The sequence below is a fragment of the Microcebus murinus genome, chromosome 13 (genome assembly GCF_040939455.1).
Source record: "Microcebus murinus isolate Inina chromosome 13, M.murinus_Inina_mat1.0, whole genome shotgun sequence".
Lineage (NCBI taxonomy): Eukaryota > Metazoa > Chordata > Mammalia > Primates > Cheirogaleidae > Microcebus > Microcebus murinus.
Window position 1 is genome coordinate 40,628,661 of NC_134116.1, and position 144,179 is coordinate 40,772,839.

The 144,179-nt window shown below is 35.2% G+C and overlaps 1 long non-coding RNA gene and 1 other non-coding gene across 3 annotated transcripts; one reads left to right on the forward strand and one right to left on the reverse strand.

Moving 5' to 3' along the window:
* Window positions 1-1,096: 1,096 nt before the first annotated feature.
* Window positions 1,097-1,230, forward strand: LOC142875318 (small nucleolar RNA SNORA68). The gene has a single exon (XR_012922708.1). It is a non-coding gene; the product is annotated as a small nucleolar RNA SNORA68 (small nucleolar RNA).
* Window positions 1,231-15,278: 14,048 nt separating this feature from the next.
* Window positions 15,279-79,654, reverse strand: LOC142874960 (uncharacterized). 2 transcript variants are annotated; one of them, XR_012922546.1, is made up of 5 exons: window positions 79,508-79,654; window positions 62,621-62,686; window positions 38,444-38,529; window positions 31,890-32,020; window positions 15,279-15,512 (listed from the first exon to the last, which is right to left on the reverse strand). It is a non-coding gene; the product is annotated as an uncharacterized LOC142874960 (long non-coding RNA). The 2 variants fall into 2 exon arrangements; XR_012922545.1 differs by lacking the exon at window positions 15,279-15,512 and adding an exon at window positions 31,337-31,424.
* Between the last annotated feature and the right edge of the window lie 64,525 nt (window positions 79,655-144,179).

Below are 144,179 nucleotides of genomic sequence, written 5' to 3' on the forward strand. Positions count from 1 at the left end.
AGGCAAAGATCCCTGTGCTAGTTTGGGACATTGGTTCTCTGCACTGTGCCAGAGCCCAGCCAGTTAAAGTCCTTCTCAGATGGCAACAGGGATATCCTCATGTTAAACAATATCCCTTGTGGCCTGAGGCCTGGACAGGTCTCGAGCCCCTTGTAAAAAATTCCTAGTTTCACATCTACTTATCTCAACTTGGATTCCTTGTACCATCCCTATTTTACCTATTGGGAAAAAGGATGGCACCTACTGATTGGTGCAAGACTTGAGGGCAGTCAGTGAGGCCGTGGTACTGGTACAGCCTGTGGTGTTCAACTCTTATACCTTACTGGAAACTTTCTCCCAGAGTCTACTCATTATGGGGTATTGGACCTAAAGGATGCTTTCTTTTGCATTCCTCTCCACACTGACTGCCAAAATTTATTTGCCTTTGAATGGATGTCCCCACATGGCACACCCCACCAATTAACCTGGACGGTGTTGCCAGTCCCTGGGACCCATCAAGGCCCTAGTTCATCTGCTTGAACCCTCCACTAATCCCTTCTATGTTCTTTTTTTTTTTTTTTGACTTATAGGGTTATGCCAAATTTGGATACCTAATTATGGGGTTCTCCCCATTCTCCATCCCACTCCTTCCCCCCTTTTTCTTTTACTATATTTGCACATGTTTCCATAGATCCCCTAAAATGGCTCTCTCTGCCCCAAGTTTTCCAGTACCTGCAGCTGACAGTCTTCCAGATTTCAATTCCAGATTTCTGGATTTACATGGTGATCCAGAATGGCTCCCTGTAGTCTTTATCTCCAGCCCAATTCAATCTCTGCTTTGTCAAAAGAGGAATGGATGATGAACTATATAGAGCCATGCTCCACAGCTGAGCAGGGGAACATGAGCTTGGGCAGTACCTTAAAGTGTTTGAAAGGACATTTTGTACTATCCTTCAAAGGGAAAATTTTACTACAAGAAGTTCCATTTCTTTATTTCCAGTATGAACATGTTTTGAAAATTAACTGCAGTGTGCTACACAAATGTAAGGCACTGTCTTAGTCATTCAGACTCTAAAGTTTGGTGTCACAAATGTTCTTCTTTGTCTCCCAGATCTTTCGTTTTTGGTCACCCAGATTGATAAATGTGAACAACGTTTGTCAATACTTTCTTCAAAATGTCTCTTGAAGAATCCCATCACCTTTGGGGAGCTGTGGCAGGCCCCTCAAAGTGAATTTGGAGGTTCTACACCACTTATGGTCAGTTCCTGCTGGGACCAGAGGCTGTGGCCGGCCAGTCCCTCAGTCAACCCCAAGTTGAGGTCCCCAGGCAATGCCTGTGCCTGACAGGATGTGCCATGTCATTGGGCAGGCACTTGATAGGAGGTTTGCCAAAGGCCCAGATCCAGTGAATGCAGTCACTGTGTCCTCTCCTTCTTTGTGCAGACCAAGACATGTGGCCAGGTCCACTCAGTACAGATCATGAAGATGGAGGAGGTCACAGCCAGCAAGTGCCACTGTCCAGCATTCAAGAGGTTCCAGACTCCAAGATCCAGTTCTCACTGTCTCACTAGGTCCTGTATTACTAAGATGAGCCATGCGTCACCACCACCTTCTTTTCGGTATAAGACCCTGTCACTCCAGGTCTTCCCAAATAACCTCTTCAGGAATGCCAAAAACAAAACCAAATGCAACAACATCCACATGTCTCCTGATTCCATTTCTTTCTCCAATTCTCCCTTCTACCAGTGCCCCCACTGTTGCTGAGTTTCTTACCATCTTTCTCTATTTCTCCTATCATAGAAGCTTTTCAATTTTAATTATCCACCCACTTCTAGTCTCTCTTCTTGCCAATTCATCATTCACATTGCTGACAAGTTGGTCATAAAACACTCTTTCGGTGTTGTCATTCCCCCACTTGAAGACTTCAGTGACTCCCCACAGCCTACAGAAGTCCAAATGGCTGATTCTGACAGTGTAAGACCTTGACCATCACTGTGACCTTTGAAGACAGCTCTAACGATTCACTTCATCAGCCATGTACTCCAGCTACACTCTGCTCTAACCTGCCTTGAACTTTTCTAATTTTATGCTTTTGCTTAAACCAATCCTGCTGGCCTGGAATGCACTCCTTTCTCTCTGCCTCTGTAAATCCCATCCATCACTCAAGTCACAGTGCAAGTCCCCTCTCCTTTGTGAAGCCTTCCAAATTCAGGCCAGCCCATGTGATCCTATATTCCTCTGAATTAGTATACTTTTTTTCCTGCCCCATTCATTTAATTAGTCCTCTACTTCCAAGAATACAGTTCTGTTATGTTATACAATTTTAAAGCTTTTCAATGGCTTTGTTTCCTCAGTGAGATTATATATTCCATGGGGCAGAGATCATGCCTTCTATCTTACTATCCTCTTCATGACACTAATTAATAATCATGCCTCACATTTAGCATGAGATCCTAAAATACTGAACATTAGGACAGAAATCTCCTAAGAGAGTTTGCCCCGGTACTGAATGTGTATCATCCTGCTACAACTTTGTTGGGTTTTCTATTTTAATTAGTTCTTCTCATTACAAATAAACCAAATGGCGAAAATGTTAATGAAAATACTTTTAAGATAGGAATTATTTTGTTTTATATTAACATGGAAGTTATAGTTTTCAGGCAGCCATACAACATGTTAGGTGGCAGTGTGAGAATGGAAGTGTGAGGTCGTTGACTGACTCCTAGTATCTTATTATGTACATAGCGGAAAAGGAGGAAAACAGAATTGACTTCTCAGCGTAGGAAAATGTCCTGTGACTTATGGGACTAGGCAAAAGGGAAGGAGTATGTCAAATGTTAAAATGAAGTGGCCTGTTGCCAATAGAAATGCAAAATGGCATTGAGGAAGCATTGGTTGACCTGAGCATGAACTGCTGGTTCTACAAGTTCCTAATGGATTAGGACAGGATTTTTTGTCAAGGGGAGAAGCTATCTTTTAACTTCTTCCACTCAGAAATTTCCACCGAGTCCCTTGGGTGCTTTTTCCTCTTTTTTTTCCTATGGGAATGGATCTTTGATATATTTGGAGTAAATGGAAAAATGAGATTTATTTAGAAAAAAGAAGCTTAACATTCTGTTTGTTTATCTATTCAGTAAATTGAAGACTTGAGCTAAATATCAATAATACATGAAATTATAGATATAGTTTCTTATATTTCATGGGGAGAAGAGTATAAAGCAAATTGTAACTTTAAATATGAGGCCATAAGAAATCAGACATGAGAACTGAGATATTTCTGGTGTGATTAGAGATGGGTGGGGTTATTTTGATTATATCTGTGCCTACCTTGCTTAATATTATACATGTGCATTTATGATTTCTTTCAAAAAAATCTTCTGATGTTAAAATCATATTTATCCTATCAATTAGAATTCTTCCCTTCCTGTTTTTCTCTTTGAATGTATTATTTCTTTGAGATATTTGTTCTAAGACCTCTTTGGTTTCCTAAACTCTAATTGTATTTGAGACATTTGGTTTCCTATACTCTAATTGTATTTGAGACATTTGGTGTCCTAAACTTTAATTGTATTTGTAACATTTAACATTTCCTCAAATTCGTAAATTTTAAATTTTCCTCAAATTCGTTAATCTTGGCCATTCATTCATTCATTTTTCATTCTAATGAGTGTCTGCTATGTCAGTGGTCCCCAGTCTTTTTGGCACCAGGGACCAATTTCATGGAAAACAATTTTTCCACCGACAGGGTAGGAGGGTGAAGGATGGCAGAGCTCAGGCAGTAATGTGAGCTATGGGGAGCGGCCTTGAATACAAATGAAGGTTGGCTTGCTTACCTGCCGCTCACCTGCTGTTGTGCGGTTTCATGGAAGACAATTTTTCCATGGACAGGGTTGGTGGGAGGAGGTGGAGCTCTGTGGCCTGGTTCCCAGCAGGCCACAGACCAATACAAGTTTGTGGTCCTGAGGTTGGGGACTGCAGTGCTATGTGGCAGGCACTGTGTCAGTCTAAGGATAGGATATAAAACATAGAATCATAGAACTCTAGCATAAGAAGTAATCATTTTCAGGGTTGATATCCCTCTCTTCACAATGATGCTATATGCAAAATTGAAGAGTTTCTAGTTATCAAAGATCTTATGTAGTAGACTTATTCCTCTTAGACCTTCCTGAACCCACAAAACTTGCTAAGCCCTTTTGTTAGACTTTGTCGGTCACCTCTTTTTGTTGAGTATGTTTCTTTAAAGTTGGAGCTTATGAGAAAGCTGTCCCTTCATCCATACAGATTTCTTTACATAACTGACCTTTTAAATTTTTATAGAATTATGTTGTTAATACAATTGCTACCAAAGCTTAAATTATTTTTTTTTTTTTTTTTTTTTTTTTTTTTTTTTTTTTGAGACAGAGTCTCGCTTTCTTGCCTAGGCCAGAGTGAGTGCCGTGGCGTCAGCCTAGCTCACAGCAACCTCAAACTCCTGGGCTCAAGCGATCCTCCTGCCTCAGCCTCCCGAGTAGCTGGGACTACAGGCACAAGCCACCATGCCCGGCTGATTTTTATATTATATATATTAGTTGGCCAATTAATTTCTTTCTATTTTTATGGTAGAGACGGGGTCTCGCTCAGGCTGGTTTTGAACTCCTGACCTTGAGCAATCCGCCCGCCTCGGCCTCCCAGAGTGCTAGGATTACAGGCGTGAGCCACCGCGCCCGGCCCCAAAGCTTAAATTATAACAGAAAAAAATGCACATGGTATATAACGTCAAGCAAAATGAAAGGTGTCATCACATAGAAAGTAGAGCTAATGAATACCAAGCAAACAAAGAACATGTAGCTTTTATATCTTTTTACAAGTGGAAAAAAATAATGCCATTGTTTCTATAAAAAAGAAACCAATACTGTAAAAAGAGAAAAATATAATATTCAAAGAGTCAGTTTTTAATTGAAGATAGGCTATAAATAGCAAATACCCAAAATGCCAAGAAGATTATGAGGACATATAACCAGGCCCCAAAGGCTCAAGCATAGCAGGTGGCCAGCAACATTAACAAATTGGTGAGTTCATTTGAGGGATTAAGGAGTGAAGGCTGGGCAGGTTTTCTTTTTTTGTCCATTGTGTTGAACCCTCTATTTTCATTAAAAAAAGGAGGGAAAAAAAGCTAACATTTTTTACAAAAATATTATTTTTCCTATCTTATTGATGAAGACAACTAACTTCTGATAAATTAAAATATCAAAAAAGATCATAAAATTGGTGGCTGGGGGCGGGGAGTTGGTTAGGATTTGACTCCAGGTTTTTTTAAAATACAAAGATGATAGACCATGCCATTTCCACTGAGCACCACAGCTTTCAGCGAGATGCATTTGGAGAATTTATCTGTCAGGATCACCTGTGTCCTATTTCTTATTTTTGAAGTCACAAACTTGTGATCTTCAGACCCGTGAATTCTTTTATTAAGGGATCAAATATGACAGCAAATGTTCAAAATAAAAGATTATTAGAAGAAGATTGTTTGGACATGGAACTGAGCCTGGTATGTGGTAGTAAAAACGTTAATAGGTGCATCTGAAAAATAAAAACAAAAAGCAAGAAAGGGCCCTCTGAGAGGCTGAGGCGGGTGGATCGTTTGAGCTCAGGAGTTCGAGACCAGCCTGAGCAAGCGCGAGAACCCATCTCTACTAGAAATAGAAAGAAATTAACTGGACAACTAAAAATATATAAGAAAAAATTAGCCGGGCATGGTGGCGCATGCCTGTAGTCCCAGCTACTCAGGAGGCTGAGGCAGAAGGATCGCTTGAGCCCAAAAGTTTGATGTTGCTGTGAGCTAGGCTGATGCTACAGCACTCTAGTCTGGGCAACAGAGTGAGACTCTGTCTCAAAAAATAAAACAAATCAGGCAGGATGCGGTGGCTCACGCCTGTAATCCTAGCACTCTGGGAGGCCGAGGCGGGCGGATTGCTCCTAGGTCAGGAGTTCGAAACCAGCCTGAGCAAGAGCAAGACCCCGTCTCTATTATAAATAGAAAGAAATTAATTGGTCAACTAATATATATAGAAAAAAATTAGCCGAGCATGGTGGCGCATGCCTGTAGTCCCAGCTACTTAGGAGGCTGAGGCAGAAGGATTGCTTGAGCCCAGGAGTTTGAGGTTGCTGTGAGCTAGGCTGACGCCATGGCACTCACTCTAGCCTGGGCAACAAAGGGAGACTCTGTCTCGAAAAATAAATAAATAAATAAATAAAACAAAATGAAACAAACACCAAAAAAACCAAAAAAGGAAATGGAAAGGAAAGCATTCTTCACTTAAGAAAAACAAAAGCAAAAAAATCTCAAGAATCTACTTAGGCCTAAGGAGCATGATTAGCTTAGCATATATTCATTTAACTGATTATAGAAAATACAGCTCTATTTTCACAGCATAAAAAAGGTTGAGACAACTTGGCACGGAAATCACTGTTAAAATTTTGGAAAAAATATACAGCATTTGCTGCACTACCTTTAATTAATTATTATTTCTTATACTTGGAAGGTGAACATTTTAAATGAAAAGTCAATGGACGAGAGAATATTTGGCATCATTACAAGATATGAAGAATCAAGTTCCTATTCTTTCTGCCAAAAAGTGTTTAGGACTGATTCCAGCTCATTCTTTCAGCCAAACACCTATATTTTAAATTTCTCAATATTTTGAACATTTCAGAACTAGTATGAAATTACTACCTTGATAATTTGGTACATTTAACCAAGAAATCTTTATGTTCTTCAAGCAGAACCCTATAGCAGGCAGTAATTTTTTTTCTCTGCTATTTGCCTATCTTCCCCTTAAGAATTTGGATGGGAGAGAACATCCTGATCATGTTCAGAACTGGGTTCTTTGATCTGTAGCTGAATGAGAAAAAGATTAAAAGCAATAGATACAAAAATGAAAAAAATTACTTCTCTGGCTTCTATATGATTCTCCATCTACTAATCCATGTGGAGAATTTAAAGAGCTTTGCTGCATTTGTGGGTGTTTATGAACTTTACCCTCAGAATGAAAAAAGGCAAGAATATTCCAGCTTCCTTCTGTAGCAATATATCTAAAGTTAGTTAGCTAAGGTAATGAATTAAGTAATAATTATCTAGTAAAACACCCACAGCACATAATAGATTTCAAGCCCTCCCTATTGTTGCAGTGCTATAATTTGTAAAGCTAAAAACCTTTTCTTCTTATTCTTCAGCTTCCAAGTATTTGAGTGCATCTTCCTTTTATATAAGCCTCACGAACATATAAGCTTCAGTGATCATAAAAGAAACAACCTGGAGACTGTTAAGAAGTAAATCAGTCAACATCCAATGGACTTTTTCAAAAGATGTCTTAGAAAGCTTAGAACATCAGTACTCTCTTCATTCCACCATACATTGTGCCAATTTTCTTGGGTGATCATTCTAATTGTGTAAGAATATATTTCAGTTTTAGGCCTAATCTCTGCTTTGAGCACTATGAAAAAAAGTACTTAATTTTTGGTGATGTTAGTTAACTTTTAATTACTCTTCTTTACTATGCTTTATCTGGGAACTATTTGATGATATATAAAACATCATTAAATAATAACTGTTATCCACGGGGTGTATCTGCCAGAAGAGAACCAACATTGTTGGTCTACATTGCCGGAAGTTTAAATTCCTTATCCCCAAGCAAAATTACATAAGGGAACTCTCAGAGTATATCACTAAAAACCATTCATTTTCTGAATTGAAGAGGTAAAGAAATAGTGCCTCAGATATATTTTAAATTAAATGCATTTTTCTATAATTTGCAGTAACAGCTTTAATAGGATATAATTAAATGCCATACAATCTACCCTTTTAAAGTGTACAAATCAGGTTTTTTACTGTATTCACAGAATTGTGCCATCATCACCACTATCTAATTCCAGAACATTTTCATTACCCCAGAAAGAAGCCTAGTACCTGTTAGCAGTTACTCCCCAACCTTCCCTCCCCCCAGTTCCTGGCAACCATGGATGTACTCTCTGTCTCTGTGAATTTACCTACCCTGGTTATTTCATATACATGGAATCGTAGAATATGTGGCCTTTTGTCTCTGACTGATTTCTTTCATTTAGCATAATGTTTTCAAGGTTCATCCATGTTGTAGCATTTATCAATATTTCACTCCCTTTTATGGCTGAAAATTATTTCATGGCATGGATACATGACATTTTGTTTATCCATTCATCAGCTGAGGTACATTTGGGTTCTTTCCACTTTTTTTGGCTAGTGTAAATAAATATGCTATGAACATTTGTGTACAAATTTTTTATGTAGGCATATGTTTTCAATTCTTTTGGGTATATACCTAAGAGTAGAATTTCTGGGTCATAGGGTAACTCTATGTTTAACAATTTGAGGAACTGACAAACTGTTTTACAAGTGGCTGCACCATTTTACAATCTCACTGGCAATTGCAGCACTTCCAATTTCTCCATATTCTCACCAACACTTGTTATTTTTGATATCTGTATTGTTTGTATCTGTGGAGAAACAGTTCCACGTTATATTTTTTTGATATTTAATAAAGAAAATCCGTTTTTCTGCATCTCTGTTTCTATGACTATAGTCCATTCCAGCTTCATTCATCATTGAACAATTGCAGTAACTTCTTATTTGCTTTCCTTATCGTATACTCCTTGTTTATACAATAGTCACAGTGATTTTTAAAATATATATGTGGCAAACATAAACGTTATTTCAGAAAGTACATGTGCTAGAATTTTTGCTGGGGATATTTCTCTATCAGTAAAAATCTAAGTTTTCTTAGGTCCTTTGAATTCAGATTTGTTTTTTTTTTAATACATCTCTGAATTTTGATTTAGCATTGGTGAAAGAAGTCATGCTTAATTTGGGTCTTATCTGCAAGACATTTAGATTAGAACAGCAATGAGAGTCAGGCATCTCTAAGATAATACTAATAGTTAACTTTTACTGAGTGCCTACTATGTATCAAGCACTTTTTAAGTACTTTCTATTTGTTAAGAAACTCTATCAACTAAAGAATCTGGCTCCAGAGCCCACATGTGTAACCACAAGTTATATTGCCTCTTTGTCTTACTTATAGCTTGAAATATATGAGATTTAAAACAAAAAGTTAACCATTTTCTGGTGTTCAGTATGGCTAGGTAAGGTTTAAGATGTTCACACTTTCACTAATTTTTATACAATATCACCATATACAATTATAAAGTTGAATATTTAAAAATCTGAGTTTTCCCACCTGGAGGCTTACAAAATCAGTTCTGCCAAACTTGAAAACAGTAGCTTGAGCAGAAAAAGTACAGGACTACTTAAAAGTAATCTAATCTAAAAGACATTTTTAGAAAAATAACATTTTCTGAAATTTTCACAATAGTCAGCATCCTATTATTATATTGCCTGCCAGTTTACGTGCTACTCCTTCCTCCTCCTACCTCTTTTAAACCATCTAACAGAGCACTGTGTGTTTCTGAACATTTACATTCAATTTGTTAAATGTCACCGAGGAAAAATAAAACAGAGAGGACATCAGTTAATAATGTACTTTTACATTCCATCATCCTATGCATGGTTCCATGTCTCACCATGCTGACCTAATTTGCCATGACAGGAACATGGCCCTGATTTCAGAACATTCCAACTGTGGCAATCACTAAGCCTTATTGGGAATTTTTGCCCCCTTAGCAAATTGAACCAGATTGCTTTTCTCAGGCCCATTTGAGATGGGTATCTGTGAACCAGGAGGGTGAGGTATGATGGAGAATTGAGAAGTGAATCTTTTATATTACAAATATACTGAAACTTAATGTAAATGTATGTCATTACCATGTGCCTGATTTTTATTGTTCAGGTAGACTTGAGGAGAAAAAATTTTAAAAGTATACTTTATTAACACTTCTAGCTGTATGGCCTTGGACAAATCTTTCTCTAGTTTCCTCAAGTCTAAAATGAGGATGATAATACTAATGATAACATCTATATATAATAATAATTATATCTTTATTTCTATATTATATCTTTATTGTTTATTAGACAATTAGATGAGGATTCACTCTAAGTAAGCATTTAGAATAATACTTAGTACTCAAAAAATGCTAATTCTAATTATCATAATTTTTTACTTTAATATTTTTGAAGTGAAAGTCATTTCATGTTTACAACAATAAATTATCTTTAAATTCTTTGGCTGGCTCAGAAACTATAATATGTGGGTTGTATTTATATAATAATTTATGGTACACCAGTACTTGATCATAGGTATATATAATTCATTAGTATGTACCAGGTTCTACCAGCCCATAGGTAGAAGTGTTATTTCATCAAGATTAACTGTTGGCTTTTGATAGCTCCTGGACCCCACCTGTTAGACCCAGGACATCAGCTTCCATGCTTGTAAATTGCGTCTGGGAGCCCCATGCATCAGGAAACTTTAGTCTCACCTTCTACTAGTTGAGGTTCTTCACCAAGAGTCCTTCCCAGTGCCCCATTCTAGGGGCCCTCGTGCAACTGATGTACTGCCCACAGCTCTGCCACCTGGAGCCCAACTAAGATGTGGTGTGGAGGCAGGGATGTGGGCAAACCTGTCGGCCCCTCAACTCTCTGTTGCTTGGGCCCTCAAATGGCACCACCTAAGCCCATCTCACACTCGATTTATTGTCTTCCTAAACTTCTCACATAGGAGAGTATCTCAGGCAATATGTTGTAAGTATCAAACTGTCACTTTTAAAATTCCCCCTTTTGAATCACATTACCTTCAACATTAGAACACTTTATCTTCCTGTGTGAACCACTGGCTTACTGCTGGAGGAAGAACCCTGATGCTGCCTGGAACAGGAACACTTAGAGCAGCTCCTAGTTTTGAGCTTTGGATTGAGGCTGTGGCTTTGTGGAGAAATCTCTAAATAACACTCTTTTAATATGTTAAGAAGTTGGCCTGGAGGCTGGAGCAGCAGATCTCAAATTGTTGGTCTCAAGATGCTTATTCATTCTTAAAACATTATTGAGGACCCCAAAGAGCTTTTGATTATGTGGGTTATTGACATTTACTTAATAGAACTTAAAACTGAGAAGTTTACTAGATAATTAAATATATAGTCATATGTTGCTTAACGACAGGGCTATGTTCTGAGAAATGTGTCCTTAGGTGATTTCACTGGTGTGTGAACATCATTAAACTTACACAAACCTAGATGGTGGAATAGCCTATTACTCCTAAGCTACAAACCTGTACAGCATGTTACAGTACTGATACGGCAGGCAGTTGTAACACAGCGGTTAAGTATTTACGTATCTAAGCATATCTAAACATAGAAAATGTACAGTAAAAATATGATATAAAAGATAAAAAATCATACACCTGCACAAGGCTTGCAGAACTGGAAGTTGCTCTGGATAAGTCAGTAGTGAATGTGAAGGCTCAGAACACTACTGTACACTACTGTTGACTTTATAAGCACTGTACACTTAGGCTACACTAAACTTATAAAAAATTTTCTTTTCTTCAATAATAAATTAATCTTAGGTTACTGTGAATTTTTTACTTTATAAACAAAATTTTTTAAGCTTTTTGACTCTTGTAATAACATGTAGCTTGCTGTACAAAAATATTTTCTTTTTTATATCTGTATTCTATAAGCTTTCTACTACTTTTAAAACTTTTTTATATTTCTTTACTTTTAAAATTTTTTTGTTAAAAACTAATACGCAAAGACACAGTTTTTTCTTTGTAAGTAGTACATTCTATAATAATGATAAAAAGTATAGTATTAATAAATATATAAACCAGCAATGTAGTCATTTATTATCACTATCAAGTATTATGTATTATGTATAATTGTACGTGCTAGACTTTTATACAACTGGCGTGCTGTAGGTTTTGTTTACACCAGCATTACTACAGACATGTGAGTAATGCACGGTGCTATGAGATTGTGATGGCTACAATGTCACTAGGTGATAGAAACTTTTCAGCTCCATTAAAATCTTATGGGACCACTATCATCTATGCAGTCTTTTTTGATTGGAATCTCAGTTATGTGGCACAAGACTGTAAATCCATCTTAAAATATCAATAATAAAATAAAGCCATTACATCTTAACATAAATGACATATTTTCATTAAAAAACTATTTTATGAAAGCAGAAAAAAATTAGAGGAATGGCACTACTGAACATTTTTGCAAATGTTTGGCTTAATAGAGGATTGCTGGATCCTCATATCTTCTTCTGCATTTATTGATTCAAGATATCATATATCATGTAGCTTCTGGAAAATGACACCGCATGCTTGTAAGAGAATGAGAGTGAAAAGGAAAATACCTTGTTAGTATTATGTGATGATTTTAATCTTGCAGACCTCCTGAAAAGGGTTCCCCAGACCCCACTTTGAGAACTGTAGCTTAGATATTTTACTCTATAGGGAGATCTCAGGCTACAATGTAGAGAAAGGTTATCCTTGCCAGTCTTGGCAATTGTGGGAAGAATAAGCAGAGAGCAAGGTAGAGGAGGCAGGGGATGGATACATCATGATCTCCTTTTCCTGGGCCCAGATCCTGCCCTTGTGACACTGGGAGTTTCATCTATCCAGAGGTGTCCCTGGGCAATACCTTAGACTAAAGGCACAGCATGCTCAGGCGAGGAAGCTTTGAGTTCATCTTTCTTGGGCTGTATCTTTTACCCAGGTGGAGAGGGTGGGACACTGGAGAGGGACAGGTAACGAAGTATGAATGGAGAGTTCACCAGAGGATATTATAGCAGTAGGGATGAAACGGTCCCAGGGCTGAGGGCTGTGGATCAGACCTCCTGGGACCAGAACCAAGTGGGGTTCACAGCCACATCTCAGGGCTTCTCAGCACCCACAGGAGCTGGCGCACTGGGGCCTGGTCAGCAGGGACAACTGCAGTCCTTGACCACATGGTAAGAGAATTGGGAATAGATACTAGTGGGGCCTGAAGCTCCAGCAGCTGAAGTTTTCTGTTAGAGGACAGCGAAAAGACCTGCATGTGGAGTCTCCTTCCTCCCTCTGTCAGAAGGCTCCTTAGGCTCCACTTCTGCCATCTCCAGTTGCCATCTTGGAGAAAACAGGGTTTGGTGGAAGAAATCAGACAGGTTGGACATTTACATACAAAAAGGCTAAGTTACTTAACAATAATTCAAATCAACAGATTGACAGAAATCAATGGATTATTGCTATGGTTTGAATGTGTCTCCCAAATTTCATGTGTTAGAAACCTACTCTCCAAATTCATTTGTTGATGGTATGTGGAGGTGGGGCCTTTGCAGGGTAATTAAAATGAGATTAGGTCATTGGGGTAGAGCCCCGATGATGGGACTGGTAGGTTTATAGGAAGAGGGAGAGAGATCTTAGGGGGCACACTCTGGCCTTCTTGCTGTGTGATGCCCTTTGCCATGTTATCGTGCAGCAAGAAGGACCTCACAAGATGCTGATATCACACTCTTAGACTTCCCAGCCTCCAGAGCTGTGAGCTAAATAAACCTCTATTCTTTATGAATTACCCAGTAAGTGATATTCTGCTATGGTAACACAAATAGATAAGACAATTGTACTATTCAATATAGTTTATTTTTCTTCCTTTGCTACCTAACATTTTGGGACCATGTGTGTGCGATCAGCTAGTCATAGAAAATATAAAGATGCTATAGTTTTCTTCACGTTTGAGTGATATACTTAAATTAGTAACTTCATCAGAGCTCAAAATAAGTCCAACAGGCCTGTAAGAAGGACATTGTACCATTTCTCTGTTATTCTCATCTCTCCCTGTGCTTCCATGTCCAAAACTTCTCACCTCCACGACGTCCTCATGCATACTACTTTTGTACATAGAACCGGCAAAGGTTACTGGTCTACCAATAACCCATCACATTTTTTTGACTTTGTAATAACTAGATTACCCTACTTTCCTGAATCTATCTGTGCATGTATAATTTTAAGAGTATATTCTATCTCAAATCTTTGAAATTATCCACGTTTTAAGACCTAGGGCTGAAGAGTCCTTATAGGTGAAATAAAGAGTTCCCCTATTATTGCTCTTTCTTCATAAATTTTTGGTTTGCAATACTGTGCCTAATTTGTACTACTAATGTGATGTATTGGATTGTGCTGTGAGTCCCTCTAGACCTGGTCTTCATCCCATGTGCTGAGCCCTCCTCTGTGTTTCTGAGTGGCATTTGTTCGGAACAGGGCAGTGGGCTTCCTTGCTCACTTGCTTCCCTTGCCTACTGATTGTCACCAACAGGGTAAACCAGCTGTCTGTCAGAGGGAGGGTTAAAAATGAGGTGGCTCCCTGCCTCCAGAGTTGCATACCTTAACCTAAGGTCACAAGCTGTCAGGTGGCTCTCTCCTCTCCTTGTGTCCTGGTTCCTTTAACTGCCGTAGCTCCTTTAAGCCTGGGGACGGTAAACACCTTCTATTCCCACTAGCCCTCTGTACTGTCCTCTCACTGTGGCTTCCCTACGTGCTGTCCACAGCTTTGTAAATAGTTAATTAAATGTTCCTATCATTACGCAGTGAGTTGTCTGTTCGCCCCAGGACCATGACTGATATACATGGGTGTCTTCCGTTTATCTAACCCAGTTTTTCTCAGCAGGAATATAAACCAGTCTCATCATATTTATAATGCTGCATCTAGAACCCAGAATCTGAAGTTACTTATAAGCTAAGTGTACTGTTTGATTCTTCAATTTATAAAATTTAGAGCTTCTTAAATCAGGGCAAGGGGGATCCTCAGACCATATTTTGGGGGCTGGCGTTTGCTCAGTATCTTCCCTTCCTTCCTCCTTTACTTTTTCCCTTCCTTCCTTTCTCCCTCCCTCCTTCCCTTCCCTTCCCTTCCCTTCCCTTCCCTTCCCTTCCCTTCCCTTCCCTTCCCTTCCCTTCCCTTCCCTTCCCTTCCCTTCCCTTCCCTTCCCTTCCCTTCTTCCCTTCCCTTCCCTTCCCTTCCCTTCCCTTCCCTTCCCTTCCCTTCCCTTCCCTTCCCTTCCCTTCCCTTCCCTTCCCTTCCCTTCCCTTCCCTTCCCTTCCCTTCCCTTCCCTTCCCTTCCCTTCCCTTCCCTTCCCTTCCCCTCCCCTCCCTTCCCTTCCCCTCCCTTCCTTCCCCTTTCCCAAGCATGATTTTCAACCTGGTGAACTACATCCCAACAACCTCTTGTAGGGTGGCAATAGTCAAACAGCTTTGAAATAGTTAATGTCATAGAAGAGTTTTTTATTTTCTTTTGAAAAAAGAGCCTTTAAAACAGTTTTTTTTTTTTTTAATCTCGAATGATGGCAATTTAGTGGTTACAATATTTCAAAGGTCAGGCCCAATACATTGTAGAAAGCTGATGAAAATAGCTCTTGAGTTAAATCTGGGTAAGACTAGTAGTGTAGAACAATAGTTGATAAGAATAGGGTTTTGGCAAGGAATATCTTAAGCTTACGGTCAGCTTAGAGACAATGAAATCTGCCCAGGAGAATTCTGAGTCTGAATTGGCTTGCAGCAGAGAAAGCATCAAATCAAGTTCATCATCCCTTAAATAAAGAGCAAGCATTAGATCTCAGGCTAATATTATAACTGAGACTGTGTAAAAGCTATCTTGAATATTACATGAAGATGGCTGTCAAGATAACTGTGTATTCAATAGCACATCAAGGATTTTCTTATTGACAGGATGAAACGCTGGGACCAAAGCCGCTGCCGGTGTGATAATGCTGCTTTGCATGTGCTGGGAGTGATTCTGCCAAAGGTATCCTGCTTTGCATTTTACTTCTTAAAGGAATTCTGGTTTCTCTTGAAGAATACAGAAAAAATGGACATAGCATAGAATCTTCATTTATACTCTCGATGTGGAAACCATGGGTATTTAATATATAAGTATCATTTATGGAAACTATTTCATGTCAAATAATTTAGTCAGTTACCAAATTCCCTAAAGGTTGCCATAGTGTGGTTATTGAGAAGTGTATCTTAAGCCTTAGGCTTTATTTTGTATCTCTAATATCAATTGGAAGCATTTTGTTTCATGAAATTTTGATCGTGCCCACTACTGAATTTGAGAGAAGTCATCAAATCACTGAGTCAGAGGCCTTCCACTTCTTCCAGACTCCTCTTGCTCTCTAAATATCAAAATCCTACCAATTGTTCAAACCAAACACAAATGATAACTTCTCAGGAAGCTTTACCAGGTCCTGTATGTCCTAACTCATTGATCCATTACATTTTTTAGTATAAAAGCTCACATGGATCTCTACTTAACCATTGCTTCCTTCTACTTTATAATATAGAAAGATTAAATGTAAGCATTTTTAAGGCAGCTTTTTATTTACTTTTTAAAAATCCTATACTAGTGATGTGCTTAATCAGGATTGTTTAATAAATCAATTAGATTTAGTAGGCAACTCTTTTGTTATTAACATACTCCTAAGTACTGTGCTCAATGATATTAAAATATTCTAAGCAAGTTACAGATAGACCTTAAGTGCTTAGCATGCCACAAATATTTTAATAGAATAACTAAAAAAAAAAAAAAAAAGATACTTTTCCCCAACCCAGCTTTTAAAGGGAGATAGCTTTGGTATATATATCAAAAGGAATTTGCCTTTCTAATTAGAAAAATTTCAATGAAAGTATGAGGAATTTTGAAGTTGATAGACTCTGTTCATACAATGGAAGATTTCTTTGAATTACATTTATTTTCAACAGGTTGGTGGAACTTGAAATTTGTTAAGGATAGTACACATGAGAAAATCCTAACTAGCAACAATTTCCTTGTTTGAAACCACTCTTTGGTGCAGGGTTTTCATGCACAGCATGCAAATGTGTGTCATGTTCATAAATCCAATCACAAATGATGGTTTTACGACCAAACTGTATTTCTTCCAAACAAAGTGGCGGTAATATTTTTAAAAATCTGCAAGCCCTTTGAGAGTCTTCAAAAAGAATTTCATCATCTTTTCTCATTGAAGTGAAGATATTTATAACTGAGAGGATGCTGTATTGCCACTATGGGGAAGAATTGCATTCCTCACCTAAAATATAGCCACCGATAGTGTACATGTTTTGCATTTAGCATTCAAAATATATGGGAACAAGATCTAAGTAGATGCAGTAGGATCTAGAAATTAGCCTAAGTCAGCTCTGGAGACCAGATTTAGGGAGGACTGTAAATCACTCCCTTGGAACACAACATTGCAATTCAGAATACTCTAAAATATACCATGGATCAGAAACCTATTTCTAGCCCACGAGTTATTTGTTCTCTAGGTTTTATCAGACTCTCTGTGGTTTTATAAAGGTGTACTATTCTGGTTTGAAGGCTAATTTAGGATTTTCCTGTAAACATTGAATCTCAGAGATACTAAGTTCCCTGAGTGTCTGTAGTTCTATATCTGTGTATCCATAAACATGAAACCTAAAGAGTGAAGAATGAATACTTTTTTCTAAGAAACTTTCCTCCAGCCACTTCCTTATAGAATATGAATTTTTAAAAGGTTGTTTTTTAAAATTTTTTGTCCTATGAAAAGCCATATTGTTCATTCTTAGCAGAACTTCTAGGAATCATAATTTTGAAGAGCTCATAGTGATTTCAACACTTCAGCAAAGGGCACTGTGAAACAATATTTTGGAAGACATCTTCATCGATTTATTGACCAGTGTCAACCTCTATCTTCAGCAGGAGTCTACAATTTGGATGAGCTCTGTTGTCAATGCAAGCAGTGCCATGAAACCTCCTCTCTGGGCCTGCTAGAATTACAAAATAAGAATGACGATTGTGGGAGAGTGGGCTGTAATAACGGTTCTGAAATTTACTTTAAGATGAATCTTCCTCTGATAGACTTTGTGCTCTGCATCTTTAATTCTGTAAGTGGTGCACAGGTGTAAACTTTACATGCAAGGCAGATATTTGAATGTCTGAATCTACCTACCCATCTTCTGGAACAGTTATATTCTGTGTTTAATTACTGTACTGGCAAGAGTGCTTTGTCATTCATTAGTTCAAGTGATACTTTCTGAGCATGTATTGTGGGCCAGGCATGTTCTCATGATGTGACTGCCATGGTGAACAAGACCAGGTCCCTATCCTCATGGGACTTGCCTCTAAGGAGAAGAGAGAAGCAATGTACAAGGAAACAAACAAATTCTAGACAGCAGTAAGTGCTATGAAGAAAAAGAAATAGGTCAAGGTTTTATGTTAGGCAGGTGGCCATGCCAATTGTCTCAGACAATATATAACATCTATATTATGGTCATATATTTTATTTGAAACTTTTTATTTAATTTGGGGTATGCAGGGAATACTGTCTCAATGCCGAAAAGGTTTCTTGGCCATCATACATGTCTGCTTTGATTTTTGTCAAGAAGTACCATTGGGGCGCTCTATATAAACTACAGGTAGGTGGCAATTTTACAGCAGCATTCTCTCCATTCTCCCCTTCTCTCCATTTTAGGGCATTCAGGGGGTTGTGCCTGATGACTTTCTGAAGGTACAGTCATCTCAAGCTTGCATGGAAGACAAAAATGACATCCAATTACAACTACAAGGAGGTGTCCTTATTATCTAGTAGAAATATCGTTGTGTATGTCCAGACAGAAAAAAAGACATAAGAACTTTGTGGAACATCTCATGATTCCTTCTCTTTCCCTTGCTGCAATGTATTATATAGTTTATTTTGGAATAAAATGGTCAAGGCCTTGTGGTGCCAAGTTCACAGGTCATTAGTGATAGTTTACCAGGCTCACTCTTTGCCAGATGCAAGCATCTAAGACCTTTGGCCTCTATGGCAGGACTTTTCCGTGGTCTTTAAGATTAAGACTTGGTGACAGAACTTCTTACGGTTGTCTTGGGTTTCATAGATCTTCAGGGACACAACTGGCTGTTATTCAGAATCTTTATTCTTGTGTTTTAAGCAGAATGTGTCAAAGGATATCAGCCTATGACCAGAAAAAGTACAATAACCAATGCTAACTTTTCAGTGTAGCTCTATAGCACTCACCCAAGCATTATTTAAAACTCTTTGTAGACCCAACTTTTAGAGTGAAGGCTAGAGTCAAGTGCTCACTCCTAGTAGTATTGGAGTCATATACAATTTGGCTGTTGACATACATATTGTTTTCTCTTGTACTGACTTATTTGTTGTCTTTGGAAAAAATTATTCTGGCTGATTCTACCCTTACTCTATTAGCATCCTTGTAGGCTAAGAGTAAAGTGAGAAAAAAACAGAAATTAAACCAGTGAGACCTTCAGCTGCAAAACACTAGCATATTGCCATAAGATTTAGGTCTCATATTGTTTAAAGGCATCTATTGTTTTTTTTTTTTTTTTTGTACTTCTCCAATTTAACATTTCACTGAAAATCTACTTATTCATATTACAACTGAGATACTTGAACTTTATGAGAATTTTTTTCAGACCCAGGGAAATTTATTGATGAACAAGTTGGGAAATAAAACAGACTCTTATATAACAGTTATACAGTATTGCTATTTTTTCTTTTTCTTTTACCAGCAGAAGAATACTGAAGGAAGCTTACTATTTTGATGGGGACAATTAGAAAATGTCTTTTTAAGATATGGGATAACAACAAAGATTATGTAGTTAGGAAATACATCTATCAACTATGAAATTTTAATATTTTCATCTTTTATAGAAACGTTAATATTCAATGACGCATAGGAGATTGAAATGGTGAATATATTCACATTGCGTTGTGGAAGAGGATTTTTTTTGATCTTTTATACTAAGTAAATTGGTATGACATGAAATTTATATGAGACATAAGTATGTCTATCTTGCATTTTTTCAGAAGAATTATTTTATTTTAGGAAAAAAATAATAGGTCAATCACATTAATTTCAGTCATCTTCCAAGATTACTAACTATAATCAATGCAATTTTTCATATGGGACAAATGTTTTGTTCAGATCTACACTGTTAACAGAAGAATTGTTCTGCAAGACTGGCCTCCAAGGCCGGGCGCTGTGGCTCACGCCTGTAATCCTAGCTCTTGGGAGGCCGAGGCGGGCGGATTGCTCAAGGTCAGGAGTTCAAAGACCAGCCTGAGCAAGAGCGAGACCCCGTCTCTACTATAAATAGAAAGAAATTAATTGGCCAACTGATATATATATAAAAAAAATTAGCCGGGCATGGTGGCGCATGCCTGTAGTCCCAGCTACTCGGGAGGCTGAGGCAGAAGGATCACTCAAGCCCAGGAGATTGAGGTTGCTGTGAGCTAGGCTGACGCCACGGCACTCACTCTAGCCTGGGCAACAAAGTGAGACTCTGTCTCAAAAAAAAAAAAAAAAAAAAAAAAAAAAAAAAAAAAAAAGACTGGCCTCCAATATTTTGAAGCTGGATTTTAAAATCTTGTCCTATTCATTACTGTAGATTTAAGTACCTGTTTTGCTTTTCTAAAACATTTCTTAGTGAATTTTTTGTTCATATAACTGGCTTTGAATATCTTGGCTGCCTGTATGAAATGAGATCAAAAAAAGAAAGCTGTGCAATTTTTATGTGATTGTATTGAGACCACAAATCAATTTTACTTCTTTTAAAACAACAGAACTATGAAAGTTAGTCAATTCATATTATTATATTCCACTGAGGGAATTCTAGTAATACAGGTAAAAATTAAATAAATTTTATTAAAAAACCATGGAAATTTATAAATTATAAGGTCTAAGAGAAAATCAAAAAACAATGTGGCATATGATCTTTCAACAGGTAGATGATATAAATAAAGCATATTTTTTTAAATGAACAATACATATATAAAGATATATACACACGTATTGCACTTGTTGAAGTAGCAGGGGTAACAAACACAAGAGTTGGCTCTGAAATAAAAGGTGTATTACTTTTAATTGAAAGGTCTAAGGTATTCAGTCAGAGTATCAATAGCAACCTGAATCAAGGATTATGAACAGGTGAAGGATTATGTCAGGGAGGTAGGAACTAGAGCCAGAGACCTACAAACAAGGTGTCATGTCAGTAGGGAAACAAAGTTACAAACTAGCAATTCATGTGGAGATTCGAAGATTAAAAAATGTCAGCCACAAGGTTCAAGGTGGGTCAGGTATCATGAATAAGAAATCATGGATCAGTGCTGGATGCCCACTGGTATGTACTTCTGGTTCTGTGGGACAGGAGGCAGCCATGGGGGTCAAACCATCTGTATAACAGGGGCAGGGGATTGGTGTGCCCTAGGTGGTGTTTCAAAATTAATTTAAAAATATTTCATGAAAGAAACATATATATATACACACACACACACACATTTTTATTTTGAAATAATTTCTGAATTATAGAAAATGTGCAAGCATTACAAAAAATAAACATCCTGTATACTTTTCACCCAGATTCATCATTTTTTTAACATTTTGCCATGTTTGTTTTATCATTCTCTTTCTCTTTCTGTATGTATGTATATATATATATTTATGTGTATATATATTTGTGTGTTGAGTATGTATATGTATGTATTGATAAACTGCTTGAAAATAATTTAGAGTCATCATCATCATGTCACTTTACCCCTATATGTTTCTTAAGAGTAAGAACAAGGACATTCACTTATGCACATATTATTGTGAAGGATATTCACAATGCAATTATTAAGATCAGGAAATTAACATCGATTATAATATTATTTTCTACTATACCTACTTTATTCAAATTTTATGAATTACTGTTCTTCAGGACATTTTTCCCTTCTGGTCTAGGATCCAATTCAGGATTATGCATTACATTTAGTTTTCATATATCTTCCTTCGTCTCTCTTTTTCTCTCTGTTAATATTATTTACTATTTAATTGTGGGGGACTAACTTTTAATTTTGATACAATATGAAACTTGTAGAAAAATGCAAAAATACAAAGGACTTCCACATATCTTTTACCCAGGTTTACCAATTGTTTATGTATACGAGGGTGTTCAGAAAGTATCCAGCCATCTAACCTTTCTCGTTATATTACCAACGGCTGGATACTTTCTGGACAGCCATATGTAGGTACATGTGGGTATTTTTATGTGTGTTTCTATATGTAATATGTATATATGCAGGCCTTTTCTGGATGGTGAGGTGAAATAAAATGAGCTATAACTATGTGAGGCAAAACCCAGAGATACACGATGATCTTTAAATGAATTAACATTTATTAAAATATATTTTATGTGTGATTTTCAATATTCTTCCTCTTCTTTCATGAAATTCTTTGAACCAAGAAAGCAACTTTACAATATTGCCAAGAACTCAGGGCTCAAGTTGGCAGGGAAGTCATAGAGCAGTCTTGTGATTCAGCCTCTGCCAACTCATGCTTCTAAATTATAGGCTGCAGCAAAGGTAACACTGAGAACATAAGAACACCAGCATGAAGAAGTCTTTTTGGACTTTTTTGGATATATTAAAACTTCTCCAGAGTTAATAAATAAATTCATGAAGTCAGAGAGGACACAGAGTCTCGGTGTGAAGTAGTTGAGCAGAGATTGAACACTTTTGGGTCTAGTCACAGCCTCAATTAAACTCTGGGAGCCTTAGTTTAAGCAGCCTTCTTGAAGGTCATTTTCTATTGCTGACAATAGATAGGAGTCTGTTTGAATACTGAAGATTCAGCAGATACTGTATTTGGTATGTGCTAATTTACTGGAACTATATGATCTGATCTCATCAAGAAACTTTTGGATTTGTCACTGGGCTGATTCAGATAAGCTAATTCCCTTCAGCAAGGCAAACGAGGAAGTCATTTATGTAAGCAGAGATTCATTTTAGACTGACTCAGTTCTCTGAGACAGAGGCCAAGGACTTGAAAGATGCAACTTCCACTGAATTCGACAAGGTGAATCAGATGCTAGTGAAAAAGTGGCTGACACTTAGTAGGAGCTGAAGATATCCTTGTTGAAATTATATTCTGATGTCTAATCATCTTTAAACCTGCTTCCAAATTTTTAAGAGGCTAACAGTGTAATCTGAATTTGGTAAGATGTTAATTGTTTCTCTCACTGGCTGCTTATCTATTTTTACATTTTCACAGTTTGTGAAGTTGAAGGGAGAAAGTTAAAAGAATTGAAGCCCCCAGCCCCTGTTATTTATTTATTTTTTATTTGTTACCAGTCTGAATTCATGATTTAGTAACTTGAGTATTAAACAGTTGCTTTAAAATATCTTGGGTTTATAGGTGCATCAATTTTTGCAATCCCTGCTCTATCAGTACCCTGGATAACAGAGAATATATTTTGTTTGTGAAACTCTATTATTTTAATTACCTTAAAATGTTTTGTAATCTGTGTCATTTTTACTTGCTGGCATTTATTTTGATTTTTTTTCAGAGAATTTATTTATTTTTTTCACCACTTCTAGGCTTTCGTTATTTATTTATCTTTTACTTTTCATAAATGAAGCTGCCTATTAAAATTTAAGTCAACCATTTTATGAGAAAAAGAAATCATACAAAAAGAAAATACACTTCTACCAAGCCAGGATTAAATCTTCTACCTTTATATCCCTAAAACACCTCTAAGTTCTTTGTCCATACTTGTTAATGAATACACACATAAATCAGCAAGTGCCACCCATGGACCATGAAAATTATAGATCCCTAGAGCAGTAACTAATGGATTCTTCTTATGATTGACTTGCTCTATTATTTCACATGGAAAACATCTTTAAAATGGAAGAAAAAACTTTGGTCCTATAGAATCGTGCCATCTTTTCAATAGGAGCACTTCTTACACTCAGAGCCAAAGAAAGATTTCCACTTAATTCTAGGTGCAAAGACAAGGCTACAGCCACTCAAGGGGAATGAGGCTTATATCTTCCTCTGTTTTCTTTATAAACTTAGTGAACATGGTTATAAACACTAACATCTAACATTTTAAAATGTTAGATGGTACTCTAATATAAAGGTAAATATAGGATAGCACCTGTCTTCATGTAGAGAATCTTATAAAGATTTCCTTAGTATCCTAAATGCTCCTTCTTAAAAGTCTTACATTGTTAGAATTTATTATGGCCATCAAGGTTTAGCATTAAGCAGAATGCATGACAATGATAAGATCACAGAATGTATAGACATTTCTGAAGTTTAAGTACTCACATTTTATAATTTTAATTCAAGGAAATAAAGGAAGTATATTTGAACAATCTTTGACCCATAGAGTTACTGCGCAGGTGGACTCATAAAGAAAGAAGTCTCATAACCCTATCTGTTGCCAAAGAGCATAATGCCGTTTCAAGCAGCTATCATGAGCATTCTTGGGAAATCTTTAAAGAACTTCTTATCTCATGACAAATGTGTAATCACTATCTGTCACCACTTTAGACATGGGATAGAAAATGGGAGCCAGTATGTATATTAAGCTGTTTGGAAATTGTATGAAAGAACTGAACTTTCTGGAAAGCACAGTTGTATCAGAAACTAGAGAGTCATGGTTAGCCAACAATAACACAACTGCACAGCAGCACCACTACTGTCATCACCATGCTCATTGCAGGGCCATTGTCAAGTGTGCACTTACATGTTAGATTGTCGAGAGAGTACTTGCAATTAAAGTGGAAGGAGTGTGGGACTGCGGTTCTCCAGCCTGAATGAATCTTCCCATTCTAAACAGTGTTCTGCCTAGATGACACTCAAAAATTTAAGTAAAGAAATAGATAGATGATAGTTAGATAATCAGCAGACGTATTGGCTACTAATTGTTCTAGGTTGTTATTAATAGATTCATCTTCTGGCTTCTTTGTACAATAAAAATTTAATCTGTAGAAAAATGGTGGAGCTTTTCTTCCTTGGCTGCTTATCAGAAAAGACTGTATTTAAGTAGTTCCTGGGGCGAATAAATAGTTACTGTCAAGTGTGTACTTGATTTAGGAAAAACTTTGTATTTTTCACTCTTACCTCTATCGATAGAAATATCATTGTAAAAAGAGCATTTGGGAAAGTTGGAATTATACTAGCTTGCTTTCAAATTTATTTTCATTCACCAGACAATTCTAACTTTACTTTCTTGTCGACCTGATTTAAGAATCCAGTCTCCTTCAAAAAAGAAAGAACAACCAAAGAAAACCATTTTAGGAAATCACATGAGAGTTAAACTCTTTATTGATAGTGAAAACACACACACACACACACACACACACACACACACACAGATAAAGAGAGAAGGAGAGAGAAATGGAAGAAAGACTTTATCTTAACCAAAATCTGTTACCAAATTATTCATATCTAATCTATCCGTGAAAATAAGAGCAGGCATATTGGTGGAGAAGTAGAAAACATTCTCTGTGTTCAACTTCCTGTGTCCTTGTACTTCACGGTCAAAATGCATTTTAAGTAAGATTTGAAATAAAAATACAACTTATAATTTAAGTTCCTTCTAAAAATAGTCCTAGGCCAAAAATATAAACAATAGAAAGAGGAAGAAAGTAATTATATACATGGATAAAATTGTGATATAAATTAAGACTTTCTTGCATATATGGAAGGATAAACAAAGACATGTTTAACATTGTGGTGAAGTATTGATATATAAGGCTTCCTAAATAATGATATTTACAGACGGATTTTTAAACAAAAATATTTCTTCCTTACCATAAAAAGCACTTATTAACACTTGTTGATGTAATGATCTATGTCAGGCTATTTTCTTGTTGTGTAGTTTATAATCTAAGATAGAATTGATTTGCACATTCTCACTATAGAATCTACAAGTTAGGTGAATATTATAATGAAAATAGTAAAATGATGTATAGGTAAAGAATCAGCAGGATTGTGACTAAAAGATTTCCTGTTGATACAGGATATTGATGCAAAGAAGAATTTATCTCCTTTTTTTTTTTTTTTTTTTTTTTTTTGAGACAGAGTCTCACTTTGTTGCCCAGGCTAGAGTGAGTGCGGTGGCATTAGCCTAGCTCACAGCAACCTCAAACTCCTGGGCTCAGGCGATCCTTCTGCCTCAGCCTCCCGAGTAGCTGGGACTACAGGCATGTGCCACCATGCCTGGCTAATTTTTTTTTTTTTGTATATATATTTTTAGTTGGTCAATTAATTTATTTCTATTTTTGGTAGAGATGGGGTCTTGCTCAGGCTGGTTTCGAACTCCTGAGCAATCCTTGAGCAATCCGCCCGCCTCGGCCTCCCAAAGTGCTAGGATTACAGGCGTGAGCCACCACGCCCGGCCCTATCTCCTTTTTAATTAAGGCCAGGCTTCAAGGAGGAGGCCAAAATCAGGGATATCTTCTATCAAGAAGTGGTGGATACCTTCCAACATAGGAGATATTTAACAACTGATTTTTTCTTATTTATCTTCTTGATATGGAGATTTATGACTAATTATAATAACTTAAAAAGTTATATTTTTCATTCCCGTACCTGATACTTTTAGGAAGTAAGAATGTGGTCTCTATCCTATACCACGTTATTCCTCTAGTTTGATGTTTTCCCCAAAGTTGTGCCTAAGTGTGTTTACCACCCATTTTCAATGCTTAATTGGGTGCAATAGTAACAACCGTAACAACATCAGAAATGGATTCGACTAGTGCTTGAATTGCAAACCATTTCCCCAGAGTCTATTTCACATGTTTTTACAAAAACTGTGAAGTTGGTAGGGCTAGTGTTAATACCTCTTTTTTCAAATATGGAATGTAGGTTGAATAAGGTCAACTGACCTTAGCTAAGATCATAGGATTAAATGATGAAGGGATGGGAGTTAGAGTTTCTAGTGTATTCTCCAAAGAAAGAGAGAATCAGAGACATAGTCTTGGAGTAGGCTGGACCAGGAGTGAGTATTGAGCCTTCTCCTGCCACTGTCCCTTGAGCTGTACACATACTTAAATGCTTGAATAAAGTGATTGCTGAGTTGCTGGCAGTTCAGGACATGTCATTAAGAGAATTTGCTAGGACGGAAACCCCTTAATGTAATTTATTATTGTGTTGTGTACCTAAATTACCCAGACTAGTTAAAGGGATTAATTTGGAGAGTGTTCTAATGTACGGTTTGTATTCATTGATTTGTATAAATATATCATGTTTATTGATATACTTTTTTTTTTGCCCTGTGAATTAATCTTTGTACAGTTATTTCTGAGTTTCAGGAATACATAGACTCACCCCAAGGTATTCTAGATTCATAAGCTAACCAGATCTTAGATCCAGCCTCAACAAATGTAAAAAGTAAGTAGAGTATTTAGAGTATTTACTGGAATGTGACCATACATAAGTAAAAGGAAACGGAGGGCAAAGAAACTCCAAATTTCATCTGGGTAGGTTGTTAATAAGGCTCATTCCTGTTTAGCAGGTTCTTCCCTACCCTGAAAAAACAAAACAAAACTAATATCATATATCTTTACTCTTTACCATTTCAGTTTGTCCAAGTATCATCTGTTATATATACATATATACATATGCAAATCCTTTCCATATTACTATAATAATTTAAACATTTTTAAATTAATTTAACATTTAACATTTAACATTTAAATTAATTTAACATTTCCCCAATGTTCCCATATTTCCCTTCTATAATACTTACGTTTTGTTTTCTTTCTTTTCTCTTATTAAAAATATTATTTACAAGTTAAGCTTTCACTGTCACCTTGTTGATATAAAAGAGTTTCAGACATCCTTGAATAATTAAGGTACCTGTCTCTTCAATGTGAGCTGTCATTGAGGATGATCTTATTTTATATTAACTCTAATTTTAGTTTATCATTTTTCCATCTAACAAACTATTAAAAAATATTTTACATAATTTTCAAAGACCCTTCAGTTTACCATTTATAACAGTAATATTAATATCATGGAATGTTCCCTCATTCACTACAATAGGAATTAGTTCATGTTATCCCACTTAGTTTCTAGTAGTATGAAGTAAACTGTAATGTAAGCACTGTTATCTGCATTCACTTTAAGAAGAATTACTTGGTAAGTATAAGGTAATTAAGCAATAAGACATGACAGGCATTGCATTTTGGGGGAATTATTATACATCTCAGATGTCTCGAGAGGTTCAGGCCAAAGGCTGAATGGCTTCAACCACCCAAGAAGAATAATAAACCCTCAAGAAATGTACCACCTGTCATATCTTATAGCTATTATGGAATGGAAATCACGAAACCAAAACAGGGGGAAAAGGTTAAATCTGTGCCCTTGCTGAGGATTACTTACATGACTATGACATCACTGACAGTTCTATATGTGTCCAGAGAATTCTAAAGCCATTGCATAATTATTGCACAAACAATACAACTCCTTTGAAACTGCTGCTTCAGCATTCCACAATGCCATCTTTGTCATTTACCAGTCCCCCAATGTCCTCTTTTTGCAGAAATCATATTAGTACTCTTAATCCCAAGCTCTCTCCTTTCACTGATCGTACAGCTTCAGGGGCAGGGGTGGGTAAGCAAGAGGAGGTGGAGATTGTTATGTAGAAATAATCTTGCCCTCTAGAGGATTGGAGGCATTTGGTTCCTTGTATGTCTTGTAAGTCTTGTAACACCCCAAGGTCATTATCTCATGATAATCACATCTCCTAGAGTTGCCTTATTGCTTAAGTGTAACACTAAATTTTAATTACAATGAAATAGAGCTCTTCTGGTAGTTTACACAACATCTTGTGTTCTCATTGCCAGATGGAAATAATGCAGAGCTTTTACTATAATCGCATGTGGTGGTCCTGGGCTCCAATGCAATAAACACATATTGTTGGTTTATTGAGGAAAGCACTTTGTTTCATGGAACTATCTACTTTCTTTTGGAGTATTTCAAGTCCACAGTTTATTAAAGGATTTCTGCTTTGTTTAAAAATATTGAAACCCAGTAATACCTTTTTTTCCCTGATTTGATTATAATGGGGAAATTAATGTAAAAAATCAAAATCAGAGTGCTGCTCACTAACAGCTGAGACAGATTGTATTACATGCAGGACTTTATTTTCATGGTTTCTCCCTAGTTATCTGTACCATTTTGAAACTCAGAGTTTTTGACAGTCTCCAGGACTTCAAAGTAGGACCTAGGCTGACCTTTTTACTGTCAAGGCTTGTCCTAACATACAGAAAAAGCTAAGTGTGAGCCAGCTCCTCACTTCAAAACACAAAGCGCTCTGGCAAGCAGAATCAGGGGCTTTGGATTCTGCACTGGCAAAGTTATTTTAGAAAGAGGCCTAATCATCATTCCCTTAATATTTGCTTGTTACTTTAAAATATCCAATATCATATCTATAATATTGTTTTACATTCAAGTGTTTAAAATTATATTATCCCATTTACTCTCCTGAATGCTGGTTATTTTCTCAGATCCTTCTGTGCAATTAAAACATACTACCAAAAGTCTATCCATTAAGGTTTCTATTTGTGATGTTATTGCAAGTATTTCTGTAAATTTATAATAATTCCATTGCAAGCTATTCCACAACTGAGCGATGTGATTGTATTAAATTATTTACTTTAGATGCTTAAGACAGATATAACCACCCAAATATTTGTTAAGCTACCAATCTGGAAAATACTACCTTTAAAAATCATTTTATGCTTACATTACAGTGTGAATAAAATATTAAAAGTAATTATTTCTGAAATCAATGATTTAAAAATTAATTTGATGGTTTAAAACAATTTAATGAGATTACACAGAGCATATTGTTCTAGCATCCAATTTCCTTCTCTTGAAGGTAAAATTTTAATAGTTTTCTCAATGCTATGATTGCAACAAAACTTCTCTATCTCAAAATCCTTAGGATTGTGCATTTTAATTTTATAGTCCATATGAATATGATTGAAAGCTGCGTTGTTATATATTTGTGTTCTATGCCCTGTGGGCTTTTGTTTTGTTTTCCATGACAATTCAGTATTATGTGCCACAAGGATAATTCATAATGTTTCTAAGATATGAGTCTATTTTTAACTTCTTTTAGACCATTCAATGTATATGTATTTTTGAAATTCTTTTTTGCTTTTAAATTTGTTTCCCTTTTACTCTATTGTCTTGGTGCTTTGGAGTTGGATTTCATTTTATCACATCTTATCAAAGGCTGCTTAAAATTCTTAATGACTTTAGCATAAAATCCAGACTCTTCCCAGCCTGTAGTACCTGATCGAGTCTGCCTGATTCTCCCATTTCATTTTGTAGACTATATCTTGGTCATTAAGACATCAGGTAGATTGGCTTTTCCTAAGTTTCTAAGTTTTGGAACTCTCTAAGCACTTGCTGTTTCTTTAGGCTGAAACAGCTTTCTCCGGGTTTTCAGATAATCAACTAATTTCTTTTCCTTCTAGGTCTTAACTTATCTCCTCGGGGAAACCTGCCCTAACCAGTCTGTTTCATTATAACATCTGGTTTATTTTATGCATTGTATATTTCAGCCTGTAATTGTTTTATATTTATTTAATTTCAGAATATTACAGGGGTACAAATGTTTTATGTTACATATATTGCCTTTGCCTTGCCTGAGTCAGATTGATACATTTATTTTTTGTTATTTGTTGTTCTCTTCCATCATAATGTAAGCTCCTTGAAGGTAGAGCTCTCCTTCATCTTGTCCAGCACTGTTTCTCCAGCCAGAAATTTAATGTTTGTTGAATGAATGCAGGAATAAGTGAATTAAAAGCTGGGGTAGAGGCCGGGCGCTGTGGCTCACGCCTGTAATCCTAGCTCTTGGGAGGCCGAGGCGGGCGGATTGCTCAAGGTCAGGAGTTCAAAACCAGCCTGAGCAAGAGCAAGACCCTGTCTCTACTATAAATAGAAAGAAATTAATTGGCCAACTGATATATATAGAAAAAATTAGCCGGGCATGGTGGCGCATGCCTGTAGTCCCAGCTACTCGGGAGGCTGAGGCAGAAGGATCGCTTGAGCTCAGGAGTTTGAGGTTGCTGTGAGCTAGGCTGACGCCATGGCACTCACTCTAGCCTGGGCAACAAAGCGAGACTCTGTCTCAAAAAAAAAAAAAAAAAGTCTATTGAAAATAGATGTTTGAGATTTGGTAGGATTTTTTTTATTAGTTACTGTGTAACCCCCTACTGCCAAATCACATTTCTCTTACTTTTCCTCATCAGACATAGTAGGGTTAAAATTTGTGCTTTTAAATACTCTATATTAATTGCACGGATAATCATGTTTTGGATTATAGAGGCCAATGGAAGATTTTTAAGTGTGTTTAAGAAATTATCTCTCAGCTATTCCTTCAATCAGTGCATAGTAGGCTCTATGAAGAGAGACTCTGCAGATATTTTAGTTTCACTAAGAAATCATTTTGATTGTTGCTCGGCTTGCAAGTTCTTAATATATTCTTTAAAGTTACCATTTATACCATGAGAACCCAAATTACCACGCTGTCTGACACCATAAAATTTGATCAAGTTTTTATTTTTTCTAATTGCCACATGAAATAATACAGGGCGTGTAGGATGCCTCCAATTTATTGTTTCATCCTTGGTAGCGTAGTATCAGCTAAACTTGATTCCCTACATTAGCATGACCAAGTGAAAATATAAAGAAAACATTCAACATCATTTAGCAATTGTCTGGAAACAGGAAGCCAAACTATTATCTATAGCACAGGGCAATCCCATTGTGGAAATTTCACCCTGACTGTAACCTCTTATCTTGTTCTGCTCTTACACGCAGGTCATATTATGCACTGCTTTGTGCTAGTTTGACAAGAACTAATGTGGATGCTTAAATATTTTAAAGGCTGAACGCTTCTGAATGATAAAATACGGAGCTGATCAACCCTTCCTGTTGCGTTTGTGGTTAATGATAAAGTAATTTAATACTTTTCTCTTTTTTGGTCTATTAGTAGTTTCAACAACAAACATTAAGTCCCTTTAAGGAAAAATCTTCACATAAGGCCATGCAATGACACTTTTTAACTACAGTTGTTTTTTATTCAGCCATAAAATCTATCTTTCATAAAGAAACCCACTTACATGTCTTACTTCAGTGAAGGTTATTTGTAGACTGAAGGTCTTTTCTTGTCAAGATATGATGAATACCATGTGTGAAGACAGAAGAGCATCAGACCTGTATTAGCTGGAAAACCCACTGATCTGTGAATAACCTAAAAAAGAAAACCTGAAGATTAGCAACGTCGCTTTTAAGAATGATCCATCAAATTCAACAAGCAGATTCACAGAGATGAATCATCTGGTTCCTTTTATACCTACTATACAGTAAAGGTTATTTCCTTTCCCTACAAATAGAAGTTTGAAAATAAAGGAAAGGGAGGTTTTTGAACATCCCTTGGAATAAGTCAATAATTTTAAAGTTTTTCTGATATTTTATGTGTAAATCCTTAGTAATGACAATTAAAATAGTATAGGCAATTCATTCAGGATTGGATTCAATATTTTGGGGACTCGGTCTCCATTCTTTTGTGAGTGTGTGTTGGAGGGAGGCCAAAAGCTTCCTCAAGTGTTTCATAGCAAACTTTCATTTTATGGAAAGTTACAGTATCTGTTAAAATTATTTTTAGGAGTTTCCTACATAGCTTACATAGTACAGTTTAAATAAACAAAAATAGTTAGGTAAGTTAATATTCTGGATGCCCAACTGATTGATTAAAAGAATAAAGGATTTATAGCATATAAAAATTATACATGGATGTATAATTTTGTTATCAACAGTAAGTGCTTTGTTTTCCAATTTTTAAATTTTAAAATAGATTCAAAAGTATAGGTTTAAAATATACATTTTACAGTATAATTTTTCTCAGTTCTAAGGTGTTGTGTTTGTAGTTGTTTCATTCATTTCTTTTCACATTGAATGGATCGAATAACTTAAAAAGAGAAATTTTTAGAATTTCTTTTATGTCAATGTTTTTAATAAACAAGTCCTAGTATTATTTAAATAAAATTTATTTTTTATTAATATATAGCAGTGTTAGACAACAAAAAGAAATAATCATATTGTAATATAACTGCACACACTGAATTTTTGTGCCTTAATTCTTAAGGAAATTTTCTGGCAATATATACTTTGGTAAATAAAATTAGCCACTGGGTGATTTTTTGTTGTTGTTGTTAAGCTAGCAGTAATTTAGATTTCACATTTATTTTCTTCAAAAAATATAGATTTCATTTTAGGAGATGTCTTTTAGCGAATTTTTAACCATGCCTATTTAAATAATTAGTTTCTAACATGTCCAAACTAATGAAAAATAATTTCTACAGTGATTGAATGACAAACTTTCTTTGTGTTTAAGCAATTAATAATCATTTATGCTTTGATATGAAACATTCTGATAATGTTATTTATAACCATTTTCATTATGTAAATTAAACGGGAAAATAGAAACACCATGCGTGAGTTATAGTTTCATGAACGAGAAGTTGGTGTTGGGAAAATTTTACTGCTTGGAGTCACTCTAGGGCATTTGAAGACTTCATCTCTCATCAGATTATCTTAGAGTAATGAAGAAATAAGGAAGAGCTAAAAATCTTTATCTGAGGACTTAAAATTGATTTTGTTTTAGATGAAATTTGAGGACATGTTTTATAGAATGATGCTTTCTAAAAGTTAGATGTTAACTATTTTAGAAAACAGATTAAGCCCTGAACTTTTAAAAATTTCATTATCTAATGAGTTTCTAAAACTGAGAGTGGCAGTCTCAGTTCAAAGAGTAGGAAATGAAAACTCCTCTGATTATTAAAAGCTTAAACACTAGAAGAGGCCTTGAAGCTTTCGTCCCACCTACTAGAACAGCCATAAATCATAGGTGAATACGGGAGCAAGAACCGTCAGCGATGCTTAGATACAGAGCTGCAGCAAAGTGAAAAACAGGGAGTTTTAGAATTTAGCACCTATGTTACTCCTAAATATTATTTATTTTTAACTTGAAATAGTCATCCATTCAATTTAATAATCTTTTTTACCAATGATAAAACAAACTTTAACTAAATAAAACATGGCTTTAAATAGATGTGGCATTTATGATAGCCAAAGAGTGAAACAATTTAATTAAGCGATAATGTTCACGGGGCTGGAGCAATAAACAGCATATACAGTTGATTGCGTGCAGGAGGGAGTTGAGGGTGAAATATTTTCTTTGGAAATAGCTGTCCACAGATCCTTCCCATCCTCTTTTCTGATGGTGCAGATAAGCTGGGACTTCAGCAGAAATTTAGATATTTTCTTTTTTCATATTTCCCCTCTTCTACTGTGCATTGTGGTCATGTTTAGTAATTGACTGAATTTAAGATAGAGTTTTAGACCAAAAAATGACCATTATTTTTTATTTGAAACTGAAAATTTACTTGGCTATGTCAATGACTGCTGAGAAATTATTTTCTTATTTCTTAGATTATTTCAGGGTTTCTATTTACTGTGCTCCAAAAATGGGGCATTTTCCAAATGTTAATTGCTTTCCAATAAAACAATTTGAGTAATCTGGGGAAGTAACTAGTTTGAAAATATACCAGTAATTGATTCTAATTCCAGAAGGAAATCTAGACCATAGGCAATTGCAGAAGGAAAGAAAAGAAACCAAGTTGAATTTAACATCAAAGCACTATATCCTGATATAGTTGCAGAAGCTTATAGCAGTTAGAAGAAACTGATTAAAGTGATATTTTCAAAATCTCCCTTTAAATTTTACTTTTGGAAATTTGGATATGGTATGCTACAGATGAATATATATTTCATGGTTCAATTTTTGCTTCAAAAATGTGTATGTACACATATATGTCTAGTACAGGAAAATATATTGCAAAGATTAGAAGCCTATACACGAAAATCTTAACAGTAGTAAACATTGGCCAGTGTTTAAATTATAATTAATTTAAATTATAATTAATGTAAATGATTGAGTTAGGGGAAATTTTTATACATGTATGTGTTTTTCTATACATATTTTCAAATAAAAAATGAAAATGCACACAATAAAAAAATCTTTTGGATTTTGCCACTTCAACCACCACTAAAATGCATAAAGTTTGGATTTGAATATATTCTCACAAAACTATACTTAAATAAAAGTTAAAAATGAAGAATTAAAAATATTTGTATATTTTAAAAAACTTATTTTCTTCTAGTCTATTTAAAATTATTGATTAAATTAAAAGTAGGACTACAAATTACTAATGGATATCAAGTCAAAAGTATTTAAATGAAGCTGAAACTTTTCAATTTATTATTTTTAAACATTAATTTAAATTTTTTTGTGTAAATAGAATAACTCCAGTGTTCAATGATGATCTAGTATAGCCAATGTAAATTATTGGTATTATGCTTTATGCAAATTTAACCTAGACCTACATGTATACAAATTTAAGGACAATATGAATTTGTTAATATGACAAAATATTTTGCAGCTGCTGTGTGCAACTATTGCAAATACTGTGCCAATTCCTGAAAGCCATTAGCTTTAATACAAAGAAAAACAAGAAAAAATGGCTGCTAGGCACTACTAGGAAATAATGCTTCCAATACAAGTATCTATCATAGTCACATTATCTGAGAGGAAGAATTCAAATTAATATAAATTCTCTGTGAAGAGAAGCACCTAAGTGCTTCTTCTGCAAGTTGCAGCACAACCTACAAACACTGAGGGCATTGTTACATACTGGTCTTTTGTTTTGAAGACACTGGGCAAAGTGACACAGAAAAGCATTTCTGTGAGGCCTGTCTGAGCCATATTAGGTATGAGAACAGGGATGTATGACTGAGTTGTGCTGAACTAGTAAGTGATAGATCTTGATGATGGAGGTACCTATGTAGTTTTTGAAATACATTTAATTGTTCATGTGTGTTTGTGATACGTAGGGCCCCATAAGGCATGAGGTCCAGGTGACCTAGTCTATAGAGGTGCTGTATATGGTCTATCTCAAATTCATCAATATGTATTGAGCACCTGCTACGGCCAAGCACTAAGCTGTGGACAAAACACAAGAAAATAATTCAAATTGTGCTCCTATTGGACAGATTTTTTTAACATCTTAGGGAAGCTGTGAGGTAAGAAGTAAGCATGTGTATAAATTGTACCAGTAGCAAGCAGACCTGGCAGAGGAACTATCAAAAGATTAATTTCAGTTGGGCATGTCATGGATTCATTTATTTAAAATGGATTTTGAAGAACTGACAGGGTTTAAATAGATAAGAAGAAGAAGGCATTCTAGGAACAGATAGCAGCTTTTGAAAAGGAATGAAGGTGGCTAAATGTAGCATATGGATTGAGGGGGTGGTGAATGGATCAGCATGTTAGTCTAAGGTGTTTGTATTTTATTCTATATGTTGTAGGGAAACATTGTAAATTTTTGAGCAGAGATAGGGTAGAATCACTTGACCAATATAAGTATATACTTAATTGAAATGTTCCTGCTTGTTTAAATAATACTTATATAGTAATGGGCTTGTCAAAGCATAGAATATGGATGGACTTTGATGAAATTAAATATTTAGTGGTCACAAGTCCCTGTCTAACGCCATACTGATTTAAGTATAGGCATTTCCCAGAACAAAAGATGGATTGTAAAAGCCAGGTATTTTATTTCTTAATTGCTTAGAAGCTAGTCTCCAGTTACAGCTCTGAGCTTTAGCTGAGGTAAGAGTGTTTCAGCAAAAGTTAAATTTAATAGAATGCATTAATTCTTCCCCCTAACAACCAGAACTTAGCACAAATTTTAGAATGCATTTACAGCATGTTAAGAGGGCAGACATTTATAAAGATATAGCAAACCACCTTGCTAAGTTTTAGCTTGAAAATAGGACTATGTGCTACTATATTATAAAATAATTGACTTAGCTCTTTTCCAAGAATGGATGGCTTGTGCATTTATGAAGTAACCAATTTTATGGAGAAGATTTCAAAAGGTGTTGGCTATTTCTAATTGAGTCATATTTAGTATTTAATTCTTTAATAAGTTTTCTTTTTAGAATGAGGAAGAGAAAATGGAATCCTGGCAAGAATTATTTATTTATTTTTCTATGAGAAACATCAAATACTAGGTTAAAACTATCAGGTTATAAAAACAGAAAGAGAAATAGACATCCAGATCTAAAGAGCACAAAAGAAGATGCTAGAAAAACTTAGATAAAAGAATATGAGCTATACATTTGTTCGTTTATTTTGCACTGAAAAGAAGTTAGTTGTTTATATGTTCAAGAAATACCTAGTCACAAACATTTGTCACTCCGCCAACTTGCCTTCTGTATTGAAAATAGCTAGCTAGTGAATACTTCAGAAAAATTATTGTTAAGAATGTTCATCTGTTCAACTTAAAGAAGGCATTTGGAGACAAAGAGTTGTCTCATAAGGGAATGAGAGACATGGAGATTAAGCAATTTGGACTCTATGGCAGTAGTTCTCCCTGAACTTATAGAAGTAATTTTGTTCTGTACTACTGAAAACATCTTTTCACCAGTCTCTGTGAGAGGGAAAATTTTCAGATGGAGGGTGAGTCCAGCCATGAGTTTAATCTTGTATGTGAATGGAAGAGGACATCTGTGTCCCCGTTAGTAGGGACATCTGTGATGTATCTTGCTAAACTAAAGGGATAGAAGCATATGACAATAATAAATATTATGTGATGAATAATCATACTTAAATATAATTTTAATAATCTGCTTTTCTCATTCTAAGGTGAACTTTTGCTGCTTCACCCCTTATTTTTTAAACAGATTAATTTTCTTAATTGCTTATTCCTGAGATATTAATATTTAGTCCCTTGTCATAGCTCTTTAACTAGAGTATATAAAACTATATTGTATTCACAACCAGGAAATATTAAATGAGATCCAGACTTCAGCAAATTAGAAGACTAATTAGGAATTTATCTAATTCTATGAAAAAAAGCCATTTTTATTATTCTAGTTAAGAAAATAATTTATTCTTTAAAGAAGCTTTCATTTTAAGGCATTCATAAACACAGAAATAGTGGAATTTTAAGCAAAGTAATGATCACATTGGTCATATTATTTTTCAAATTTCTGTATAATAAAAATTTAAACATCATTTATATATATTCTACATAAAATAATTATATTATATAAGGAAAAGATATATGACTTTGGGGATATACTCATTCAAGTTGAGTATGTGTGCTACAAAAAAATCATACAAAATCTAATTTGGGTAACATGGCCTAGCTCAAACAAAACCTACATAAAGCATTAAATGAGTGGTTAATGTTAAAGTCCCATTTATAACCAACTACTACATTATAAATCATTTACCCCTAATTATTAATATAAATCAGTTGATGTGATCACTGGTTATGATATATATATAGTACATATATCCTGATTGATGTGATCACTGGTTATGTTGATGTGATCACTGGTTATGATGTATATATAGTACATATATCCTGATTCACCTGTGGTCTTCTAATTCATGACCATATATATAGACATGCCATTATATACATGCTAAATTTAAGAGAACACAAGGAACAGAGTTTAAACCAGCTTCAAAAAGACCAAGGGTTGATACCAGGCTGTACTGCTATATCATCAGAGATCTTAAAAAGTAATTGAAAACACTCACCTTGTCTTGCTATTCTGGAGGTAGACTGGCAAATTCTATAGCAATCATCAGAACATTAGACCAAAGTATGAGAGGCCATGGTGTCCCTTTGGAGACAAAGAATTTTTAGATGTTATGCATAAAACTTCAGGGTAAGTCAAGCAACCATGTGGGTCTGAAGCATGGTTTTATCTCAGTGCTATCCTGCTGTTTCCCTAGTGGTGTCACCAAAAGTCTTTATATTGATTGAGAAGGTTCCATAAAGTTTTGAATGTATGAGATCTCCCAGCCTTGAGTCATTGATATCTACCAATCCTGAGTCTAAGGTACAAAAATGCCATTAGGATAGTAAATTATAGTGGGAGATTATGGATAAAGTAGGTAAAAAGAATGGCTTCTGAAGAAGTTCATGCAACAACGTCAAATATTAATTCATTGATTGATTAGTAGTAATAGAGACACAATTAATCAGTCAGCAACCAACTGGTCAGTGGCATGGTGGTTTATTCTCCACATGCACATGATCCTCTTTGTCTCCACCTCATTTATCTAGCACACAAACGCTACAAGTTTTTAAAAAAATATATCATTCCTTAATGATGCATTTGAAGGATTAGGCTGTTCTACTCTATAGTGTTTGTTTGGTATGTTGGCTGTTTTATCGAACTGTTGTGTATTGTAATATATCTAGTCTTTCTTCTGTTTCCATTGTCTTTCTTTCTGTTCTGTAAGCTTCATAAAGATAGGAAAAAAACCCTTTCTATCTAACATCAAGGAAAGAATCAAATAAATAGCTTTATTGCTTTGAACTTTGAGATAAACTCTTGCTATCATTTAATAATAATTATTGGTGATGTGGCCCTGAGAGGATATTTATATCCTTTCCTGGAAAATATATATGCTGTTTTCTAAAGATTATGGATGAGTATATTTTGCACTATCTTGGAGAGATTTTTCTGTTCGACAATTCTACCTGAAAATGATCACGGTTAATAGAAATTCATACTTTAATTTTTCCTTCCTTCCTCTTATTTTCTGCTTATTTTTACTAGAAAGAAAAGTCAGATTTTACTTTTCTTCATAATACCTTGAACACTTTTTTGAAATAATAAATTTGCTTATTTTGGAGATCCCAAATAAGTAATTCTGTAGAGGACTAAGTTGGGATTTGCCGTTTCTCTATTGAAAACTTCCTGAGATTCTCAGGAAGAAGGGTAAGGTCAAGGGTACTATAAAAAGTTAATCTAGAGTGGTCTGAGTGGAAAAAGGCTGAAAGTGATCCTATGGTGTCAAGCATTTGAGCTATTTTTTTCCCCAAGGATAAAATGTTAGATTTTTTTGAGCCAGAAATTAGTTAAAATTCTCCTCTTCTTCCATAATTAAGTAATAATATATGACAGAACATGAGTTATTACACAATAATTCATACCTTTTGCTTTGCTAAGAATGAGGCCATAGGATGAGTGCTTGTTTAAATGCACAAGGTATGAGTTATTATGTCATAATTCACACCTTGAAATGCCATATTGTGATTATAAAATGGCCCTGTGCAAATATTATTAATTTTTTAAAGTTCAGAAATAAATTATTAAAAAATAACACATTATGACTTCAAAAGAATCTCTTTAATGTGAATTCATTAAAAATGGAATGAAAAATAAATTAGTATACACTGTACCAGAATTATATATAACCTTTCTTGATGAACTATTTTCATTGACATACTGTTGTGAAGCATAGACTCTGTAATTTGTAGCCGTTGTTGTGTAGATTGTTTTTTTCTTTAACACCCGACAAGCAATGTATTCTTATTTGGTTTTTTTCTCTCAAGGGCATAACTTTCACAGCAGCTGTAAGTCAGAGTCTTTGCAGTCAGTTTTAGTACTGTTTATTTATTTTTTATCAGGGTTACATGTACAAATCATAAAGGGCAACTCTTTTCAGCATTTGACTACTGACCACTAACTTTTGAAGCACAGACTTTCACTAGTTTCTAGAGGCCTTTTGCTGGTCTCTCTTTATTTTCCTCCCTCCTGTATTTTTCACCGGTTTCTCTTCATCTTTCTCCCCACAGGGTATGACTGGTTTCCAAAATTCTTGCCACACTTATCGTCTTTTCTGTTTAGTCCTATTTCACCAAGACATTATCAATTTCAGTGGTTCAGTCTATAGAGATAACCCCCTAATATAGCTCTATTTCTGAAATTTCACTGATATTCCAAATTACTAGTATTTCCAGTTATTATTTTATTTATTTCAGTTAATATTTCATACCTTGAAATTCAACACATCTAGAATAGACCATTGCTGGCCCCTCTTTAAACTAACTCTTCTCCCCGTTCCTTTCAGTGTAACCACAGGGGTTAGAAGACCTTCAGTCATTGTTTATTCTTTTTATCTTTTTCATCCAACTACTGAGCACCTACTTTGAGCGAGCTACTCAGTAAGGAATGAATTCAAGGTGAGTGTCCTTAAAGAACTTGGTATCTCATAAAAGAACCAATTATGCCAATAATTAAATTTAATATGAGGAAGAATGTGATACATATAATAGGGCAAATAATCACATTCAACTGCCTCCACCTGCAGTTATCACGAAAAGTTTCATGGAGAAGAGATTCTTGAAGTGGTTTTGAAGGATGAGTGAAGTTTCAGAAAGTAGGTGGGTCGCTCCAGGGCAATCAAAACCACAAAGACCTGTAGGAGAAGGTGCAGGAAGTCCTCACTGTATTAAAATTTTATGAAACTGTATCAGAACTATAAAAATGTTTGCCTGGTAATAATAAATTTGAAACACAGGAAATTATTACTCTGTATCTATACTCACCGGATCTTTACCTCATATTTTATTAATTGCTTATGTTTCACATTTTTCTCTAAATTTTCCATTTATGTGGCTTTAACACTAATTTAGGAACTCATCATTTTATTCTTAATTATTATAGCACACTTTTATCTAGTTTCATCCAATCTATTCTTTTTCTATTGTAGCCTGTATTCTGCTGCCAGATTAAGCTTCTTAAGATCCTGATTTCTTTCCATGTCTTCCATGATCATGAGATTGTGGTATCTTCCTATCACCTCCCAGTTTAAAGCTCTGTCTTTGCCTAACTATGATGAGCACTGGTGTTCGGGCTTCTCTAACATCCATCTCATCCCACCTCTCCTACCATATTTCCTATGACTCTCCAAAATACAACATCAAATGGCACTGGCCTCACAGTCCTCTGCACAAATATCCTCCTGCTTTTATGCTTTTACAAGTCCTATTTATTATTCTTCAAGTCAGCTCTCTACACCCTCTACTCTTCTATAAATTCCAGCTGAATTTGCACATTCTCTATGAAACGATCTTCAATCATTGTGACTCCCATCTTGCTCTCCTATATCAATGTTCAAACTTCTATCATACTCTCTATCAGTATAGCTTATATTATTCAATACAAATTATTTTAAAACACCCCTAAGTTTAAAGCATAGTTGGGGGTAAAGGAAAGAAACAAGAAAGAGAGAAGGACAAAAAATAGTACTGAGTGTTTCTTTTGTATCATATTCTGGTAACATTTCCAGATTCCTGAGTCTTTTTTCTTAAGGAGCTTTCAGTGTAGACATGAAAGGTCAATATACAAATCTGTGATGCAAAGGAGACAATGCTAAGTGCAGGTTACAGGTCAGGGAGTGGTGATGTCATGGAAAAAGGACACAGTGATTCTTATCGGTGTGACTAGGAATGGCTTCAGAAAGTGGCATGAACTGGGCCTAGAATGAACTGGGCCTAGGAATAGACTTTGTGTAGAAATAGGTACATGGACAATCCAGGCATGGGGAATATCACAAACAATTATGATGAGCTAGGAAAATGTGGGATGTATGTAGAGAAGAGTGATTAGTCCCATTTGGATAGATCATAGTTTAATGTCATTGATTTTTAATTGCTTCATTAGTTTGTTTCCTTATAGCTATACTAAATGCCTCTAGAAACATGGCATGCTGCATCACTTTTTAAAAATGTCCTGAAGAACATAGTACAGGCTAAGGCCATAATAGTCACTCAGTAAATGCATGTTTGATTAATTTAATTTTATTAAGTGAAAAGCTTTTTTCTAATAATATTTTGTGTTTCTATATCACTTTTATTCTTTAGATCTTTATGAAAAGTCATTTGCTCATTTGATTTTCAAATATATTTTTAAAGTTGAGAATCTTTTTAGATTTACTTTTAAAGAATATTTAGATAATGAATGGAATGGGAAATATTTAGAATTTAACACTTCAAATGAAGACATCTTTTATGTTTTATAATTCTCCAGTACTCTGATTTCTTAGACTTCAAATACTTTATGGCTACAAAATGTTTCACATTTATTCTGCTTTGTTTCGTAAACAATTATCTGGTGCCTATTTTATGCCAAGTGCTGGCATAAGAGTTGGGAGATGTAGGGGGAACTGAATCTTAGGATGATTGGTGCTGGAGAACAACCTCTGACTGAGAAAATGGCTTGTTCATTAGGTAAGAATGTGCACTGGGAATTAACAAGCACTAGTGACAATCATCATTACATTTCTCGAAGTTTAGTCCAGTCCTATTCAAAATACATACATGAAAATCAACTGGGTGCCAGCCACTGTAATGTGTAAGGCGTAACCCTTTGTCCTCAAACAATTCACAGTCTTTAAGTAAAATGACAAGTCTCTCAATGAGAGAATTGGAATTGCTCTTACCGGGTTTAATCCTGCTTCTTATTGTAAATAAGACTTAAGTTTTCCTAGACATTAAAAAAATGGTATATATTAAAAATTATTTTCTAGAATCTATACAAGGACAAAAAAGTAAACCTTTACAACCCTTGACATGTTTCATCTGGACTTACTGTGCCATCATTATTGGAATCATCTGAGTTTCATTGCTATAGTTGGAGCCTATGACAGTCATTCACAGCTTCCAAAATACATAAAAGGCACAATTCTGTGTGCATAAATTAACTGCTCCATTATCAAACTGTGGCCAGATAGCAGAATACAAAGTCAGTCCATGACATGGGGGAAAAAAAAATTCCTGACTCTTGGAACTACATTTATGGCTTAGTGAAATGAACTAACAACCCTTTCTTTATTTCAGCCACTAAAAGTGGATCCTCGCCGAATTACTTTTCCTGCCTTTAAACTCTTTCTCCAGATAAGATGATGGAGGAAGGGCAAGAGAAAATCAAAAAACAAACTTAATAACACCATACCTTCGAAGCAGCGTGATTTATAATGAGTTTGTGGGAACATTCTGAACCTATTTCATGTTGAATTACAGTCCACCTTTACAAGTGGCTGCTAAGGAAGGAGTTCATGAACATACTCCTTGTACTACTTCAATCCTCTTCCTGCTCAGCCACTAAAATTTAAAATGCGATACAAACAAAATGCATCTATAAATTTATATAGTAACTACACAAACAAATGCAAACTCATTCTTAGTAACCATAAAATTACCTTCTGTTATCTATCACTTTGTGAATTATAGTTTCATCGTTTGGAACAGCCAACAGCACAGAATTACACTGCTGCTCTTCTTACCCCTGTGTCACTGCTGTTCTCCTGGCTGGAGCAGCAATCAATAGTCTCATGGATAAACAAATGATTAAAGGCCAAGATGAACTACTGTAAATAGGGATCACATTATCTATCTTTGCTCTGAATATAATTAAAAAAAAAAATCAGTGTCTACTTTGGCGCACCTGGCTCGAATCATAATCTAATCAACATCCTTTTGTTTTCTCCAATTTCACGTTCTTAAAATCTTTAGAAAAGGCAGCTTGGTAAACAGGCACAAAATAAACAATGAAATAAAGGTAGATCAGAATGGATTTCATATTGTAGAGTATAAACTGGATACACATAACTACATAATGAAACATGAAAATTTTAGTCCCCCAAATTACTAGAGTTTTACAGCCTTTTCTAATTTAATGCTAGTTCAACATCCAAACAGTATCACTGGTTAGGTAAATATGAGATTTTGCAAAGTTTTATAAGTTTAGTAATCATATAATAATGCAGTTCAAGTGAAAGATGAAGATATATGCTTTCCACCTTTAATTCCTCATGAATATAAATAAATAGATTTTCCTTAAGTTATGGGTTATACAATATTCAATTTTCATTTTTTAGATGAGGGAAATAAATCTGAGAGTAGAAATATATTCTTAATATATTTTCTGCATGAAAATTATGATTACAAGGCTAAACTATTATTTTTTAAGTAATTATTGTTTGGTAAAATCAAATGAAGAGATAATCAGGACAACTGATGGTCATTTTACTTAAATTTTATTTTACATAAAAAAATGTTCTTATGCTATATTAGATATTGCTATGTTTTCTTAAACTCCAATGTCAACATTTAACTAGATCCATTTTTGGTTATTTATTATAACCAAATTATAATTTATAAATTATAACCAATTATATATTATACATAATATAAATATATAATTATATATAAATATATAAATTATATGTTTATATAATATAATATAATATTTAATAATTATATAATTATTATATAATAATAAATTATTATTATACAATAAAATATTTATATATAATAATATAATAATATGATATTAATATAATAATACATGTATAATAATTATATATAAATGTATAATTTATATAACATATTATATTTATATAACATATAAATTATATAAAATATATAATTTATTTATATTATTATATATTATATATAATATATTATATATTTATATATAATATATTATATAATATATAATAATATATTATAAATTATAACCAATTATATGTTATAAATTATAATTATAAACCAATTATAAATTATAACCAATTATAAATTTTGGTTATTTATTATTTGGTTATTTAGTCAAACTGGTTGCTGTAAGGGAGGAGATCTTGGAAATGCAATAAAACTGTATTGCAGAAACTAGAATTTGAATATAAGCTTAGACAAATAAAGGCAAGGAAATCTCTCAGGAAGTAGATTAAAAAGGCAAAGAAGGAAAAGATATTAGATAGAGGAGAAAACATAAAAAATCAATGTGTGAACCAATATCCAACTACTAGCACCATCAAAGATATAATAAAAGATAATTTTCTTAACAGAAGGATCAATGTCCAGTATAATGTATGAAAAAAAAAAACCTAGCTCATAATGGTGAAGTTTTCAGAACACCAAGGATACTTTGAAAGCTTCTAAAAAGAAACAAATATAAATTAAGCAACAAACATCAGATTAACATTGATGGAGTTCAGGACACACTCTCCCAAATTATGGCATCTTAGCATATTAAAGATTTTAGACTGAAGAAATTTGAGAAAACTACAAACGCATGAAAGTCACTCTCACCTTATATGACCTTTGTCCCATTAAACCAGTCATAAAGCTAGAAAGAATTATCTGACCTGCCCCTGAAGCAGGTCATAAAACCTTCATGTGAGAGGTCACTTCCCTATACCTGGAGGAAAGGAGCACTCTGTCTCTAAACACAGAGACAAGGAGAATTTGGACAAACAGGCTTTGCTAAGTTTCCTCCATTTTATTACTATTAGATCACACTCTTGGCCCTATTATATTTCTCCCCCACTCCTCATTCTTCGGCAAATCTATTATAAAAAACACTCAGGTTTAATTGTTTCTTCAGATCTTCATTTCCTTTAGATGGTTCCATGTGATGTCAAACTTCCATGAAATGAATTTGTATGCTTTTCTTGTTAATCTGTCTTTTGTTACGAGGCCCCCAGCCACTGAACCTAAAATAGGAAAAAGGAAAAGGAGTGTTTCCTCCTCTACATCATCAACTGCACATCTGTATAACTGGATGCTAGAAATTAATAGAGCTATATCTTTGAAGGCTTGAGAAATGATTTTAATCTACAATTATATACCCAGCTAGTCTCCCAATCAAATGTGAAGCTAGAAGAAAAATATTTTGAAAGGATGCAAAAGATTGATGTTTGTTTCTTTGGAAGCTACTTCAGGATAGATTGTGGGTATTTAAACCAAGGAAGAGGAAGATATAGAACACAGAGGGTGTGAAAGGGTTGACCCCTGCTATCAGTGGTACAGCAGATCCAGAGAGCAATGAGTCTAGATGGAAACAGGACTGGGGAGGAGGTTCTGGAAGAGAAATTCTGGGATAGAGGGAGAATCTCAGAGATTTAATGTTATCTTTGGGAATCTGGAACAATTTAAGAAAGGAATAAATAAATCAATACAAGAAAAAAATGCAACCTAAAATTCAGGTGTAAAACAACAAAACTAAACAAAGTGCAACAACAACAAAAAAACAATATGACAAATCTGTATACAAAAGGAAATGCAATTATAGCATACTGTTGGTTATGCGGTACATAATTTTTACATAAGTATAACAACATAGCCATTGATATTTTGTATATACAAAAAATGCTGAGAGACATAATTACACTTTACAATACAGGACACCCATGCTATCACTCTTATTAAAGGGAAATCTGAATTTGGAAGTTGAAAGGAGGAAAGGAAAGTTACAGGTTAAAAAAGTAGGTCTGGCATCCTTATCATTCTCTGGATTATGTCATGAAATTGATCTACTGGTGGAACAAAAAGTAAAGCTATTTGGATATTATTTAAAGTTATAAAAGTAACTATAAAAAGACTAAAATTTAGTGATATGGAGGAAGGGATGTAGGAATGGTATGAAGTGGTTAAATATTTCTGAATTGTAGAAGAAATAAATATTCTTCATCACTCAGTACATATCTGTTAACTGAAGGAAGGAAGGAACTAAGAAAGATAACCTGGCAGCAGAACTTGTAGTCTGCAAATAATTTTGGCATGCATGATTTCTACCCTCCACTAACAAATGAATGCCTATTTCACGCCGAGCACTGTGCTAGCAGCTGGAGCAATAAGCATAAATGACCACACTAAAATATGAGGGGAAAACATATTTAATAATTGTAATCAACATTATGAGTAACAGGATAGCAGTATGTACATATTGCTGTGGGACTACAAAGTATAAAGTGAGTGTGCTTTGTGTGGAAGAATCAGTTAAAGTTGTCTATAGCTAGAGAACCTTGAATTGAATCTTTAAGATTATCAGTATAAATTAATCTTAAAATCGTGATGTGATAGGTGAGGGTGAAGTTCAGGGAGGGCATTCCATGCATAGGAAACAGCATATGGGAGATAGCCTGCAGTGCTCATGATTGGAAGTGGCTACAACCAGTGAAAATGAGAAACTAAGGTGCAGAGAGAAATGATTGTACAATGTGAGTCAGGAGTATGGCAAGGTCATGTTTTGAATGGCCTTACCTTGTGTAGTAACAAGTGTGGATTTCCAGCCTGAGAGTGATGGGGAGTTCATGCAGGAGCTTAGGCTGTGGAGTCGTATGGTCAGTTTTGTTTTGACATTAGCCTCTGTATGGGGAGCAGATTGACTGGGATCCAATATGGCACAACAAGCATTTTGGAATTGATTTAAAGAGATTATCTTCAAATGGTCACCGGTTATCTGGTGGAGATTCAGAGAGTGAAAGAAAATAATTTTGGATGAGTAGACAAGAAGAAAGGATAAAGTATAATAAGTGAGTATGTCCATGTGGTGGAGGTTGATAACTTAGTGCAAAAAGAGATTTGTCGTCGCAGGCTCATAGAGGAGCCTAAGTAAATTCATGTATTATAATAGTAAGCCCACTGATTTCCATTAGACCAAAGTTTTTCCATAATTTGGGTCCTCACATATAAAGGATTTAAGAATAAGGGCCTCTGACGAAGTTTGCTGGATCCAGTCAATGTCACCACGCAGTTAGGGAAATGGTGAGTGGAAAGGAAGAACAATTTTATTTTAGTTCCAATTGTTAGTCTCAGGTTTTTTTTTTTTTTTCAATATTTTTTTTTTAAGAAATGAAGAAAAATATTTTAAACTTAGGGTGGTGATAAAGAGGTAGAATAAGTTTTTAAGTCATCTGAGAGTTCTAAAATCAAAATCTCAAGATAAAGGACAATGCATATCATTTCAGACTGTTCAAAAATGTTTTTTACATCCACCCTGTGAACAATGAGCCATCATTACTCCATCATAGAGATTTGCATAGTATAATCATTTGCTAATATCACTAATTTTTCATAATAACTTAGATTCACAGTCAATAAAAACTTTATTCTGCAACTCTGCCAAGGAAATTGATATTACTACTTCCAAAATTGATTTTTTTTTGACTCACGGCATCTTAACTTTTTTTTTTTTTAACTAAAGCCAGCTATTAGGCTATGTTTAGGGGACTTTCAGAAAAGAACAGAGATGAGAAGAAACACACAACTCTGTATTTAAAGTATTTTATTTCTATTTTTATTATTATTACGAAAATGTTACTTTCCTGAGGGAATTGAGTTTACATGAACACTTCTCTGGAGTCCATTTCCTGGGCCAATCAATAATGACCTCATTTGTATACAAAAGGGAATAGCTGTACATTTCAAGGATAAAATTTATGGCACCCCTGTAAAGTAAAGGGATAAGAATTTCTAACACTTTGAGACAGCAAACAGATTTATATTGAAATATTTAATTTAGCATTTGATAAGACCTCCTATTCTTACACAAACATGTATTTTCATTAAATAAAGCTTGAGATCAATCAGGAAACTAGGTCTTCTGTTATTAACATTTGAAAATTGTCTGCTCCCAAACTCTCCTAACACTATTGTTATGAGGTCAAATAGCAGGTGTCTCATTTGCAAAGAGGAACTAGAACTTGCTGGCTACGTAAAAATGAAAGTAATTTTAACTGACCCATTAGAAAGTGGCAGGAATGATTTAGCGCAATAACAAAGCAGTTGATAGCATTCTTAAATACTTTTATTCACAGAGGGTAGTTTGGGCAATGGTGTATTGCAAGCATTTCCTTTCTGAATATTTGAGTGTATCATCAAAATAACTTTCTTTTTGTCATCAAGCAATGTTCATTTATACAGGTAAATGCAACCTTTCGAGTGAAGTTGTCTATCAGAATTCAAGCAGCATGGACATTTCCACTTCTTTGTGGATGGAGTGGCTTTCCACGCATCTCTGCTTTGGCTGCATAGCTACTACATAGTTATTCTCACGTATTATCTACCCGATAATGCTTCATTTACATAGCTTTTTATATGCATGCTACAACTGCCAACATTTCAGAGTTAAAATAATATTGGCATTAAATATGAACAGAAGAAAGGGAAATTTAATATTGAGATGGAAAAAGAATGCTCTCATGTGTGATTAGAAAATGATGGGTATTTGATGAAGTGGAAAGGTGGAAAGCTATTCTGGATGCCAACTACCTGTATAGGAGCTAGCATCAATGATAGTGACATGTGATGGCAGTCTGCATCAGAAGAGAATCCCTTTGCAATTTTAATAAGTATACAGAGTAAGAAAGTCAGGATCCATTGATGAACTTAAAGAAACATTTGCTAATAACAGAGGAGCAAAGTCATTTGTTCATTTAAAACAGAGATGAGGTATCTCCACATTTTGATGATCCCTTTTTTAGAGTGTGATTTGGAAATGAGTCCCTGTGCAAAGTTAAAATAGAAAGCAAAGTGAAAACTGAAATAAATGGATAGTTATTTATTTGTGCTTTCTACCATTTTATTAGAAGCGAAATTTCTTGCTAAGTATTTATTTTCAAATTATTTGAATAATAGGAAATGGTAAAGCAACTTCAAGTCTGGGGTAAGTTCCAATTTCATTTTCTTTGGAAATTTCACTTTGGAAGAATAAATGTAAAGATACATGAAACTGAGGCAAGCCACTTTCAATTCAGTTTTATGTAAATTCTGTTACATGGCAACAACAGTAAATGATCAAGGCAACCTTTCTTACAGAGCAGGATCTGAGAAGGTTACATAGAGTCTGCCTTTTAGAACAAGAAACTATAGAAAGGGAAGCTGTACTTGTGCAATTAAAGATTGCGGGTGTTTGTTGAAGAAATTATCACAAAGCTTAGTAAGATGTTGAAAGTGGGAAACAGGTTTCTGTTATTACTAAATATCTCATATGTGAGAATATATATATATATATATATATATATATATATATATATATATATATATATATATCCTACTTGACCAGAGTGTCAGAAATGAAAATCTGACAGCCTTTTGGAATGTGAATTTGGACTTTCTTTCTTTTTTTTTTTTGGTTGAAGATTCTAAAGGCAATAGATATTGTGAAGGATTTATCTGTTTGACTTTTTACAATATTAATTTGTTTAAATTAATCAGTAAAGCATTTATTCTTTTAAAAGTTGAACAATTTAGAAAAGCATGATGAAGTAAATAAATGTCACCATAGAATTAGATAAATACCTAATGTGACTATTTCATAAATTCAAGATAGTGTTTTCAGATGAAAGACTTCATAGTTTATAATTTTCACAGGTATCACATTATATTACAAATGGAATTAATCAGAATTCACATTGTGACTATAATTTGAATTTGTGATGCTTTTCCTTCCATTCTTAACACTTTTTATATAATTTCTATTGTACAGGTTTGTGTTGAAGTACTTAATTTAGCATTTGATAAGATCCTACAGAGTAGTTAGGACAGATTTTATATGATTTTTATCCTGAATATTTAAAAAATAAACTGAAAAAATTTATATTAGATTTAAATTGTCTAGCAATTTAATCTGAGAAAATGAATACACTGAAACAAAAACCTAGTAATACTAACACAAAATATTCTAGACATTATGGAGGGGCTATCCCACAAACAAAATCACTTTTTATTATTTTTAGAAAACTGTAGACCAATGAAACCTACTTTACTTCCCCCTTTAACAAGTCTTTACTTCAGGATCATAATGTTTTATTATTAAAATGCTTTTTGTACTTGCATTTACAGTTCATTAACAGAACTGTTCTTTTGTTCCTCTAGTTTGCCAAGCACATTAATTGCACAAGGGCTTATAGTGAGAAAATATTTTACATTGAAAGACTAAGGCGGCAAAGTTGCAACTCAAGAGGAACTGAATTTTAAAAATATCGTCCTGCTTGTATATTTCCTTTAAAAGCTTCTATTTTGTACCTGGGACCAATTTGGACTCCATTTTAGTATATCTCTTAGATTAACAAACCCTAGTCAACTATTTTTTTTTTTAATTTTTAAAATTTATTTATTTATTTTTTTCATTTTACCACTAGATCACCAGGGACATAGTCAATTATTTTAGGAAGGGACACAAATTCCTTTTCTAATCAGTGTGGCTCAGGTTTTGCTGGTTGGAACAAATGAGCACTGGATCCTGATCAGTACAAGGAGGTCCTCTCTAGAGGGAGAACTGAGTATCTGTTTGGGGATCTAGCAATGATGAGCAACTCAATCTGATTGCCCTCCTTGTCTGAAGCCCTGTTTGGGTGGCCCCGTGCTATTGTGCAGGCACCATTAGTGTGCTTGGACAGACAGATGGATTTCTCAGCCATCAGTCCCTCCCCTCTGCTCTGTGGGAAGTGCTCCCCTTGCCTAGCTTGAATCTGGCCCAGCAGGTAGAGTGTTGTCTTGGATGATCCTGAAGCCACACACACCCAGCTGGCTTATCACCTCTTTGCAATAACATTTGCAGTAAGACATCAGTGAGGACTAAGTTCTATGGACAAAGTGCATGTTGATTTCCTTCTCTAGTGATTTACATGCTTTTATGTGCTCTCTCACAGAGCCTGAAAGAAAAACCATGAGGAGAAAAGGTTAAAAGTTTGGTTGGGCTGGTATGAGACATAAGAGAGTGTTCATTGTGAGAATGGAGGGATAGAGAAAAGCAGGGTGGCTGGCTCTGGTCAGAGGGGCCACATTTCACCTCTTGGCAAAGCGTTCGTTTTCCCAGTTTTCTAAAGCAGATTGACTTTTTGCATTACTGATGCTTGCCCCAGAGGGCATTGGTCATTGCTGACTTAAAGATGAGACCCTTCAGACTTTATTGCACCTGAGTGTGTGCCAGGAGCTAAGACTGTTCACCGTTCTTCCCTTTCTTGGCATCTTAGCCAGGAAGGGCCAAGCCTGGTCAGACAGGAGAGAAATAAAGAGGTTCTTTTGCTCTATGGTATGATACAGCTGAGGGGTAGCCTTTGGGATTGTCTCTCTTCCTCCCTTTGCTCTCCTCAGTTCAAGTTGGAGAATGTAGTCCTCAAGTTCACATAAGGACTTAAAAAAGCAGATTATTTCAAGGTAAGAGTCACAGAAAAGGGAAAGGAATAAATATGTCTTCTGGACTCAACTAAAACACAAATTACAAGGACAGGAAACTATATGTCTTTGTCTCTATCCATCTTTCTTGAATTGTATATCTATAATTGTTATCTTTTTCAAAAGTCAAACTTATACTGGACAAACATAAGATACACTTACTCGAAGCAAGAAATGAGAGGTGAGTCTGTTTGTGGGGGTAGAGAGTACTTTAAGATAAGGGGAAGGAATTTGAACTAGGTACTTAATCAATGCAATCTCTTTTGAAAATTACTACTACTTAAACAACTTTATATAACCATGAATGCAAAAGCAGAAGAAAAGACTGGCCAGTAAAAGAAAGAATGGTATTATATTTTTCTGAGGCAGCAAGGCATTGTGGGTAGGAGCGTGAACTCGGGAGCTTTTGAGTTGCAGCTTTGCCACTACCTGGCTGTGAGATCGTGAGCAAGTTACTGAACCTCTCTGTGCTTCAGTTTCCTTATCTGTACAATGAGAATGATGATGATAGTGCATATCTCATAGATTTGTGAAGATTAGAAATATTGTATATGGAAAGTACTTATAACATAGAAAGCATCATAAAGCATTATTGAACACAAGGTTTTAACTAGAGGTTAGGTTTATAGTGAAGTCATGTTAATCTTATCTGCAGGAATTTGTTTACTGAAGGATAGGAACTGTGGAGAGTAAATTTCAGGTGTAAGTTAAGGGTCAGTGTAACTGCCTTTATGTCTTTAATTGTGCTCCATCTCCTAACAGTAGCTCAAGTACCATAGTATTATCTGTCCTTATCAACATATGGAATACTCTAACACAGGTAAGCTTGTCAGAAGAGAGACAACTTAGCTATTTACCTGATAATAGAAAAGCCTAAGAAAATTTAAATTTGATTTACACATCATCGATTATATTTTCTCCTAATTGTTGAGTGTAAAAATTAAATATAGTTAGAAATCAGGCATTCAAGTCCTAACCACCAGTCTGACAAGGACTTTTGGAGAACTATGTTGCTAGCTCTCCCGAATCTTTTCCACATACATAACCTTCAATGTCTAGTATTTATTAAAGGTCATACAATATAGGTCAAATTATTTTTACAAATCATTTTAAGATGATATAAGAAGAGGAACACACAGCACATGACACTCAAAATATGATCACCCAATGCAGAAATGTGTATCACTGCCACTTAGATATTTCAGCCATCTTCTACTAGTTTTAGAAATGCTGTTAATATGTGCATGGCTAAACATATATTTAGTATTCTGGAGATGAAGTCAAAGTACACTTTGCCCTTAAGGGGGGAGATGACAATCAGAGTACAAAGGGAATATTGCATAAGAAGAATACGTGTTTGACTTTTGAAGGCCACACTGTCCCAAAAGAAGATTAGGCAGCTTTTGACTGTCTTTTGTTTACAGAATCAGGGATAAGACTACAAATTACCAAATAAGCTCCCCGAAGAGTACTGAAAATTTTCAGTTTGAGATTGCTTCCTATGTCAGTCAGGGCCCTGTGGAAGGGTGCGTTGCCATTTTTAATGCATGCTCTAATAGATCTTTTTCATGACTCTAAATCATTGAATATTATCAGTCAAGCTGACTTATTCTCTCCATCTTCAAAGAGAAAATTCAGACTATTTCCTTCCCTGAAATGTTCATTCAATATCTTCTATAAATGACTTTTAATGCACTTTTAATATCAGTAACTTTAGGAATATCAGAGGCAAGTTCATAAGTGCATTCAATGTGTGCATCTTTATTGATTATTAAATCAATAAATATAATATTTTGCCCCCCCATGGGATTATTCACATGTTAAAAATTAACATTTTTAGTGAGTTTAACTCTACATTTCTCTGGACTTAAACTGAAATTGTTTTATATGAGAACCTTTTTTGTCTTATTTATACTTAACAGGGAACATATAAAGAAGGCACATTCAGCTGAAAGATGAATAAATGGTGCTCAATGTTGACATTGAACAAAGAGGAGAAAAGACATCATTCTTTGCCCACCTTTTTTTGTTCCTACTTGAAACCCAAAATGAAATTAAAGCTCTGCTTTATGGTGCATGCAGAACTCTAGATAAACGCTGATTGCTAATGTGGATGTCATATCTGTGTCACTAGTGCATCCTATAACACATAAGGACATCTCCTTAGGAACAGGTATGGCGCTGAGAAGTCTGATGGATGTCTGCTTGTGCTATAACAGCACTGTTCACTCAACAATAACAATATTGTTCACAAACAATAACTGCCTGGTAAACAAACCCCATGCATACACTCTATGATGAAAATGTTGAAGCTTGGATATACTGTAGAGTGGGGATCAAAGGTCTTTTTGGAAGCTGGTGAATGTAAGATAGGGTGTTCACTAATAAGATTTAGCTATCAATACTTCAATCATGGGATTCAGATTCTACACCACCTCAGTCAAATACGAACTCAACTTAATTGTAAAATTATGTACAAAACAATTTCTTTTTTTTTGTTTTTTCGCTTCAGGATATTATGGGGGTACAAACATTTTGGTTACAAGTAATGACTTTGCCTCACCCAAGCCAGCGCTAGAGGTGTGCCCTTTCCCCATACAATGCACACTGCTTCCATTAGTTGTGAGTTTACCTACCCTATCCCCCCAACACACAATGAAAATTATTACCATGTGAGCACCTTAGTGTCGATCAGTTAGTACCATTTTGATGGCAAGTACATGTGGTGCTTATTTTTCCATTCTTGTGTTACCTCACTTTGAAGGATGGGCTCAAGCTCTATCCAGGATAATATAAGAGGTGCTAGATCACCATTGTTTTTTGTAATTGAGTAGTATTCCATAGTATACATATACCACATTTTATTATTCTGCTCATGGATTGAAGTTATTGGGTAATCCCATTTTGTTATGGTTCAGAAAGACATTAGTCTATCAGAAATGTATCTACTGTGGGAGTACAAACTGAAAGCTCTGCTATCAGTTATTAAAAGCTTCCACATATAATAAAATGTCTGTAAATCTGCATCCCTTTTCAATAGATTGCTTGTTCTTTATGTTAATAATGCCTTCGTTTTCATTTTATGTACATTTCTGTTTCCAGACATGCAATGCCTTAAGTAACTCTTATCAGAGGATATATGAATAAACAAAGGATTTTAGTTTATCTTGCTCTTTGAATATTTGAAGAATATGTATATTCATTTAATTAATTCCTTTTCAACTTTTAACTTCATATGGAACAAATCCTAAATTGATAACCTTGAGCAATAATTAGTTATTTATTATCACTCCTCATTTCTGGGGATTTAAATATCTATCTTGTACACAAATTAAGGTTATGTTTTTGTCATCAGGACTGCTTACATGACTTCTTCCTCAGGGTTCATATTGAATAGTTATCTTCCATTATATGCTAACTGATTATATATTGGCTTTTCTAGGAGCTGCTGAGAATGGTACACAAATGGTTTGAAAATGGTTTCAAGCATAATTTTATAAGCATAAACTGAGCTAATGCACTATTTCTCAATATGGGATTTTACTTAGTCCACTTGACTACTTGTAAAGAATATGTCTGGACAGTGACTCAAAGAACCTTTTTAAAAAAGCATATGAATCATACTCAATGATTTATTCACATATCTATTTAAAAAATTCCATTGGTCATGCTAAAAAAGGTTGCAAGCCCTTTGACTTAAGTATTTCTATAATGGCTGTTAAAATCAATTCTGGCATTAAAGTCTCCAAGAATGAACAATGCATTGAGTGGAAAATTGATTACATGGTCAAAGAACAGTCCTTTGTGGCCTCGTTTGCTTTTTCGATTAGCACAGCTGTCATGGCTGTTGTAGGTGGTCCTCAAAACTTATAGGAAAAAAAAATGTGTCCTTGACACTGAATGTTTGTCTATGGATTTTTGGGAAAGAAATATGTTTTTGCTTGCTTATTAGTACCTACTGATGCAGGTGCCTACGTCAAGATGGGTTTTGCAAAGATAAAGGAAAGATACAAAGGAGATTGATGTGTGAAGAAAAATGAATGGAGTCATATAGAAAAATCACTTCTAGGATTTTTACCTTAGTTTATGGGAAATACATTCTTTTGTAAAAGAAGCTATTCTGATTGTAACTATAGTTAGACCTATAGAAGAGTAACTTGTCTTTGGTAGAAAATCAGCTCATGTGTAGACATATAAAAGACAGTAGCTAAAAAAGTATTTTCTTTTCTGCTATTAAAAAGTGGCTTTCAAGCCAAGCCTCTACTCTGGAACAAAGAGAAAGACTTTCCCACCTACACTGATCTTGCACACTTTACCTTAAATCACAGCCCATGAGCATGTAGTAAGTACTTATTAAAGTGTGTTATCAGTTTATCTTGGATTTATTTATTTCCTTATAAACTTTCTTATTTTGCACTTTTCCCTTCTAATGAATGGGCTTTAGATCATATCCTTTGACAGTTCTGGAAAGCTGGTTTGCTCTGCTTGCTTTGAACATTACCTAGAAAAACTTATATACCAATCTGTCTGGTTTTCCAGACTAGCAGCAAAAGGACAACTTTCTACTTCCCTTCTTGCCTATTGTATTAGTTTTCTATTGCTGGTGCAACAAATTACCTAAAATTTATTGTCTTCGAACAATGCAAATTTATTATCTTATATTTCTGAAGAATAGAAGTCTAAAATGGGTCTTACTGGGCTAAAATGAAAATGTCAGCAGGGCTGTGTTCTTTATGGAGGCTCCATGGGAGAATCTATTTCATTTTATCACCTCTTTCAGATTCTAGAGGCCACCTGCATTCCTTGGGTTGTGACCTTCTTTCATTTTCAAAGATAGCAACGGCCAGTCTGGCCTTTTCATACTGCATCACTTTGACCATTGACTGTCTCGCCTCCATCTTTTACTTATAAAGACCCTTGCTATTATATTTGGTCTACCTGAAAAATCCAGGATAATCTCCCCATCTCAAGGTCAGCTGAATAACAACCTTAATTTCATCTCCAACTTTAATTCTCCTTTCCAGGTAAGAACATATACACAAGTTCCAGGGGTTAGGATGTGGACATCTTTGGTGTGGGAGTGTGTGTGCATTATTCTACCTGCCAAACTACCCAGTATATTCATTTAAAGTAAACTTAATGCATTCATAGCATTTTAAATATCCATGGCCATCATGGCCATGTCTTTGACTAGGAAAGATGCCACATGTCTGTAAATTTCGATGCTCTTCCCATTAACCTCCATTCAGCTGGTACTTCCATTAGCAACAGAAATTTTTAAAATCTGAAGTTTATGAACTCCTATGGATTTCACACATATGAGTCTTTGAATTCTTTGAAATTCTGTTAAATATTTTGGTTAAGTACCCTTTTTTAAAGAAATCATGAGACAAATTATATAATTATTATATATACTTCTACATATTCCTACATCTAATTCTTATTGTTCCAGAATTATAGTTTCGATTATTTTTCTTCCTTCTAAGAAAACTAGAGTGGTTTACAGTGGTTTTAAACTTACACTAAAACTTATAATCATTTGATTCAAGATCTTCTATCAGAACCAACTTAGCATTCTGGAAAGTTAACATGGAGTTTCTGATATTTTACTGGGTTTTAAAATTTGATTAAGTACCATTGGTGACTATGTTACTAGTAAATCTTTCAGTGAGGTTTTCCATTTCTATGACTTTGAACATCATGCAAAGCACAAATATATCTCATGGTTGAGGCTAGGAGAATTGAAGTTTTTCTGGAAGGTTTTACCTTTTCACTACTAATCCTATTTTTCTTTATTTAATTTGATATTTTTGGTGCAAACCTTTCTCTTTCTCTAAACTTTCCTGAATACCTTTTTCTTTTTATATCTAAGATATTATTGATACGGTTCTGATGTCACAGATAAAATGTGAAGAAAGAAGTAAGTTTGTTGTGTATCCAGTTTCTTCCAGAAACTCCTTTTATTCCCTTAAGTGTTTTATCTTCCTCTCACCTGTTGTCAACTAAAACCCCTGTGGTTTCTTAATTGATAATTAAGATTCTGGCTTTTAGAGTGCTTGGATGTTGAAGAGAACACATGGCTGTAGGAAGAAACCTCCACATTTTCCCTCTTCTCCTTCCGTGGCCATTCTAGGAGTTGAAGGCCTGCGAAGTTTTATCCTTCATGTCATTGGGATTTCTTTGCTGAGAGAGTCATCAGAACTGTTTATAGCATGGTGGTCTCTATTGGGGGAGGTGGGTGAATTATCTGTGATAATCTGCCATGCTTCCTTCTCTCAAAGTAGCTTCTGTGCATCCAAACTTGGGAGGCAGTGGATGAATGAAGATTTGGACAACACCTCTGAAAGATTGCCAACCCTTGATATATCCTTCTGTCCAGCTACCTGCCACCTCCCATCCTTCAAATCTTGGCTCATCAATTTAATGAAGTCTTTGAAGATACCTGCCAGACTTCCAGTATGAGGTTAAGTTTTCAAACTTACATTTTATATCAGAATACTTTTATTAAACACTTACTGGCTGCAAGTGTTGTGTGTGGCATGAGGTAACATGTCATACATCTCGCTTTACCAGATGCTTGCTCCCATAAAACTTAAAACATAGTTGAAGAGATAAAGAAGAGAGAGAGAGAGAGAAGAGAGAGAGACAGAATGATAGAAAGAGACACAAAGAGGGGGACAGAGAAAGAAGGAAAGGTGGGTAGATAGGTAGGTAGAGAGATAAAACAGATATTAAATAATACCAACTAAAATATCACAGATCATATTTTTGCCAAACCACTAATTGACAAATGAGTGCTATAAATTTTAAGTGACCTGAGTTCAAAGAAAGGAGAGAACATTGTGGATTGGAGGGTAAACAAGAGGTAATTTTGAAGAGTAGCTAGGTGGAGGGCAGAGTTGATATTTTGAATAGGTGGGACCTATTTTGAATAGGAGGTCCCACCTACTTTGTGTGGTGGGGCAACATGAACTAGAATGATCTGATATAGATCACTTATTATAATAGTCTTTTTAGTTTTAGTAATCCCTTACAAAAGCTCATGATTTACTCTTTTTAGATCAATCTTGCTATACCCCCACACAGTTGGTAGTCTACCCATAGAAGAAAATAATGATTAACTTACATTAATTATAATTATAAATATAATTTTATTCATATTTATAGGCAACAAACACACATTTGGTTGTTAAAATCAATAATTAACCCTCTAAGCAATATTCCCAAAGCCACATGCTGAAAATATATTTTTATTTCAACAATGGAATTTTTTCCCCAAAAATAACCTTCTTTAGAGTATATTAACTTTTCACAATGAGTAGCTTTTTATGGGCTTCTGTCTGAAGTTTGATCTTTCTTTGTGATGTTTGCAGTTGTTGTACTATATTTACTTGTGATTAAATGGAACACTTAACTAGTTGATAATGACTTTTGGCTTGTAAAGAGCAATAAAAAAATTTAAATCATTTAGAGTATAGCTCTTCTTTGATATCAACCATCCAACATTACTCTAATAAAAGAATGCCTAACATACTTTTAATGAATTTCCTTTTATATAAGATAAAATATTTAGCAAGAGAATTTGAGATACCCATTAGAGGATCTCATTCATAAATGTCCAGGGTGTTCATCTTGCAGGACCATCTTGTGGGATGATTCATAAAAAGGCTTATACACTGGATACAATTATCCAGAAAGTGCATTTACCTTTGGAGAAGAAAGTTCCAAAGCCATGCCTCCAAAGTATTCTCTAAGATCTTTTATTAAAATTCGACATTATAAAAACATTTCTTTTTCGCTTCTCTAACTAATCTCTATATACTGGGAGACTCACCTTTTTTCCCCCATAGGTGGCGCATAGATGATAGAAAGGAGAATTTTCAGCTGATTGCTATTTAGTGACTTTGAAGGAACTGTTAACAGCTGTTGAAGGCCAAAATAGATTATTCTGTTTTATGCAAAACCTATCAGCATTTTTGCTATTGCACATTTCTTTGTTTTCTCAGACTTAATTGCTAAATGTCATCCACTCCTTCTGTTCTAGTGAGCCTGAACATTTTCTCAAGATATTTTATGACTTTCTCCTTAGAGCTTTCAGTCTCCTTCAAATATTCTTTTTTTCCTTAAACAGTACCTTAGAAGCAGGAGCATTCTGAATGTCCTCTGTGGTACAGATGAACAGAAATATCAGTCTCTCTCTTTGTTATCTTTATTCTTGATTAGAAATTTCAGGGGATTTATATATTTGACAAAACAGGTTAAAGTTTAAACATTTTATTCATATTCCTTTTGCCTTTTTATCTCCCCAGTTGTCCCTCTTTAGAGTAGCTATGTTTTTCTAATTCTTTTATTAAGTGATCAAATTGTGTCCACTGTATTTTTCTGTGTAAATCCAAAAAAAACCAAAAAACAATTTAACAGCAAGCTCATATGCTCTAAAATATCTTCTTTTTCAAAAGCTGCTACAGGATGTCATCCTCATGCACTTTAGTAGGAGTCTCTTGAGCTCTTTCAAAAATGTCTTGAGTTGAAGACATTTGTTTATATTCCTCACCTAAAGGGTACTTCCTTTTTTCACAATGTAACTAGGTTCTTTAGTCAAAATGTCAAACACCAGCCTGTCAACAAATCATGAAATAGGTAAGTTTCCTCTGAAGGTCATGCATAGAATTGCTCATCAAAGAATTATACCCAGGGTTTTGCAGCATTACCACTTATGTTTGCTCATTTCACATTCCTTTCCTTTTTGGTTCTGCTATCATCATCCTACCTGATTTTCTCCACCTCCGTCCCTGCATTAATGTGGAAGTCTTATTCTTTTGAATAGTAAGATGTGCTCATCTAATTAATTTCTACTGCAATCACTATTTTAGGTAGGTGGATTAAAAAAAAATTCCCTAGTTGCTTAGATGTCTCTGTTTTCTCCTTCATGACACTGGGCTGGGTGAAGGTCAGGGAAGGATGCAGGGAACTCTCAGAGAAAAACAAAAACTCAAAACAAAACTGGCAAATGCTGGGACCTTAAAGAAGGAAAGGATGGAGCAGGTATAAATTTTCACAGGCAAGCCAAATGAGAAATTTCAGTTTCATGTAGTTATTCAAGGCAAGGTGTAGGTGCAGAGTGGCCTATTAAGATACACATTTTATAAAATATTTTAATGCTCTTAACTTCTCTAGTAATACCTGAATGTAGATTTCTTCACAATGCAGCCTTCCAAATAGGCTTTTTAGTTATCCTACTCAACCAGCCTGCCAAGGTGCCTTGAATCCAACCACTGGACAAAGACACTGCTGTGGGTAAGTCACTGTCACCGGAGGCTGACAGTTAAAAATCTTACTGGTTACCTTGGAGAAGTAGCATGCTACTTATCTGCAATGGCAGGAATTCATTAGACAGTTCAATACATGAGCTAGGTTCTAAGGTGAGGGCTTCTGGGAAGCTGGGTACAGACTGCAGAATAAAGACATTGGAGTATTTTGGAGGTAGAAAATGTATGTGGTCTGAGGAGATCATGCCAAAAAGTCAATGAAGTTATTAAAATGGGTGGCTACTAAAATGGGTGATGATAAGTTTTGCTTACTTTAGTGTTTCCAGCCTTGAAAAAAATCTGACCCAAACCTAAAGTGCTGAGTGTACATTGAATATAAAGAAAAACTGAAGGTCCTTCCCAGAAAAGGATAATGCTATTCCATGAATTCCATGCATTTTTCACTAATCTTGGATGGACTGGTAAGTCTTTAAAGATAACAAGGAAATTTGAAAAAAACAATTACTTTGGATCACAACATTTAAAAAATATTTGGAAAACAGTCATCCCTGAAAATGAAGGAGTTTGTTCCTGATAGATTGTCACCATTTTACTTGGTTTTTGCTTCTGTTGTATCCACTAAAGGCAGTGCCCAGTCTTTCGGAGAGATAGTGAGTCACCAAAGGATGCTGCTTTGGAGTTACTTACCTGTCCTGTCCACCAGCTCTCTTGTATGAGTTATTGATGGGATTATTTTAGTCTTCTGTTTTTCAACTGAAAAGATGTTATACAATTTATCATTATCTTTAATACTTGCATATTATTCTGTTGTATAGAGACACTAGAATTTATTTAACCAATCCTCTATGGTTAGACACTTAAAGTAGTTACTGCTTTTTCAACATTAAAAATATCCTTGTGATAAATATCTTATTCAAACATATAAGAATGTTTCCAGTGATTTCTTTAGAGAATAATTCTAGAAATGGAGTTTCTGAATGAAAGAAACTCATACACTAAGTTTTTCAATGCATCAAATTGGCCACCAGTCATAAATTCACCAGCAGTGTATGTGAGTGCCTATTTCCACATATCTTCAAAAACACTGGGTGGCATTTTATTTTTTAATCTTTTTTTTTTTGGTGGTAATATTGTTTATTGCTATTAATGTTGTTATGATACAAACATATTGAGACCTAGTTTAGGTCTTTTTTTTTAGGTTTTTTTTTTTTTAATTTCAGCATATTATGGGGGTACAGATTTTAAGGTTTCAATAAATGCCCATTTCCCCCTCTCCCCCCACAAGTCTGAGTCTCCAGCATGACCATCCCCCAGATGGTGCACATCTCACTCATTATATATGTATATACCCGCCCCCTCCCCCCTGCCCAATACCCTATTACTGCAGTACCTATGTGAACACTTAGGTGCTGTTCAGTTAATACCAATTTGCTGGTGAGTATATGTGGTGCTTGTTTTTCCATTCTTGGGAAACTTCACTTAATAGTACGGGTTCCAGCTCTAACCAGGAAAATATAAGATGTGCTATATCACCATTGTTTCTTAGAGCTGAATAGTACTTCATGGTATACATATACCACATTTTATTAATCCATTCTTGGATTGATGGGCGCTTGGGCTGTTTCCACAGCCTTGCAATTATGAATTGTGCTGCTATAAACATTCGAGTGCAGGTGTCTTTTTTGTAGAGTGTCTTTGGATCTTTTGGGTAGATGCCCAGCAATGGGATTGCTGGATCAAATGGGAGATTCATTTGTATCACTTTAAGGTATCTCCATATTGCTTTCCACAGAGGTTGAACTAATTTGCAGTCCCACAAGCAGTGTAGGAGTATAGAATTTTTTTATTTCCATCTTGATTTCTTCATTTATGAAGTAATCATTTAGTAGGAGGTTGTTTAATTTCCACGTTTTTGTGTAGAAATGTGTGTTTCTGTTAGGGTTGATTTCTATTTTTATTCCACTGTGATATGAGAAGGTACCTGGTATGATTTCTATTTTTTTAAATTTCTTGAGATTTACTTTGTGTCCTAGGATATGGTCAATCTTAGAGAATGTCCCGTGAGCTGATGAGAAGCACGTATATTCAGTGGATTGTGGGTAGAATGTCCTGTAGCTGTCAGTCAGACCCAGTTGTTCCAAGGTTTTGTTTAAGTCCATTATTTCTTTATTAATTTTCTGTTTGGAGGATCTGTCTTATACCGTCAGTGGGGTGTTGAAATCTCCAGTGATTATGGAGTTGCTATTAATCCATTTGCTTAGATCCAGTAAGGTTTGCTTTATGAAACTGGGTGCACCTAAGTTGGGTGCATATATATTTAAAATTGTTATCTCTTCTTGTTGAACTGTGCCCTTCACCATTATATAGTGACCCTCTTTGTCTTTCACTACTTTTGTTGCTTTAAAAACTAAATTGTCTGAAATTAGAACTGCCACACCAGGCTTCTTTTGGCTTCCACTTGCCTGGAATACTGATCTCCACCCTTTTACTTTTAGTCTATATGCATCCTTGCAGGTTAGATGTGTTTCCTGAAGACAGCATATATATTTTTTAATCTTTATCTATCAGATAATTTGCATTTTTCTTATAATTAGTGTTATTAAATTTCTTTTACTTATTTAGAACATGGGTCTGGAAATATCAGCCATGGGCCAAATCTGACCCATGGCCTGTTCTTTGTTTTCGTTTTTCTTTTTTGTGAGATAAGGTCTCATTCTGTTGCCTGGACTAGAGTGTGGTAGCATCATTACAGCTCACTGCAACCTCAAATTCCTGGGCTCAAGCAATCCTCCATTTATAGTTATTGATTCTTTACTAATGATGACTATGTTTCTAGTGCAGGATAAGTTGTTTCCTATCTTGATTCAGGATTTTTTTTCAATTCTGATATGTTTTTGTCTATTATCTCTTTGGATATAAATTATTTTTCATTTGTACTGCTTTCCACTTCAGAAACACAACACTGTTAGTTCTCAATCTTCTCCCTAATTATTTCTTCTCCCTAATTATTGTATTCTGGGAGAATTTTTTTTTTTTTTTTTTTTTTTTTTTTTTTTGAGACAGAGTCTCACTTTGTTGCCCAGGCTAGAGTGAGTGCCGTGGCGTCAGCCTAGCTCACAGCAACCTCAAACTCCTGGGCTCAAGCAATCCTTCTGCCTCAGCCTCCCAAGTAGCTGGGACTACAGGCATGTGCCACCATGCCCAGCTAATTTTTTATATATATATTAGTTGGCCAATTAATTTCTTTCTATTTATAGTAGAGACAGGGTCTCGCTCTTGCTCAGGCTGGTTTCGAACTCCTGACCTCAAGCAATCCGCCCGCCTCGGCCTCCCAGAGAGCTAGGATTACAGGCGTGAGCCACCGCGCCCGGCCCGTCTGGGAGAATTTTTAAGGCTAAACTCCATATTTAACTTTCAGCACAGTTTATTTTTTTATAACTTATTAAACATTATAAATTTTAATGAATTAAGTATTGATATTCCATTATTAAAAATCATTCCTGATCTCACATGCCTTCTTCGCACTTCTGCTAACTAGTTACTTTGTTTCTTTTTATCTCTGTCCTTTAACTTACTGTCTCAATTTGCATCCTTATTTTTATAGAAATAATGTTTTCTTCAGCCTATATCTAAAATATTTTTTCCGTATTCCATATTATATAAACATTTTCTGCCTCTGATCTTGTCTACTCCACTTCTGTTACAGATTTATTTTACAGGCCCTATTATCTTTGTTTATTTCTCACTCACTCCTTCTTCAATAGTGAGAGTTGTGACCAATCATGGGATTATCCCTGTAAACAGAGGGATTTTTATTGGATTTCCTCATTTCTGTTTGGATGCAGATGGACACCTGCCTGAGGTCTCAAGCATGAGGTCTTAAACTAATTCATAATCAATTATTTGATAGAGCAGGAGAAAAAGAACTAGGTTTTCACTCACCAAGCACAATAGTTTTGGGGATATGTCCTCTGGAAATGCCCTGTCCAGTATTGCCACATGGTGTCTGTTCTTCATCCCGCTGCCTCTGCTGCATATCCATAGGATTTTCATCTGGAAATTTTCTTGTCTTGCTCAGAGCCTGGCCCTGCACCCCTTGGCCAGGAGTATTTGTGAGGCTGTGGATCTCTACCTTGAACTTTCTGTGATGAGTCAGCTTTAGTTATTCTTATTTAATCTGTCTTGTAGAAATTCCTAGAAGTTGCTGGCATTTTCATGACTGTTTTTTCTAGGTCCCAATGTTGATGCAGTAGCCCCCATTTATGTTATTAAAATTAATTTATTTTAGAATTGGGGGAGGGATTATAGTGATTGGGTAATTAATCACACATGTGCTCAAGTCACATCATTCTCTGCTCTCTAGTCTACATTGTTTCAGCGATGGAATACTATGCAGCCATTAAAATCACTTGCTAACTGCAATATATAAATTTTCTTTGTAGTACAATATGAATTTCACTTTAAAAAAGTTCCATGTATTTTATCTCTATATCTGTAAAGAAACAGTCTGAAAGTATTAGCCATAAAATGTCACTTGTGGTTATTTCTAGGGTATAAAATTATAGGCGACTTTTACTTTCTTTCTTATGATCACATATACCTTTCCAAATTTTCTAGACTAAATATATATTACTTTTTTATTATAAAATATACTATCAATTTTGTGTGTCATGTATCCATGTACCAGGCCACATGGACTTTTTTCTCCTTTTCTAACACAGTGTATTCTTTGGTAGGGCCTCACTTGGAAAGCTGTTTGTCTTTGTTGTTTCTGTGTGGCCTGCTGCAAACCTTTCCTCTTCTAAGCAGAGGGGAGCTCAGGGGGCTTTGCCAGAGTCACCTCCAGTTATTTCTGGGCATATTTCTCCTTCATAAGTGAGGAAATTAGGAATCTTCCATGTGTGCATGCCTGAGCCCTTTTCTTTGATATTGTCTAGAGCAGAAAATATTTGAAATTTCTAATACTTGGATGACAACTTTTCTTATTTCCAGGTTGTACTTTCTCATATAAATTTGTTTTGAAAAACTTTTTTGTTAAGGCATTTGAAAAATGGGCAGCCATGGTAGTTACCCAGTGGGCCATAGTAATGTATGTTAAGCAAAAAATTATTTTTCAAGAAAATATTTTTCTCTTTCATTTAATGGAAATGAAAGGCTATCTCCTGATCCAAATATAATTTATCAAAGGGGAAGAAAACACATTTAACAGTTTCTACTATATATGTTTAAAATGATATTTCAAAAAAATTTTATTATGGAAACCTCCATGTATTCATCACCCAACTTCAAAAGTTATATTAACACAAGTCTCAGATATTTCACATACATACTTAATATATCTGTAACACGTAAGGACATTTAGAAAAAAATAGCCACAATGACATTTTTACACATGAAAAACCAAAAAATAGGCTGCTAATAAGACTTAATATCCATTTGTATTCAAATTTCCCCTATTATTTTTTTTGAAAAATCTAGTTGGTTTGCTTAAATCAGGATCAAAACAAGTTATGCACACAATATCTTAGTTTTTAGGCTGCTATAACTAACTAACTTAGACTGGGTGACTTATAAACAACAGAAATTTATTTGTCACAGCTTTGGAAGCTGGGAAGTCCAGGATCAGTGCTAGCACATCCAGTGACTGGCGAGGGTATGGTTCCTTACACGCTGTGCCTTCTACTGTCTCTTCACATGGTAGAAAGGGCAAGGCAGTTCCCCAGGCCTCTTTTATAAGGGCACTAATCACACTTATTTAGGAGGATAATCTAATTGCCTCCTGAAGATCCATCTTCTAATATCATCAACTTGGGGGTATTTCAACATATGAATTTGTGGGGGACACAAACATTCAGACTATAGCACCCAGCATCTGGTTGGTACGTCTGTCTGTCTGTCTGTCTCTCTCTTTTAATCTTTAAATGCTTCTCTACCCTTTTTGCCATTTATTTGATAAGGAAACCTGGCCGTTTACCATGTAGGGTGTCCTACATTTTGGATTTGGCTGGTTTAATGACAGTGATTTTTGAAGAAAGTTTTATCACTGTTTTACATGTCATAAAATTATGCCTCAGAGAATTTAAGTAACTTATTAAGTGGCGGAGCGAGAATTTAAATACTCATCTGCCTGATTTTAAAGACTGGACTCTCTCTACTGTAGCTTACTTTATTAAATATAGAGATTTAAAAAAGGGAATGAGGATATGGAAGGGAAGAAGAGAAATTGGGAAAAGCTGCATAATTTTCTTTACATTGTGGAATTTTATGATGGCACAATGTAAAGTAAGGAGAAAGTAAAATAACTGATTTGTTGGCTATCAGTTTGTGTTTTCTTTGTTTTTTTTTTTTATCACATACTCACCAATATCTAGAGTTCAGATGCTCTTTACATTCCCCAGAAATAAATAAGTCCCTTGCACTAAAATAATTAATGTGCAATGTAAATTTTACTGATGATCTTGCAGGGATGGAACAAGGTTTAACACCTATTGGTATTAGTTTGCTGGGGCAGGCATAGTAAAATACCACAAACTGGGTGTTTTTTGTTTTTTTTTCTTTGAAACAGGGTCTCACTCTGTCGCCCCACATAGAATTCAGTGGTGTCATCATAGCTCACTGCAACCTCAAACTCTTAAAGTGGGTGTCTTAGATAACAGAAACATTTTGTCTCACAGTTCTGGAGGCTAGAAGTCTGAGATCAAGGTGTTGGCAGGATTGGTTCCTCCTGAAGGCTGTAAGGGACGCATTTGTTCCATGGCTTGTAGGCGGCCATCTTGATGTAGACATGGGCATTCTCACTATGCCTGTCTATGTATCCAAAATTCTCCTTTGTACAGGGACACCAGTCATATTAGAGTGGGAACTAACACAGAAAAGTGACTCCCAATGCTGGGAGCCACTTGACGTCCAAGTGGGTCCTTGGCTTTGCTCAAGAAAGAATTCAGGAGGGAGCTGACAGTATAAAGTGAAAGTGAGATTTATCCAGAAACCATAGAAAGTCTACTCCACAAACGGAGCAGAGGCAAGTTCTCCCTGCAGAAGAGAACCAGATCTATGGTTCCTTTTGCCTTTTTATTTAAGCAATGGCTTAATTATCGGCTAAACAAGGGGAGGAATATTCATGGAAGGGGTGGTATTTCTCCACCATCTTGGTTCTAACCAGCTGGAGCTTGCCCTGCTGCCATCCTGTTTGGATCAGGGTAAGTAATTTGAAACTTTGTTTTGAGACTTCCTGACTCAGTTAGGTAATGCTGCAGCAATTCCCAAAACAGTAACTGCCAGTTCCCTGTCTCAGGACCATCCTAATGACCTCATTTTAACTTGATTACGCCTATAAAGACTCTACCTCCAAATAAAGTCATGTTCTTATGTGTTGGGATTTAGGACTTCAATGTATGAATTTTTTGTGTGGACACAATTCTACACAGCACAACATGTAACACAGCACAAGGCTTCAGAAAGTGTGTGTAGTCTTCCCTAGGTCTTTCTATGTTTGCCACCACTCTTCCCCAAGGAACATCAAGTGTCATTACAAATACATTTCTTTTCGTGTCTCCTGGAAGCAGCTCCGCATATTTCTCTTTCTCAGGTACCAGGGCTCTGTCTCCAAGGGGACTTTGAAAACCTACTACCTAGAAAGAATCTCCCTCAGGAAGATTTTTATATTAGTTTCTGGCTTAACAGGAGAAATTATGCTAGTATCAGGCTTTTGACATTCAAATATATGAAAACCTAGATTGAGGACAAGGTCAAGAAGTATCTAAATCTGAAAGTATTTTGTGAGCTGGAAAGAATCATTCTCATTTGATATGAGGACAACCCAACAATCAACTGTGGCTTAATGTGTGTGTGTGTGTTTATTTCTTTAGATTTTATTTTACTTTTTAAATGTATTTCTTGACAATATTATTCAAGTTCATCTGCTTTTATTAAAAATTTTAGTTCTGATTTCTATAAAGCTGAAAGGTGGCCTTACTAAACCTATCTCACAGAGGAAAATAAACTATCTAACAGAGAGTAAGAGAAATAAGTTCACAGTACAACTGGCCTTTGTTTTGTTTAATTAAAACACCTGTGGTCTAATTTGTCATCTCTAAGAGTTTCATTTTCTCAGCCTTAAAGAGGCCTAAGTGGACCAAAAGTCACGGGTGTGACTCTCTGTCTCAGTTCCTGCCAAAAACAAAATTCCAAGGACTCAGATAAGTTGGCCTCACAGAAAAAAAAATAAAGAAAACCTGTAACTGCTTCACTGCCACTTCTGTTATCAGTCTGCTGAAGCAGAGGGGAAAAAAGCCATTTTTCCCCTTTAAAATTCCAAGCAACTTTCCCTCAGTGGCCTGGCACTTCCTTCCCTTCCTCTGTGAGCTGTGGCCACTCTCACCTTCTCTCTCTCTCACTTTCTCTCTCTCTCTCTGTCTTTCTTTCTCAGGAAAATAAATAAACTTTATACTTCTTTCTATCCTAAGATTGACTTAAGAATTCTTTCTTTACCTGTGAGCACCTAGTAAATTTCTGCCCTTTCAAAAGCAGGTGAGTGAAGTTTACTGTTCTATTTCAGCACATCATGACTACAATTTAAACCTGGTAGTTTTAAATTTATGCAGCGATACTTCTAAGTGTATCTCATCTCCACAAGTAATTCTTTGAAGGGAATAAGTAAACATTTGGAACACCGAATCCGAACATTCAAAATAAAGATAATAAGTCACACCTAGTGAAGGAATGTAGAGTCACGAATGATCTAATGTAATAAAATATTTCAAAATATTTTGGAGTGTGTGGAACAACTTTTAACTCAAACAATTTTGCCTTTTCTTATGCACATTTACTTAAGCTATTATTCCCTGAGAATATTGGTGGACATCCAGGAAAGGGGGTTGGTTTAGAAGTGGGTCAGTTGTTAGGTAGATACTAAGCAAGAGAGAAAAAGAATGTTACAAATAACCCACAAATTGGATAATCTACATGAATAATTTGGAGTTGCCTGAAGTTAGAATTAGTAAAATATAGTGACCTATAGGAATATTCCAAATTGTGTAGGAAAAAAACATCTCGGGTGATCTGAAAAAATCCAGTCATTTTTGATCTGTTATTTTCTCTCAAGAAACCTCACACACATCAATGAAGTTTCAGTTAAAAACATCACTCTAGGAATAAAGCTGCTCCATTATCTCGAGCTCTGCCACTATCCTGCACGTCAATACTCAGACCAGAAGCCTTTTTCTAAGGTTGATGGATGCACTGTGTCTCTGTGTGTATGTGCCTATAGTTAGATTTTGCTTTTAAAAAGAAGCCATTAACCATTCCTATTTCAAAGTGTTTTTTCTTTTTTATCTAAACAATCGCACTGATTTTTAACTATTTCACAACACATATTTCCATAAAATGTAGCCAAGGTAAATCAGAATTCTCTTTAGCACATAACTTTCATTTTGAGAGATATATAGAACACCTTCCATCTGCTCAGGAAAGTAAACTATTATAGAGGGTATTTCTCCCCAACTCTGACAATTTGGAGGACAGTAATGTGGAATGTAAAAAATTGCAACTAGTATCCAAAGATTACCAGTCTCTAAAGCTAGTCTCTTTGGTTGAACCATATAAAATTGTCAATTCTATACTTTTCTTTTTACCTATTTCATGTGGTTTATAATGATTTTTATAAATTTAAAGATTTTATTTTGTAATTTGACTGAAAATAGGAAAAATGTTACTTAATGGCAAATAACAGAACAAATAAAGAATTACCAACAAGATTTTTAAATTAAAAAATAGATGTTAAGTCCTTCTATGACTCAGGTTCATAATTTTAAGAAGCACATCTTAATGACAGAGACTAAGCCATTGCCTTGGCCTAGTTTATTTTATTTATTTATTTATTTATTTTTTATTATTTCAAAATATTTTGGGGGTACAAAAGTTTTTGGTTACATGAATTGCTTTTGTTATGCTTGAGTTGGGTTATAAGTGTGCTCATCACTCAGATAGTGTTCATTGTACCCATTTGGTAGGTTTTCACACACTTCCCTTCTTCCCCTCCCCTCCACTTGATTTATACTGAGTTTTACTTCCCTCTGTGCACATGTGTGCTCATTGGTTAGTTTTAGTTCTAATTTAATAGCCAGTACATGTGATGTTTGTTTTTTCATTCTTTAGATACTTCACTTAGAGAATGGTCTCCAGTTCCATCCAAATTGTTGCAAAATACCTTGATTCATCCTTCTTCATGGCTGAGTAGTATTACATAGTATACATATGCCACATTTTGTTAATCCACTCATTAATTGATGGGCACTTTGGTTGATTCCACATCTTTGCAATTGTGAATTGTGCTGCAATAAATATACAAATACAGGTGTCTTTTGGATAAAATGACTTCTTTTCCTTGGGGTTAATATTCCAGTAGTGGGATTGCTGGATCAAATGGTAGGTCTACTTTTAGTTCTTTGAGGAATCTCCATAAAATTTTCCATAGAGTTTGTACTAATTTGCAGTCCCACTAACAGTATATAAACATTCCTTTCTCTCTGCATCCACGCCAGCATCTGTTGTTTTTAGACTTTTTAATAAAAGCCATTCTCACTGGTGATATCTCACTGTGGTTCTAATTTGCATTTCCCTGATGATTAGTGATGTTGAACATTTTTTCCTATGTTTATTGGTCATTTGTCCATCTTCTTTTGAAAAGCTTCTGTTCATGTCTTTTGCCCACTTTTTAATGGGATTGTTTGTTTTTTTCTTACTGATTTGCTTGAGTTCTTAGTAGATTCTGGTTATTAGTCCTTTATCAATCATTTAGGAATTTTCTCTTATTCTGTAGGCTGTGTATTTGCTGTGGCCTTGGCCTAGTTTAAATGTGATATGCAGAGTTTCATGATGGCAGGGGTTTAGATTAATGTATAGTTAATCATCAATCGTCAATAATCTCAGGCTTTTATTAGTGTTATGAAGAAGATTAAATAGGATGGTGTGGTGGGGAGTGATTGGGGACCACTGTACCTCAGGTGCTCTGGAAAGGGCTCCCTAAGGAGATAATATTGGATTAGTCATGAGAATGAGGCCATGATGAGAAGATTAGAGGAAGGTCCTTTTAAGTAGAAGGAGCCAAGAGTGCAAGGGCTCTGAGATGAGTATGAACTTGGACTCTTCAAGGGAGAGAAGAAAGACCAATGTGTCTATTCAACTGTTGTATACTGGAGGAGAACTGAAGAGAGAAGGACAGACTCTCTGCACATAGTTGTTGACTGACTGACTGACACTGTAGCCCCAGGCATGTGGCTTAATTTTGCCATGCCACAGATTTTTCATCTCTAAATGGCAATGATTCATAATCATCACAACAGCTTTTTTTGGGCAATGATAAAGTATAAAGGGCATGTGCCAGACACAAAGCTAATCCTCAATAAATGCCAGCTTTCATTTTAAGCTTGTTATTCTCAGGCAATCATATTTTTACTGAACACTTTCAGTGCCAAGTGCTAAGCCAGCAAAAGAAATGAATGATATAATTTGTGCCTTAATAATGTTTATAATTTTCTCGAGGGTATAAAATAAGATTCCAGACTGTATGGTATCAAGAAAATATGATGCAAGTACAGAGAATGCAGGGAAAAGTAAATTGAAGTGGTGATAACCTTGAGGAGGTAAAAGAAAGCCATATGGGAGGCATGTAATTTAACTGGCCTTGAACATTGAGTACGACTTTTCTTTAAAGGGCCTTCTAGGAGGGAGTTGTAAAACAGGAAAAGGCACAGCAGTGAAAGTAATAATGGTACCTTCAGGGGGAAGTAGGGAATAGGAGCTAGGTTGTTCTCATTAGTAGAAGCAAGTTTCAGTGACTGGGAAAAGTTGGGTAAACATATAGCTAAGGAAATTGAGAGTGAAAAGATCTAAGAATGTGAAACCTTGCAAGTGAGGAAGAGGAGCCTGAACTTGAAGCAGTAGGTATCAGTACTTCCTTTAACAGCCTGCCAGCAAGTGATATGCAGAACAATTGGAAGAAAAGCGTCATTGGAGTGCATTACTCATGGCTTAAAGAGGGCAGAAGGATTTGGAAGGATGAGAGCCATAGCCCTAAAATGAAAGAAATAGATATAAAAGATAACTCGAAGGATTAAGCAACACTTAGTAGCAGAATTTTTATTTTGACAGTATAGCTACCATGAATTAAGGATTATTGTTTCAAGAACTAGATTAACTGTGGTACATTTGTCATCTTTATTAATCTAATGACCTAGGGACCATTATTAGGTTTCACAGATGAGGAACTAAAGCTCAGGGAGATTAAGGGATTTTTACAAATAAGAGTTGAGTCTCTTCACCATTGCTAATGGATATCTACGTCTAGCTCGTAGAATAAACCAAAATGCTTCTTTGACACTCAAAATCTTAGAAGATTAATATGGGCTTTGGGAGATTAAAGGTCGGTTGCAGTAGTCACAGTAACAACCACAAGAATGCTGGGCAATTTTATAGCCTGTTCCCACGCACAATTGATCAGTTGTTCATTCTGGAGTGTCTCTCTCCTGACTGGAGGCTACAAGGAGAAAACAGCACTGAGAGGCAGCATCAATGGATGGGGCTTGCTGAGCTGAGCCTTTTCTTAATTACTCTGGCTAGCAAGGCTTAGTTATTTTATATTGGTGACAGTATATATATACATATATATATAATGTAGTCATGGCCATTGTTTAGGTTACTTTCTTTATCTTAGGTTTTTTTTCCCCCCCCCCTCAATGTGGTTACTGTTCTATAAGATCTGAAGATTCTCTTGATGACAGGGTATAACACAATGATACTTAAATAAAAAGTAGAACTTTTTGTTACAGATCCAAATGAAAGAAGGCTTCCAGTCAGGGACACAGGAAATTTGTACCTGGGGGACAGGTAACAGAAAGCTGGGGCTGTAGGGACAGCTTTATGTATGGCAAGTGGGGTGGGGGTATCTAGGTTTCTTGGTTTTGCTGTGGATTGATTAATTTGAATAATTTCACAGGCTCCATGGCCTGGGGTCTCTCCTTAGTTGTTTGGGTGGCCAGCCCTGGGGTGATCTTGTAGTGTGAGAGCCCCATGAGGGAAGTAGTGGAGTGTGGATTTAATCAGCTACTCAAGAAAGACCAGCCTCTAGCCAGGGCCTCAAAATTGAGCCAAGACAGCGTTAAAAACAAAAAGCAAAACTATATCACAACTGCCATACCATATAATGCAGTTGTCAGGTACATCTGTAACCCTTTTTATCCTAAGCCAGGGCTTTTCTGCTTTTCAGTTGATTCTCTTTTGGGTTGAAATTCCCTTGGCAAGTGTCCAAAATGTATATACTGCTATGGTCACAGATAATCAATGCTAGGGTATGCATTTTCACTGGCTTGGGTCTTCTGGTCTGATGTTTCTAGGAAAAATATTAACTATTTAATAATTAGGTGATAAATTATGGGGTGTTACCCACACACAAGACACTATCCTAGGCACTATGAAAACAACAAAAATTGCCTTTAAGAAGCCCATCCACTTAATCAGCTGAAAATAGTGGCTAGTCAAAATACTCAAAGGGCAAAAAGACAACCCCTGTGATGTTCATAGACTAAGACCATTCCTTAGAATATGTTCTAAATACTTTCTCTTTCCTACTCTCTCTCTTTTTCTGCTTTGAATGTTTATCCCCATCTGCTAAACCCTTTCTTATCTCTTTACTTTTATTATTTAATTCTGATTTTCTCCCTGTTATACTTTTTAAAAAATTCCTGACTCCATTAATAAGCATATTTATTAGTATTGTGCTTGGGGGGGGTAAATTTTCTGTCTCTGAGTATTAATTTTAAATGCAGGCAAGTTGAACATCTTAAATTTCTTTTACAAAAAAAAAATGTTGCATTAAGTTACTTGATAGCCTTTTTTTGTCCAATGTGCTTTGATTAAAAAAATACTTCTTTATCTTTGACTAATGTTATTTGAGGTTTAATTTCCAGATATTTTATCTTTTCAATTAGTTATGTCTAATCAACCCAATCATAGACACATAGACATACACATAGAAATCCCAGGAGTGTTAAACTAAATTTTTAAATTTTCTGGGCATTCAGCCCAGTTTGATTTAACTTTTTAAAAATTTTCATTGTGTCCTAGATCCTGTTTTAAAATAGGCAATTTATAATTACTAATTAGACAGAATATGAAGATAAGGAAGATAATTATCTTATGAAAGCTTTAGCTTTTTTCAAAGATTGAAATCACAATAGATATATGCAATGTAAACACTTTCTTATATAATAAAAGCTTGTTTCTTCTACAGTAGTACAGATCCTTTTCATTATTACAAATGAATTAACCCTGTCAGAAAATTCAATCATCTTATTAGCCTACTAAACTTTATCTCACTTTATTTTCTGCTGATATCTTTTCTTGAGCAGTGACTTAGTTCTTACAGACTTATATGTAATTCACCATTGTTTAGTTCTTGTACCAGAGTGTTTCCATAAAGTCAGATATATTTTTAAAGGAGAAAATGGCTATTCCATAAATATCTTTACTGGAGATGTAGACAGTATCTCCTGAGAGCTAAGGGAATGTATTTTTTTTTAAAAAAAACAGCCTTGCAAACTTTGCTTTTAAAAATTTATATAATTTTTTAGGAGTATACAGTCAGCCCTCCAAATCCACAATTTCCTGTCCACTGATTCAATCCACCCAGTGAGCATACAGAGAGTCCACTGTACATATTTTCTACTTAAGTTTGGTTTAATTTGTGGGTGGGGAACCAGTGGATATTTTATATAAGGGACTTGACCATTCTCAAATTTTGGTATGCTTGTGGGTCCTGGAACCAATCCCCTACACCTGTGGATATGAAAGACCAACTGTATACAGTGGGTTGTTGGTAAAAGTTTTAAAAGAAAGCCCTGATTTGCAAAGTATGCCAGTTTCTGTGGTGTAAATACCCCTACCATGCCTGATTTCAGACCATCAGTGTGAAATCACTAAATGCAGAGTTTGAAAGATGCACAGTAGCATATTATTATATACTATCTCCACCATGCTGACAAATAATCTCAAGAGAATTGATAATTGCAAAATCCAGTGAAATTATTAAGAAATGATGAGTTTTGAGTTTTTATTACCTTTGTTTTAAATATAATTTATTTAATTATAAATTTATGTAGTTTCATTGTAAATATGTTTAACAACTGCTCACAACATTCCTGAAAAATTAACAATAAACTCTGGGAGCTGATATGAGCTAACTTCAGAACACTATTGAATCAGAGTACTAAAATACTTAAGTAATTCCAGATAAAGAAATGTCAAATTTGTAAATTTGAGCTTCTACTTTTGTTTAAATGCTCAGACAACACTTTTAGTGATTTGGACACAGATAGAAAAGAAACAGATAAAGGAAACAAGAAGAGAAATGTGATTTTAAAGAAAGTCAAATGGAAAGACATCTGAAAAAGGTGACACATTTAGGAACCTAAGATAGGTAAATGAGTTGAGAAAATTGTAAGAGAATCTCTAGCCATTTTCTTTGAGTTTAGCTCATCTCCATTTCATGGATTTGTCATTGATAAATTCTGGCAAATGATGGAGTGTATTTTTCAGCTTATGCTGTGTTAAAAAGAAAAAGACCTCTAAATTCAAGTGATTTACATCAAAGTGTAATTTTTAACTCACACCTTCATCCAATCCCATGGGGGATTGGATATAGCTTTGCTCCATGTTCTCTATATTCCTGGATCTAGGTAGATGGAGCAGATTTGTCTGGGACATTGCCCATCTCATGGCAGAGAGAAAAGAGAGGTGTCTGAACCATGTACTAATTCCTAAGATAACACTTGTAGCATATGCTCATATTTCACTGGCTAAAGCAATCAATATAGCTACGCTTGAATTCAGCGAAAGAGGATGTATGATCCTTTCTCAAAGAGGATTGTCAAAGGGAGGGAAGGAGATTCAGGGAGGAAAAGTAAATATTTTGAACATAATCTCCCATATGGAGAAAGGAAAAGGTATCAACAAGATGGCTAATTGTCATAGCAGGGAATGCTGGGGTTAACCAACATTTGTGTTGTCTTTTTCCTGATCATACAGCTAGACATTGTTTAGGCTCCTTAAATGTAGGAGAGAGCTGTGAGTGAGTTCTGGCCAAGGCCAGAGTTGTTTGGCAACAGTTCCCTCTTCTGCTTCCCTTCATTTGCCAAATCAAGTTACATGGTCATGCTTGAGTTCCACAGAGTAAAGATATATAATCTTCTTCCAAAGAGGGATGCCAAAGGCTAGGGTATCCCAAGTTGGACAATGAATAATTTGAACAATAATACAGACTAGCACATGGGGGATGGAACCGGTGCCAAAAAATGCTGTGGCAGGGTCTGCTGGCATTCTCCTTGCAACCTCGTCTGCCTGACCCTGTGTCTCTTGCCTCACCTGCCCACCAACTGGAATAGACGCCAAGAAACAAGTTCTGAGTGGAGCCTCAAGATGAAGGTGTCTGAGTCCTTAAAGAACAAAATGTTGCAGAATCTTCCCCCAATGTTGGACTATGACATGAGTGTAAGATGAACTCTCATATGTGAAGCCACTGAGTTTTCAGATTGTTTTGTTATTGTTGCTGCAGCATAAGCTAGTTTATTTTGACAAATATTGATTGCTCTAGAAATTATAAATAAATAAATATAATATCAATCCCTTCTACCACTGTAGTAGATTGAAAAATTACTGCCATAAAAATATGTATGTCCTGAACCCTAGAACCCTTAAATGTTACCTTATATTGAGACAGGGACTTTGCAGATGTGATTAAATTAAGGATGCTGAGTTGGAGACACTATCCTGGATTATCAGGGTGGACCCTAATTGCAATCGTATGTATTCCGTTAAGAAGTAGTCAAGGAGATTTGAACACAGAAGGAAGAAGAGAAGGAGCTTTATTTCTGCTCAGTGATAGTAATTTAGGACTTTGGGTTTCTAGAACCGTGAGAAAGTAAGTTTCTGTTGTTTTAAACCACCAAGTTTGTGGTAACTTGTTATAGCACCCACAGGAAACTAATACAAACACAAAAATTGAGTGATGACAGGGAACCAAGTGCCAATGTTCAGTCTCTACAAGGTTGTGTCCAAAGGAGAACAACCAGAAAGATGTCAGGTATAAAACTTTTAAATGACTCACAAATCATATAATTTATAAATGACTTCATATAATTGCAAACCACCCTAAAGTTTGAGAGCAGGGATAATGATTGATTAGTACCTTATCCCAAATCTCCAATCTTCTAATTTTGCATGTTAAAAAAACAAAAAACCTGATACCTAGCAATGCTGAGACCTATTCCCAATTAAACATCTTAGTCTCAGAGTCAGTGCTAGAACATAATTTTCCCAACTCCCAATCCTCAAAGATATTAAAACTATGAGAGTAAAGGAGTGAGTGTGTGTGTGCGTGTGTATGTGTGTGTGTGTGTGTGTGTGTGTGTAGGTAGGTAGGTAGGAAGGAAAGATATCAAACCTCTCTTCAAATATGTTGTAGAGGCTCCTGTGATGAGCTACCACAAACTGTCCTTCAGGACTGAAGCATTCATTCCCTACCTGATGGCAACTGACACCTCATAGCCCTCTTCAAATAAGGACCTCATCCAAGATCACATGCCTTTTTCTGCATCTGATTAGTCAATGTGGAGGTACAAATGCCTGCTCCTCTTAACTCAAGGTGGTATGGTTCTGAGGATGCATCCCAGGTCCAAGTTCCCCTGGAGATCACCTGGGCCTTTGCTATGATGTCATAGCTCAACTTCTCCACCGGCCCCTGCCCCTGCATTCCTCTCTCCTCTATGATGTTTGACTCTCTAGAGCACATCCTTACAAGTTTCCTGTTTCCTAGTCTCTATCTCAGAGTCTGCTTCCTGGGGATCCTAACCTATGACATAAATGAGGCCTGTCCAGAAAGTGTCCAGCCATGTAATATGAAAAATAGAGACATTTATTGAAGAAGATACAAGACACAAGAAACATTATACACAGGACAATGCCCCAGTCCTCTTCAGATTAGGCACCTTGGGACCTCACACAGTTCTCCCAGAGTCTCTTAATCTAACCCTTACATGTTCAACATTCTCAGGTGTTCTGCTTGTTGCCAGCCTTCCAGAAGTCTCCCATCAAAGAAAAGCTTGGGACACTGCTCAATTCCACCAAACATTTATAGGAAAACTAACACCAATTCTTCTCAAACTCTTACAAAAAATGGAAGAGAATGAAATACCTCCAAACTCATTTTACAAGGCTGAGCATTACCTATTACCAAAGCCAGACAAGGACCCTAGGAAGTTACAGGCCAATGTCCATCATAGACATAGTTGCAAAAATCTTCAACAAAATATTAGCAAACCGGATTTAATAGCACACTAAAAGAATCATTCACCAAGATCAAGTGGGATTTATGTTGGAATGCAAGGATGATGCAACATACACAAATCTATAAATGTGATACACCACATTAATACAATAAAGGACAAATACAGAACCTGTATAATCATCTCAATTGATGCAAAAAAGGCATTTGACAAAAGTCAACATCCTTTCATGACAGAAACTCTCAACAAAGTAGGCATAGAAGGAATGTATTTCAACACAATAAAGACCCTACACAACAAGCAAATAGCTAATATCATACTCAATGGTGAAAAGTTGAAAGCTTTTCTTCTAAGATCAGAAATAAGACAAGGATGCCCAGTCTTACCATTTCTGTTTAACATAGCACTTAAAGTCCTAGCCAGGGAAATTAGGCAAGAGAAAGGAATATAAGGAATTCAAATCAGAAAGGAAGAAGTTATATTGTCTCTATTTACAGATGATATAACCTTAAATATGGAAAACCCTGAAGAACTTCACCAAAAGTTAGAACTAATAAACAAATTCAATAAAGTTACAGGATACAAAATCAAAATACAAAAATCAATAGCATTTCTATACACTAACAATAAACTATCTGGTAAAGAAATCAAGAAAACAATCCTATTCACAATGGCTATAAAAAATATTTAGGCTAAATTTAACCAAGGAGGTAAAAGACTATAAAGCATTGATGAAAGAAATTGAATAAGGCCCAAATAAATGGAAAGACACCCCATGGTCATGGGTTGAAAGAATTAATAGTAGAAAACCCATTATTGAGTATTTATCCAAATGAAAAGAAGTCATTTTATAGAAAAGACACTTGCACCTGAATGTTTATTGCAGCACAATTCACAATCACAATGATTTGGAATCAACCCAAGTGCCCATCAATTGATGAGTGAATACAGAAAATGTGGTGTATATACACCATAAAAAAGAATGAAATAATGTCTTTTGCAGCAACTTAGGTGGAACTGGAAGACCACTATCCTAAGTAAAATATCTCAGGAACAGAAAAACAAATACCACATATTCTCACTTATAAATGGGAGCTAAATTAGGGATATATATGGTTATAAAGTGGTGTGATGGACACTGATAACTAACAAGTGGGAGGTTGGAAGGGGCGTGAGAGATAAAAATCTACTTATTTAGGTACTATGTACACTATTCTGGTTATGGGTATACTATTAATAAAAGTCCTAACTTGAGTATTTTATAATCCATCTGTGAACAAAAAACACTTGTATCCTCTAAATCTATTGAATTTTTTTTTTTAAAAAAAGCATGACACAACATTGTAGTAAAGTTTCACTGATATTTGAAAGATAAAGGCTCTTTTTAAAACCAAAGAAAAGGATAGTTAACACTAGATTAAAGGTGCATTGGGGGTCCATGCACAGACATATTATGGGATGTGTCTGCTAAATAACAGTGAAGGAGAGTGGGAGAGAGGAAACATAGTGGTTACAGCTGCATGATAGGTACGTGGGATTCATTTCACTATTCTCTTAATTTTTTCATATGCTTAAATTTTTCTACAACAAAAAGAAAAATTTTAAGTGCTTTGAGAAAAGCTCTGAAGTTGGCAAAAATTACTTACTGCCTTATCATTTCTTTTCTGGAACTAACCTGAGTGTTGTCTTGAAACGAATGACCCATTTAAAACAACAGCTAGTTCATTCTGTCTGGTGCAATTGTTTCCCATGAATCAATATTTCTGCTGCATTGTTTGAGGTTGTGATGAACATGTCTTGCAAGTGTTTTAACATTCGGGCGCTTGTGGCTACACCCAAGTAGAGGGTGGTTACTAAATGATTGAAAGAACAATTGAAATAATATGAATCTAGGAACAGAAGAGTGACATCGTCCTGCAAATGATAGAGTGGTCTTATTAGAGTCCATATGAAGATTGCAAATTATCCTTGGGATGTGGCATCTGTTCACTTCTGAATTGTGAACGGGCTTTCACTTCTTAAGATACACAGATGTTATTTATCATTACACACCTGATTCTTTAGATATCTGAGATTTGATCTTAACACATCATATCACATTTAATAAGAAGAATAAGCATTTCAGGATTAGGGTATAAATTTTACTTCTTTAGAAAATTCTAGAATAAGGGAAACTTAGAAATGGTGATGAGAAAGACAGGCATCAAGTGAGAGAGACAAAAGATGGATGGAAGTGAGTTGGTAGGAAAAGAAAGGAAATGACATATTTTCCTTTCAAGTCTGTGCCTAGCTCTTATTTGAGCATAGTAATTTGATTCATGCTTATACTCTGTGTCTGATTTATTACTGATTTCATCATGAGTGCCCAGCTCCACTGGCTCTTGCCATTTGTCTCCAAGGTAGTGAAACCACCATCCACACAATGGCTGTACCAGTTGACCCTGTTAGCACTTTTAACTCTCCACTTAAACGTCTCCTTTTGCTAGTTATTTTTAGATTTATAGTTGTATGGGATGTGTATGTTGTATAGCAATATGATACCTATGGAATGTTCTGCACTGTGTAAATCAATCACCATAATAGCATCTCTGGGTGAAACCAGGGGCAGAGAGGACAGGATGAAATGGGGACAGAGAATGGAATAGAGGATATGGGCTAAGAAAAGTGACAGAAAGGGGTGAAAATATGGCTGGAAAAAGTACTTACGAATTAGGAACAAAGAGTGATAAGGGAGACAAGAGAGTGAAAAAGTGACTTCTCAATGAGAGAATAAACTAAAAACAAAGGTTTAAACATGAATCAGGACAAAAGTATAGTTGAGAATTATTCTAAAGATTAAGGAGCATCAGGAAACAAATTCAGTTAGTGGATTTGTGTAAAACTGTACCTGGTTGGGCTTCAAAAAAATGACAGAATATGAGATCTTACTTATTTGTAGGATACTATGAATGCATCTCAGTAAAGGAAGTTCCTTCTGATATCCTAAAGGCTGGCACAAAAAAATCCTGCAAAAAATTGGGCAATAGAATCTCTTGATTCCCAGGGTCTGGTGAAAATTGCTTAGGATTAAGAATCAAAAAAATAAAACAGTGATCAAATGCTCTTGTGAAGAAATAGAAAATGTACAAATTTTGAGGCTTATGTCAGTGTAAATAAAATGCAAAAGTAATCCTTAAACTAAAATCTTGGAGGAAAAAGTGCTCTTTTGAATTTTCACTACCAGTTTTTTTAAACATTGGACTGCATTGTCTTTTTCTCATTGTTTATGAATTATGGGAAAACTCCTGTAGGTTCTTGATGCCTATTTATTTGTGTATTTAGTATCCTGCCTAAGTATTCCCCTTTTCTATTATGTCTCCTATTGAGTTAATAAAGAGAAAAGATTTTGAGTCACTACCAATACCTCGTGGTAGAGTATTACATGAAGAGATGCACTGCCAAGACCCTTCTGATGATTTATTTTACCTTTTCAGAATAACTTGATTTTAAAAGACCAGTAATTAAAGGTTAGCTTTAATTATGGAATAATCTTCGCTTTGTCATTTTCTTTTTGAGACATTCAACAATTATGTTTTTTACTACCAACCAAATTTTCATGCTTGGTTTTAAGCAGAATTATAGTAATTGTTTTGGAATTTTTAATTGGATGAATAATAATTGAGGTGAAGGCTCTTTAGCTAATTTCCCCAAAAGTTGACTTGCTACTAAATAAGCATGAAAGATACTTTCTGTTTCCATTATATTTTTTATATTAATTATACTACTTAAAATTTAAACAGGCTTCAAGGACAAAATGCAATGTCTTAACATGAAAATAAAAAAGATTTAGCATTGTTCTTTGTCATTAACTTTCTTCATTTAAATTGTATGTTTTACTAATTTTCAAATGAATTACTTTGTTTTAAATTTACATTTGAAAAATTAAATGAGATTACAGATACAGTATTTAAGGCTATGGCTATATGACAAATATCTGAGACAAAATAACCATGGATAATTCCCACTGAAATGTGAGTTAAATAATGCACTGATAATCTATTGAGCAAAGAATGATTAAATTGATTTTTGGTTATATCTGTCTTTTTGGAACCTTCTCCTCCCTACCCCCAACAACATAATCCCCTATAGAAAACAGATGAAATAAAATTGAAACTTTATTACCAATGTTTAAAGATTTTCTTTAATCAGAAAATATAATTTTAAATTAAATATAAATTTTAGTTTAATTTTTGCTGTACTTAAAACATCAAGTCATTTTTAAAAATGAAAATTGTTTACACAGTTTGTCTTTTTGTACTGAAGCCAAATTTTACTGAAAAACTTGTGGAATGATTGTATTGGTTAAAATACAAATTATGAAAATGAGGCTTGACTTTTTCAAACTTTCGTTGTATTAAACAACTTCCTGTAAGACAAGTTTCAGCAGATCAGCACAAAATTTTCTTAATTTCATTACAGTCTGTAAATTAAAATTAATGAGTCTGACACCCACAATTAACAATGAAAAATGCAGATTGTTATAATTACTTAAGCAATAACATTGCTTTACATAGAAGACTTAAGGTGCTCCACAAATTATTTACAAGTGCTACATAAAACACAAAAAATGACAATTTCAATTTATTTTGTCAATGCAAAAAACCAAAATCCTTACTAAAACCTTTCTCGTTTGGGAATCTCTCGCCATGCATAATTAAGCAAATTTGATTGCAATTAAGCCTGGCTTCTACAGTAGAGTTTTAATTAATGCAAATCTGGCATCTACATCTATAAGATTAATTTTAGTGAATTAAAAGAAAACAACAAAGCACATTTGAAAGTGCAGTTGTATTGTTGAAAGGACAGAATTAAAAGCTGGTTATTTTTCAGCTTTCCATGTGTATAGCCTTTGACTTAGACTTTAAAGAGTAGATATTTTATTCAGATTGTTTTGTTTGTTTTTAAATGCCTTATTAAACAAGATCATCAAAATTACACAAAGCCACTTCAGAGAGATATCTTAAAAATTCAATATACCTTAGGAGCAAAGTATAACACACACACACACACACACACACACACACACACACACACACACACACACAAACTAACACATTCTTACATACACATACCATCTCTGCTGCCTTTGCAAAATTAGATGTGAAACTCATCCACAAATATACATAGACTTTATTTTGCATGTTTTAAAACATGCTTAATATTTACATTTGAAATTTAAAAATATTGATGAGGTATCATTGTTGAGGACATATTCTCTTTAGTAATGGTGCTTAACGTAGAAGACCAGCTAAACTATAGAAATAACTTGAATTGTCATGTACTTATTTGTTGTTAATACTATTTGATGTAATTCTATTTATTTTCCAATTAAAGTTTTCTCACTCCTTATGTTCCGTTTGACAGAAATGTAGATATTCTAGAACACATACTAAAGTGATTAAGTATTCTAAATTAATACATGCTATGATTTGGAAACAAACATAAAGATGTTGATTTTTTTTAGTTTCTGCTTATTATTTTAACAATTACTTGTCTGGAAAAGACATTACTATTAGAAAAGGAATTTCTTGATATCCAAGATTTCATGTTCTTTTTCCATATAATCAATGATGAGGTGGCTGTACACATGGGAGTGTCTCTACCTTCAATTTGGCCACGGTCCTGGTACCCTGGATGACAGATAAACTAGGACAGCACAAGACTTTTAAAGGGGGTGGCAGACCACCAATTTTATAAGCCTCAGCCAACAGCCTCTCAAAAATATGAAAGTGTCAAAGTTGGAAAGTTAGAGAGGCTACCACTTTGGAAAACATTGTTAGGGCAGTGTGACATTTCCCAAATTTTCCTGACCCCCACTGTGTGGCAAGGGAGGCCTATTTATTATGGAAATTATAAAAAAATAAGAAGGCTCTCTCCTCCTCACCATTGATACATCTAGGAGATTCATGGAAATCAGCTGGCGATAACTCACATTGCCCTGGATTTAGCATGTTGGGCCATATCCCTGATGTAATGTGAAAAACAATAGAAGCACATCGAAGCTAGTCAGAGGTGTTGGTGTGGGGTTACACCAGGGTGATGCTGGATCCTCGGAAAGGATAGCCTGGACAAGCACAGGTCCAGTGGGATTGTCCATAACCTGAATTGTTTCCTTCCCATTGCCCTCCAAATATCAGCCTGTGAGCAAGAGATCATATTTAGGAAGGTAACTCTTAGGAAGGAGCAGTGTGGTTACAGAGAAGTTCACTGAGGTCTGAGATTCAGATTCACCTGGTGGTAACAGAGAACAAAGTCTACATTGTTCTACCTACCCTCTTCCCTCACCAGAAAAAGCAAAGGCTCTTCCCCAGATTTTCTATAGTTGTTATACCCAGACTACTCTCCCAGGGAAAAATAGCCATAGGATGATCACAAGCATTGTAGCAGAAAGATAGCAAATGAAACAATGGAATAAGTTGAGTTGGAATAAAAAGATAAGACAGAACAAGATTTTAAAATTAGCTTAATAAATATTCCCCCAAATACAAAGACAGATGTTAGAAATATGAAATAGGAAGAAGCAGCTATAGAGAAAAACCAGTTGAAGTTACTGGACATATGAATATATTAGTTGAAATAAACAACTCTACAGAGGGATTAAACACAGTATGGCACAACTGAAGAACAAACCAATGAACTAGAAAATCAGACTGAAGAACTCTTAAAGAAGGTATCAGGAAGAGACAAATAGATCAGAATGTAAAGGAAAAATTAGATTTGGAGGAATCAGGAAAAGTAAAAACCTGCATAAAAACATCTGGCCCAGAAAAAAAGAATTAACTATGGAATTTTCCAGAATTGAGATAAAATATAAGGCTTCAAATTTAAAGAGCTGATAACATATCAATTAGGATAGACACATACAAAATTATGATGAAATTTCAGTTCAGCAATGACAGAGATAATTCTAAGAATTTCCAGTTCAGTTAATCTGCTATAAAGGCATCAGATTTCCAAGAAATTTCTCAACAGCAACTCTATTTACTGATTATATTTCCAAACTGCTATAACATATATTGAACTTAGCATTTTACATCTAGCAAAACTATCATTTTCATGATGTTTAAATCTTTTAAGCAATTTTTAAAATATATTTTTTATTAATTTTTAAAAGTTTTTTGCTATTAAAATTTTTTTACTAGCCAAGTGCAGTAGTGAGGACAGGGGAAAGTAGTAGAACAAGGAGTTTAATCTGTAACTGTGACCAATAAATTTTAACCAATTTATTTAAATAACCTTTCAATAAATTGAAGACCCTATTTGAAAATACTCTTGGCAAAAATACTTCATCAAAGAGAAAAAATAAATATGGTAAAAATTTAATGTTATTAAAAAAGTAGACTATAATAAGAAAAGAAACATAAAAGATAAAAAGGTATTTTATATGAATAAAAAAGCAAAGTAGATCAATAACATAAAACAATTACCAACGATATAGTCCTAGAGACTATAGAGTAATAACTGACAGCATGATGGGAAGAAAAAGATAAAACAAAAATTTCAATTCAAACTTTTAATATGGGCCGGGCACCGTGGCTCACGCCTGTAATCCTAGCTCTCTGGGAGGCCGAGGCGGGCAGATTGCTCGAGGTCAGGAGTTCGAAACCAGCCTGAACAAGAGCGAGACCCCATCTCTACTATAAATAGAAAGAAATTAATTGGCCAACTAATATATATACAAAAAATTAGCCGGGCATGGTGGCGAATGCCTGTAGTCCCAGCTACTTGGGAGGCTGAGGCAGGAGGATTGCTTGAGCCCAGGAGTTTGAGGTTGCTGTGAGCTAGGCTGACGCCACAGCATTCACTCTAGCCTGGGCAACAAAGCGAGACTCTGTCTCAAAAAAAAAAAAAAAAAAAAACAAAAAACTTTTAATATGCTTTTCAGAGAAACTGACAGATCAAGCAGACAAAAATATCAGCAAAGACTTGAATAATGTGATTTGTAAGCTGAAATAATACATGTATATATATTATACAAGCAGACATGTATACATACACAAAAACACACAGAGTAAATTTTTGCTTTCCATGGTAGTATGGGATCATGAAAATGAAACTATGCAGTGTTCTTAGTAATCATTGGGAAAAAATGATTGTTCTGTAATCTTTAAAAATTGTTTTTAAAACATTAAATATTCTTGCTGTCAGAAATGTACAGAACATTTTTTAAAAGGAAAGTTAATATTTACTTAGTGCACTAATTTAAAATATTAGAAAATTGAGAATTGAAGTGTTTTCTGTGTGGGAAAAAAACGTAAGAGTTATAGTAGACAGGCTTGTCTTATTGTATAAATTATGATATGAAACACGCATCTTTTCTATGCCTTAGCAAATTATTATACCCTTTTAAAAGTTTAAATCAGCTCTCAACAGTTTACCTTTTGCACTTTCAATGGTGTGAAATAATCTTTGCAAATTTGTTTAATGTGAAGTTTTTGTTAGCCTCACTTCCTTGAGGACATCTGCATCCTTTTCACAAACACTTTCCTCATTTATGCCCATAAATTCACCTTCACTAATTTCCTCTGGCTGCATATCTAGTCTCTTTTGGCAGTATCAATATTCTCATGGTAAGTGATTTTTTTTCCTATAACTCCATTTATGTTCAATTCGAATTTCACTTCCAGCATTATCACTTTTCATTTCTTTGCTGCACTTTTACCTTTGTTGCCCAATTCCCTCTTTTGATTATCCATTTTTGTAAATTATTACATGGATTTATCATTGGGAAACAAGAAGGCAACAAATTGCTGTCTGTGTGGGAACTGAGTAACAAATGCACAGTGACCAGTCACAGAGAAACCTTGAAGGAGTGACATGAATGGTCACTGAACTACCTATCTGTAATTTATACCATGATTTATGAACTGAAAAGCTAGCAGTGAAGTTTGCACTTCGTGCAATTACTCATACTTAATATGCCATGGTAATTGAAACTCAAACTGTGTTGTTGGGGGACTGGTGTTATTTAACAAAACCATATTAATGGAATATTGTGTATATTAGAACCATGTAAAGTGGGACTTCCTTTCTGTGCCTCTGTTGTATAGTTACATTTTAAGATATACAAAAATAAATTCCAGATGGATTAATCTAAAAGGTAAACTCCAAGGCTTGAGAACTGTAGAACTCTTTAAACATAACCACTTCATCCAAACTTCCGAACTAAAAGGCCATCAAACTCTAGCAAGGCTTCTAGTGGCACAGGACAATGTCCCTAGGATGATCACAGCCCCTTCTTAAAATGCCTATTTGAGAAAGTGCAATACCACTGAGAATTTACTTTTTGTTTCAGCCAAACCCTGGTGGTAGGCAGATAGATCCCTGTGATACTTCATTTTACATATCAAAGTGATTGGGCCATAGGGTGCCCAGATATTTGATCAAACATTATACTGAATATATTTGTGAGTATATTTTTGGATGAGATTAACATTTCAATCAGTGGACTAAGTAAAGAAGATTGCCTTCCCTAATGGGGGTGAACTTCATTCAATCAGTTGAAGACCTAAATAAAACAAAAAGATTGACCCCAATACCAATATGAGGAAACTTTTCCTGACTGACTACTTGAGAGGAAACATTATTTTTTTCTGGGCTATCTTGTTGGTTTTGTTTTCCCAGAGAACCTTGAATAATACAGCCCCCAAATACACTCTTAAAAGCAGTTACTTTAGAAAGGCTTGCAATTATAAATCCTTTTTTGCCCTTTGAGATGTAAAATTAACACCCCAAACTGTTTTCTCATGGATCTGAGAGCCATCTCTCTTTAAAACATGACATTCAAAAAGAAACTCTAGCTCTCTCTCCCAAGCCCTATGGGAGGATAAGAGCCTAACTTCCATGGGTATTGCTATGGTGTGAATGTTTTTGTCCTCTCCAAAGTTCATGTGCTGGAAACTTAATCTCCAATGCAATGTGTTGGGAGGTGAAGCCTTTTGGGAAGTCTTTAGTTATCAGGATTCCACTTTCGTGGATGCATTAATGGCTTTATAAAATGGTTTGTGCGCATGGGATTGCTCTCTTCTGATCTCTTGCCATGTTAAGACACAGAGTTCCTCTCTTGCCTTTCTGCCTTCTACTGTGTTGAGGATGTGGTAAGAAGGCCCACACCTGATACTGGTGCCTTGATCTTGGACTTTCCAGCCTCTAAAACTGTGAAAGAATAAATGTTTATTCCTTATAAATTACCCAGTCTCAGGTGTTCTGTTTTAGCATCATGAAGCAGACTAAGACAGGTGCCTAGCCTCAAGTTGCACCATTGCTTCCTGTCATTAAAATAAGAGAAGTTTGTTTCTCCTCTAGGTAAGCACCAGTTAACAAATGCAGCTGGCATAGTCAAATGGACTAATTCTCCTTCATACCCCTCAGTGCATTTCCCTTAGCACCCCCAAATCTCCAACTTTTTGCTTTGGCAACATTGAGTTCAGTTCACATTAGGAAGCTTCTTCCTTATTGCAATAGTATTATAGACTAAAACCTGTACCTGCCACTTTAACAAGTATCTGGCTTTGTTCATCTCGAAATGGAAGAAATGGAATGGAAGAAAATGTGAAAGAATTTTTTTGTGACTTTGGCTGAAGATAGAGAGAGTACTGCTTACACAGTAACTCCAAAACATAAACCAAAAGAAAAAATAATAGGTGGTTTGGCTACATAAAAATAAAGTCTTCTGATTAACGGTAACAACATACCTTAACGTGGTTAACATATGGATAACAAACTAGGGAAAAATATTTGCAAAATCTAAAGCTAATTTGAAACTAGTATTTTAAATAGACAAGCAAAGCCTATAAATCTACCAGAGATAGAGAGAGAATCTTATAAAAAGTTGAGTAAAGAATGTGAATGTGAATAAGGACTCGATAGAAATGACAGATAAGGATATAACAGAAATTCGCGTTCACTAGTGGTCAGAAAAATCTGGAATAAAGGAACAATGTAAAACCTCTTTACAGTTAAGGGGCAAAAATGAGAAATGTTTGGGTGATGGCAAGGTTAGTGAAGGTGTGGGGAAATGGCACAATCATTCTAGAAAGCAATCTAGCCTATTAGTGCAAATTAGTTTTGATTTTCCCTTTTCTAGGAATCCCTCTTCCAGGGAGCACTCATTTACAACTCCATTAGAGAACATGAACAAGTATATTTATTGGAGCTAAATTGGTAGTAGCAGGACATTGAAGGCCCCTTGGGTACTTAGGTGAGTATTTCCGGGTGAATGGATGTGTACAATGGGGATGCCTAGAATGCTATGCAGCGGTCAGAGGCAATGAACTTAATATGTACACAGAAATGAGTAGATTTCATAAGCACAGTGTTGAGTAAATTATATATGACTTACTAAGATCTATAATATAATATTATTTATGTAAATTAAGAACTATATATACATAAATAACTCAATATATCCTTTCACACCTACATTGATATATATATGTACATACACACAAACACACAAACATATATAATATATATACACACATAATATAAGACTATATACAAACAGAGTAGGCACAAGTGTTTGTGTGTGTGTTGGATAGCCTGAGAAAGAAGGAGAATAGGGATGAAAAAAAAGAGGGGAAATAAAAAATCAAATGGGACAAAAGAGGGACCTAGTAAGGTCTTACTGGGCCATAATCTGAGAAGAATTATTAATTCAACTCTAAATCTAAGATCCAATTAAAAAAAAAAAAGCAAAAGGAAGTTCCGACTCCAAATCTCTGATTTTTTAAAAATAGTTTTATGTAGTTTTCTGTTCATTTAACTCTGTTTTTGTAGATTTGAGAAAATTCTAGTTAAAGAACAGTCATTTCATGTTTCCCAAACATCTAGTTATTTTCACAAAACTGAGAAGAAGTCCTGGTATAATAACAGATAATATTTATTACATGTGGTGGGGCAGACACTGCTTTCGACAATTCACACATGCCATTCCATTTTATTTTTTTCAGCCTTATATGGGTAAATTTTATTATTATCTTTATTATAGGTGAGAAAACTTAGGCACAGAAAGTTAAGTAGCTTGTCCAAGATCAACTAGAAAAAGTTAAGGATGATAGTAGAATGAGCAGAACCTGTGGCTCTCTGAATTTAAAGATGGTGAGGCTCACTAATACATGAGATTGTCACCTGGCCATCATAGGTAGAGACTAAGCAGACTATATTTCAGTTCAAACCACAGGTATTATTTTCTTCAAATAGGTAAAATGGGATGAATTTTATTAATATGTTCAAGGGGTGAACTTTTTTCATGAATTCCAGTTCACTTTCCTATCAACTTATCACCCCCACCCCCTCCCCCCATCCCTGAGCTGCAGAGCTCAGTAGGATTTTGTTGGATGTTCATTTTTTCAGTTGCACCTGCATCCTTTCCTTTGATATTCTGGCTTCTGCCCTGAAACCTAAGCTTCCAAGACTCCAGCCAACTGAGATGGTTACATGTCTGCTGTGTTTGCCTTGTCCACCCAGCAATGAAGTTCAAGTGAATGCCTGACTCACACATTATAGGATTGGAACATGGTTATTTTATGTGAGATCCTTAACACAGTGCCATATAGGGATTGGTTGCTGTAGTCATCATCATTATTGCTATTGTTACTGTTATTATTATCCCAGTACTCTCTTGGGTTGTTACAGCATAAGTTTTTTTTTTTTGTTTTTTTTTTTAGCTCTTTCTTGTTTCATTCTATTACATACTAACCTTCAAAAATTGACATGATTTTCTTTTTCTTCCAAATTTCCAGGGGGAGAAAGGAATGCTTTAAAAGATAACCTCATATTTTGTTGCATATGGCCAGGTGACAATCTCATGTGCTAGTTAAATGCACCATCTTTCACCAAAGTCCTCTGCCTTATTGGCCTTTCTTGTGCCTTTGTTCACCCCCAGCCCTCATCTGAACTGCAGTTTCTTAGAAGCTGGTGTCTGATGGAAAGATTTTGGAGCTTATAACACAGAGTTATGGCAAAAGAATTGTTTTGTTGTGTGAGTTGTATTTTAAAAGGTATTGACAAGATTTATGTTTGAGGAAAACATGAAAAGCAAAGTGATCTTAGCTTTCCTCCAATTGTCACTGTGGACAGAAAGATAAAACTTCATTTGGACTGGGAGATGAGAATCTATTCTGTACATCCTGAGAAGAAAGATGTAAATTACCATCTTGGGCATTTAGAGAAAGTGAGGCAATAGCTGTTACTCTAAGAGATATGAATTTGTACCCTAGCTGCCTAGAAGTGACACCATGATTTGAAAATAAGAACACATGAAAATATCACCAATTATTAATGTCAAAAGTGGTCCAGAAGGCAGGATGTGTGAATTGAGAATGTGGGACATTTGAGGCCTTTGGGGAAAGGGTAAATTGCTTTTGATGCAGCCTGTTTCTATCCCTAGGGAAATCCTACCACATATTTGATTTTTAGCTGCAATGTGTTACTACATATTTATGCCCTTGAATATTTATTTATCACAGTTTCATACAGCCCATTTTCTTGACGTGAATTGTTTGTCTCTCTTAAGGGATGTATATATTTTTTCACCAAGATCATATCAAATGAGAAAAATATGGAAAATAACTCCATTGGAAGCAGAGGTAATCCTGTTCTCCTGCAAATCCAACCCAAACAATTAAACACAACTGGGGGAAAATGAGAAAATTTGTACTTTTGATTTGTGATTAATTTCTTTACAATTTTTTTCAGCTAATTTTCCATCATGGTTACAAATTCTTTTTGACAAATGTCTTCTTTCTGTTCTGAAATAAATTCAAGCTTAAAAACACTTTATGGATACATGAATCCAAATATTAGGAACTTTGATTACTGCAGGGAGACTTTGGCTTAGCATTAATAGTTTACACTGCAGGTGCCTCCTCCTGTCTCCCTAGAGTTTGGGTTAGTCACTATCCCATCTCATCATTTCTGCTTTTATCCCTCTTGTAGCAAGACTGAAATGAGAGAGGATTTTTCCAGACCACCTTGGAGGAAAAGTAACCTCAAAATTTAGGGGAGTTATTGCATCTGGCCCCAAGGTCCATCATTTCCTCAGACAGGCAATGAAGTCCAGCCCCACAGATCCAATAGTGATGGCTACAGTAATGAAAAAAAGTAGTAATTACGGTTGATGTACTGTCCCAATGTATTCCTTCATTTTCATGGCTGTCATTTCTAACAATCAACATTAACAATTCAGTGTGATTTCATAACCCCTATTCTTTAGCCCAAAGTGGCCAAAGCCAAGTTTAGGTCAATCATTACAAAGCCAAAGGTTTTAGATGCTTGTGTTCATACATCTCAGAGTAAGTAGCAAGCAAGTGCTTGCTTACCTCTAGGGACAGTAGAAGAGAGGTCCATTTCATTTCTCATAATTTGATCTTTTCAAGTGCAGTAATCCTTGTCTTTCAGTCTCTTGTCCTGTGATCTAGTAGGCTTAGAAACCAGCAGGACTGTCTAGTACTTGCACAGGTAGCCATACAAGTACAGGGAACAGAAAAGGCAAAGATGGAGAGCCTCCCGCTTGCAGGACACATGTTTTAGAGCCTTAGGACCCATCACTATGGAATCTGCAGTGACACTGAGCTGTAGAATGCTGAACCCAACTGGTGCTGTAACACTGGTACCAGTCCCGGCTAGGCACTGCCTTTTCATGAGCTCCAAGTAGTGATAGCCTACCTTAGCATAGGCAGGAGCTGGATGTCAGGCATCTTCCCCTAATGCTCCCCATCCCCCCTGGGTTTGGTGTTATACCTAGCACCCTGGGAGGCCACCTATCTCTAGAGAAAGAAAGTGAGTCTGGTATTCGCTGGTCTAGGTAATTTTCTTTCTGGAGCCCTTGTTGTGTGCACATGGACAGTTGTAGGGATGGCTTTTCACCAGTAATTTAGGGCCTTCCTTTTCTTCTTAGTCAGACCCTGACCCTTATATTTCTGTTCTCCAGTTACTATCTGCTTCATTTTCTACACTAAGAAGGACATAGGATGTCTTTATCACACTGGTGGCTCTTTGATTAAATTAAAAGTTATTGTTAGCCTGTTAATATAACCATGGACCTTTCAAGCCAGAGAAAGTTTCACTAAGAAGTCCTGGATTACAACATTGACATTCAGATCCAAATCAGCTATTATGCCCATGCCTAAGATTAGAAACCAAACTAGGGCTTGACTTGGGCCCTGGCCCTCTTCCAGAGCCCTCTGACTCCTGGTTATCTTGGAGGGTGTAGAGACTTCAAGGTGTCCAGGCTAAAGGCTTTTAGTGTGCCACAGTGGCCATTGCTGCTCTAATTAGTTATGCAGTTTCCTAAGTTAAATTGCTACCTCTTACCCACTCAAGTGCTGTTTCCCTCTTAAGGTTACTGAACTTTCCCTCCCCTGATGATTCAGTTTTGAATTCACGCACACTCTTGAAGTCCATGTGATACCAGCCCAAGAAGATCTGGTGGTGCTAATGGGCACTTCACGTCAAGACAGTGCACCCAAGATGTCCTCATTTAGTCACAGATGTGCTCCCAATGCTCCACAGACCTCATGTTGAGGAATATTGCAACAAGGTATTAGAAACTGTGCGTAGGAGCTGTCAGGAACTGTGAAGGGGCCGAGATGTTGTCCTACTTTCAAGCTAACAAATTAGCCTGCTACAGTTTCATAGATGCTGGTAGGAGACACAAAACTCATTGGTCAGAGACAAAGGACTTTATTACTAGTAGCAAATAGAATAAACATCTGCATATTTGCACTGGTTACTTTAGCTCCAATTTGTAGCAATGACACAAAGAGAATCAGATGACACATTGCAGGGGTACACACAATGGATTGCATTACAGATGAGGAATCATGACCTCAGGGAACCCAATCTTTTATGATTGGGAGTAAACATGCCTACATTTTGCTCACGAGGAAAACACTATCCTTACCTTCTAAAATGGCAATCATACCTGCCTTTGCTGTGGAGGGAGATGCTAGCTCTATCTTCTTAGGCTTGTTCACAATTAAATCTCCTTGTAAAGAGAGCTTGGAACAAGGGCTTGTCCTTGCTTATAAGATTTGCATAAATGTGCAAGGTCCATAGAAAATTGTCTATTAGCAAAATCTACAAATCACTTAAAAAATGGAACAAAGAAAACCCATTCCATTGAAAAACTGCATAAGAAAAAAATCCCAAATTTCTAAAGAATAAAGTATAAGAAGTCCGAGGTAGTTAAAAATATGTTAAATGTGAAAGGGTAAAAATCTCCACAAATATGTGATATTTACAACAGATGCTTCTAAAATATGATATGGAATATTTGAAAGGTATAAAAAAAGAAGTGTCAGGCAAATATAAAATGAAGAAAACAGATATAAAAATAGAACACTAGAAAAAATTCAAATGAAAACCATATTTTATATTGATGAGTTAAAACTCTACCAAGAATAGATGAATAGCCATTAACATTTATTAACTTCATAGCATAACTTTGAAATATAAAAAGTAAAAATGGCTTCAAATTTAAGGTGAATTTCACAAATTAAAAATCATTATGAAAGATTTTAGCATACATCTCATAATTTACATATCAAGAAAACAAAAAAGGAAATGATAAAAGATATTAAAAATTTGGATAATTTAACTTACATAATTTAACTTATAACATATGGAAATATATTTTTCTCAAAAATGGATAATATACATTCTTTCAAACAGGAGACAGTCACAAAAACTCTTCACAGATACTAAATAACAAAGGTAACATGAATCTTACAGCTCTGAATCATAAAATTCACATTCTGTGACCACAGTGTAATAGAAGTATATATTTAATAATAATGTGATAGAATGCCCCATCCAATCACTTGAAAACTAAAAACTACCTTCTTCAAAAAAATAACTGAGGTGAAGAAATCAATATACCAATTATAAAAAATAAGAATGACTCTTATTAAGACCCATGAGATGCAGCCAAAATAGTATTCAAAGGGAAATTTGTAATCTTATAATACATTTCTTAGATTACAATAGACATACTCTATGACTTAGACTTTCAGCTCAATAAATTAAAAATATATATAAAATAGAAAAGCAGAGGTAAACATGTAATATATGTAAAAGCAGAATGTTTTGAGATTAAAAAAAGCTGAACTTGAAGAATGAAACCAAGGAGTTGTTCTTCAAAAAGACAAAGAAATGATAAATGCCTGAAGTGATGGATATCCCAATTACCCTGATTTTATTAATACACATTGAATGCCTGTAGAAAAATATCCCAAGTACCTTATAAATATACATAACTATTATATACCCATAATAATTAAAAAATAAAAAAAATTTAAAAAGACAAATAAATTGGACTAACCAGTGGCATAACTTTTTGAAAAAAGTGAAAAACAATAATAATAATATGAATGAGAAAAGGATATAATCATACTCTTTACAACTGCATTCCAATAGGTTTGAAAATGTGGATAAAATGAAAGATTTCCTAATATATAGATGGAGTAAAAAAATCTATATAGGCCAATAATAGTATGGAAAATTGAAAAGGAAGTAACCTCTAACAAAGTTACAACACCTAGATAATTCTATAGACAGGTTGTGCCAAATCTTCTTCCAAAATTACAACTCTTTCAAATATAGAGAAGAATTGGCAGCTTTCCAGAGTCCATTGAGGGCATACATGGCCCTGATACCAAAGCCAGACACAGTTTGAGAGAAAAACTGGAAATCAAATAGCAATCTAAAGTATAAAAGTCAATGGAAAATTCCTAAATAAAGTATTAAGAAATGGAAGCCACCCACGTGTTAAAAAAATAATAATATATTATCAACAAGTAGAGATTATTTTTGCAATTCAATATTTATCAAAACAATTTGGTAAAATTTATCACTCATTTTATTTAAGTCAATGAGAAAACCAAAACACAATCTTTCCAGAAATAAAAGGAAATTTCCTAACCTGATACATGTTTCTTAGATATTCAGAGCAAATATCATAATAGTGAAATGATAAAAATATTCTCATGAACAGGACAAGGATGCCATCTTTTACCACTGCTATTTAATATCATATTATTTAATATCATAATCATTCTAGCTTGCACAATAAGATAAAAAACAGTGATATATAATATTAGGAAAAAATTGTCATTGTTGGCAGACATTAACATTGCAGAAAATCTAGAGAGTCAACTAAAAAAGTATGAGAACTAATACTATATAATTCAATAAAGTGGCCAGATGAAAAAAATTCATTAATTTCTCTATTTTCCTGTAAGAACCCATAAGAAAATCAAATGGGGTAAATACATTAGTACTTAAAATAAGCTGCTCTGTAAAATAACCTAGAAGTAAACCTAATAACAACGTGAACATTTTCAATAGAGATAACTTTAATGAAATTAATGTAAGAAAAAACCTCAATGACAAGAAATATAATAACGAGGATGACTTAATATAGTAAGGATGTCCTTTCTCCTAAATAGATGCACAAATTGAATGCTTTTTCAACCAAATCTCAACATAATCCTTGTGGCATTTGACAATCTGATTTTAAAATTTGTTTAGAAGAGAAAAGGTACAAGATAACCCCCCCCTTTTTGATGGGGGGGGGGAAGAGAAATGCAAAGTAATTTACTTTTTACTGAGATATTGTTTATAGAGAGTGAAATTGAGAGATCCTAAATGTAGCATTTGAAGAGTTTGGATAACAGGATACACTATGTAGCTCACAGCCAAGTCAGGATTAGAGCACTTCCAGCACCTTAGAAAGTTTCCTTGGGTCATTTTCTAGTCTTTCTTCAACTCCTCCAAAGGATCCAGCATTCTGAAATCCCTCATCATAGATTGAATTTGCCTATTCTAGACCCTCATAAAAAAAAGGACTCATACAGTATCTGCTCTTTTGTGTCTGGCTTCATTTGCTCAATATAATGTTTTTGAGATTCACCCTTATTGATGCACTATCAGGAGTTTTTTCCTTTTTATAGATGAATAATATTTCATGGCATGAAAGTACCACCATTTGTTTATTATTGTTCGTTTAAAGGACATTTAAGTTGTTCCAGTTTTTAGCAGTTTCTCTGGAATCTCTCTAATCTGCCCCTTTGATTTTTCGTCTATCCTTGCATAAGGACAGACTGAGTGAACTGGGGTGTGCTGAAAGCTTCGAGGGGCCATGCCTTCCCTGGGAAAACAGAACTCACTTCGAATGTAAAAATAAGGCAATCATGTTTTAACAAATGCAAACCACTAAGCAACCCTATCCTATCTCTTCTTTTTCATACATGTTATTTTCTGCCATTAGGCAACCGTTTATAATGAAAATGATGGCAGAAGAAAAGGGAAGGAGAGAGTAGTTCCTAATTCGTTTTCTGTTTAGTTCTTTCTTACTCGCTAATAAGTCAAAGGTAGAGAATCTTAGAAGAATGCACATTTATCAAAAAGTAAAACAAAAACAGTTGATTAGATGTGTTTAGCTTTTCTTCTCTACTGGTAAGAACAAAGTACATAATGTGTGTGTGAGTTACAAAATACAAATTGTGTAATTTCTTTGATTCCACTATCAATTCTTATATTTGCATTTAACATTGATATTGTACAATATAAGGAAGAATGGCAAAATCCATACTAAAAATGTAAACTTTCAACTTTCTTTACTTAAAGACATTAGATAGCAAATAAAAAGCACCATGACAAATTGACAGACCATGGAAGAAAGGGAAAAACTTTATATTTTAGTACTTTTAATGACTTTTTCCTGCTTTCTGAAAAGAGGCTCTGCAGATTATATATTAACCTTGCCTGGGATACCCACCATACCATATAAGAGGAAAGCAAATTAGAATACCACCTTCTTCAATACACACTTCTTCAGATATTTTTGAGAGTCCTCTGGAGGCTTCATGGAAATGAAAAGGAGCAAGCCCATTCCTGTTCCTTAGTTTTTATTTGCTCTCTGTGAGTGGCTTTCATTACTGCCCTCTGCCAGTGCCATGTGTGAATGGCATGTTTCCACTGGACATGACAGTGCTTCACCAGGGGCCACTACGAGGGCTTTGAGTCAGTCATTGTTAGTCATTTAGGCCCCAAATCATTCATGCAATGTTATTTCGCTGAGTCCAACTTGACAAAATGTAGTTTGATTAAAATTCAGCCAGCTGCTCAGGACAACAATTTGTTTGAAACAATGATTTGGTTGAAAATGAATAATCTATAGTGTTTGTAATTTCTAATTCATTTTCAGTGAATAAACCATGAGAGCAGATGAACTGAAAATGAATTAGAACTAGCAACACAGAAAAATAGAAAAAAACACTCCTGCAATCCTGGAAAAAAGAAAAAAAAATATTTAAGATGAATAAAGTATGGCAAACCTACTACAATATGCACTAGTGTTTTCTAATTAATTACACCTTCCCCCCCACAAACCAACCAAAAAACCAGTCAACAAACACCAACTTGGGAGTGTGGAACATTTATTTTACTTTCGTTCAGTGATTTTGTACATGATTATTATGTCTGATCCCTGTGGTCTGTAGTAGAATTGGTGCTTCCACAGCCTCTCCTCTCCGAACTGTGACTGTTGCCTCCTGGGCACTGAAGTAGCCCCCTATGCCCAGGAATGCCATGACTTTATTGACTGTGCTTTGCTCAGCGTCTGCCCATAACTCTTTTCTCCATTGGGGAGAACCAGTGCTGCAAAATGAGCAGAGATTCAGATGACATGCCGCACACCAACTCTCCTCATCTCTGCTCTCTTTTTCAATGCACAGCAACATAGGCATATACTAAAAAAATTATCTTCCACTCTCAGGCCAAAAGAAGCATGCCACAAGAGTCTCTCCACAGAGTCCACCAGTTCCACAAATAACAAGCTTAGAAACTACTTTGATCTCATTTAGAAGTAAGAGTGACCTATGAATAATACTCTTACAAAGGCCTTATAACCTCCTACAAAAGCCTTTATGGAGGACTTAAAATATAGCATGGTGGCCTTACTAATTCTTCTTGTATTTTTCTTACAACAGATCCACTTTATATAGTGTGCCTGCCTTAGATGTTGCTCTTTTGTAGCCCTAGGGATTTGTTTTGGCCATGTTGTGCCATTGCTGATGCATGTTGTTAAATTTGGTCTGAGGCTGTCTTCTCACCTTGGGTTCCTTTGTTATTGAACTGCAAATCCTACCTTAGTACATAAACAAACTGAAAACCTAACTTAGGAGTGTAACAAACAACTGAGTCTCATCCAATCCCAAGCAGCTGAGCTTCAGCCAATCACAAGCAGCAAACTGACCAAAACATGTCTAAAGAAGGCAAGTGCTTAGCTGTTTTCAGTCATGCTATTTGTGCACTTCACTTCTTTCTTCTATCTATTGCTAATCACTGCCCATTGCTACAAAGTAGAGTTCTCTGAACCTCATCTGGTTCTGAGTGCTGCTTGATTCATAAGTCATTCTTTGCTCAAATAAACTTTGTTAGATTGAACTTGTCTAAAGTTTTTCTTTTCTTTTTTTTTTTTTTGAGACAGAGTCTCGCTTTGTTGTCCAGGCTAGAGTGAGTGCCGTGGCGTCAACCTAGCTCACAGCAACCTCAAACTCCTGGGCTCGAGCGATCCTTCTGCCTCAGCCTCCCGAGTAGCTGGGACTACAGGCATGCGCCACCATGCCTGGCTAATTTTTTTTTTATCTATATATCAGTTGGCCAATTAACTTCTTTCTATTTATAGTAGAGACGGGGTCTCGCTCTTGCTCAGGCTAGTTTTGAACTCCTGACCTTGAGCAATCCGCCCGCCTCGGCCTCCCAAGAGCTAGGATTACAGGCGTGAGCCACAGCGCCCGGCCTTAGTTTTTCTTATAACAATGTGTTAGGTGATCTTTTCTCAAAAAGGAATCTATGCAAAGCCAAAATATCAAGAGATGTGGTGGGGGTGAGTGGTAAATTACTCAATTTTTTTTTTCTGAAGCTGCATATGTAATATGTTTATTTGTGCAATCATCTAAAGGATATTTACCAAATGCCTCTAGTTGCTGTGGATTCAAAAGTGTATAATATATTACTGCTTTATTTAAGTAGCACTTAATTTATTTGATTAGGCAGATATGCACAATTGGAAGACAGGAAAGTAACTGCCCTTGTTAAGTTTCAAATATGTTGTTGTTGCAGCATAGATCTGAAGAGTATCTAACATTCAGCCTGATGTGGACGGTAAAAGGTAAGTTTCTACTGAGTGAATGATATGTCAGAGGAATCTCAAAAAATGAGTAGAAACAAGATTTTTAAAAGACATTTCAGGCAAAAGAGCAGGATCTTTGCAAAGATACAGAGGAGGATAAAAACAATGAGACATAGGAATTGGGAGGTGAGTTACAGTATGGGTGACCATATGTATGTGGATTTATGAATGTTCTTGTCTCTTTCTTACTATATTGAAAGCTCCTTGAGGCCTAGGATCTTTTTTCACATTGATTTTCTTAGTTCTTATCATGGTGCTTTATATGTAAAAGATACTTCCTAAGTGTTGGCGGTAGCAGAAAACAGCTTTAAGAACGTCAGGAACTGGGTTTGAATCGTACCCCTTCCATTCGTTAGTGTGCCTAGATCAATTACAGATTTTCTCTATATTCAATTGTCTACATTTTTGAGAGTTACCATATTTAGTTCATAGAATGTTGGGAGTACTAAATGACTACAAGAAAAGAATATGGTATTTGGTACTACGATGACTAACAATTCATTAGGAATTCCACAATGGTAGTTTTTTTTCCTACTATGTGATTTTATTTATTTATTTATTTTTATTTCAAAACTTGTATGGGGGTACAAACATTTAGGTTACATATATTGCATTTGCACCACCTGAATGGGTAGTTATTTATGTAATTAAAATTAATTCAACAAGGATGAATATGAAAAAATGAATATTGAACTATGTGAGCTCAGTTAATTTTGCATGTTTCCCAAAGAATTTTAGGACTTCCAGTCACCCATGAGATAGCAGCTGCTTTTAATTATGTACATATTTGAATAAAGCAGCATAGAGTCGGTGAGGTTGTATGAGTCAGAGGAATAGGCCAAGTATGCACCTAAGCATTCTTTCTATTCTGAGCTGAGAATCTCAGTAGCTCTGCTGGTGGGCCAGAGAGTGGCAATTTTTTTCATGTTTCTGATTGCAGAGCAGAGGTTGTTTCTTCAGATGTGCCTGCTAAGCCATGTTGCTGTGCTGAAAGACTACGTGCATAGCAGAAAGCTTTTTCCATGTCACTACAAGGATGTTCTGACCTGCCACTGCCTTTGACATGCCACTGACAGTTCTGAAGATTTCCTTGCCTGTCCTTTTCATTAACATAAAAATTGTGAGACCTGGTCTCAAAATGTCCGGGAGCTAAACAGAAGGCTTTTGTTTGACAACAGAATGCATAAAGATAGCTATTTTGACCACAAGCATGCTGTGAGGCATTCATCTATTCCCTGGGACCGCACAAGTCACCTGGTATAGCACCATGACAGCGTATAGAACCCAGGTACGACTGATATGCTGCCAGGCCTGATGATCTGGGACAGCAGTACCAGAATTTTCTCACTCAGTTATCCATTTTGTGAGATTTTTCTTTTACTAAATACAAAATCTCATGGAATTTCAAGCTCAGACACAAAATTTATTGGTGAGCACTCAAGGCTGGGCAGTTTTATTAGGATAGGAATCTATCTAAACGGAAGACTTTCCCTAAAAAAGCAAGTTAGCTGGTTGCTCCTGGCTTGAGCTTTGTGGTGAGCACTAGTGGATTTAGAATCCCTGGGTAGGACCCATGAACAGTGTGCCAACAGCAGTTGTGTGTCCACATCACGGACCCATGGCCATGTCTAAGTGGCAGAATAATGGCACCATTGCTTGTGGCTCTCTCGTGGGTGGAGTTAGGGTTGGATCTTTTAAAATACCTTTGACTTCCTTTTTTATCTTTCTGTCTCAAAGTTCATATATCATACCCAAGAGCTTTCCAAATTAGATGTGTGCACAGAAGAAAAATCTTTATTTTGTGAAGATACAGCAAAGGCTGTCAAACCTCACTCGTGCCCTGGCAACTCAATTAGGTTTGAATGAATTCTAACTGATAGCTTGATTCTGACTGTCACATTCATTGACTACCAACCACTCACAAAAGAAAAGCACTGAGGATTCACTTTTTTAGGGATGCTTTTCCTGACCTAATCCTTATCACTGAGTGACTTTCTTTCTACGATGTACCTGTAGGACTGGCTTTATATGGGAATGCAATCTTTGCAGTTACATAGGGCTTCACACCTAGAAGTGCCTCACGTTTGTCCTTTCACCGTTGTAAAATTCTAGACTATTTTTCAACAAAGAAGCAAAGAAGGAATTGTTTGGAAAGATATGAGTGGAACAGAGGGTCATTGGCAGGCCTTGAGAAACAGTATTGGAAAATGCTAGGTGCTACTGGGACCAGGCATTTCAAACTTCAGCCCAGGTCCTGCCACTGGGAAAGGGGGGTCAGGCAGTGCTGCTGCCCTGACTGCTGAGCACAGGGAGCCCAGCCCACTGTCATCAGAGAGGAAGTTTAAACTGTGCTAGCTTTTTTGTGCTGCTTGTTTCAATCTAAGCTCCTAGTTAGAAACCTCTGATTTGCCAAGCATAGATCACTGTTTCCAGCCCAGCTACTAGGATTGGGAGAGAAAATAAATATGCTTTGCAATCTTCTGTGCTAAGAATGGACCCTGCCAACCAGCAGGACTCACACAATGACACATTCCCCAAACCATGAACTGGAGATGGTGCACATTCTGAATAGTCAGAACACAAGGAAGAAATGGTGACACATGTCACCTCACCTGACCTCTAAGATACTGTACCTTTGAGTTTTGTAAACATCTAAACATCTTTCGTTGTGTTCTTCTCTATATCTTCTTCTGCTAGTTTTTCCATGGTGTTTTCCTTGAATATTCTACCTTATTTTTAATTCTCATGTACATTTCTAAGTGAACTGTTTTACCTACATGGCTTATGACCCTGAATGACTCTGAAATCAACTTAACCTTCTTTCTCTCCCACGCTCTCAATGTCCCTCAGAATATTTCTATGTAATATGATTGAAATTAAGAATTACTTTTCTAATATCATGATTCAAATAAGCCCAATTTGTTTGCATTATTGCCTAGAACCACAGTGAGAGATATCCACTGGAATGTTCCTGAAAACATAATGATCTTGATATCTAATTATATAGAAACTAGAGATCTTTCTTCCAATTATTAATCTATATTGAGGAGGCTAGTTTGAAATATCAGGGCTATGCTGTAGAAATGGAATAGTTTAAACTATTCAGCAATATTTGTTCTAGATGTATATGGTGCAGTGTATTGCATTTTTCTGAAGTTATAAATTTCCTTCAGGTCTTTTTGCATTGACTATGGACTTATCGAGTCTTTGATAAAGTCATTTTAATTTGCACATCATTAAGAAATCCACGCACTATCAGGTTCAAAGGTGAGAAAGGTAGGTTTAAATAAACTTTACATAAGTCAAGGAGTGCAGACACCCTGCTTGAATTTTACTAGTTTTTCGGATCATATTCATTTTTACTGGGGTCTTGTCTTAGGGCTCTATCTTACCACCTTTCTGTAAAGTACACATAAAAGAGGAAGACAGATGAAGGTGGAAGGATATAAAGAAGGATAAATTACATCAAAGTTAAGACATCATCCCAGTTCTTGCCCTTACTTTCTCTCACCTTGTCTTTCTTGGCTCTTGAAACATGAGCTGTGAGCAGAAAATGGTGACAAGGTCTTAGTTCATCACATACTAACACATGGTTCTTAACTCTATTTTTCACTGTAATTTTATTAAAGTTAATGTATTCTGCAGAGTGTTTTGATCAAATTGTCTGATCGGCTAAAATGTAATTTTGATATTATTTTCAAAACTAAGTATTTTTACTGCTATATACTATACAGTTTTTAGTGACGATAGCAACCAATTTAAACGTCTCACCTATGAACAGGTTTTATTTTCAAGGTGGATATTTTAAACTATTCACAGGTGTTCATTTAAAGCATTATCAATGAATAGTTTATGCTTAATGCAATATTTTAGATATTAAATCATCATTTAAAATCTTACAGGGAGTTTCATTAATAATGAATAATTGAACAGAATGTGGAGCAGCATACAGACTCTGATCATTATAGAATATAGAAACTAGAAAAGCATTTAAAACAGAAAAATGTAAGAACATGTAATACAAAGCCTCAAATTGCTGATTTTTATATGCATTTCCTTATCTAACTCATATGTGCCTCTTTTCCAAGGCATATTCAAAAACACAACACTGCAAAGAAAAAAAATGAGGGTGAGAACAAATATTCGACTACATTGCTACTTCTTAAATGGTGCATATCTTAGAAAAGTGTAGTGTTCAAATTTTTTCAACCTGGATTTCATGAGACTTCAGGATTCTCATTGGTGTAATTAATTACCATTTCATCATTGGTTGCTCTGAGAATCAGGCCAAATGGAATAAATATAGGAAAAGAATGAAAGTGCCAAAATGAAATTATTGGCACTTATTAATATGTAATTATCCACTTTATTCTTGTTTCCCTTTCTTGTGTTTGTCAGAATGACACTAAGTATTAGAAATTGATTAAGTTTCTAGAAATGCCAGGCTCTATGTATGTGTCTTAGTTCTTTTAAACTCATTTGATATTCATAACACAATGCCTTTCAGCCATGAAGGCTATTATGCTATACTAGTGTTAATTTATCTTATGATCATATCAGGTTTCTTAAGACTTGTCCTCTTTTCCTGGTTTTATTAAGACTGCAGTCATCTAAAACTCTCAGGAATCTCCACACCATACCCATGTGCATTCAATCGGCAACTGTGCTTGTCTGTTCTACAGCTGTATTGTCTGTGGAATTTCTCTCCTCTAAAGCCATGGCTTTAGTACAAAGCCACATCACCTTTTGATTGAGTTATTGCTGTATACTTCTAACTGCTGCTCCTGTCTCCACTTGTCTTCTTGTTGATATCTTCCTCATTTCTGGCAAAATGATCTTTCTAATATTGAGATGTGATTATTTTATTTTTCTGATGAAAGCTAAAGTGGCATTCAACTGCCTTAAGAATAAAATCTAAAAATTCTAAGCATGATTCACAAGTCTGACAACTTCTCCATCCTTGTCTCATTGCACTACCTGCCCTAAATTTGTGCCCAGATATTTAAGCTACTTTTTCTTGTTAGAAGATACTTTTTTTTCCCTACTTCATCTGACTACTCTCCTATCAAGACTCAGTTAATGCTTTACCTCCTCTCTGGATCCCTTAATTACTATTCTCTCACAACAAAGAATCTTACAATCTCTTTTCTGTGACCAATTCCATTATTCCCACATCTTTATATAGTGTTTATATGTGTTCCTTTATATGTGTTCCTATCCCAGCATAGGTAAAATTTAATTTTGTTTTATTTGTTTACCTATCTTGATCATTACACAGAAACAAAGGAATTGTTTTCATAAAAACTTTGAAAGCAATTTTTTAAAAAAAAGATTGCTTTTTTTTAAAAAAAAGATATAATTTATAAGCCAGGTGTAGTGGCGTGCACCTGTAATCCCAGCTACTTGGGAGGCTGAGGCTGGAGGACCACTTGAGTCTAGGAATTAGAGACCAGCCAGGGCAACATAGCAAGACCTCATCTCAAAAAATAAAGAAGATACAATTTACATACCATGAAAGTCACCATTTAAAAGTGTACAATTCCATTGTTTTTAGTATTCACAAAGCTGAGCATCCTACTCAGCATTGCTACTATCTAATTGCTACTACTAGCATTGCTACTACAGCATTGCTACTACTAGATAGCATTGCTACTATCTAATTCCAGAATATTTCATTATCACCAAAAGAAATACCATAGCTATTAGCAGTCACTTCCCAATCTCTTCTTGCCTTGGGACCCAGAAACCAATAATTCACTTTCAGTCTCTATGGATTTGCCTATTCTGGACAGTTCATATAAATGGAATCATGCAATATGTGGCCTTTTGCATCTGGCTTCCTTTTGTGAGCATAATGCTTTCATGGTTCCTCCATGTTGTAGCATGTATCCATACTTTATGTCTTTGTATGATTGATCAATATTCCATTGTATGGATAGACCACATTTTAAAAATTGATTTTTCTGTTGACAAACATTAGGTTGTTTTCATTTGGCGCTATTAGGAATAATGCTGCTATGAACATTTATGCTCAAGTTTTTGTGCAGGCATATATTTATATTTCTCTCAGGTAAATACCAAAGAATAGGATTGTTGAGTCATATGGCAACTTTACACTTGATGTTTTGAGAAACTGACAAACTAATTTCTAAAGGGACTACACCATTTTACATTCTCACCAACAGTGCATAAGGGTTTCAATTTCTCCACTGGTTGTTGTCTATCTTTTTGATTTAGTCTTCCTAGCTGGTGTGAAGTGATATCTCATAGTTTTGATTTGCATTTCTCTAATAACTAATGATTTCCACTTACATATTGTCTTTTTTGTATATTTTCTTTGGAGAAATGTGTATTCATATCCTTTGCAAATTTAAAAATTTGGGTTATTTGATTTTTGTGATTGGGATGTGCTATGGTTTGAATGTGTCCTTTTCAAAATTCAGGTATTGCAAATGTGGTAGTATTAATAGGTGGATCCTTTAAGAGGTAATTAGGCTGTGAGAGCTTCTCTCTCCTGAATGAGAATAGGTGCCTTCATAAAAGGGCTTAAGAAGGAAAGTTCATTCCTTTTGTCCTCCTGCTTTCTGTGATGTGAAGACACAGCATTCCTCCCCTATAGAGGATGCAGCAATCAAGCAGAGACTGGACTCTCACCAGACAACAAACCTGCTGGCACCTTGATCTTGGACTTTCCAGCCTCCAGAACTGTGAAAAATAAATTTTTGTTCTTTATGAATTACTCAGTCTCTCGTATTTTGTTATAGCAGCACAAATGGACTAAGAGACAGGATGTAAGAGCTCTTTTTTAAAATTATTTTTTATTTTTTAAATTTTAGCATATTATGGGGGTACAAGTGTTAAGGTTACATATATTGCCCATGTAATATAATCTAGATGCCAGTCCCTTTTCGGATATATGATATACAATTATTTTGTCTATGTGGGTTGTCTTTTCACTTTTTTGATAGTGTCCTTTGAAGTACAAAAGTTTTAAATTTTGATTATGTACAATTTATTTATTAATTCTTGATTGCTGGTGTTTTGGGTGTCATGCCTAGAAACTATTGCCAAATCCCAATTCATAAGATTTGTGCTTATATTTTCTTCTAAGAGTTTTTCAGTTTTAATTCTTACATTTAGGTCTTTGATCCATTTTGATTAAATTTTATATATGATGTGAGTTAAGAGTTCAATTTATTCTTTTGTATATAGATATCCAGTTATCCCAGCATCATTTGTTGGAAAGAGTATTCTTTCCCTATGAATTGTTGTGGCACCCTTGTTGAAATTCATTGACCATAGAACTATGAGTTTATATCTAGATTCTAAATTCAACTAGTAAGAAAGGAATTTCTCCATTGGTAAGACACAATGACAAACCCCATTCAAGTTAACAAGCATTCTCCCTGCCAACTATAATATCATCTTAATTTTTCTGTCCTATCATGTAACTTCCAATGTCCTGTAGGTGATGTCCTGGTTGAGATAAAGAACCTGTCAAACAAACAAACAAAAATACCATCTATGTCATTTTGATAAAAGTTTCCAAATGAAGGTAAGTATAAGATCAGAAAATATCACTTGCTGTGATATTTTTGTAAAGGTTCTGCATTAATCCTATAAATATTGACTTCATCTAAGGTCAAGTATGAGTAGGGAGACCATATGTCCATTCTTGTCTGGACAGTTCAGATTTATACCTGCTGTCCAGGTAAATTAATAATGGTGCCCTTTTTCATTCTAAAAATTGTTCTGGTTTGGATGATAAATTATATATGCCCCCTCCCTCAGTAGGAACAATCTCTGGTAGTCAGAAAATGTTTTTTTCATCTTTCTTATTAATTTTGATAGTAGAAGTCCCCTGTAGCCTCCAAAATAACTTTTTTGATAATGAAGAATTATTTTGAAGAAATCAAAATTTCTTTGGGTGTTCTTAGTTCTATGGTCAGTTTCTTCAAATCACAGGTCTGTGCCTATTATTAATAAAACATGAAGGGACAAAAACTATTGTTTCTGGTAATGTCGTCACTTGCCTTAATTTCAGTTATGGCATTTGTGAATATTAAGTTCATTCCATTTTCCCCAACTTATCTGATTCTCTCAAGCAGAAGATGACTAGAAAATAAGGCTACATAGTAGAAGGATGCTCTAAAACAAATACGTGGGAGATTAGCCACTGAGGTCTGTCAGGCTTGTCAAAATTTGATGCGTCAACAACAGAGGAGGGGTTACTCCTGCTTCGTCACCATTGGAATGCTCAGCACATCATCAATTTCTTCCATCCCCAGAGAACTAGGTGAGACTACCAAAACAAAGTATAATTTGAGTAGTGTTCTGTCTGTAAATACTGTTTGCTCTTTTTAATATGAGAGCTAGACATTGCTATGTACTAAACTAGGCCATAGGGGATTACTCTTGCTACCAAGGTCACAGGAACTGATCCAACAGGCGACATCATTTTGATCAAGTGGGAAGATTTTCTTCCCAGCCAAGAGACAGCAACAGGATCGTTAAAGGCAATTTTTTCCCAATGATGGCTGCCTTAGCTTTTTTTTTTTTTTTTTTTTTTTTTTTTACAGTATTTGATGAAGTTTTATCGGGCCTGGAATTATGTAAATGACAAATATTGCCTAGAAAAATACAACTTTTAAAGAACCATTATTCATTTATTATGTATATGTGTATGTGTATATGTGTATTATGTATATGTATATGTGTATAAGTGATGGTCTTCCAAAAGGATGACCCATTTGTAGGTTAAAAGACAGTGTTTGATAACAAATGGCTATTGAAGTTGAAGAAATATTTAATCTTCTGTAATCAATGGGATGCAAATTCAAATGGTACAGGCCAGCTTCCTTTATTACTTTTGTGAATGCCATAAAAATATGTAATATCTATTGCTGGCAAGAATGCAGGAGAAAAGTAGGTAGTTTGTAGTTTCCTACTGAGAGAGTAAAGAGATATAAATTTTCTAGGTATAAATTTGACAATACAAGTAAAAATCCTTAAAAATGTTTATGTCCTTTTACTCTAGGAAAATACTGTTTATAATTTTAAAACATTAAAAGTTATCTAAATATACAATATAAGATTAATTTAAAAATGTCATTCAAATGAGCTATATATAGCCATTTAATTTTATAGAAGGGAAAGATATTTTAAAAAATGGAATGATATTTTATAAAACAATATGTATACCATCATGCTGTTTTTATGAAGTGAGACTGAAGGTAATAAACACCAATGTTTATTATCAGTAGAATAGAGAAATACATTATGGTATATTTCACAATGAGATATTATAATACAATGAAAAATAAATGAACTATAGCTGCGCACAACATGAAAGAATCTTACAAATATAATATTGAATTAAAAAAGCAAGAAACATAAGAATACATACTATGACTGCATTTATATGAACCTCAAACAGGCCAAACTAAACTACAGCATTTAAGGCTGCATATATGCATTGTAAAACTAAGGGAAAGTCAGAAATAAGTTTGACTCAAGTCAACATAGTGGTTACCCTTGGGGAAGAGGATGAGGATTACTATTAGAAAGAGACACAGGAGACTTCTGTGATAAAAACAATGTACGATTGTTTAAAAAAAACAATACAAATTTATTACCTTATAGTTCAGTAGGTCAGAAGTTCGACACAGGTCTCACCAGGCTAAAATCAACTATTAGCAAGCAGGACTGAGTTCCTTTCTGGAGGCTCCAGGGAAGGATCTTTTTCATGGCTCATTTGGGTTGTTGGCAGAATTCAGTTCCTTCCTAAGCCTGAGATCCCCGTTTTCCTGCTAGATGTAAACTGTTTGACTTGGAAGTGGTTATAAGAATGTTCACTGGGTATCTATTGGTTAAACTATAAATATAAGTTTTATATACATTATGTGACTCTGTTATATTTTATTGTCACTAAATTTAAAAATTGTTATCAGAGGCTACCTCTGGTTTTAGGATTACAGCTTATCTTATTTTTTTTCTTTTGTTAGTGTATATAGTTTAACTTTTCCACCATAAAGAAGTCTAATTTTAAAATATAAACTCCCAAGATTTTTACAAGAGTGTTAACTCTGGGTTAAGGATTGCCATGTGTTTACTATTATGCATTGGTTAATATTTTGATAAATACAATAATTTCAATTTGTCAATGTTAATTATATGATGAAGGTAGTTCAGAAAACTTTCTTATCCAGCTCCAAAAAAAGTTGAGGGAAGCTTCAGAATCACCCTAGAAAAACGAACGTAACTGGTATGATAGCTTAATTACACTAGTAAAAGTCTAGGATAGGATTTCTATCTTAATAGTCATAGGCAAAATCCTTTATTTTAAAATTTATATGGTCCTTATTAATGACTTTAGACTTTTTGTAATTATGATCTACAAATACGAGAGCAAACATCTCAGGGAAAATGCAGCCTATTTACATTTAACCAAGAATTAGCCAAAAAAAAAAGTGACTTTGATCACACTGTATAATTGACATTGTCCTGATGCACACTATTTTTTTATCCCTTCAAGACCTGTTGTGAAGAAGATTTGTTACTCTTGGAAGAGGAAGTGAGACAGTGAGATTATTGTGTATTTTCATGGGAAGCTAAGCTTAGCTCCATCTCTCTCTCTCTCTCTCTCTCTCTTTCTCTCTCTCTCTCTCTCTCTCTCTCTCTCTCTCTCTCTCTCTCTCTCTCTCTCTCTCTCTGTCCTGGGATCAGAGCACCAGGGAGGGCACCACAGGGTATGCACTAAACAAAGAGCCAGGCGTCAAGTGAGAATAAAATCTGGCTCATGTTCACTGGTCTAGGCTTGGTCCCTGTTTCAGCACTATGTTGTCTGGAGGAGGGAGAGACTATGTTCTTTCTCTAAGGTCTCCTTTTTTTTAAAACTAATTTATCTTCCTAGAAAGATACCATTTAAAATTTTACACCAAGGTTTCTATAGGATAACATGAACAGTGCCTATGACTCTATCTCAGTATCTAGCAGAGTAGTGTTATCTCATATTGAGATGGTTCACTCAGCTTGAATGAAAGTATAGTAATGAGAAATTTTATTATATGATTGGGATTCACAGACAGGCATTTGTATAACTAACATCTAGAGAGATGATGCAACTCAGGGAGTTCAAGCCAGGACTCTTGACTCCTTGACCAATATATCTAATGTATTGGTTCCCTGTTGCTGCTGTAACAAATCACGACAGTGGTTTAAAACAGCACACATCTACTTTCTTACAGTTCTGAAAGTCAGAAGTCAATCAGTTGCACTGGACTAAAATCAAGGTGTCTGTAGGGCTGTGCTCCTTCTAGAGGCTCTAGGAGAATCCATTATCTTTCCTTTTCCAGCTTCTAGAGCTGCATTGCCTACATTCCCTGGCTCATGGTCCCTCTTGCATCTTCAATGGCAGAAGTATAACATCTTTCTTCAGTCCTCACAAATCTCCTTTTGTCTTTGCATTTAGGGATCACTCAGATAATCCAGGATAATCTCCCCATCTCAGGATACCTAATCATATATGCAAAGTTTCTTTTGCTATATAACAGTCAGAGGTTCTGGGTTTTAGAACCTAGATATCTCTGGGGTCTGTCAGCCTACTGCATGAACAGTGCTTGGTCAGTAGCATGGATGAGCCCATTAATTACATATGGTAGAATATATGGTTTTGGGTTTGATTATATGGGGGATGTATATGGGAACCAACTGTGAGGAAAAGCCAACAAAAACCATTTATGTTAGGTAGATAGCAAGGGATTCTGGGTCTGTTAAGGACAAAAGTGGGTGCCATTGCAGTTCACCCCCCACCCAAATGGGCTTTCAGAGAGGCTCATGGGAGATCCGCATGTGTAGTAAGACTCAGGTCATACAACTCACAACTGTCCAATCAAAGTGGTTCAATGGTGAAGTCTGAGCCATGAGGGAGGTCCCAATCCAGACACTATAAAACAAGACCCAGTCTATAAGCAAACCTTTTTCCCTCTCTCTTTTTGCTATGACAATGGGTCTAGTCATCATCTGTGACATATCTATCTTGCTCTGTAAACCTATATCTTACTATTGGCTTTAATCCTATCTTTTTCTCCTTAATAAACCTCATTTTCTTGCTTGCCTTACTTTGGCATGTCTGGTCATTCTTCAGTCATGAGCGCACCAAGAACTGACATTTCAGACTGCAATCCAACGTACATGCAGAATATTTCCAATGTATCTTTGAAGAATAAAGGAATAGCAAAAAGAATAAGGAATTATCAGTCAGGAGGCATTCAGGTCCTTCTCTTGACTAGTCAAGTAACATCGGGCAAGTCATTGAATTTCTCTGGAAGTCTGTGATTATGTGGCATTAAAATGAGATAGCCAGATTAGTAACCTCTAAGTTTTCTTCTGGCCCTAATTTTTGTGTATGCATTTATTCTTAACATACAGTGTTGAACACCTGCCATTTACAAGAGCATGCAGTCTTATAAATTGTGGAGATGTAAAGATGAAAAACAGTTTTAGTGATACTACTACTCCATCAGTTTATCTTAAAAGATATTAAAAAATGACAGTGGCATACAATATCTAAATGTTAAAAGAAAGCATGCAAATGAGACAAGAATCTGTGTGGATTATTTTGCCAAGAAGGAGGTGGAATAAACTGACAAGATACAAGATGGAGAAAACTATTTTCTACTGATGGGGTTCAGGACATGCTACTCTGATATATGGCATCTGGGCATTGAGAAAACAGCAGAAGCAGGGAAGTCACTCTTACCTTTCCCCTTTCTTGTTTGAAGCAGGTCATAAAACCTTTTCATGAAGCTGGTCATAAGGTACCCTATCTACACTAGGAAGAAAGGAACATCCTTATCTCCGAAGACACAGAGACACAGAGAAGAATCTGGACAAACAAGGCTTGCTAAGTTTCCCCCAGTCATCATTAGATATTACTCACTTTGTCCAATTATACTTCTTCATGACTCTCCATTTCTTCATCAAACCTAGTATAAAAACACATTTGGACAGATTTGTCCATTTCCTCAGGTCTTCATTTCTTAATAAGCCTCCTGTGTCACACAAAGCTTATATTAAATAAATTGTATGCTTTTCTCTTATTAACCTGTCTTTTGTTTATAGGGACCTCAGCCAAGAACCTAAGATGAGGAAAGATATTTTCCATTCCCTACACTGCCTAAGATATGCTCTTTGTATTTATGTTTAGGAAAAGGAGATTTGCTGCTCATTTTTTGAAAATAGTAAGGTTTCCAATAATTGATGAGTAGTTTCTATTTAATATTAGAAAATAATTAAGGAAAAAATTTACACTATTGTATATAAAAATGTATATAACTTAGACTCATTATTTACTTACATGAGAAAGCAATGTTTTGTGCTGGATAATGACAGAATTATATTCCAAGATATGTAGATTAGGTATTAATATTAAAAGGCAAATGTATATATCTAGAGTAAAATTTTTAGAGCTAGGAGACAATTTAAACATTATAGTATAAATTTCTTTTTTTTAAACATCAAAACAATATTCAGAGTCTCCCAAATGATTAATAAAATAAATAAATAAGAATAAAGTCCCAAATATTCTTTTCTCTCATGTCAGTGTTTTCCCCTACAAAACATTGCTTCCCTCAAATTGCAGGAAATATAAATTGCTTCAAATACATGTTATATTTGTAAATTAATTTCAAATAAAATCTAGAAAAGAGCAAAAATTAATAGATTAACAAAATTGTGTAATGGAACAGTAGTTCTATTACTGACATTAATTATTATGCTTTCTGCATGGCCTTAGAGTGTGTTAACATGAAATCAAATCATATAGCAGGTAAAAAATTGATAGCAAATCAAGAAGTCTAAATTCTCACTCAGATCTGCTATGTGCTAAAATTGCCACCCTGGGAGAAAGTGTTTAAATTCTGAGGGCTCTGTTGCTTGGCATGCTTAAAAAAGGGGGGGAGGTGGACAGGTGGCAGGGAGGATGTTGAATGACATGAACTGGACTTCATGAAGTAAAGAACAATCTTATGAAATTCAAAATGGAGATATTTGCCAAAATAAAGAGCTTACAGAAAGGTAAATTGAGGCTCATCCATCAGTCTAGATATTTTTTCTCCTCATGAGGCCTGTCAAGAATTGCTGTCTTTAGTTGTATCTTAAAGACAGGAATTTGACTGGCTTGTTCCAACTTTTACGATACTATCCTGGCATATCACTATGAATTAATGCATGAAACTCACACTTGAAAACCTAGAGAAATTTTGTTTTTAATGCCATCACAGTTTTCTTTATCCAGTAGTTTTTATGATATCTAGTAGGGAATGCTGCTTAATTCTTTCTTTGTTATGAAATCACAAGATGAATTTACATCATTTTGTTTTTAATTATGGCTTTACCAGGAAATATGCCCACAGAGCATTGCAATTTCTCTCTGGGAATGTATTTATTTTATTTTATTTGTGACATACGCTTCGTGTCCCATTTGAAGAGGAGCCTAGAGAGTAGAGAATAGTTCTATTAAAAAGAGACTTACTTAAAAAAAAAATGCTTGTTTTATTTGGAATTTTACTAAATATTCCTTTGTTATACTCCAATTAAAGTTCACATCCAGTTAAAAAGTCATAGTAAATGCACGTGAAATTAAAAAAAGTCATTGTGAAATGCCCAAAGTCCATGAAAGTCAGGTGTATTGAATCTTTTAGTTTTAATACTATTAAGATATTAATTGCATCCCTTCCATTTAAATTTTTTCTCTTTTTCTGAAAAGGCCATATTATTTAGAACCACCCTGCTCCTCTCCCCTCCCACTGAGAAAAAGAAAAATTCTCCAGTACACGAGAAATAAAAAAATCAAAGAAATTTCATTGCAAATGAGACCATGACACCAGTGATTTAGGTGGAATAGCATGTTCTGGGGTTCAGCAATAAGATAACAGCTCCCTTGGCTTCTGCTCTTGGAGAGGTTTGAACTGTTCTGGCAGCTCCCTGGCATGATTTAAGGCAATGATTGTGGCATGCTGTTCATACTAAAGCAGAGACATAGCAGGGCAGGAACGAGTAAAAAGCTTGCTTGCTGTGGATCGAAGAGTTCTGGAGAAATTCAAAGCGCCACTTAAACGTGTAGTCAACGATTGAAGTTTACATAGTTTGGTGATTGAAAATAAGAAATGTTTGTGTTTGGCCGAGGTGAACACTGGAGGCAAGCACTGTTTAAGAAAATGACTGTAGTGTGTAGTCAGTGATTACATATAAAGTGCTGGTCTCTATTTGGAAAGGCTAGCTAGTTGTTGGTGCTAGATAATGTGGCTGGGTTTACGAGATACAAAGAGAGTGCTTCTAATGTAGGATGTCACTAGATGTCACTCTGGATTTCATTATTTGGTAGTCTAGAGATTTTAGCAGCTTTGCCATTTTGCTACCAATGCCTCTGACAGAACCTGAATAGACAATGTGAAATGTGCATGAATAACAGGGAACTGCTGACTGAATGTCAATTTTCAACTGTGTGACTTCTATTGATCATTCATTATTGACACGAAGGTCTCTAGCGTCTTTGCTTTTCACTTTAAACTCTTTCTCAGCTAAATTTTCCAAGCATCTGAACAGTGAGGCCTTGAAGTACGGGATGATTCAGGTCTCCTAGGATGTTTTACAAAGTACTTTGACCTCTGAAGGAAATCACAGGTACTTTTCTTAAAGACTCAACAACTGCTTTGAATAAAAATTCAAACACGGAGACAAAAAAGAAAGTATATTCTTTTTGTATTTAAATGGGTTCACTCTCACCTATCTGAGTTTATAAATGGCTAAGAAGAACTTTGATGAGAAAAATTCTTGGATTTTTATTGTTAGGTTTTATAAATTTACACGCTTTATTTGGTGTACAGGTAGTAAGACTGTAGTGTACCCCAACTCAGTGGTGATGAATGACATGCAGTACAGTATCCTGTGATTGTGGATCCATGATTTTATTTCTTTTAGCTTTGTATACATTAATTAGGTATACACAATCAGAGCTGAGTGCAGAGGCAGCTAAATAAACAAATGACACTGTGGAAAGGTCTTTCTGCATACTAATCATATCCTACATCTGCAAGCAAAAGCTCTATAAATCGATTTGCTCTTTCACATCAAAAGACAAACAGTGATGCAAGTCAGCAGTTCCTTTGTCAAAGTCACAGAGATTGCTGTTCTTCACAAACACATCTTTACAAAGCTGGATTCAACCATTTGATGATTAGCATTATTGGCAACTCTTCAAAGAAGATTCATCAAGTGATTTGCAATTGGATTGGTTACCATTTTTATGATGTTACTTCATAAAATCTAACTAAAAGTGATTGACATTTGAATTCTTGCTTGGAGGATGAGGAAGCCAGAAAAAACAAAACAAACAAAATAAGAAGTCTTCTCTTTCCACAGAGACTGTGCCTTAGTTGTGTGTGTGTGGGCTAGTGTGTCAGCCACAGGGCACAGTTGGCAGGACTTGACATGAAATAGATGCTGGGCAATGGACATCCTTAAGGAGGGGCCAGGAGAATGAGTTTTTGATTGTCATAGTTTCAATGAGTTTTGCAAGAGCATATTAAGATATCCTATTTTGTTCTACTGAGAACAAAATGTCAGTTTCCACTGGATAAAACTGAGGTAGTTTACTGTAGATAGACACTGATTGTGTTGCATTAGTTTGATAGACACCAGGAAGAGGTAGACTTAGAATCTTCAGTATAAAAACAGATACAGAGAGAAATGGATAGCTAGGTTAGTAGCCACCCCACCAGGTTAGTAAAATCTAGGCATCCCTAGTATCTCTAACAATAGAGATGATAACATTTGCCTCTGGTAAGGACCTGAAAATTGTAGTAACATTTCCTATTGAATTTGACATTTTTTTATTTAATGTATTTATTCAGTGTCATGTATTCTTTAGCTGTACATGAGACGCCATTGAGAGGTAAGCCATTCCTAAAATTCACTAAGGAGGATAATTCCATGACTTCTCCCAATTACACTTGATACATTTTGGGTATGTAATTCAACTTTCCATTATTTTCAGAAGTGTTCTGGCATTAACCTTGAAAGGATTAGTTATTAAGAAATGTTCCTTAACACAAAAATTTAGCTTACACATTTATTTTTATCTTCAAATTATTACTTTCAATTGAGAAGAATTTTCACTTTGGTGGAACGTTTTTAAAGATTGCATCCTAAAACATCAGATAATTTGTTTCAAAACTCAAGCTCTTAGTTACTTCTGTTAAGAGCAGTAAGAGTTGTTGAGTGAGACACAGGCTAGTCTGGGAGAATGGTGCTTTTAGTAACATCCCTGAGTGTTCAACTCAGGCCAGGAACTGATTTTAGAGAAGCAATTCAAGCACCTTGTGCCTCAATTTCCAACCTGTTAAATGGAGGCAGAAATATTGACTTATTACTGAAGAGTATTCTGAAGATTAGCTAATAAATGATGGTAGGAAAGCTCTGTGCAATTCTAAAGTGCTATATAAATGATATATTGTTATCACCATCACTACTAATAATTATAACGATCATAAAAAGTGAATGACTCTGCTGTGGAGAGCTTGAGTCTCAGAGGAAAGTTATTTTTTCTTAGTCTGTTTTCATGTTTTAACTGGGTCCTTAAAGCTGCTTAATTGAATAAAAGCAAGGATTTCAGCACTCTCAGCATTTGTAGTCTCATTGTAGAATCTTTGCTCCAAAAATTCAAAAGTGCCTAAAATTATCTTCTGTGTGGGCTTTGTATTTAGGAAATTATTCCTATCATCAGATTGTTTTTAGAGAAGAATAGGTATTAACAATTATTTCCCCTCCGTAGTTAAATATCCTAAGTGCAGCCTGTGGAAAAATGGCATTATAGAAAAGAAAATACTGCCAAATATTGCCATCTTAATTATTTAGAACTCAATGATATGTTTCTGAATAAAACAAAACAAAATCAAATAGGAAAGAAGCACAAAAGTGTTCTAGGAAATCTAAATCAACACTGAAAGATCTAGAAACAGGTGTCGCATGGAAGAACACTCCAGACTTATTCTCAGTGTATTTTTATCCTCTTTACATAAAATTTCAACATGTTTGCTTGTCTGGTTTCATAGAAATAACAAATTAGAAGGAAGAAGAGGGCTGTAGAGATCAAACACAGTCACAATTATCAATTGCTGCAAAACAAACCACCCCAAATCACATTTATTTTGCTCATGTGGATGAAATTTGGGTAGATCTCAGTGGGGATGGGTCATTTCTGCTCCACTTGGGATCAGAGAGAGAGGGCAGCTCCAAGACTTGGGGTTAGAAGTTTCAGAGCAGGTTCACTGCACAGGTTACTACTGTAGCCCACTGCATCCTGGGCTGTGTGTTTACTATTTGTCTGGTGAGACAGAACACTCACACACAAAACAAAGTCACATGAAGTGGGTTTATTGCTCACAGATAGGCAGCAAAGGACATCAGAAACCTAGGATTCAGGATGATCCAGTTTTCTGAGGCTCAAAAAGCTGCCCAGGGTAGATGGAATCTTGTCGCACTTGCACTGCGGTTAAGGACCTAGGACAGCAGCCTGCCCTGAGATTTATACCCCGGGGCAATGTGACATGCTGGGCTAAAGCATTGCAGGATATTCTGTTTCTCTGAGGAACTGGACAGAGCCTAGATTGTTTCAGCCATTTCCTCCTTATCTCAGAATGTTGCATTTCTAACATATTCTACAGGTATTCTTGAGAACTATAAGCAAGAAAGTGGGGAGAAATGGGTCAGTCCAAGGCCACCTGCAGAACTGTTCTGCAGAACTATCTGAAGTCTTACTCCCTGGTATGTTTGACACTTGCACTGGAAAAACTCAAACTGCTGGGGCTGGAAGGGCTGGGGTTTTCTGACTCTCTGTGTTCTCTCTAGATTGCTCATTAGAAGCAAGTTTCTAAGACCAGCCCACACTCAAGGGGAGAAGAATTAGCTTCTACTTTCTTTGGGGGAGACAGAAGGAGAAGTGTTTGAAAATTTGCAGACATGTTTAAAAACTACCCGAATCAGAACGGGAAGATGAGTGCACAATGGCCGCACCCTCAGCAAGACCCCAAGGACTGTGGTCTGAGCCCTGCCAGCCTCTCCCTTGTTTCTTTCACTAAGTTAAGTCAGCATTGCTTCTTTCAGTGCTTACATTTGGGAATTTGCATGAGATGTTTTCTTTGCTATCTGAAACTGTCTCCACCATCTCTCCTTTCCCTACTTCTTTACCTCCCTGCCTGGAGTCTGGCAGTACTACCTGGGTTTGCATTCTAAATCAATTGTCAGCTGTGCCACTCTGAACAAGATACTTTGAGTCTCTAACTGGGATACAAATACTTGTAAGAGCTACTGCTGCATGACAATATGCTTTAGAACTTAATGGCTTAAATAGTGACTCATTATTTCTCAGGATTCTGTGGGTTAGTTGGGTGATTCTTCTATTTTTGGGGGGGTGCTCACTTAGGCAGCTACAGTCAGTTGGTGCATTGGCTGAACCATGGGATATTAGATTGCTTCACTCACACATATGGGGTCAACTTGTCCCAAGGCCATCCCTGATTAAGGAGTGGGGAGATTGACTCTATCTCTTGGTGGGAGGAGCTGCAAATTATTGTTTCCCTGCTTTTCAATCTATGACTATAGTACCTACCTTATAGGGTTTGGTGAGAACCAAATAAGATGATCTGTATAAAGCACTTCCTATAATGTCTAAATGTAATAAACACACTGTAAATGTTAGCTGTCTTTATGGAGGTTATTCTAGAAGTGTAATATTGCATAGAAGTTGAGTGTGGGCTCTGGAGACAGCTTAACTGGGTTTGTATAATAGCTAAACTACTTAGTGTGTAAATTTGTGAGTGCCTTCTAGTTTTCCTTTTCTTCATCTGTGAAATGGGAATTTTGATAGTGCCTACCTCATAGTAGTCATGAAGATTACATATAAAACACATAGACCATTGTAGAGTAAGTGCTCAATAAGATTACAGTGCTCAAAAATAATGTTATTATACTTATGGTTTCAGATTAAAGATTTTTCTACAATCACCCATCAACCGTAATTGCCCTTGTTATAGCTCTCATTGTCTTCTGTAGTTTCTTACATGACACTCCTTACAGTTTTATTCATTTATTTAATGGCTGTTTTTTCCAGTATTAACACTTTACTTGTTGATGATCGGAAAAATATCTTTTTACCCCCCATACTGTATCTTCAGGCTCTAATACAGTGCCTGGCCTATAGTGGGAGTTCAGTAATTATATAAATATTTTCTAAGTGAATAACTACTAAGCAAATAGAATATGTTTAAAAGGCAAACAAGTGACTCAAAAGGCACAGTCCACTGGATCTGCTTAATAAAAATAACACCTATGTTTTGTGGAGAGTACCCTCATCTATAGCTGCACAGATATTCCCAAGTAATCTGGGAAACCTCTGTTAAATAAGGCAGAAAATGGTGTAATTCATTTTGAAAGCATTTAGAAAAGTTTATTGGTCCGAAGATGTAATAAGTCTTCTATATTTGGAAACCCAGATATTCATCCATTCATTGAATTTTTATTGAGCAATACTAAGTTCTAGTTCTAGGCACTCAAGGTGTGGGGGGTCCATCTATGTAAAGGAAGAATCCTTCCCTCATGGAATTTATAGTCTTTTCAAAATATATTCCCCAAAGACCCTGGAACAATCAAATTGTTACTCTGTAATTATTTCAAGCTCATACTGGGAAAATCTTTGTGAAACTAAAGCCTATGATTAATTTTATTTTTCTTCTTTATTATTTTTTTCTTGCAGATTATCATTTCAAAAGTTGGCTTGGATTTGTATGCATCTTTTGCTAATTTTTTTCCAAAATGTTCCAACAGAGCTGTTAAAGACTTATTAGTACTTTTTCCATATGCTCAGAGAGATCAAATGATTTCTATCATTTCATACTTTTTTTCCCCCAGGACATCTTCTTCCTGTAACTTTCTGCCCTTCCAACTCCAAACTGGGCATTGCCAGTGTCCCAGGACTTCTCTCTGCTGCTCTCCTGTAAAGGAGCTTCTGTTTCCTGAATCCCACGATTTCCTCCTTGGTGGATTTCTCATTTCTTTTGCTAATGAATACCCTCCAGCAACTGCCTAATAAAAGGAGCATAGGGCTACTTTTTTGCCATTGTATATTAAAACTATATTTATTCTACTCTCACATTTGATTGGAAGTTTTGATGGATATATTATTTTATGTCAAAAACAATTTTCCCTCCAAATTTTGAAGGTATTGCTCCAATGTCCTCAGCATCTGGAATAACTATTGAGAAGTCTGAGGTGATTATGATCAATAATCCTATATGCATGGCCAGTTTTTCTTCTCTCCGGAGGCTTTTAGGAAATGAAAAGGAAGGTGATAGCTTTTGGCGTAGGTCTGTGTGTGTGTGTGTATGTGTGTGTGTGTGTGTGTGTGTGTGTGTGTGTGTGTGACCATTTTCAGTCTGGAGAGATGTATCCTTCTATATCAGAAAATTTTTCCTTAATTCTCCTTGGTACTTTCTCTTCTGACTTCTCTTTCTGGAGCACTTTTTAAAAAATTGATTGGTGGAACTCCCAGGATAATTCTCTTATATTATTATGCTTTCGCTCCAATTTTCCATAAGCTTGTTTTTTAGTTTGGGGAGTTGAAAATTTTTCCTTCCAAGACTTTCATTAAATATTTCATTTTGGTTCTTTTAGAATTTCTAAGAACTTTTTCCTCTTCTCTGATCATTCATTTTTCACAGCACATTTTTTACTATTTAATAATCAACACCTTCTACTATCTTTATGAGGATATTAATTATATGACTATTTTAAAGTCCTGTTTCATTCAGACTCTGCTGTAACAAACTAACTCAAAACTGAAAGACTTGAAACCACAACAATGTATTATTCCTCACCATTCAATGGGTTGATTTATTGGTTGGTTCTTTTGCTGGTCTTGCTTGTGCCAGAGTGTCATCAGAAGACAGGTTGACCCAGGGGCCTGGCAAGGACGTCTTTCACCTCGGTTACTTCTCATCATGGTGATCTCAGGTGCACCGGAGCTTATTGTATTTCTAAGGGAAGAAGAACGTTATTTTTATTCAATGTTTTGTGTTATTATAGTTCATATTTTTAACTTAGGTGAGGTCCGTTAATGGGACAATAAGTTTGAATCTTTTGCTTTGTGGTTCTTATACTTTATGTAAATTACATGGGAGTTCCCTGTTTATCTGCAAGGGCATTTGCACCCATTTTACAATATTATAAGGAAGGTTTATGTGGTGAAGTGAAGAAGGAGTCAGGACATTTGGGTTCTAAAATTTTGCTGAATGGATGCATCCACCATGAACCAACAGTGCTGCTCCGAGCAAGTCATTTAATTCCCCTGTCCTGAATATTTTCATCTGTGAGACAAACGTTTTTAATTCAATTACTTGTAGTCTCCCTTCTACCTCTAGAATTCTAGGGCTTTTACTATAAAGTTACTATTTCAAATTACTGTGGAAGTTGAATTCAGTGCTTCAGAGAATAAATAGGGTAAAAAAATCCATGCCATTCAGTACAAACAAATTGGCTCAACATCTTTAGCTGAGTTGTTTCTGGCTTCATCCAGATTCTGGGCACAGGAATTTTATTCATATCCTTCTACCCTACCCCCAGCCCTGTTTGTAACAGCATCTTTGTGTTGTGTACAATTTTTTCAGGTTTATGTTTTGTTTGATACTGAGTTCTTAGTCAAGTATACAGCTTCCATTTTATCATCACTTCTTTGGAAAATATACTGTCAGAATTTCAGGAAAATTTTGATAAACATAGAAGACAATTTATATGTATACCTATTATTGATTTCACCTAAGAATACTGTTAGTTTGCTAGGGCTGCCATAACAAAATATCATAGTCTGGGTGGCTGAAACAACAGAATTTTATTTCTTACAGGGCTGGAGGCTGGAAGTCTAAGGTCAAGGTGTCAACAGGGCTGTTTTTTTTTCTGAGGCCTCTCTCCTTGGTTTGCAGATGGCCCCCTTCTCACTGTGCCCTTACATGGCTCTTCATCACACTTGAGGTCAACATGGACTCCCATTAGCAACAATGATGCCCTTCTGAGGTGGGTGGGGGGTTGTGCCCATGGAGCAATGTGTTAGCACCCTGGGCAGGTAATGGGAGGGTGAGTGAAGCCTGAAAAACGTCTCTCCCCTTCTGATCTACTTCTTTTGGAAGGATGCACTTCTCCGGCCATGTAAAAACCACTATCTTCAAATATCTGCTTTAAAATAGAATTCCAGCTCTAAAGTTCCATCTATATATAATTTAAAACCATGACTCTGGACCTCTAAACTAAATAATTCTACTGCATGTTTAATTTTGTAAATTACCACTAACATATATGTGAGATCTTAAGCAAAATTCACTTTTTAAATGTTCATAACATTTTTCTAACTGTTTGATTTCAGAGAAATTCCTTTGCTTTATTAAAAGGAAAGAATACGCATATTGAAGTAAAAAATTCAGTATTGGCTTTATTGAAAGTTTCTGGAAATAATATAAGCCATAAGATCAAAAGATGAATGGCTGGGGGAAGATCCAAAGTTCAGTAGGCCCGACCTGGGAAGTTCAATTAAAATCACAAAATAAATGCTCTCAACGCTCCACACAACTATCAAAGCATTTCCCATATTAGAAGACTGAGCTTTCACAGCCCAGAGAGAATAAATACTCTTCTAATTTCTTCAGTCGTCTTCCATTTAACAGAACCCAGAATGCCATTATTGTCATTGCATAGCACTGGAAGGAAATTCCAAACACTCCATAAAAGTCCATATTCAATTGAACTTCAAATAAACCATCTTTTAAAAAAAATAATGATTACCAGATTTGATTTCATATCTTAGAACGGAATGCTAAGAATTAATGACCTGGAAGTCAAAATAGATATTCAGTAAAGCCTTACTGGTTAATGATCAGATTATTCAAAGAACTGCCTACTTCAAAGTTACAAGCATTTCTTCACCAACTGATAAGATAAAACCCATTCGTTTGTGCTGCTGATCTACCTCAATATCAATCCTTTTAATACACCTTGTATCTGGGCCTATAAAAATTAAATTGCTTTCAGCTCAATTGTTTGTTTTCAATTGACTTAAGGATCTGTAAACTTTAATTACAAAGAAATTCAAGAAGACAAGGGTTACTTACAAACAAAGTAACCTGACTTTTCCATAATTCTTCTTTTTTTTCTTTTTCTTAAGTAAAATTGTTTAGATGGAAAAAAACCCCAAAAACTGGCTAGCCACTGAGGATTCTTAAAGGTAACCATCTTTGTTAGAAGTAAGTTGGAATTTTTGCCCAAATAATGTATGCCTCAAAGTCCTTGCTGGGGCATCTCAGAAAAAATGATAGCAAAAACATAAACTGTTATTAAAAACTTGCTGTCCAATTGTGTATAGGACATACTGCAATGGCAGAGATGGGGGTGGGGGCTGATGTGTCAGTACAGATTCCTAGGGTCAGGAAATCAGAAGAGGTTTAGGAACAGCTCATACAAATGTTTTTAGCTTGTTTAGAGGCTTGAAAAAAGTTTTTCCCTAAACTTATCCTGAATTCAATTTCCATAGTAATTTGAAGTAGTAACTTTATTGTAAAAGCCCTAGAACTCTAAAGGTGGAAAAGAGGCTACAAGTAACTGAATTAAAAACATTTGTCTCATAGATTGAAATATCCAGGACAGGGAAATTAAATGACATGCTCAGAGTAACATCATTAATTCATGGTATATGCATTCATTCAGCAAGGTTTTAGAACCCAAATGTTCTGACTCCTTCATTTCACCGCATACTCCTTCCTTATAATATTGTAAAATGGGTGCAAATGCCCTTGAGGATAAACAGGGAACTTCCATGTAATTTACATGAAGTATAAGAACCACACAGAAAAGACATAAAAACTCACTGTCCCATTAACTGACCTCACCTAAGTTCAAGATACGAACTCTAATAACATGAAAGATTGAACAAAAATAATTTTCTTCTTCCCCCCTTTCTTCACTTAGAAATGATTTGTAGAACTGATTTGGATGATGGGTATTAATTTAAAAAGAGGAAAATTTGAACTACTACCCTCTTCCTGAGCTATATGTAAAATTATGACTTTGTCCTAGGGTGATCCTCATCTACATGCATAGTTTTCCTCAAAGTCATCTTTTATATTTATCACCATGGAAGAATGGTTGCTGTTCTGGATGTGTGCCTGGCCACCATGAAAATGGCAGATGCATTTCCAGAAGTTACGTCTTGAATTTTTTTTTCTTTGTATTTTCTTATTGCCATTCATGCTGACTATTAGAATAGTAATAGCCACTTTTAAAGTAACAAAGTCCTGATTCAGAAGTGAGATTCTATAAAGCTCTTCAAATAGTTCACATGGCTTAAAAAAATTAAGCCAGCTCAATGGAGTGGAAGTGTTACTCCCTTGCTCCCTATGGTTTCTGAAAAGCCATTAGCAACACATGTCTCCTTCGAAGCATTTATGCTAACATTATTTTCGTTGGTTTGTTTCCCAGTCCTGCTGCCTTTCTTATAAATAACACTTGCAAACAGGAACTTAACTGCACATAATGGGGAGAAAAGTTGTCTGATTCTTTTGCAGCCTTAAAGCCCCTAAAAGACTAAGAGGATGCCTGGCAATTGCACACTCAACTAGTGAGGCACAGAGATAAAACCATAGTGTCAGTACTGATTTTCATGTAGGCATCATACCGTAAAGACACACACTTAAAATTCTGTGTAATGGTGCTTCTGTGGATACTTTTTCCAAAATGTGGATTAAAAATAGGTGTATGTGTACTTCAACAACGGTGATAGTGATTCAGTTTTTCATTTGCCCATGTCCCCATGACATAATATTTATTTACTATAACAATAATAATGTGTTAAAAGAATATCATTACTTTTCACCACTTATTAGTGCTTCTTATCTCTAGAAATTAAAGAACATTCATTTTTACTAAAACCATTTTAAGTAGAGAGAAACTAGGTCATATGTCATGCCAGGCCCAAGACTTGAAATGAGATTGAACATAACTCATGAACCTTGTTTAATATTAATCAGTTAAAATTTTGGAGAATGAATCTCCTGCAACAGAATTTGTTAATGTGATTATTCCAGTGAAGAGAGTAAAAAGAGAATACTTCTTGGAAGATTGCTTGGGTGGACAATTAAGTGGTGGGCCTGGGTGTTAAAGGCAGTTTGAGGGTATTAAGACCAGAAGATGAAAAGGCTCTGCAAAAGGGTAGGGCTACCCAAATAAAAGATGGCAAGAAACTACAGACGAACTTTGTTAAAATCAATAACTTTGTCATTATCAGGAATAATGTCATTGAAATGATGATGCAATTATAATAACCATATGTGAATGTATTAGACATTTCTTTAGACCAGATTACCTAGAAGGTTACAGAATCATCTCTCAAAAGAACAAAGCAACAATAGGCAATGAAGAACTATTTTGTAGTGAATTTATGTTGATTTGAGTTACATCAACCTATGTTATATATACTCTGTTTTTTTCTACCCAAAATAGTAGAAAGCAAACACAGTAGTAATGCAATTTCTGGTGAGGAAAAAGAAAACAATGAATGAGGAATAAGAACCAAAGAAAAACTGGAAGGGGGTAAAAGAAAGAAAAGTATTTTTTCTCTTCAATACATTACATTTAATTTGCATAAATAGCACCAATTAAACAATAAAACAAATCATCTAAACATTGCTTCAAAAAATCCTTTCCAGGTACACTAGTCTCATTTAATCCTAACAATAACTTCAATTGTTTCTTCAGTTTTCAGAAAGATGAAAAAATGAGCAGAGATTAATGAGTTGGCCAGGCTCCTTGTTAATGAAGAGAATGAAAGAAAATGCTTGATCTCATTCATTTTTATGTCATAAAATTTATCCCATCTTTTTCAAAATCACAAAAAAATACTTCCTTCTAATATTAATGTTTATGCACATCACAGTGTATACAGGACACTTAGGTTTAGTGTGAAACAAAAAATTAAAAGAACACAAAAATCAGAGGCCAGGAAAGGCCATTTAGAAATCCAGCCCTTGTAAGGATTCTGTCATACATCCAGGTGTATGGCCCAGATGGCACAGGTATAAAACCTATGAAATGGGAAAAATGAGATTGTGAGTGCTATTATGACTGTTCTACATCTATAATACATTTATCCCAAGAGGCAGTTGTACAGCTGTTAACATATATGGGCTTGTATTTTCACTTGTACTTGCAAAGATATTTAAGATTTATGATGATGGGTATCTTTCTTCTATAAAGACTGCAAAATAAGGAAATTTACTAACGGTACAATCAGGTGATGTATTCACCAAGGATTATTACAGCAAGTGAATAAGTAAGATAGGGAGGCTTCTCTGTCCTAGGAGCCACTACAGAATTAAAAATAAAATTCTTCTTAGTTTATTCTGTTATTATGTTATCTTTCATGAACTATGCTGAAGAGTAAATTGAAAAATTGCAATTTCATTTTCAGAAGAAAGACACTTTTTATTATTATTTTTAAATTTCAAAATATTAAGGGAGTACAAATGTTTTTGTTACGTGGATGAATTGTGTAACGCTGAAGAGTTTTTAGTGTGTGCATCACCAGAGTAGTGTACATTGTACCCAAGAGGTATGTTTTATCCCTCACCCTACTTACACCCCCCTTCTTATTTCCCAATGCTCTTTACACCACTGTATGACTGTGTATCCCCATTGTTTAGCTCCCACTTATTAGTGAGAACATGTGTTTATTTTTCCATTTCTGAGATACTTCACTTAAGATAATGTTCTCCAGTTCTATCCAAGTTGCTATGAAAGATATTATTTGATTCTTTTTTGTGGCTGAGTAATACTCCGTGGTGTGTGTGTGTGTGTGTGTGTATGTATATGTGTGTGTTCACATATAGATATAAACACATTTTTCTTTATTTACTCAATTGATGGGTATCTAGGTTGATTCCATATCTTTGCAATTGTGAATTGTGCTGCAATAAACATTCAGGTACAGGTGTCTTTTTGATATAATGATTTCTTTTCTTCTAGGTAGATACCCAGTCATAAACATCCAACTTGTCATCATTCTTTAAACTCTAAAAAGTAAGGATTTTTCACCTGTAAAATGCAAACAGTGTTTTGCAGTGGTTAAATTGTAATATAGCTGTTGCTCAATTTTAGTTAAAAATTATTCCACCCATTTGCGTGGTTTTAAATAAATGTATGTTGAGAGTGGCCCTTAAAAGGTCTTCTTTAATAAGCATTGGGGGTAGTAGTTGTTCTTATTCTTGCTGTAACAAATAACCACAGACTTAGTGGCTTAAAGTAACTCACAGTTACTATCTTATAAAGATCAATAAAGTTCAAATAGGTTTCACTTGGTTGAAATCAAGGTGTTGGCAGGACTATGTTCTTCTGGAGTCTCTAGAGGGGAATTTGTTCCCTTCCCTTCTCCAGCTTCCAGCAGCCACCTGCATTTCTCAGCTCCTGGCTCCTTCCTCCATCTTTGAAGCCAACAATAGAGCATCTTCAGATCTCTTTTGGACTCTTCTGCCTCCCACTTTTAGTCATAAGGACCCTCGTGATTACAGCGGGCCCGCTGGATCATCCAGGACAATCTCCCCACCTCAGGTTGTTTAACTTAATCACACGTGCAAATTCTCTCTTGTCATGCAAGGTAATATATTCACATGTTCTAAAGATTAGAACGTGGACATCTTTGGAAGGCCATTATTCTGCCTACCACAGAGGATGAACACATTTTGCTTTCTTGTGAAAAGTTGATTTACCTGCACTTTCACCTTTATATTCTACCTGAAATTTTAGAATCTTGGAGTATAACTTCAATCTCAGTATCACAAGTTCAGTATTGAACTTCAAAACTTATGCAATGGTTAATGTATTAACAATGGTAAAAAATATTTGTTAGATCATACAAAACAATTCTCAACAAAGGGAGCAATGTGTTTGACTTTTAAAATGTCACGCTAGCCCTTTTTCCCATCACAATCACAGAGTTTGAATTCAGCAAGTGTTACGTAGAAAAGCCAGCGTTCTTAGAGAGATGCTTTTTCTGGTTTCTCATTTAGCAGCTCCAGTGATTATCAGGAAATAAATCAACTGTCAGTAGTCATAGACAGCTATTTAAATTTGAAGTTTGAAAATCTTAATTGGTGCATTAAAAGTTAAAAACCCCAGCCGGGTGCGGTGGCTCACGCCTGTAATCCTAGCACTCTGGGAGGCCGAGGCGGGCAGATTGCTTGAGGTCAGGAGTTCGAAACCAGCCTGAGCAAGAGCGAGACCTCGTCTCTACTATACAGAAAGAAATAAACTGGCCAACTAATATATATAGAAAAAATTAGCCAGGCATGGTGGCGCATGCCTGTAGTCCCAGCTACTTGGGAGGCTGAGGCAGGAGGATCGCTTGAGCCCAGGAGATTGAGGTTACTGTGAGCTAAGCTGATGCGAAGGCACTCACTCTGGCCTGAGCAGCAGAGTGAGACTCTGTATCAAAAAAAAAAAAAAAAAGTTAAAAACCCAAAGTCATGTTAGATATCTAAAGCTGCTTATGTGCATAAACTATAGCACAATATTCCACGGTTAAGAAAACATGACATTGTTTTCTGTACTAAATTAACTTAACGAGACTTTTATTCGGAAAAATAAGGAAATCTAAAATAAAAATCTTAGGTAAACATTGTAATACAGAGCAATTGTCTGATTGTCTACAGCAAATTCAAAACATGCATAATTATTAATAGTAAACAAACAAAAAAGCATGTCTGTTTTAGGCATTGTAATTATACATTAAAATTGTTCTTTAGATTCCCTGGCCTGAGAAGCTATAGTTGTTTAAATTCTACACAATTGACCTTAATATACTTTCATTTTTCTATAAATTTGAACCAAATATTTCATTTTCCAAGAGATGCGTTAAATATTGGAATCAGCTCATTTTTTGGACCTTTTTTTTATGGACTTCAAGATTATTATGACATGACTCTACAGCATAGAAGTCTGCAGGTTTTCTTCCCTTTCTTTAAAACTAGTCTCATTGAAGGACAACTAGTATAGATATGAGTTTTCAGTGCCATAGAGTTGTTAAGAAAGATCCTGACTATCCACTAGATAACACAGTTAGTTTTGGACTATGCAATTCCTAAATTCTAAAGTGTCCTTTAAAATCTATTAAAATATACCATTCCCTTTAGACTGGTACTAGTTAGTTTCAGTAAGTCACAGTTTTACAACTGATCCAATTAATGAGTGAGAAACTTACATTTAATAAAACTCTCCGTGTCTATATTTCCATGTCACTTTCAGATATCATACAAAAACCTATTTTATGAAACAAAGAGATTGTTATTTTAAATATTATTTCAATGTACTAAATAGTGAGATCTTGGAAGTCACCAGAACTTCATATTTTGTGAAACATTTTTTACAATATTGTTTAATCATATTTTAGTAAATGTGATTTCAAGCAGGTTTTTAAGTGGGAATGTGGATTTAGTGATGGAAGTAGCACATTTTTCCCCCATTGAACACATTTTTAGCAGAGGGAATTATTCATTTTGCAAAAATTCTTTTTGCATTCAACTTTTCCCTATAAACTAAAGATGTTTAAAAGTAGAATATTCCCATGCCAACTACTCAATTAAAAATGTGCAGGTTATCTATTTTTGGGATAATTTATGTCAATTTTTAAATCCTGGGTTAATTAAATCTGACCCCACATCCCAGCATGTTATTGGATATTTATTTAAGGAATGCAAATAAGTTTAAATCTAATCTTAATATTAACCACTGCTTTTGTAATTAAAAAGTAGAATCAACTAGGGGGAAAAAAGAAATGCATTTTTAAGCATATACACACACACACATGAAATGTTTGTGTGATAATCCATAATATGCCCTCCTACTAGTGTGGATAATTTAAAGCTGATGAATTGGAGTTGTCATTAGTTATCTATATAAAAGCAACTTTTTAGACTTTTTGGAAATGTCTTCCTGAATGCAAGCACTCATTAGATTTTTTATATTGCAATTAAAAATTATATGTTGATTGCAAAATACGAGCTTCACTTTCTCAGTGTTCTACAGTTACGAGAATATTGCCTCTGGTACTTATAGGGAGCGTATCTGTTCTATTCAGAAAAGTCAGAGAGCAGATGATTATCAGGCAAAGACTTGCAACCACTCTGCAAACATTCCCTGACTTTGCAATGTAATAGTTGAATATTTTATAAAATAATACATTGTTTTATAAAATGATTTAAAGCAGTTGCTTACCAATATATTTTATTCTATTTTAAAATATTAATTTGAATATATCCAATATCACATTTTAGTTTCATATTTTTACTTGTCCAGTGAATTTATGACACTCTTTATGTTTTAATCAGACACATGCTATCTTTTCAAATGAAACTTTTTAGCAACATTGTTTAATTTTAAAACACTCATTCCTAAAAATGAAAGTTTTAAAATATTATATATATCTTTATATAAATATATATAATAATGCTCTCACTAAATTCAGAATAGCCATTGAATATTGCAACACATTGGCTACCACCTTCTTGCTAAGTATGTGATATGAACCATGACATTACAATCTTAAAACTGTAACAAGAATGAGTTATGTTTGTACTATTTCCCATTCTCATTATATTCTTTGTCACACAATGAATTAATGTTGTGTCATTTTCTATTCTCATTACAATCTTTTCCTTATGAATGGGGTATCAGAATTTTAATGTCTTTTGTAATCTGTGAAATATAGTAGTATGTTTTGTTATACTACTATGACCTTGCTAATATTTTGCATTTTGATTGGTTAGTCCAAGCTATACTATACAGGATAAGGTTAGAGTGATTGGCTAATGAAATAATAATTTTTTTGGTTATTTAAATAAAATGAGTTTAAGAAACATTTTTAAAACTTTAATTTTTACATACTTAAAAAATGATAACCTTGGGATAACAGGCAAGTACATTTCTGTATAGAAACCACATGGTGACTTTTCCACATAAATTGAATGCAGTATAGAGAAATTATTTCGGATTATAAGAAAATATTGAAAAGATGTATTCCTGCAGATTTTATCACTCTTTTATTTACTCTTTTTCTGATTTGAATGCACGTAAACAGGCATAACAAAATGATTTCATTGTTTTGTTTATACCATCACCTACACCTTCTTGTTAGCCTGTGTGAAAAGTTGTACTGATGATAAATATTTTTTGTGCTGTGGGATTTGTTAGTTGGAAATTTAAAATCTTGTCTTATATTGCCTCAGGTTATAAAGTATTTCTGTATAATTTCTAATAACATTAAGAGAAATGATTTTGAGGTAAGTAAAGCCCAGGTTTCTATGATTTTTTAGCTCCTAATCTTCTCTTAGAGGGATATTTCTAATTGATATTGTCACATTTATATATGTGTCTCTTTTTATATTTGTACCTTCACTTAACCTAACCTTGTTTGGAAATAGGTCCTCACAGCATGGGAAAGACTTGATACTTAAGTGTGGGTGCTTTAAGAGGAAGGTATCTGACTGACATATAAATTGCTGTGTGCTACTGGGGTTTGAAAACAAAACATAAGTTACAGAGGAACAAATAAGGCAAATACATGGGCATGTAGAAGTGAAGATTGCAACTAATATGAAGTATCTGATTTGAGCATTAATTTGTAATGCATTTGTACAACTTTTGGGGAATAGGACTAGAAAAGTGGTAGGGACATAGCTGGATAAAAGAGTTGATAAATTTCCGGTTTAGTAAACTCTCTATGATGATCTCATGTTTAATGAGTACCCAGACCACTTTGAGGATGTAGGAAAATTCTCAGTATATTGCAGACACTAAGAAATGAATCCAAATTTTGTCTTAAGTCATTATAAAAACAAGTGCCTCATTGGCTTGTTCTGTTTCATTAAGTAGGATAGTAGTGATAGGATTTCATGGTGAAATGGCAAGTATCTAAGAGTACTATTGATTTCTAGATTCCTGATTTTTTAAAGTTGCTTATAAATCTTTTAAATAAATGGCTTCAATTCTTTTAATTATCTTTTTTTGATTTAAATGGACAAATCTATTTTTTGGAATTACATTTTACAACTCTATAATTGTTTCTTTTTCCTCATTCATATGGTCATTCAAAAAACATTCATGTGTGATTATTTCCACTGAGCATAGAACTATATACTGTAACTTCTGATGCATTTATCAATTTTATTAGTGAGGAAGAGTGATCTACTGCTCAAGAATTGAAACTAATATCTTTATGCCGTTTATATGCTCAGCAATTTCCAGTATTCATATAAGCGAAAACAAAGCTTTCCCAAAGACTTATTATTATGGCACTTGCAAAATGTAATATGAAAGAAAAAACACATTCAGAGACAAAAAAGTTCACTTTGTTCACAACCCACTCTAAACCTGCTGTGTCAAATCTGAGAATTTCCTTACCCTCTGTTAGAATAAAAGAACTTCATCATGCTAAACCATCTTTAAGTGTGCACTTCTTGCCAGTAAATCTTTTATTCAGCAAATCATTTATTCTCCAGAAGTAATGTTGATTTTTACAGCAATTACAAGTTTAAAGTTTGGCTTCACAGCTTTCAATGCCTTTTATTGTTTATAGTTGGAGTGCTGTAGTTTGCTGAATTTTGTTAGCGATAATACAGGTACCTTACTGGTCTATTTTTCCAACTTCAAAATATCTGTGGTATGCAATTTTTATTTTAAACTTTTGTACTGGCATTTGATTTTCCAATCACTGTTTATACTAAACATTTTAAAGTAACTTATGTCACTTCATTGTCTTCCTTTAAAACTGTAAGCGTTATAGGATTTATTACCACATTTCGCCATGTTCACTTTAGAATGGCTAAGTTTTTATTCATTTCCTTTTAAATTGACATTTCATTAAATACGTTTCTAGATTTTTCAGAGATCAACATTCCTGAAAAAAAATTGTCACAAACAATTTATTACAGTTTGCTGATGAAAAAAAAATTGGCTAATTTAAAAATCAAATCCATGTAGCAAATGGAGTAGTAAAGAGAAATTAAAGTATAATCATGGATGAATCAAGTCATACTCAGATCTTCATTAAAACATAATTTGCAGGATAACCTCAAGGTGCCTCACCAGTTATAGTAGCATCTAGGGATCAAGCTATTTAATAATAATACTTGTTCAAGTTGTCCTATATGATTAAGGGTGAACAAATTGTCATGCTATCTTGCCTAGTCTTCCTTAGGGCCAAATTTTGCTTTCTGGCTTGACCCCATGATTTTCATGAACTCTAATGGAAGTTGAAAATACACATCAGAGGTAAGAATTTATTTCCAAATGGAATGGAATAAAGAGAAAAAAAAGCATTGTATAGCTGCTGCCTTTTAGTTAAATAAATACATATGGTGGTCATCTAAAATCTAAAATTGACATGACTAAGCTTTGTCATTCTAGTTACATGCTTACAAATAGATGATATTTGCCATGATGTTTATTGTTCCTATTTTTCTGAAAGAAAAATGGCTAAAATTTCAAAGATTAACTTTAGTGGTCAAGGATTTAGTATATATACCACACGTTCACCATGGTCCATGATGAATATGTCTCATCAGATTAGAAAATGAAACATTTACTTTTGTTTATATGCTAAAATTTTTGAATCTTTTATTCATGCCAGCCTCACTTTTAATTTTTTTATACACAATAGCAAATTATTGCAACAACTATCTAAAGAAGGCACTATTAATTTTGTTCTTTTATAGATGAGGAAACTAAAGTATAAAAGGAAGTAGTGTAAATTTCCCAAGGGCACATAATAAGTGGGTAGTAGATACAGAATCTAAGCTCACATAATATGGCTGCAGAGCTCTTGTTCTTAACCACTAAACAACCTCTCTAAATCAAGAAGATGTGTCACTGTAAAGCTATTTTCCTGATTGTAGTATCAGCTGAAATAGCCCAGGTGCATTATTTCCCAGTTAAGGTGTCTGTGCCTTTAGGAATTAATTGACCACTACACCAAACTACATGTAATTCCCCAAACATGTTTAATGAAGATAATATTTTTGAAATATTTCCTAATATGTTTTCCCTTGTCAGCAATTTCACATCTTTTTCCTGCAGCCTTTTTCCCTTTAAAGCAAAAATGGGAGAATGTTACAAAAATAATAAAAAATAATACAAAGGAAGGGTGTAGAAAGCCCTTCTCTTTGTCTAAAGGGAGTGGGGGGGGGGAGAGAGAGAGAGAGAGAGAGAGAGAGAGAGAGAGAGAGAGAGAGAGAATGAATGAGAATTAGCAGGGCAATCAATTAGCCATGAATGTCTTGTCTTCTGACCCCTCTATTTGCTCAAGTGAAGTCTGTCAAACAAGGAGGATGTTGTTTTTCCAGAGCTATCTGGACCTCAAGATCATAGAATGAGAAAATTTCAAGCTGTCTGATTCAGTTCTTGTACCAATATGTGGATCTGAATCAGAGCAGAAATTGGGGCAGGGTGAGGTGGAGAGTATGAGAGAGGCTGACATTGCTTATTTCTCATGGCCTCCAAATGTCGTGAAAGATATTCAGAGGTTGTCATGGGATGCTATGGGAGTCTCAGTGAGTATCTGAGTATGTCAGCCAAGAGAAAGCCACCATGTGGGGACTTTGAGGTGGGCTCTCCAAAATTACTGGCCAAATGAAGACAGAGTTGAGTTTTATGGGGCTAAGCATGGGGAGGGGGGAACAGATGCATTCTCTAGGAGCCACACTCCTGCACATTCGCCCATACAGAGAGAATTCCCACAAGTTACAGCAGCTGGATGACGTCCAGAGATCAATCAAGAAAATGACGTCTCAAGTGGAGATCAGCAAGAGCCTGTAGAGAAGGACCACACAGAGGCAAGACACCCTTTCCCTTCCACAGTGAAATCACATGAGCTTTCCTGGTGCCATCTGGAGGCTACCAGAGGAGAAGCAAAGGAGAAAGGGAAGGATGAAGAAACCTTGAAATGTAACAGAGTTTCTCAAAAAAGACCCAGTTTATATCAGGGAATGGGGGCTTGATTAGAGCCTTGAATAATCATGTTTCAGTATTCTCTCTACTACTCAGTGAAAATGGTAGGGGAAAAAGGAGGTGTTCAGAGCAAAAACTTAAAAAGTTCATTAAAAACATCCTCGAAGTTACATTTTTATGTGTGTATTATATTAATAGTTATGGTGAGTAAATCTATTGCAACATATGCTATGATGCTCCCCATACCTTGCACATATTGGTGCCTGTTTCTTGGATGCTCGCCCTGCCCCATTATTTGCACCTTCCTTCACCTCTTACGATTCAGTCTAGGTGATCCTTTGCCTTGTGCAAGCCTTCCCAAAGCTTAGTTATTAAGCATGCCTAATTTGCATTCCTACAGAATTCTGAGTGGTCCTCAATCATTATGCTCTATTATTAAATATAATTTGTGTTCTTATCTGTTTTCTCCCACTAGCCTATGAATCTAAAGCAAGAAACCATGAACCTTGTTCATCCATGTGTCTCTACTCACCAGCGCAATACCAAGTAGAGCAAATACAGGCAAAGGAATTGGGATTTTCAAATATGGGACTGTGTGAGAAAGAAAAACATGCCTCCTTTTTTGCCATGATAGAGATCACACTTGATCTCTCTCTCTCTCTCTCTCTCTCTCTCTCTCTCTCTCTCTCTATATATATATATATATATATATATATATATATATATATATATAAACTTTTAAAAGTGTCCTAGGAATATTTATGTAGATCCCTAGATCCTCCTCAGGTCAGACAACATCACTGTATCTGACCTTGCTTTTATGGCATTAGGAATATCTGAACAAAAAGGAACACAGAGCATCAGAGTCTAACCACTGTATAGATGAGAAAATAAAAACAGCTTAAAAGATCACGCAGCAAAACACAATTCACTTTTCTGTGTTTCCCAAACACAATTCACTTTTCTGAATTCCCCACAGCATAGCTGAGAGAAAGAGAAACTCCTACCCCATAGTCCACACTTAGAATCCAGTGATAGTAGGTGCATAGTTTCATGTTGATTAATGTTTAATGTGAGGGACTCTCTCTGTCTTTAAAATATCAGTCGCTTTTTCTTTCTAAAGACAATAAATCTAGCAATCAAATTCTTTGGTGTTTATTTAACAAACCCTTGAGTAATTAAAGTACAATTATACTCTTTTGAGACTTAAAACTTGAAGTAGAGGTAGATATTTTTGGTTTATGTGTATTTGGATTGAATATAGAGCCTGGAGCACTGTTGAAAAAATTATCAAGCTTTAATAAACTTTACGCATGACTTGATTGCAATTGTACATCCAAAGAAAACAAATATAGTTCCTAATTAATTCACCTTAGAATAGCAACTATTTGTTTAAAATAAGCAGTTTAGTGAAAATTATAGATAACTGTTTATAGAATTTTGGGTGTGTAGCTCTGTTAAAATTTTAACTGTCATAAAGAGAATTCATTTTTAAAAATTTGTTTTTTGCAAATCCTGCACTATTTTTGGAGTTCTTCCAAAACTGTGTTCTTATTGTTCCATTTTTATTTTATTCTGTGATTTTACTGAAAGTCATTTTCAAAGAAAAAAATGATCAAATGAGAAAATTTTATTTTTTTATTCTTTATTCACATACTTTATCATGTATATTTCTTGTGCCCATATTTTTTGGGAGGAAATGCCCAATTTATCTCTATGCATGATTTTCTACCTTGATTATTTTCACATTTAATTGTGGACACAATCCCCTCTTAAATTAGATTTAACACTTTATGTAAATTCTGGTAATATTTAGTCACCTACATTATCTTGAATTTGTCATCCAGTCAATATATATCAAATAATTATCTACCATTAGGAAATACAAAGATGTATAACACACATTTCTGCTCTTAAGGGAGAGATCTAGTTTAAGACATAACATACACACATACACACATAACTATCAATACAAAGAATTATAATATATGGGTCAGTTGAATGCAAAATGAGGGGATTGGATAACATTATCCCTTAACTTTTTAAAGCTCTATAATCCTGGAACTGTGTCATCGAGTTAATGAACAAGTAGTGCCCTAGCTATTCTTAGTAGGGAATGATGATCATTCCAGACAATGTTCACTTAGAAACCTTGCTGTGGTAGGAGGTACTTAGAAACCCATGTTCTTGGCATTGGTATTTGGGCCAATACCTTATTATTCACTGGAGGCCTTACTTCTCTATTTTATGGCTTTCATTGAGCAGAGAAAGTTGTTTAATAGGTAAATAAAGAACAATGCAGATGACCAATTAGGCAGAGGAGATGCTTTGAATACATGTACAGTAGTATGAATATATGTGGATGATGATGGGATGATAAGAAAGTAGCCAGGGATGGCTGGAGTCAAGGTAAATGCTGAAAAACAGTGAAAATAAGGATGATAAGGGGATGAATCAAAGTATAAAGAATTTTGAATACAGGGTAAGGAGTTTGCTTTGCATCCAACGGACTGACATCTCTGGAATTTTGTAAGTATGCTTTGCAAATTGGGCAGTCTGGTATTTTGAGTATTTGTTCAGGAAAGAAATGGAGAAAATAACAAATATTTTGATAAAAGGAACATTCTGTCAGAAAACCACAAGGATCAAGGGAAGAATTAGAAGTTTGCAGGCAGCCTTTGGTATTTCAATCTGTGTGGTTTCTAGCCAACTCCCCTAATGAATGGGATGTGGCAGTGAAGAGGGATATGCTGAAAGCTTCTAGTTATTCATATTCTCTTTAATCTGGAACATTTGAAACGCACGTAAGTGATTGGTGTGGCAGCCCTCCCTGTGCATTTCAAATGTGTGAGTCACAATATTGGAGAGGAGGAAGCCAGCAAAGAATGTGGCAATGTGGTTTTATGATCTATCTGGCAAAAGTCTGTGATCAGCCTGTTGGAAAACCCACCTCTAGGCAATGAGGCACCGTTGGAGGTTTTGAGCAGGGAATGGACATGATCAAAGTTGTTTAATTTGACTTTTAAGGACTAAAATATTGGAAATGTGGAAACCAGTTGAAAAGTGACTGCAGGCATCCAAGTAAGAGGTGATAAAGGTCTGGACAAAGGAACAAAGCAATGAGATTGGAGAGGAAGGAACCAATACAGATAACTGCAGAGAAACAATGTATCTGGCTTGGCTGAATATAGGCATCATTACTCAATGGAGCTGGCTTATACTTTGAACAAAATAGACCTGGTGCACTTGAATCTTAAATCCAGTACACACAAGATGTATATAGCTTTGCGCAAGTCACTTAACCTTGCTGATCCCCATTTTCCTTATCTATCAAAAAGATGGGGGAGATATTAAAATACTGAATATTCATCCTGAAATACTATAAGCATTGGAGAGGATATACAACTTTACATATTTATAGATGACAGTTATCATCATTTTTTATTGTTATATATGGGGAAAAGATGGGTAAATGGGAGATGGGTGATGTTTTGCACCCCAGAAATTGAGAGACTTAAGATAACTATTGAAAGAAGTAGGAAGGCAAATGGTTGAATTCGTTCAAATATAGCTATTACATTGCATGCTAGTTTTCTTAGTTTATCTTTATTCGATAGCTAGCACAGCTTATACACAGACAAGTATATTTCTGAGTATGAATCTTATAGATTCCACCAAAAGAAAACAGGAAAAATGAACAGAATGGATAGTGGAGTACGGAAACACTTGACTAGACTCCACAGTAGAGAGGACTTCTGTTGTTAAATCAGCCTTCTAATTTTAGTGTAAAATCCATTAGGCTCCTTTGTATCTTATTCATATATTGAATGTTTAATGTGAATTTAGCTAAACATATAATGTGTTTCTATATTATACGGCATCAAATGACTTGCAAGAACTACCATTGAAATGCAAGTACTTTAGGAGCTGATCATTAGGTTCATGTAAGAAATGTATTTCAGAAGGCAGTTAATATGACTGTTAAATCTAACAACAAAAAGGTTACAGAAAACTATAACTGACCAAATAAAAAAAGTAGTCTGGAGTGTAGCTGTACCTTTTTTGGTTCAGGTATCAAAATATGACAGTTTTTAGAAGACATGTTAAATCTGTGACATAGTTTATGATTTTGCATACAGCTACCTTAGAAAAAAATTATTTCTTTAAAGAATTCTGTTGTGTAGAATTTTGTTCTTTTCATCTTGAGGACTAATGGGAATTTCTTCATGGCTTCTTTTAAGACATTTTATTGTGTGTAGTGAATTTTGTTAAAAGAGCAGGTTCTGAAAAGCTCTGACAGCCTCTTCAGCAAAAGATCCAGGATTGTCAGCCATTGATGCAAAGACCTGAATCTGCTTTGACACCCCAGAATAGGCTTCTGGCAATGTTATGTCTTTCTTTTAGATGTTTGGATAAATCACACAGCTCAGAAACTGCATCATACATTATGCCTAAGTCATAAACAAATGCTGCTGAGGTAAGGGTATTCCTTAGCCCACTGTACTTTGTTCAATGTTTTGAAACTATAGATGTGTCACTTGAACATATCAGTAAACAATTTCTTCAGGGTTTGAATATGCATTCAAAATGGCTTTTATGGTTCGTTTATTTGAATCACTTGAAGGAACTCAGCCTCACTACTAATTTCAAGCAGCCATATTTTCCTATCAGTAAAAAAGCAATGTAAACTATGTGTGAAAAAGAAATATCTGTGAAAAAAAATACGGTAGGCAAAATAATGTGTCCCTCCCACAATCTCCACATCTGCATCCTTATTTTCTATCATTTGTGAATATGTTAGGTTATATGGCAAGAAAGAATCGATGTAGCATATGGAATTAATCCTGCTAATCAGCTGACCTTAAAATAGGAAGATTATCCTGGATTATCTCACTGGGCTCGGGCTCGATGTGACTATAAGAGCCCTAAAATGTGGAAAAGGGAGGGAAAAGAGTTAGTGTCAGGGTGATACAATGTGAAAAAGACTAAGTTGGCTTTGAAAATGTAAGGAGGCCCTGACCCAAGGAAAACAGGCAGCCTCCAGAAGGTGAAAAGGCAAGAAAAACCATTCTCTCCCAGAACCCAAGCAAGTAAAACATAAGTCTCATTGGCTCCTTGATTTTAGCCCAGCAAGATCCATTCAGATGTCTAACCTCCAGAAATGTAAAATCATCAATATATATCATTTCAGTACTCTAAGTTGTGGTAATTTGTTAGAGCAGCAGTAAGAAACTCATTAAGGCTATTTTAAAAATAAGATTTATACATGCCCGAATAACAAGGAAACTTCTGAATTTTTCTGAAATTTTAATTAATTAGAAACAAAGTTAAAAATTTTCATAAAATTACAATATTTACTGTTAGCCTTATACAAAACTTTGCATTTTAAACAAGATTTAGCATTCTTCAACTTTTCCTTCTCATAAATTTAAGTCTCAGCTTTTTAAAAATATACAAGATCTTCTTTTTTTTTTTAAACAAAAAACATTTTGGGATTAGTTTCATAAAATCTCACCTCTAGTCTGTTTTTCCAGCAAAAATTTTAGTAACTGATGATAGTTTAAAATTATCATATATTATCTTATGA